This window comes from Asterias amurensis, chromosome 17, assembly GCF_032118995.1.
Source record: "Asterias amurensis chromosome 17, ASM3211899v1".
Classification (NCBI taxonomy): Eukaryota; Metazoa; Echinodermata; class Asteroidea; order Forcipulatida; family Asteriidae; genus Asterias; species Asterias amurensis.
This window is the reverse complement of record NC_092664.1, coordinates 12,708,803-12,819,557: the sequence shown is the minus strand read 5'-3', so window position 1 is coordinate 12,819,557 and position 110,755 is coordinate 12,708,803. Positions and strand designations below refer to the sequence as shown.

Sequence of the window (110,755 nt, the reverse complement as noted above, 5' to 3'; positions counted from 1 at the left end):
CATGTTATACTCGGGTGAGATTCGAACCCACGACCCTTGCAATTATACGTTAGTCAGTGGTCAGACACTGCTCAAGCATCTGGATTAAAGTTTGTACCAAAGTTTGGAACCAGATTTTTAATTTGATCTCTCCGTGTCAGCTAGTGTTGCGCAGAAAAACCCGTTCCAGCGCGCATTATTCATTTTTACAAAAACAAAATTGCGAACTGCGCATTAATCAGCATAATAGGGCCTACTTGAATTGTCAAACCAATAAATATACGTCATAAGCTGAAGGTAATTCTGACCAAAGTTCTGAAACTTTTTAATAAATCAGATTCATCTTATCCAGACGTACAAAAACGACGAGGGAAAAACTAATTCATTATAATTCACGTAGTAAACTCTTCAGGTAAGCTATTCTGACATGTTGTTATAAGGTGATTGACCGCATGGAATCCGAAGGGAATCCGAAGGGAATCTTCGGGCATGAAAGTGATCGATCACAAAAAAAACTCAAATTGATTCTTTTGGCATCAATTTTATTTTGTCTTTGATAGAATTGGCAACGTCTCAATTGCGTTACGCTAAATAAAAAGAATCTTCAATCATGAGATTGTGAGAAACCCTTGGACGTGGGGCCATAGCAACCGTGAATGGCTTTGTTATACCAAAAAAATGTCGCAGAGCGGTCACAAACAGCTGGCCTACTTCCATTCGATCAAAATATAAAGGTATTAAGGTTATGTCCTGAAATCACATTATTCAATGTTTTACATGTTAACTTGCTATCAATAATTCTAAAACAAAACCAACTTTTTGTTGGATGATGTTTAATCAGACACTTTCACAAGAAAAACCAGTTGTTCCAACAAAGTAAAAAGTTAGCCATGAAAAATGACTGATCTCTAGAGGACAATGGTTAACGAAAGATATTGAGCTCCTTTTCCCTTTTTCTGTTGTCGATTTTGATGAGGCCGATAGTTTCCTTGACCAAATCTTTTTTAGGGGCAGGGTAGGTGGGAGTAACGAATGATTCAACAGAAAGATGAACGACACCATCAACCGATAACCTATAGCGCCCTCTGTTGGAATATATGTATAAGTTTATTGAGAGTGGGACAGAAATTGTGGGGAAGGGGCAGAATTTCCTGACACATTGGCTTTTCAAAGCCACCACCTGTTCAAAAAGGCAATGTTAGTGCAGTGTCATCTCTCTTTAATGATCATTATAGTAGCCAGCAGTCTTGATAATTGAAACACTGTTGGTAATTGTCAAAGACCACATATTATGCACAAAAAACCTGTGAAAATTTGAGCTTGATTGGTCGTCGAAGTTGCGAGATAACTATGAAAGAAAAAACACCCTTGTCACACGAACACCCTTGTGTGCTTTCTTCTGCTTGATTTCGAGACCTCAAATTCTAAACTTGAGGTCTCGAAATCAAATTCGTGGAAAGTTACTTCTTTCTCTAAAACTACGTCACTTCTTCAGAGGGAGCCGTTTCTCACAATGTTTTATACTACCAACCTCTCCCCATTACTCATTACCGAGTGAGGTTTTTTTGCTGATAATTATTTTGAGTAATTACCAATAGTGTCCATCTGCCTTTAAAATAAAAATTGCTAATAAAACAAAACTGCACATGAGTCAATTTGTGCGGGCCTCTTGTTTGAAGAATACTTAACGTTGAATTGCATTGCCATAGTGAGCATGTTTTCTGTAAAGAGTTTTGTGCTATTTGGGTACTAATTACTTTATAACTGACTTATACAAGTCTCAGAATAAAAGTAGATATATATTAACAATATTTTTTTGATTCAGAAACTATATAGACAATTCTTTTTTCTAGTCTTTGTGAACTCACCGGTTATTTTAAGTCCTGCATCCAGTCTGTACTCATTACCATTTTAGTTCAGACTACGTTTCAAGCCAATTATGACTTCCATTAAAATAATAACAATTTACAAGAGTTTATAAATCACAGTTTTCCAATTGTTGAAATGCGTTTAATTTGGCCAATTAATGCAATGTTTTTTTATATATTTTTTTTATAGATACATCTCATAATTATGACTAACTTGTACCAAGTCAAAATTATAATTATATTTTTAATGTCTCCATCTCAAAGCTTCAGTGACAATGCGATTAACATCTGAACAAACATTACTGAAATGTTCTACCTAGCCTATCCACTATGCTATTACCAATTATGTCAGGGCCCAATTTTATAGAGCTTAAGCTAAAACAAAGTGAAATCAGATTACCGGCCAAGACTTTACTCAATTGTTATGCTAAGTAAACAACAGCTAAATACCAGTCACAAGCAATGTATGGAATTTTGGCCAGTAACATGTGTAAAAATAATACGGAAGATATTTTCGTGCTGAAGCACATTTTGTGCTTGGAACAGCTCTATGAAATTGGGCCCCGTTTATCCGGACATGGTCTCTTTTTACACGCGGCAGATAATCAAAAACTACAATTTCTGGAACAGCACTATTATGTATTTGACTACCAAATGATGGGAAATTTTGCATACTGCATTCTAACTAGATATAAAATCAATACGAGCTGTTGCCAATAATCGCAATAATGAACAATAACCACATCGTGGAAGCCAATTTGGCCTTCACATAGTATCTGTTCCGAATGCATTATGTAATTTGTACATCAACTGCATGTATAAGATTATAAGTACAATTTAAAGGGAGGGTACAGGTTTGGTAATTGTCAAAGACCAGTCTTCTCACTTGGTGTGTATCCCATCATAACCATAAAATAACAAGCCTGTGGAAATTTGGACTCAATTGGTCATCGAAGTTGCGACAAAATGATGAAAGAAAAACACACTTCTAGCTAGTTCTAGCTAGAAGTCTTTTATTATTTTAGTATTATTATTTTAGTGAGAGGGAGTCGTTTCCCACAATGTTTTATATTATCAACAGCTCTCCAATGTTACCAAGTCAGTTTTTATGTTAATATTTGTTTTGAGTAATCACCAAACGTTACCTTCCCTTTAAAGGCAATGGACACTATTGGTAGTTGCTCAAAAATAATTACCATCATAAAACCTTACTTGGTAACGAGCAGTGGAGCTGTTGATTGTATACAATTATTATTGTGAGAAACGGCTCCCTCTGAAGTAACGCAGTTGTTGAGAGAGAAGTAATTTCTCTCTAAAATATTTGAATTTGATTTCGAGACCTCGAAATCTGATTCTGAGGTCTCGAAATCAAGCATCCTTGAAAGTACACAACTTGTTCAACAAGGGTGTTCTTTCTTTAACTATTCTCTCGCAACTTTGACGACCAATCAAGCTCAAATTTTCACAGGTTTGTTATTTTATGCATATGTAAGGATACACCAAGTGAGAAGTCTTTGTCTTTATCAACTACCAATAGTGTCCAATGTCTTTAACCCTCGTTGTTTACAGGTAATATATGCCTTTAGTATGCCTTCAGAGTAGAGAGAGAGAGACGTTTCCCACAATGTGTTATACTTTATCAGCAGCTCTCCATTGCCCGTTACCAAGTAAGTTTTTAGGCTAACCATTATTTTGAGTATAACCAACAATGTCCATGCCTTTTAATGCTCTAATTGATGAGAAAAACATACATGTCTGACAGGATACATAAAAAGAAATGTATGATTTAAAAACATCAGGAAAACAATTAGAGACTTATAAAAAAAAAAAAAAACAAACAGAAACCTAGGGATTGCCCAAAGGCGAACCAAATCACTATCCAACAGACGCATTCCTTTACGTATATAGTTATGACATAAAACAAGGGGAAAATTTTAGAAACAAAATCATTTGAAGTGAAATGTTTCATTTGAAGTGAATATCTTATACATGATCATCAGCTGCAGTACATCTTACCAAAGTCCCCTCGATTGACTCGGCGAAAGTAAAAGTCAAACCCTATTACCTTCATCCCCAAGTGTAAGCAGGGCCCAATTTCATAGAGCTGCTAAGCACAACAATTTGCTAAGCATGAAATTTCTTCACAGATAAAAAGGATTACCGGCCAAATTTCCATTTGTTGCACAGTGCTTGTTACTGGTATTCAGCTTTTTTTTGCTTATCCTGAAAATCACATGAAAATTTGGTTGTTAAACCTGTTTATATCAAGGAAGACATTTCATGCTAAGCAAATTTTTGTGCTTAGCAGCTCTATGAAATTGGGCCCTGGACAGTTCTTGCAGAGAAAAAGTCTCTGAAATTCCATAAGCAAGACCTATAGTTCCCAAAGAACACAAACACACAGTGAAGCAGATTATAAAAATCGAATATACATTGATACCTCGCGATGCAATGCCTCAGATAACATGCAGCTGTAGGCCTATAGGTTTATGGGCATTGGTGAGGTTTGAATGGTTTACGGTACCAGTTTGTGTCTACTCGCCAGGTATATTTGGTCTCTTTAAAGAACTATCTTGCTTTATATTCTATTACTGGAGAATAAAGATTTAGAATTCAGGAGACCTCTCATTTCTGAAAAATACTACCTTGGCGGAGGTAGAAAATCGGCTGAGACATATATTAACTTCATCGGACAGACGATGACTAGAGCAAGCTAGTCAAAACTTTGAGACCAATAAGGAACTCACTCCGTGATAGTGAAGTTTAGAACAAGAAGTCCACTTGAACCACCAAAGCTTCAGTAGTACATGTAGTCCCATCTGATTTCCCTACCTTCTACCCCGGTAGTAGTTAAAAAGCAGGACAGCTCTTTTCAGAACTCATAAGTCTCCCGAATTCTGTAAAATCTACTTCACTGTAGTAGATTATAAAGCATTACCAAAATCTACTTGGCAAGTAGATATACAAATGGCGTTACCGCAAACAAATAATATAATACCGGTACCTAAGGTTTTCACTGCATTTTAAAGGAACTGCACACGTTTGATAATTACTCAAAATGTATATTAGCATAAGAATTTACTTGTTAACGACCAAAGGCGAGTTGTTGATAGTATAAAACATTGTGAGAAACGTCTCTCTAGTTTTTGAGAAAGAGGAGTTTCTCACTAAAATAATAAAAGACTTTTATTCCCATCTGAAAGCACACTAATTTGTACAACAAGAGTGTTTTTTCTTTCGTCAGTTTCTTCAATAACCAATTGAGCCCAAATTTTCACTGGCTGTATGTTTGGATACAACAAGTGAGAAGAGTGGTCTTTGACAATTACCAATAGTGTCCAGTGTCTTTAAGACAGATGTGAAGTCCTGCTACTTAGGTTTCTTCTTCTTGAGATGGCTGATAATATTCGTCTTCTGTGTTGGACTGTAACTCAGCATTGATAACATGACACTCAGATTGATATCTGACTGCTTGTCTGTCAGGTAATAGTACACAGCGCTCTTCAAGATCTCCACCTGCAAGAAATATCAATATCAATAATTGATATCATCAATAATTGATATCATCATTACACAGCACTCTTCAATATCTCTTCCTATTAAATGTCAATATTAATAATTGATACCATCGACACCTGCACCAATATCAATGCCAACGTAAGTAATTCATCGATTGTACACATTTTTGCTTTCAACATAATGATTATATAAACATCAATACCGCATCATTATCAAATATTTTCATCTCCTGCATGTTGCCAATGTCGATATCATAATCATTATCACATGCATCAATATTTGGATCAGCACGAAAAGTAAACAATAACAACAAATACATCATTCTCTTCACAACAACAATCGGACAAGATCAGGAAGGTTGACCAATTATTGAAAACCCATATAATTTCCATGGTCATCAACTACAGTAAAACTAAAATATTTTACCAAGCAAAATCTCTCCCACATAAAATTCCTTAAGGTTGGGACCACATAAAATTCCTTAAAGTTGGGACCACAATGGTCCTAAAAGTTAGAATACGCGCAGGGCTTGCAGAGTCCATAGCCAGCAAGCTCGGTGGTCTAGTGGACATATTCAATAACTCTATTGAATGGCAAAGGTCGTTGGTTCGAATCCCACCAAAGTACAAGTAATATGCCTAAAAACACAGCAGTGAATGGATTAAATCAAAAATCTTGTTGAATAACCTAAAAGATTAACTTGTTTTGGTTTTACCCATATACACCTATGTGTGTTAATTAGCACTGTATACTCAATATTTCCCGAGCTGCCATGAGCTTGAATGGATCAATATAATGTAACATTTGATCAGAGGAGATTTGTATCATTGTTTAGGACACGTCCAGATGGTCTTTTGTTTGTGGTATGTAGCCACAGGCATTTCTCAAATTTGTTTAAAGGGAATGCATCGTTTTCTAACACTCTTAAAATGAATTACAAACAAAACATTTGAATCTGTGAAAAACAGTTCATGCATAAGTCATTTCTCAAATTTCAGAGGGTTTCTGTGATGTTGAACTTGAATGCCGCAGCCTTTAAACAATGCTTTACCGTCATTGCTATGTCCTTCAGATGTGACATTAAGCCGTAGGCCTCGTGTATAAGGATTTGCAGTGCATGTAAAAGAACCCACAAAACTTATGGCGGAAGATAGGAGTTAACATTCTGGTTCACATAGCAAGCACCATTGTTTACAAGTTTTCCCGGGGTTGAGAGCTACAGTGATGAGGCTCATCACTTATTAGACATATTCATAAGCATAAATGAATGAAGGTTGTAGAATACAGTAGCAAGACAGGTTCTCAGAAGAACAAATCTAGATAGATAGTACACACCAGGGCCCAATTTCATAAAGCTGCTGAGCACAACAATTTGCTTAGCATGAAATTTCTTTTTTGATAAAAACATGATTACCAACCAAATTTCCATGTAATTATCAGGATAACCAAACAACAGCTGAATACCAGTAACAAGCAATATGCAGCAAATGGAAATTTGGTTTGTAACTCTGTTTTTATTACAGAAGAAATTTCATGCTAAGCAAATTTTCGTGCTTAGCAGCTCTATGAAATTGAGCCCTGGTGTTACAGTGAACTAAATATACATTGATACCTCACCATGCAATGTATCAAACCCCATAATACCTCATCTTATGACTCTGTTTTTATTACAGAAGAAATGTTTTTATTACAGAAGAAATTTCATGCTAAACAAATTTTCGTGCTTAGCAGCTCTATGAAATTGAGCCCTGGTGTTACAGTGAACTAAATATACATTGATACCTCACCATGCAATGTATCAAACCCCATAATACCTCATCTTATGACTCTGTTTTTATTACAGAAGAAATGTTTTTATTACAGAAGAAATTTCATGCTAAGCAAATTTTCGTGCTTAGCAGCTCTATGAAATTGAGCCCTGGTGTTACAGTGAACTAAATATACATTGATACCTCACCATGCAATGTATCAAACCCCATAATACCTCATCTTATGATGAATCTGAATGTTGATCCCAGGTCCTATATTCACCCGTTTCCCCATTTGCGGAACGGCATGGCTGAGCGGTTAAGAGCACTGGATTCAAGCTCTGGTGTTTGATCAGCAGAGTGTGGGTCCGAGTCTCGGTCATGACACTTGACACCACGTAAAATTTGGGAGGTAGTGCTTTTCTACCAGCCAGGCTTCTGATGGATGATATCAAAGCCTACATCTGTATGGACTGTAAAAGGGGTTACCCTATTTCAGTCCTAGGAGTAGGTGGCATTGACCTATGGATGTAGCTCACACCTTGAAGTGACCTTCAGGCCTTGTGTGTCTGGCAACTTGCATAAAATTAAAATAAAAATTACCTGAGCAGCAGAGTCTGTATCCAGCAGAGGACTCCTGTGGTAGACATCCTCACGGAACGTCTGTCTGAGTTTCTCCAATTCTTGTTCTTTCTTCTCAAGACTCCTAACCAGATGGCGAGTTGGAGCATCTTTATTCGGAGCAGTAGCAATGGCTGAACACATCAGATCTTCCTCTTGGTCGATCAGCTGGGCTTCACGCCCCTGAAATGGGTACCAGGAAAACAATTAACATATGGACATTTGCATAGGAGATAAAGAATATTAATTTGGGTTTTAGCCATACACCAATGTGTGCCAGCACTGTATATTTAGTACTTTCCAAAGCTCTGTGAACATACATTGTATCACAGGCATATTTCTCAGGTGGGATTCGAACCCTCGACCTTTGTAATTCTAGAGCAAGACCACTGAGATTGCCCGGTAGCTAGAGGCAGTTTAAATTCTATTTTAAAGGGGGGGGGGATGGGTGACTTTTTGCTCGCCATTTATTTGTGAATTTTTCGATCTCATGGGGGGATTGGGCAAAAAAGGAGTCCCCCCTAAAAACTTGGTTTGTTAGAGAGTGAGGGACTGTAAACCTTGCACTGTATGAACAGTTTCAGACTGAAAATGTAGGCGTACAGTAATTGCTGTATACGTTTATTCCTCTAAAAAAAAAATACTTTCAACAGAAAACATAGACGGCGCCAATGATCAGTTTGTTTTTGTCTAATTGTGTTTGTTGGCATTTTTACATCGTGGGGAAAGAGCAGCTGCCTGTAGATCAATGTCACTGCCTTTGGCTGTACTATATGTGGCATGGTGCATCTTTGTCTAATAGGCACTGGATACTATTGGTAATTACTCAAAATAATTGTTAGCATAAAAACACACTTGGTAACAAGCAACATAGAGCTGTTGATAGTATAAAACATTCTGAGAAATGACTGCCTCTGAAGTAAGAGGTCATTTAAGACAAGGCCGGAAGCCTTTTATTATGCATCTTAAAAGCACACAAAGTTGTGCAACAAAGGTTTTTTTTCTCTTTCATTCCTCTCATGCAACTTTCATGACCAATTTAGTCAGTCACTGCTCTAATTGGTTCTCCTGAAAAAAGACCTGGAGTGTGTTTTGACCCCTAACCAAAGCCCAACCAACTCAAAAAGTCGGTTACCGGTTGGTTTGAACAGCATCGTCACTGCGCTCAACCGACCACGCGAAAACGCTCAACCGATGACCAATGTTTCTGGTTGGGGTTGCCAAAACGCACTCCAGTGGTTGGAGTTTATAATTGAAATGAAAGTAAGATTGAACGGAATTTCGTTCCCACCTTCTGATACATATCCAGGTATCTCTGTTGATGAACCGCTTCTTTATCCTCCAATTCTTTCTTCATGTCTTCGATTTGTTGCTTGAGAGAGGCCGAAGTGCATTCCTCGCTTTCAAGTAATTTTTGTCTCTCATTTATTGTGCGTTCTCTCTGCACAATATCCTGCTCCAATGACTGTTACATAAAGTATAGTTTGCGTTAAATGAAACAAAGAGATTTTTTTTACCGTAAAAAAAATATATGAAAACAAAATTTAATGACATAATTAAAAACATAAAAGAGATCAAATGGAGATGGGCAGGCCCGTAGGTCAAGGGTCCAAGACAAAAGGCCTAATTTCATAAAGCTGTTAAGCAGAAAATACTGCTCAAACTTCTCTGCTAAGCACAAAATGAGTGAGGCACCAGTCACAACAACGTAAACTCAATGGAATGTTAACTGGTAACCTGTTTTTGCTGAGCAAAATATTCCTGTGCTTAGCAGGTTATTGTGCTTAAGAGCTTAATGAAATTGGGCCCAGGCGTATAAACTAAAGCCTCGATGATGATGAAGAAGATCGATATGGTACCGTACTCACCTTAATTTGATCGAGAAGAAGCTCAATTTCTTCATTTTTCTGGTTCCGTAACTTTTCCAAGTCTCTCTCCTTCTCTTCCTCAAAGTGCTGAATCCGCTCAGTCTGCTCTTGTATAACCTTTTGCAATTTCAAGATATGAGAGTTCGATTCACGTAACTGTCTGTCTTTCTGTTGAAGGGGCGTCAGGTACTTGTCAGCTGATAAGGGGGGCTGTGGGCATTGGTGAGGCGCTGGATAAGGTTGTGTTGAGTCGGAGTGATTCGCTTGCTGGGTCTTCAAGCGATTTGCTGATGACGGTGGTGGGGTCTTCTTTGCAGGGCCAGATAAACCAAAGAGATGATGCGACTCGGCAAACCCTTGCCTTGCTGCGGCGGAGCCCTGAGCAGTGGAAGCTGCAGAAGCCTTGTTGTTGATCAACTGTTCTTTACTTTTGAAATCACTGATTGGAGTCGCACCTTTGCTGGACGCCACCTCTGTCAAATCCCTTTCCGAGTTTTCATCGCTGCTTGCTGTGCTTTGACTGAGAGATCTTCTGATCTTCGTCGTTTTACCCTGAGCAGGTTCAGGCTTATGATTGTTGGCAGCTACCTCTAGATTGACCTGGCGTTTAAATCCAAATTTCTGTGCTAGGGGTAGGGCTGGGTCGGACCTGGTGCGATTTCGGAGCTGTGATGATTTGGTCTCTGGTGGTTTGCTTGCGTGGTTTGTGATCTGCTTGGTCTTGGCCTGTCCGCCGTCAGCCTTGACTGATTGTGTTAAATCATCTTGTTTTGCAACATCCAATGGATCGTCTCTGTTATGATTTTCATCCATATCTGGGATTGTGAAAGGAGCATCATAAACTTGTTTTACTCTCTATAAAGCTACAATAAATGGAGTCGTTTTTAACAATGTTTCCTAACATTAATCTCTCCCCAGTGCTCTTTATCACATAAGTTAATTTGTTGAGCAATTAGCAAAGATTGCCCTCCCTTTAATTGTTAATGCAAACACCTGATATGTTTCTATGTAAATAAATTGTAGATACCCGCGCCTTATCTAAAATATTATGCACAGCTATCAACACACGCAATCCATGCACAGTTTATAACCTCACCAAAACCTATTAACGATTATTGTTAGCAATATTTATGTATTCCTAGTGAATCTTTTATTTACTCTTTAGTCTGAAGAGGTTTGATTGTATTTCATTGTTATGCTAAAGGAAATGACATCTGTTTATGCATCGACTACTGTAAAGTCAATATAATACAGATGGTGAACCTTGTCGCATAAAAGCTGTAAGTCAATGGTTGCATAATAGTATAATGAGACATAGTAACCGCGAACCTCTCTTAGTGCTAATGAGACTAATTGAGACTTGGGTAAATTTGTTTTATCGATTTGTTGATTAATAAATTTTTTTTTTTATATATATTTTTTTTTTTTTTTTTTGGGGGGGGTTTACTTTGAAATAAAAAACTGTTTTAGATTATTCATTTAATGTACGAGTCATTTGCTGTCGTCTATTGCAGTCATCCAATTTCTATAAATATTTGGGACTTACAAATAAAGTGAGAGAGTGGAATAAGCAAACTGCTTACCAACCAAAATGATTGTATATATGATACTAAAATTTTACAAACACGATTTTGTTTGTGAAGGCCCCTAATGGCCCAAGATGCATGGTAATACAGCTTCAGTTAATCTATATCGAAGTCTATAAAAACATAGATTTGTAAAACAAAGTTGTTGAAGTCTAACACAGAGTTCGAGATTAATTTGCGTCCATACTACTCATAAAAAGGACCTATTTAGTACAATAAAATTATAGTTTGACCCTTGCAGGTTCTTTCTCAAATGCTAAAACAAATGACAACACAACACAACTCATGAAACAAGTCAATTTTGAAACCTTGCATGGTGAGGTTTTGAGCATCAAGTCCCAATTTCATAGAGCTGCTTTTAAAAGCGCAAAAAGTAGCTTAACTCTATAACAAATTTGTGCTTACCAGAATATGGTTTCCAGCCTAACTACTGATTCACATGTACAATTTGTCACCGTTATGCTGCTAATTTCTGCTTCCCAGAAAATTGTTAAGAACTATTTTGTGCTTAAGCAGCTCTGTAAGATTGGGCCCTTTTTTAACAATGTTCGGGTTCTGAGATGAACCAGTAGTTGACAACACACATAGACAATAATTGATATCTTCAAAGGGAAGGTACACTTTTGGTAATTACTCAAAACAAATATTGACTTAAAAACTGACTTTAACAAGCATTGGAGAGCTGTTGATGGTATAAAACATTGTGAGAAACGGCTCCCTCTGAAGTAGCATAGATTTTGAGAAAGAGGTAATTTCTCACTAAAATAATAAAAGACTTCTATAGCCAGAAGTCTTTTATTCCTATCTGAAAGCACACAAATTCGTCCAACAAGGGTGTTTTTTCTCTCATCGTTTTGTGGCAACTTCGATGACCAATTTAGCTCGAATTTCCACAGGATTATACTTTATGCTCATGTTGGGATACACCAAGTGACAACACTGGTCTTTGACAATTACCAACCTGTATTCAGTTTCTGGTTGTCCATAGCAGGTTCACCGTCCTCAGGGTTTCTCTCTAGCTGGTGTTTGGTCAATGAGTCTCCATTCTCTTGGCTCTCCACTAGGACTCCTCCCCCATTAGGTAAAGACACTTTGGTATCTTCCATAAATGTGGTCGCTCTCTGTTCTCTGTTTTAGGGAAGATTGGTACATAAAAAACTGGCAAAATATACATGATATAGGCCTTTGTGTTAATTTTTCTTCTTAAAATTCATCAAAATAACAAACTTGGGAAATTAAAGGCACTGGACATGTTTGGTGATTGTCAAAGACCAGTATTCTAACTTGGTGTAGGGCTCATCCCAACATGTGCACTAACATAATGAATCTGTAAAAATGCGGACTCACTTGGACATTGAAGTTGCAAGAGAAAAAGGAAAGCAAAAACAACCTTGTTGTACAAAAAGTGTGCGCTTTCAAATGCCTAATAAAAGGCTTCAGGCATGAATGAAGTCTTTTAATATTTTAGTGAGAAATTATCTCTTTTTCTATATGCTAACAATTATGTTTCAGTAAATACTAATAGTGTCCAGTGCCTATAATAATTATAGATGTTAAAGCCATTGGACCCTTTCGGTACAGAAAAAAAAAAAAAGTTCACAGATCTACAAATAATTTACAGGGTTTACAGAAGGTAATGGTGAAAGACTTCTCTTGAAATATTAGTCCATGAAATGCTTTACTTTTTGAGAAAACGGTAAAACAATATAAATTCTCGTTAACGAGAATTACGGAGTTGTTATAAACACATGTCATGACACGACGAAACGCGCGAAAACAGGAGTGGGTTTTCCCGTTATTTTCTCCCGACTCCGATGTCCGATTGAGCCTAAATTTCCACAGGATTGTTATTTTATATATAAGTTGTGATACACGAAGTGTGGGACTTGGACAATACTGTTTACCGAAAGTGTATAATGGCTTTAATTTTATGTTTGTTAAAATACATGAAATAACAAACCTGCAAAATATTGGGTTCAAACCATTGTGTGAGTCGGGAGGAAACGGTGAAAACATATGCTGTCAAATATTGTTAGTTGTAACAACCGAAATAAGCAGATTTTGTTTGTTTGTACACAGTAAACGAACGAAATTACTCGAACATGACTTAATTTCAGAGGGAAATGGGTCACAGAAAAATTGTTCTGGTTCAGTTCATGATTCTCTATGAAGCACATTAGTACAATTTTTAAATTTCATTTTGTATTTCTAAATGTTTTTTGGGGTATTTACTGTTTAAAAACCTTTTTTTCTTAAACTCTGTATTTTAAACACAATTCAGCCTTTGGCAACGGTGTTTGAATTTTTTTAATAAACCAATAAAAATAACAGTAAACAACACCCACAAATGTACAGGTGCACAGTGTAAACTTCAAAATCAATAAGCTTTCAGATTGAAATGAAACAATGATATTTTTATATTAATTTTGTTTTTACCCTTACACCGATGTGTGTTAGCACTGTATACTCAGTACTTTCCCGAGTCCTGTGAAAACAACACACAGGCATAGCACCCTAGTAACCATGAGACAAGTGATTTTGTTCACAGGACATGTGAAAGTACTGAGTATACAGTACTCACACACATCGGTGTAAGGGTGAAAACCAAAATTAATATTATTTATCCCGATGCAAATTTAACATCTATGCTATTTTTATCCTAAATTATTTACCTTTTTATGATCCACGCAACAAGCTGTAGAGGTCTACATCTAAAAAGGTCCACAGTAAAAAGAGATGGCAGCAGTTTGCACACATCCCGTTATGAGAATTTGCAGTAACTGTACCACCATCTGGGTGTATAGACATTCATTATAACAATGCCACCGGCAAACTAGACACCGTCGTCCAATCACAACAGATTTGCATCCCTGATATTAGTCCTGTAATATTAGTGTTTATTTTGTACAATGCACAAACATATCTATTTGTAATGTAGTAGACAGCACTCGTAAGTTGTTATGTTGGGTGAGTGTGGTCATGACCCAAGTAAGATTTGTAGAGCTGTAACATCAGAGGGTGTATGATCCAGAGCTCTGTGAATGATGTGTGGGATTGCCTATAATTGCCTATGAAGGGAGGTGGAACCAGGCCCGACAAAAATTCATGAAAATAAAAAAGAAAAAAAAAGACAGCCCATTTAATATTTTAAAACAATGGTTAGCAAAGAGGAGTAAATGGCTCGAAATGGGCCTTCACTTTCAAAACAATTCTTTTAAGTTTCCAATTTTTTTTGATATTCGCTGCCACCCCCTAATTTATATGGGATTTTCCTGGTTACAGCCCCGGTGGAATGGATCATAGGGGTATAGTGCTGGATATGGGGCATGGGGGGGGGGGGGGGGGGGTTTCCCAGTTGCTAGCCTGTAGGCCAGTTAATGGCAAGTTGAATTTTTTAGTGACCTTTCACAAGTTGTTGGCAGTAATTGACCATAGAAAGTTACTATTTTTATCCTAGTATGATCAAAAAACAAACAGTCAGGACTAGGGGGAAAACAAACCACCAGCCAGTGCATAATTATGAAAATAAAAATTGAGTTTAATCTCCATATAATTTAACAAACGTACAAAACGTTTAATATTAATTGACCATGTGCAACCGATTATAATAAATGAGCTAGTTTAGCCAGGGTTGAGAGTTGATGTCTGTGAAAATACCTGAAAATGGCTTGCGGGCTTGAGTCTCACCTAGGGCCTGGGTCTCAACTAGGGATCAGCGTCAAGCTAGCACCGGATTCAGCACCGGATTTAGTGTTGCCCTTATTTTGGTTGTAACAGCCAGTCGGCTATTGTATGTTTTTAAAAAGGTTTTCAGATACAGTTTTAGGCCTGAAGACGGTATAACAAGGAAGCAAACAGGCCTAAAACTGTATCTGAAAACCTTTTTAAAAACATACAATAGCCGACTGGCTGTTACAACCAAAATAAGGGCAACACTGAATCCGGTGCTGAATCCAGTGCTAGCTTGACGCTGCCCAACTAGGGCCTGGGTCTCAGCTAGGGCCTGCTGGGTCTCACCTAGACCCTGGACCTCACAGGGCCCAATTCCATTAAGCTACATGTAGTAAGCAGAAAATCCTACTTGACAAATTTCTTTGCTAAGCAAAAACTGAGTTGGGCAGTCACAACAAAGTAAACTTTATGTAACTTTGCCTGGTAACCTGTTTCAGTAAGCAATACTTTTGTGTGCTTAGCAAGTTGTTTGTGCCTACAGGTTTTGTGAAACTGGGCCCAAATGTTTACAGGTTTTACAGACTCTGTGCGTCAACAGAAATACAACACCTTGTTTACGACACCATGTGGACCATTTCTCTCTCCCTCCCCCTTAAAGGGCAGGTATAGACGATGTGACCTATGTTAACATTCAAACCGCCCTCTGTTGACAAAACACTGTATACGTCATGTTTCCTTTGGTAAAAAGATGGGAAGTCATGCTGTGCATACACTTTCTAGCTGGCTGCCAAAACACAAAGGTTTTGCCCAGCGGTAAACGTGCGAATCATGTTATGGTTTTCGAGTGATGTCAGAGGTCACATTGTCTTTACCTTTGGTTATTACTCTAAAAGTTTATGATCTTGTAAACTTTACTTTCATAGCTCAATCCTTTGCTGTTTTGTTTATCTTTCTTTCTTTGCTTGTTCTTGTTTTATTCACTGTTCAGCGCTTTGATCTGTGTTAAAGGCGCTATATAAATACCTTTATCATTATTATTATTATTATAGTTTACCCTGCCTTTTATACTGAAAGAGATTCTGAATTTTAAGAATTTAAACATAATATTAAACAAAATATTTTTACCCTAAACAAAGATTGTACCCTTCTTCACCTCTACCCAAAACACCTCACGTATACCATGTAAAATGAAGAAAAATAAACAAAAAAACTTTTTATTTTACCCTAACCAGCTTTATCATGTTCTTGTTCTCATCTTTGCACACCATCGAGCCAAACCCAACTACCAAGGCAGTGCTTTAGAAGCATCTACAATCCCGGCCATATCTCGTCGGACCCCCTTCCCCCTTTCAATGTTGGTTCTGATTGCACGGTCTTCTGCGTTCTTGTCAACATTTAGTGGGGGGACGGGGGAGAGAGTGCTGCTTGTCAGGGGGAAGTGGACATGGAGTGGTTTTATGTAACATTGGGAATGGGTGGCCCAAGCAGTTTGGCCAAGATTGTAGCAACAGAGTCAAGCGTTCTTCTGAAGACGATCAGAGCATACTGATCGAAAAGTTGAGTTGTCAACCACCGGTTCTACTGCAAACCTTACATGAGGTTCATTCTTATTTTTGTTCTTTTCTGACTATTAGAGTAAAATCATTGGAACTTTGTAACCTTCAAAAAAGGCAATTCAAGTAAACCTTAATAAGACATGTTAAATTTGCATCGGGGATAAAGAATATTAATTTGTTTTTTTACCCATACACCGATGTGTGTTAGCACTGTGTTCTCAGATTCGTGGGTTCGAATCCCACCCAAGTAACATGCCTGTGATATTCTTTCACAGGACTCGGGAAAGTACTGAGTATACAGTGCTAACTCACATCGGTGTATGGGTAAAAAAAAAGTAAAACCTTATTATTATTATTAAACAAGACTTAAAGGCACTGGACACTTTATTTGATAATTACTCAAAATAATTGTTAGCATTATTTAAAACAAAAACTTAATTGGTAACCAGCAATGGAGAGCTGTTGACAGTATAGAACATTGTGAGAAACGGCTCCCTCTGAAGCAACGTAGTCTTTGAGAAAGAGTTAAATTATCACTCAATATTTAAAGACTACAGGGCCTGAAGCTTTTTTAAAACATCTGAAAGCACATTTTTCTTTCATTAATCTCTTGCAGCTTCGATGACCAATTGATTCCAAATTTTCACAGATTTGTTATTTTATGGATATACAGTATGAGATACACCAAGTGAGAATACTGGTCTATGACAACTACCAAAGGTGTCCAATGCCTCTAAGAAAAATACTCAAAAATTTACTTTCAAAGCAAAAGCATTTGTATTACAAAGAAGGCAAGTTTTTTCTCACGTCCATTCCAGAGTTCATACACTTTCAAGTTTATTGTCCTCCTTCTTCTCCTTATTTTGATGATCAACTTTGTCCTTGTCTGATTTGGTGGCATTTCTGGTTGTCTTGGTTACCGAGAAAACAGAATAGGCACTGACTCCGAGGAACACACTGAAAGAGACAGAAAATTATTTAAACTACACATGTAAAAACGTATTTTCATGACATTGTTTTACCCTTTTCTCAAAAACTACAGCACCTCAGCTAGTATTATTTTAAGACAAGCTTTCTGCTGTCATTGTCTTCAAACGGTGTAAGTTTAATGTCAATCTGTGAACATTGTGTTTTGTGTTATAAAAAGTAACCAGATCTTTTAATGGGTTTTTGTACCTTTTGTTGTTTTTGGCCATGACATTATTAAAAACTGTAAGGTGTCAAAGTTAAACAAATAAATATACAACAATGAGTTTGTTTTCACAGCAAAGACAAACAATCCTTGAGTCCCAATGCAAATTCCTTTTTTAAAGACACCTTGCACAACGATACGTGCCTATCCTGTCTGCCATTTTGGCAAAGAAAATGTAAACATTGACCTTTCCATTGTTGATAAACAAAGTGAGCCGGTTGGAATGGCCGGCTGAATGTTAGCAAAACAATCGTTAACAAAAAATTATGACAACATTTTCTTTAAATATTCATAGAATAGAAATATCTCCTATGATTTGCTGATTTGTTTCCATTTCCCACAAATTCAACATATTTGTGTATACTTGAGTAACCTTTCTACAAACTGTGGCCATCTGTTTTTGATTGGCATTCATGGCTTTCCATAGTATTCCAACCTCAGATTGCAAAGACTTGGGCTGAGACATTCCCACATTGCAATAGAAAGGTTTTAAGGAACTGATCACCAAAATGGCAGGAATGGTAGACACGCATTGTGCAGAGGGGCGCTCTGCATCTGCTTGGGGTCAAGAGGTTACTCTTACCTTAGAGCCATATCACCAGTTGCTTGTCCCTCAAATACAACCAAGGATGCTAACACTAAGGCTGTTTTGGCATTGGCTACTGCTAGTCTGGTAAGCAGTGACTTGTCTGGTGTCTGCCTCACACTGATACCTGTCAGATTCATCCCTGCACCAAGAACACCACTGTGGAAAAGAAAAGACCATCTTTACTATTTTTTCATTTGACACCCCCCCCCAAATTGATTTCTATGCCCGCTCTGATTTGAAATAATGAAGTTATGAGGTTAATAATTACCAGAGTAAATGGCTACATTTTAAAAGCTTTTATTTGATCATCTCAATGATTTAAAAACTATTTTTCAAGTTAGGCCAAGTAAAAAAGAATACTAGTTAATCGTCCGGGTTTTTCCAAAAAAGAGGAGGATGAGGGCCTTTAAATTTTCTATTTCTAAATTTCTTTCAAAGGTGGCCGCCAATCATTTTCATTCAAACTGGCCAACATTTCTTTAGTTTAAAGTCACCACTTACTATGTAATTAAAGGTCTTACAAGATTATTAAGTTAACCTGGAAATACACAGAAAAGATTTTGTCTTTTTTACAAAAAAAAAGTAAAATAAAAAATAGGGAAAAAAAGGGATGCGGCCTCAAAAAAGGATGAGGGAGGGGACGATCATTTGGTATCTTTTATTTATTTGGCCTTACATAAAGACAATTAATTTGTGTTTACAATCATGTCAGATTATCTTTAAAAAATTACCAATCTGAAGAATATAGGACAAAGGAAATATGGTAAAGTATCTTACGAAAGGACACAGGGAGGGTCAACCCCCACTCTGCTGTTCAGAAACACATGAGCTTGAGTTTGGCGCTCTTAACCGCTCTTAACCAAAACTTTAAGAGATTAGTACTTACCTAAGTAAACAACCGATGTAAAATTCCATCAGATACCAATGAGGGAAGTCCCTTGCAAGCATAAGGTCACCTGATGACATAAAAAGAAAGGGTGACATTGGTTTTAAAAACAATGAGATAATCAAATGAAAGCTTTACAAATGTAGCCTATAACCCTGGTAATTTTTAACCTCATAGAGGACATTTGTGTGTGCAATTGTTTTGTTAAAAACAAATAACAACTGCATTTCTATAGCGTCTAACACCTCTAAGGGCTCAGAGGAACAAACGAATAATTATGTATACAATGAATTAAACAGAAATGTTTTGAGAAGAGTCTTGAAACTTGAGATCATGGTGGCTTGTTTGATGTGTAGAGGGAGATTGTTCCATAAGTGAGGTGCAGCAAACTGATAACTACGTTGATCATACGCTTTGGTGGCAACATTAGGGATAACGAGGGTGTCTTTGTTAGCAGAACGGAGGTTTCTAGTAGGAGTGTATGGAGTGAGTAGATCTTTCAGGTAAGTTAGTCCAATTCCACGAATGCATTGAAATGTTTGGAGGAGAATTTTGAAGATGATGCGAGAATGAATAGGAAGCCAATGGAGAGATTGCAAAGCTGGAGTAATTGAATCACGTTTCCTTAACTGGGTGATGAGAGGAGCCCCTGAGTTTTGTTATTCATAGTATTATATGCAACGGAATGCAACCACAGTTTTATGATATCTAAAACAAATACAGTAACAAATTAAAACATCCCTAATCTATCTTATATTTTGCAGCCAGATGATTTAAAAGACAAAAATTGTAATTCTTGATAGATCAGTTCCATGCTTCTCTTCAATGAACATGATGAACCCAAGACTCATCACTCCTTGGGCGACAGGTCTTTTTCTTCAGCTGCGCCACGCATGTGGAACTCTAGATCTTGTCTTTGTACCACAAAATTCAAATCTCTTCTTAAAACTAATCTTACGTCACAGGTTTTCAAGGACTGATTTTGTTGCGTCTGTAAATCTGTAAAGGTGCCTTGAACACCCATCAGGGTGGATATGATCATTACATGTCTTTAAAGGCACTGGACACTATTGGTAATTGTCAAAGACCAGTCTTCTCACTTGGTGTATCTCAACATATGCACAAAATAACTAACCTGTGAAAATTTGAACTCAATTGGTCATCGAAGTTGCAAGATAATAATGGAAGAAAAACACACTTGTCACACGAAGTTGTGTGCTTTCAGATGCTTGATTTTGGGACCTCAAAATCTAATTGTGAGGTCTCAAAATCAAATTCGTGGAAAATCACTTCTTTCTCGAAAACTATGTTACTTCAGGGGAGCCGTTTCTCATAAAGTTTTAGACTATCAACAGCTCTCCATTGCTTGTTACCAAGTAAGTTATTGTGCTAACAATTATTTTGATTAATTACCAATGTGTCCACTGCCTTTAATATTATGATTTATTATTGCCACAAAAATCTTTACTCTCTCACCTAAAATGACACTTGCAGGAAAGAGAGCAATGACACTGAAGAAATAGCAATACAAGAGCTTCTCCACGTCACTGAAATAACAAGAGAAGTAATAAATAATAATTATAATGACATATTGATAGAGTCCCCCATGCGAGGGCCTTATTGGTAATTGGACACTATAGGTAGTTACTCAAAATAATTATTAGCCTAAAACCTTTCTTGGTGACGAGTAATGGGGAGAGGTTGATGGTATAAAACATTGTAAGAAACAGCTCCCTCTGAAGTGCCATAGTAGTTTTCGAGAAAGAGATAATTTTCCACGAATTTGATTTCGAGACCTCAGATTTAGAACTTGAGGTCTCGAAATCAACCATCTAAATGCACACAACTTCGTGTGACAAGGGTGTTTTTTTTCTTTCATTATTATCACGCAAGTTCGATGACCGATTGAGCTCAAATTTTCACAGGTTTGTTATTTTATGCATGTTGAGATACACCAACTGTGAAGGCTAGTCTTTTACAATTACCAATAGTGTCCACTGTCTTTAAGGCACTTCACAGATACAAACAGAAGCAAAAGCTTAAAGGTTCTGAAGCCGATTTCACGAAACGCTAGGATTAATCCTATCTCGAGTTAGGACGAGTAACTCGTCCTAACTTAGGATTAATCTTAAGGTCTACATGCTACAGTGCGGGGTTGGGACTCGTTGTAAAAGTCCTAAGATTAATCTTAAGTTAGGAAGAGTTTGATGAAATCGATGGCTGGGTACTTTTTTTCTAACACAAAACACAATGTACACAGATTTACACCAAACTTAAACAGTTTGAAGATAATGATAGTAGAAAGCTTCCCTGAAAATATTACTTGCTGAGGTGGTGTAGGTTTTGATACATGAGTAAAACAATGTCACAAAACAAAAATTTTGTCTCAGTTTTAGCATGTAAAAACGTATTAACCAGTTATGGTAACCAATAGACTTTTACATGCTCAAATTATTTACGTCTCACTGAGACGAAAATTCTTTTTTAAGTACTTGCAAATGGTAAGCCAAAATAAAAGTCACGATCCATAGCACAATGTAATGGTCTTCAAGGTGATATGACGCAATATGCTGCCAATCCAACCTGGAACACCGTGATGAACCCCCTTCTCTGTTCGATGAGTGCACTGCATGGTTCCTTTTACTTGCGTTGCACAACACCCAGGACCAATGGCTTTACATCTAATAAAAAGAAATTGTCTGACCTGAGGTTGATGGCTGGTCCTCGGACAGTTGAGTATATAGAATAAAAACTTGAAGATAAGACGTGAATCATCATCCAATAGTGTCCCTCTTCATCTCGCTGCATCAATAAATAAAAACAAAATGGTTCCATTTATTAAAGCCATTGGACACTTTCTGAACAGAACAAAAAATAAAAGTTCACAGATTTACAAATAACTTACAGGATTTACAGAAGATAATGATGGTGAAAGACTTCCCTTGAAATATTATTCCATGAAATGCTTTACATTTTGAGAAAACATTAAAACATTTTTTAAATTCTCGATATCGAGAATAACGGATTTATTTTAAACACAATGTCATGACATGGTGAAACGTGCGGAAACAAGGGTGGGTTTTCCCGTTATATTCTACCGACTCCGATGACCGATTGAACCTAAATTTTCACAGGTTTGTTATTTTATATATAAGTTGTGATACTCGAAGTGTGGGCCTTTGGACAATACTGTTTACTGATGTTGTGCGATTGCTTTAAATCTAGTTCTGAAGTCAAGGATTCTAAACAAAATGAACTTTGAGCATCGACTATTTAAAGGCACTGGAAACATTTGGTAATTGTCAAAGACCAGTTTTCTCACTTTGTGTATCCAAACATAGTTCATAAAATACAAATCTGTGAAAATTTTGACTCAATTGGTCATCAAAGTTGAAGAGAACAATGAATGAAAAAACACCCTTTGTGCACAAATTGTTGTGCCTTCAGATTCCTAAAAAAGGCTTCAGGCCTGTGTCTTAAATATTTGAGTCTGAAATTACCTCTTTCTCAAAAACTAAGTTACTTCAGAAAACTGTATCTCACAGTGTTTCTAACAAAAACATTTTTTTTTGTTCCTTTACATTTTTACTGGGTATTTTCAAATTTACATTTATTGTTTCATTAATGTAGTCTTAGAGGGGTTTTTTTCTTGTAAATTTTCATGCAATTTGACCGTTCAGATACATTGTGATAATCTTAATAAATTATACCAAATATAACAACAAAATAAAATATTTGATGAACGATGTAATCATACCTGTGGATCAGTTATCCAAGTCAATATTGCAGCCACCACCACTGTCACCAAACTGTGCAATACAAATCAAAAGATTAAAAGAAGTTTTTAATCTGGACTCCCAAGGCTGCTCAAGCTCAAAAAATACCTAAGTACTAACAAATTTATGCTGACCAGAATTGGGTTACCAGCCAAGTTACCATGTCACTCACATATGCCATCTGGGACTGGTAACCTGCTAAGCAAAAAATCATTAAGCAATGTTTTCTGCTTAAGCAGGACTATGAAATTGGGCCCTGATCTTAAGCCTGGTACATACTTCCTGCAAATGCGAATGCGATACGAATGTTGATGCCACAAATTCGCAACAAATAATTTGCAGTGCCAGTTCATTTCTGCTCAACTTACTTCATTTGCGAATATCACTTCGAAAGGAGGGTTGTGACGTCAAATTCACATCAAATTCGCTTCGCATTCGCATTCGCAGGAGGTATGAACCGGGCTTTAGTCATCAAGTTATGCCAAGTGCCCCCCCCCCCTCCCTCTGGGAAAAAGTCTTAGCTACACTACTGCTCTGAAGATAAAAGCTGTGAGCAAAGGACCTTCTAATAGTCTACCAACTCTAGGTTTGTTACATGGAGCCATTCCAACAGCTTTATACAACGTAAGCTGCATCTCTTTGGAACTCCTTGCTGGTGCACGCTTACCCCCATCCTACAATCTAGACTGTTTTAAGAGGAATATCAATTCCTACCTTCAGCTTCCCCGAGTTATTTTCATCTTAAATATTATCGTCTTGTAACCTCTTACCAAGAGTGGCTTTTAGTTTTGTTTTACATTAAATAAAAACGGGGACAAAAACAATCAACAAAAGAAACCATTCAGTAAAGACTATAGCTCCTTCACCCTCAATACAACTTGTTTTACTCCTCACTTGGAATGGCTATGTAACAAATTAAAACACATTATTTTAAACATCATTTGGATAATTACCTGGCTTTGTTACTAAACGTTGTTGAGTGATTCTTCAAGAAGTTATCTGTTAAATACGCAGGAATCTCGACAATATTTTGGATTGCAACAAATACCGGCACAGCCTGGGGTCATAGGAAAAGAACAAAATACAGATGACTCTCGTTATAACAAGATTGTTGGGACTGGCTAAACTACCTCTTTACAAGCAGACAGCCAAACAAAGATACACAAAGTAGAAATGAGATTGGGGACTTCAGAATGTGCTCTTTAAAGCATCTTTTTAAAGGAGCCACCGTCTGTTAAAGACACTTGACACTATTGGTAATTGTCAAAGACCACTCTTCTCACTTGGTGTATCTTAACATAATTACGCACAAAATACCTAAATTTTGAACTCAATTTGTTGTCGAAGTTGCGAGATAACAATGGAAGAAAAAACACCAATGTCACACAAAGTTGTGTGCGTTCAGATGCTTGATTTAGGGACCTCAAAATTAGGGACCTCAAAATCTAATTTTGAGGTCTAGAAAACGAATTCAAATATTCAAGTAGAAAATTGCTTCCTTCTTGAAAACTATGTTACTTCAGAGGAAGCCGTTTCTCATAATGTTTTATACTATCATCAGCTCTCCATTGCTTGTTACCAAGTAAGTTTTTATTATAAAAATTATTTTGAGTAATTACAAAGTGTCCAATGCCTTTGTAATGAACTATTTAAAAGTTCAAGTAAATGTTGAGCCTATAATTTTTTTCAGATCCTTGGTGTACCTACCAGTTTGGAAAGTGCCTTTGACCCAGAATAAATGCTTAAAACAAAGAACATCATTGCAGGTAACCATGGCAATACAGATGATCTATAAAATTGAAAAATAAAAAATAACAAAATTAATACGATCAAAAATCTAATGCCTGAGTGAAATTTCAGGCAGTTTTGTTTTTAAGTGAATCAAGTAAACCAATGCCGAAGTAGAATTAGAATGTAACACCAATACCCTTTATCCCCCTGCTGCTAAAATATAAGGTTCGAACTGCCTCTAGCTACTAGGCAATCTCGGTGAGCCAGTCTAGTTTGTAAGACACTTCTCTAGAATTACAAAGGTCCTGGGTTCAAATTCCACCCCAGTAATATGCCTGTGATTTATTTTTTACAGAGATTGGAAAGTACCGAGCATACATTGCTAACACACATTATTGATGTCTATGGGTTAAACTAGACCCAGTAACTGGGCGCTTTTTTCCTTTTTTCAAAATTTTGACATTCTCGTTTGACCGAGTAGTAGGGCTGAACCAAAAATGAATAAAAACTTAGGCTGATCATTCACAAAATGTACAGATGTTACAAACACAAATTACTGATTGACTAATTGATTGCTTCAGAACTAACCTGTCATAAGATATCTTGTAGTAGCCCTGACTTGCCAATCCATACAGTACAACAGCACCTACCGCAGTCTGCCATTCTTGAAATAATGTTGGGTACGTGAAGTGCAGAACTGACAAGACGTACTGAAATAATTTTATTACAAAATTGTTAAATTACAGAATTTGCATTTTGGTAAGAAGGCATTTGATGCAACTTGTGGCCATGGTTTCCCGGCACATTTGCGGATAAGGGGACCGCCGTCAAGGGTACATAGGGCTTGACTAGGTAGGAGTCGAATACTCCTAGAACTATGGGGTTCATTCTGCTATCGTCTCTGAAGACAATAGCGGAATGAACCTCATAGTTTTAGGAGTAGGAGTTGAAATACTCCTACTTCTACTACAGCTATTGATCTATGAGACCGTTCGTTCTGCTATCGATGCTGGATTTGGTAGTGGAATGAACAGTGGTAGTTCTTGGATACTCCTAGAACTGTGACTAGTGACTATAATAATAATAGTGGAAATTTAGGAGGTTCGTTCCGCTATCTTACGAACGAGACGATAGCGGAACAAACCACCTGTGTTCTGACTAGGACTGTAGGAGTAGTTCTTGGACTAGAACTCGTACGAGTAATTCAAACTCACAACATTCCCTTGTGATTGCAACTGATAAGTGCATGGACAGCTAAATAAAATGTAAAATTACATTAACCCTTTGCATGCTATCGGCGACCACAGTCGCCGAGCAGCTTTATTCCCTGCGCGCTGTCGGCGACTCCAGCCGCCAGCAGTACTGCAAGTAAATAGATGAGGAATTCTGGGAAACTATTGACCCCTGCCCTGACCCTCCTCCAGCTGCATGTATCTAGCTGTACGTATGCAACGATATTTCATCTTGAAAAAACGATCTTTTGTCCCAAATTTTCTCACAATTTACGATCAAAAAGCTTTACGCTAAGACAAAATGCGGACACAATGGACGTCCATGCGGCATTCCTGGAAAATTTTCAGGACTCAGACTCCGGAGAATCATACTTTGAAGAGCTTTTTTGAGAGATTCTGATATGTTGAGAATGCTGTATGTGTACTGTGTACGTGTACTGTGTATGTGTCAACGATAACGATGTACATGAACACGGTGATGGTCGGATGGCAGCAGCGATGGGTCTGGATCGGACGATGGCCCCGATAAAAATCGACAGCAACTAGGCTTGGCGGCCAGGATAGATTAGTGGTAATGAAAGAAGCGTATCTCGGTTATTCTTTATCCAAAAAACATCATGTTTACTGCATTGGATGGGGAATAAAATACTGAGTATAAAACTTATTTTTGCAATTTAGCCCAAAACACTTTCTTCACAGAGTAAAGGTCTTGAGGAAAAATGTATGTGCATTTTAGTAGCGCCACACAGGAAATTCAGCACCAGGGGAATACTGTGTGTACAGCCTCGTAGCGTGCTAAGGGTTAACTGTAAAAAAGCACAGTGTTTACTGTTACTGCTGGTGATAGTGAAAGATTATCATACCAAAACAACTGCTGCCTACAAAATAAGTACAACATTAAACCTTACAGAGGTAGAATTATCATAAGCAATTAAATTCATATTGTCCCCTGATCACCTAAAATACTAACGACCCCAGCATGCAGTAACTGGGTATACCAGTTTTCACCCAAACCCACCCAACCCACAAGCAGCATGCCAAGTTTAGTTCTATCTCATCTCGACATTCATTTATTTAGTGCAAACTTCAACACTTCACGTTCACAACAAGATGGCCCTTATTCGCGTTGTTTAATATTTACCTTGTTCGTGAGGTTTGTGGCTACAAAAAGCACACAGTAGCTGACAACCAGGGTCCATCCAGAAGCCATGAAAACTCCATGGAAAACACAAAGTGTTGGTCACAAAAACGTGGACATTCAGTCAGTCACCATAACTGCATAAAATCACCTTCCTTCCCGTCAACATTACACAGCGCCCTCTCTAGGGCGGGGAGAGTAAAGGGTTGGGCGGGGCCCGGGGGGGGGGGTTGAGATGTGACTTTTGCACTACTGGAGTCTGTTGTCCCATGGAGGAATAAATTCCTCCATGGTTGTCCATAATAAAAATGGTGTCATAATGTTGTGACATTTGTATACAAATGGAAGGTAAACAAATAACTAGGGGTTTTGTGGAGCTCACTTCCCATGCACATTCCAAATCACTTCAGGATTTTTCTCAAGACAAATTTTCTAGTATTTTGGTAATGAACTGGGGATCATCTTCAAGATGATTAACGGACAGACCGTTCTTACATAAGATGATGGAAAAACGTGTTCCTTGACAATATCTCTTTCATGTATGCAAGGAATGTTTCCAGGCAAAACCAAGGCAACTGTGTAGGTTAGGCCTATAGTGTGGTATTTAAGAAAATAGGAGAATCATCTTGAAGATGTATGGACTGTAACATAGAAAAATAGGCCCTAGGTCTGCTTTTGTCTGTCTATTTTACAAACTAACACCAAAGTTCTCTTAGTTTTTACAAACAACCATTTAAAAATGGCAATGGGTCTGATTTAATTAACTTTTGAGTAAATTGATTAACTATTTGCGACATCCCATTCCAGTCAATACAAAATGTCTGTCCTAGTTACAAACAAAATGTCTTAAGAGTTGACCACGTAATTTCTCATGTAGACCGTTCTTTTGTTGATAAACAAACCGCCTTGGCATGGACAGCCAAATATTAGTAAAACACTCAATAGTTTAAATGCTATGTTTTATTTTAACCAAACTCATAATTTTCTGCAAGCTTTCATTTAAATAAACCCCCCCCATAATTATTTGTTTTGAGTTCAACAAAGTCAACTAAAATGTTTGAATTTGTAACAATGTTACAATTAGTAGAGATCTGTTTTTGATTTGCATTATTTATGGCTTTCCATAGTTTTCCAACCTGGGTTGGCAAAAACTCGACTGTGACTTCGGAAAGAAAGATCTATAGAAACAATTAGACATGTTTTTCTACAGTCGAGTTGTCGAACAGTTGTTGGACATTCAAAGCAATCAGAAGTATCACAACATGAAATTACAAAACAAACTAAAACATATTCTTCTGTTTGGCATCAGATTTATTTCATTTCAATATACTTGAACAATAGAATAAAATAAAACAATAAGTTTAAATAATATTATTGGCTTTTTAGATTGATTTATAAGCACCTATGAATACTTGCAATTATGATATACTGAGCTCTTTTGTGAGGTAATGCAATAACAGTACCTTACAATAAAACTATAAATTAAGTAAAAAAACATTCTCCTTCCTTTCTATTGTTAAAGGCAGTGGACACTATTGGTAATTACTCAAAATATTTATTAGCATAAAACCTTACTTGGTAATGAGTAATGGGGAGAGGTTGGTAGTATAAACCATTGTGAGAAACGGCTCCCTCTGAAGTGGAGTAGTTTTCGAGAAACAAGTAATTTTCCACAAATTTGATTTTGAGACCTCAAGTTAAGAATTTGAGGTCCCAAAATCAAGCATCTGAAAGCACACAACTTTGTGTGACAATGGTGTTTTTTTCTTTCATAGTTATCTCGCAGCTCTGATGACTAATCGAGCTCAAATTTTCACAGGTTTGTTATTTTATGCATATGGTAAGATACACCAAGTGGGAAGACTGGTCTTTGACAATTACCAATAGTGTCCAGTGTCTTTAATTATTGAGTGCACTATATCATTATTGTTGTAAAGCATTGTGATTGTATCTTTTCTGTGTAAGAAAGCTACATAAATAATTAGTTTATCTATTCATCAATACTTTACAGTTAAAAAACAACTGATGGGTTATAGTGGCAGTGTAACTTCAAAACAGTGTCAAATGAGTACAATTTAACATAAACTGTTTTATAAATGAAGTTGACATTTCCATGGGGGTAGGGGGGGGGGGGTGGTACAGCAGGGGATGACGATAAAGACATTAATTTGGGAAGGCATTCAATGTATCAAACCATTCAATTCATCATGTTGAGCCCCCCACCTTAAAATGAGACATCCCCCCCCCCTAAAAAAAAGGCAGAAATAATTGGTTTGATACATCAAACAGCACCCTACCCAAAGTTATGTTTTTGTTGCTGGACGGCCCCCCCCCCCCCAAAAAAAAAAAAAAAAAAAAATAGAAAAAAAAAAATGAAAATGTCTGGTTATGCCTTTAGTATGCCACTAATAAAAATACTTTTGACATTGAAAAAGTACAAATGAATAATGTACCAGTCGTACCTGGTAAATGGCAAAACAATATTTTTGGAAGCATTCATGATTATTTAAACACTTAAATTATTAATATTATATGATATTATTTATAAAAAAAATCGGTGGAAGTTTTTACAAAGTAAATTAATTTTGTTGGAAGTTGCAAGTTGCAAGTATACCATTAAAGACATCCTTAGCAACAGGTGGAACCATTGTGGCTAACTCAGATATGGCCTTGACTCTCCCATTTACAATGTAGGCTATCCACTGTTTCACTAAAATATGTTTAAATTGTTAATGAGTTTGTGAGCTCGGCCCAATTTCTGTAAGCACAAAAACTTCCTAAGCACAGAAAAATAATTCCTTACTAGAAACTGGTTACCAGCCAAAGGTCTATAAAGGTTGGATGTTCTGACTGGTAAGCCAATCCATTATATGCTTCCATAGAAATGTGCTTAGCTGTATTTTCTGTTTAACAGCTCTATGAAATTGGGCCCACTCCAGGGCCCAATTTCATAGAGCTGCTTAAGCAAAAAATTTTGCTTAAGCAAAAATTTCATTGCTTAGTAAAATCAGATTATCGGTCAAGACTCCACTCAATTGTAATGCTAAGTAAACAACAGCTTAATACTAGTCATAAGCAATGTATATGGCAGGAAATTTTGGCCAGTAACATGTGTAAAATAAGCGATCTGTTTTTGTGCTTAAGCAAATTTTTTGCTTAAGCAGCTCTATGAAATTGGCCCCAGTAATCAAGACTGTAAAGTTGCAGTTGTGCACAGCCAAAATCCTTGGTACACATTTTTTTGTTCAATATCATTAATAGTTTGAAAACCAATAATGTAGCAGTTTAATATAGTTTGTTGAATACAAGATCTGCAAAAAAGGATATTTAATATTTATCTTTTGTTCATTTGGTGTCTTTGTAACAAAAGGTATACCCATGATTGTGGCTGTGCATAGTTTTAAAAAAGAGACATGTTGCCTTGGATCGGGTGAGTTAGTCCATGAAAAGCATTTGAAACCTCTTTGTTATGAAATGCATATTGGTTAGGAAGTAGAAAATAATGATCTACAGAAATATGACTCGAAATTGCGAGATTGTACTTTAACTTTTCAAACTAACACGGTCAGCCATTTTGTACAGTCAACAAAATGGCTGACCATGTGGAAATCCGTGCAACTTCGAGGCATGTTTGTGTGGATCATTATAATCTACTGTCAAAACATCTATCTAACCATTATGCATTTTAAAACAAACAGTTTCAAAATAATTTTCATGACCAACTCGCCTGGTCCAAGGCAACTTGTCCCTTTAGACATGGAAGCCTTAAAGTGTTCATCACATTGTTCATACTATGTTTTCTTGTGTATTGGTCGATGTGAATCTAGTTCGTGCTTAGTTTTGAATCGTGTGTTGCATCCGTCACAAGCTAAAGGAAGATTCTTAAAGTGACTTCGCATATGACTTGTTATAGAACTTCTCCGTGCTGCAGTGAAGCCACACAAACCACAGCAAAACGGCTTTTCCGTTTTGTGACTCCACTGGTGTACTTTGAGCTCACCGTGCGTTATGAAACGTTTGTGGCAGACGTCGCACACGTGGGCCCGTTCATTGTTGTGGACCTTAATGTGACTTTTCATATTGGATTTATGATTGAAACCGCGTCCGCAAATATCACATTTGTAAATACCATGGATTGCATCTGCATTTTGAAGACAAGTGGAAACATGGCATTTCAGGTTACCCTTTGATGCAAAATGGCGGTTGCAATATTCGCACGAGAAAGGTTTCTCACCAGTATGGACTCTCTTGTGCATCAGTAAGGCACTGTGTTTTTCAAAAGCATAACCGCAGACCTCACATTTATAATCGCCATAATTTTTCTGCTTCAGTCGAGGGATGTTTTCTGTTTTTTTAACATGTGTGATTTTGTGGTATTTCAGTGTGCTATTCTGAGCAAACCGTCTATTACAAACATTGCAAGAATATGGCTTTTCGCCGGTGTGAACTCTCATATGGCCTCTTAGATTTTTTCGTTCTCGGAATCCTTGTCCACAGATATCGCAAAGAAATCTTTTGTCAAGGCTTGAGACTTGTTCGTCATTCACATCTTGCACAGAATCCCAGCCAACTTTGCTAACTGAAACTACAGAGGGCTGCTCTTCGTCGCAAGAATTGCTTACAAGTTCTTTGAGACTTCTGGTATCCACTTCTGGTCGTTCATCTGTAAGAACATTATCAAGGGTCTCTGCAGCAGACTGTGTTTGGCAAGGATCCTCTAATGAGGCACTTAACAGCTCTGGAAAAACATATATTTTTATTTTTTCCTCACTAAGAGCTTTTCTCTGTGATGGTGTGATAGACTGTTCTTGGCCAACGTCATCACATGATTTGCTTATCAAGAAGTCAATTGTATCTCTGTCTTGACAAGTTTCCACATTTGGTTCTTCATTAGAGAGAACTCTATCATGCGACACAACAGTACAAGCATCATCGCATGGCACCCTTAACATTTCTGGTTTAATTGTGGCTCGGCTAGTATCTCTGATCAATTGTTTGTCATGAGCTGAACTTTGTGATACCATAACTTGCTCTTGGCAAGTATCAGGACCCAAAGTTCTCAATGGTTTCTTTGAATCAATCTCTGGACAGGTATCCAAGTTTGGTTGCTTATCAAGAGCACTATCATGTGAATCAAAGTCAGACTGCTCTTGGGAAGCATAATCAACTGAGTTATTGAACAGTTTCTCTTGAGAAGCATCATCAACTGAGTTATTGAACAGTTTCTCTTGAGAAGCATCATCAACCGAGTTATAGAACAGTTTCTCTTGAGAAGCATCATCAACTGAGTTATTGAACAGTTTCTCTTGAGAAGCATCATCAACTGAGTTATTGGACAGTTTCTCTTGAGAAGCGTTGATGAACTCTTTCATTTGGGAAGCATCATCAAATGAGTTGATGAACACTTTCTCTTTATCAATGTCCAAGTTCAGTTCATCTGTAAGAAGTGTTTGGATTGGGACACTGACAGGGTGGTCTTGGCAACCACCTTCGCCTGAGAGGTTTGAGCATTCCTTCAAACCGCTACCCTGTGTAGCATCAGATTCTTCATCTGAAAGAACTGAAACATCTGATGATACTAGGGCAGACTCTTCTTGGCAAGCATTATCACATGAGCCACTAAAGACGTCTAAATCTAAACTATTGTCTTGAATATTAACATGCATACTTGGTAGCTCATTTGTTTGGATTTGTTGGCTGTCTCCATGTATCTGGACCAACTCATTTGAAGGCATTTCGTAGACACTATACGTATCTTGTGTAACTGGATAAGGACTGTGTATTACTTGGTGTGTGGCGAGTTCACTTTCAGTTTTGAAATGTTTATCGCATCTGTCGCAAGAAAATTTAAGATTCTTTTCATGAGTCTTGAGATGTCTTGTAAAGTTTGCTCGGAGAGCAGCTGTGAATCCACAAACGCCACAATAAAATGGCTTCTCTTTCTTGTGGCTCCACTGATGAACCTTAAGCTCACTCCTTGTTATAAACCGTCTTTCACAGTTGTCGCAGGGATAAGCCCTGTCGTTGGTGTGGATTTTTATGTGGCATTTAAGATTCTGTTTGTGATTGAAACCCCGTCCGCAAATGTTACAGATGAAAGATTTCTGGACGGCTTTCTCATTCTGATCACAAGTCAATTGATGGGATTTTAGATTACCTTTCTGGGCAAAGTGTCGGTTGCAAAACTCGCAAGAGTACGGTTTTTCTCCTGTGTGGATTCTTTTGTGCATTATGAGGGCGTTCTCTCTTGGAAAAGCGTAACCACAAATTTCACATTTGAATTTTCCCTCGTTTTTAACTTTTACACGAGGTGCGTTTTTCTCAGGTTTGTTGTGAGTAGTTTTATGAGTTTTTAACTTACTGCGATATAAGAACTGCCTGCTGCAAACATCGCACGTAAATGGTTTTTGGTCTGTGTAAACTCTGTTATTGGTTTTTAGATCACAAAGAAATTTCCTTTCACTTGGTGTTATCTTTAGGCTGGGAGGAAATAGAGGTTCAGTTTGTTGTTTTCTTTCTCTGATGTCCATTAGGATGTCCCTGCTTTCTTTCTTGTCAGGTTGAGCTGTATTTTGAGATGCGACGACAAACTGATCTTGACACTTGCTATTATCATCTTGGCAAGTTCTCGTGTTTGATTGTTCATCATCAGAAAGAAGTTTATCACGTGATCTTGCAGCATCCTGTTCTTGACAAGCATTATCAATCAAGTGTCTTGTTATTTCTTTTGCACTACTGTCTTGAGTAATATTCGTTGATTGTTCATTACAAAAAACACCCTCAGCAGATACTACGTAAGCCTGTTCTTTAAGAGCGTTATCACTTGAGGTGCTCTGGAGGTCCTTTGTGTCAATGCTTCCAGACAAATCCATGAATGGTTGTTCCTCATAATCGGCTTGGTGAGGGTCTCCATGATTCTGCACTGACACATAGGATGATGGAGTTTCCACAGCAAAACTGGAGTGTGATTGTGGTGTGAGCTCATAGGGATGTACAAGCCGATGTGTTTCAAGTTCACTCCCAGTCTTGAAGCGTCTATTACAGTGGTCGCAAGCAAACAGAAAAATCTTCTCATGAACTTTAAGATGTCTTGTGAAGTTACCTCTGAGAGCGGTCGTAAACGAACAATTACCGCAGCAATATGGCTTCTCGGTTTTGTGACACCACTGATGTTTTCTGAGCTCACTGCTTGTTATGAACCGTTTATCACAAACGTCACAAGGAAAAACTCTGTCGTTGGTGTGGATCTTGGCGTGGGTTTTCAGATATTGACGAGAGGTAAAACATTGTCCGCACATATCGCATAAATAACTCTTCTGATGACCATGAACGTTTTGGGGACAAGTCTCAAGATGGCATTTGAGATTGCCTTTTCGTGCAAAGAGTCTGTTGCAAAAGTCACAAGAGAAAGGTTTCTCACCTGTGTGGACACTCGTATGCATAAGTAGGGCACTCGGTTTACTGAAGGCGTAACCGCAAACATCACATTTGAAGTTCCCCTCATTTTTTTGTTTTCCGTGTAATGAGCTCCCGCCAGGTCTGTTGTGAATGTCCTTATGGGTCTTCAGGGTGCTCCGCTGTGCAAACCGTTTGTTGCAAATGTCACAAACGTAAGGTTTTTCTCCGGTGTGGACCCTCAAATGTGATTTTAGATTTCTCCGTTCGTGAAAAAAACGGCCACAAAAATCGCAATCTAATGACTTTCCGTTCCTTGAGAACAGTCCGCTTGGAAACTGAAACTCAGCTTGTCCGTTCGGCTCCATATCGGACTGATAATCTGACAGATAATCTACATCGTACTACTTCTTCAATCAGACGTTCCTGGCAAGACGCGTTGCTGGAATTGCTTAACAAGTCATCACCACCTAGACCATCATCCATACTGGGTTGCTTATAAACATGAATACGGCACGCATCATTAAGTGAGTTACTCAGCTGATCATTGGACAAAACCGCTGAAAACACCTGTAGACTGTTTAACGCAACCATCCGATTAGTTTAAGGGTTTATTTTTAATGCTGGCACGACTAATATCCATGCCTTTATTCAGTCAGAACTATGACCTTTAACCTCAACAGCCAAATTATGTTCACAGTATTCATGACTCAGCTTTTATGTAGGAAACTAAGACATCGGACAAGGCATTTAAAGTTCCTCAATAACAGCTTGGCGTCCTCATTGTTCCTGATGTTCTGATGGCAGCCTCCTCTCTGGTTAAATATCTTGACTCTCATCATCTGCAAATAAGAAAGGAAAGGGTGTGTTTGTGTTTTTCTACAGAAACAAAGAAAATCAATGAACATTCTGCCAATCCTCAATACGCTGTACTCCTGTAGGGCTACTTTTTGAAGAACAAAAAATTACTGTCTGTAGCAGAAATTATCCTGTGAACTCCGGATTAAAGTGCCCACGCTCTACCAACTAAAATCCAAGACATATCTCATTGGGCCCCCGCCCCCCATCAATGTTGGCTCTGCTTGCGCACACAGCACTCCAGCTGGGGTTACAAGACAACATTGAGCTGGGAAGGGGGGTTTGAAGTCACATGGCCCAAGCATTTCGGCTGGGATTGCAGACCTAATGATGGCATTCTCTCTCTATTTTGTCAATATATCTCAAGTTCACATCCCCTCAAGGCGATATTTGTATTGAAATCTTGGGTGTGAACCCCAAGCTTGATGAACCCTGGCTAAATGACAGTTGCAGGTTGAATGGCCTCTGACTGGCACCATCCTAGGAAAAAAGACACTGACAAAATCGGGAGACCGCCAACATAAGGGCAAGAGAGCTCAGTTGGTAGAAAATCTGCACGTTAATCTGGAGGACCCAGGTTCAAGTCTTGCTCTAGTCAATTTGTCTTTGATCAACCCATAGAGTTAAGAACTAGAGGGACAAAAGAGACAAAACTGGCATCTCACAGCGTGTGTTTGTGCAGCCATTTTGTAAGTTGACAAAACAGCCGTCTCACAGCGTGTGTTTGTGCGGCCATTTTGTAAGTTGAACAAACAGCATCGCGTGAGCGTTCAATAAAAAAAAACTCAAACGTGTATTTCATATTCAACGCACGTACAGAATGGCGCGCTTGTCATCTTGCGGTCCTGTCGCGTTTGTGCAAGCAGCATCACCAGTGCGCCCTCTAGTTCTTATATATAACTCTATGGTTCAACCCCAAACTACTTCAAATTTACCTAGTCAGTTTCATATGTAAGTTATTACTCACAGTCACTTCAACTGTACATTACACATCATAGCTCATCACAGGCCAAGATTTTCATCTTTTAAAGGGCAAGGCAATTTTCATTTTGCAAAGGGCACTTCCATTTGACATTTTTTTATGTCTCTAGGAATCTTTTGAAGGGGCATCAAGGACAAGACCAAGGCCAGGTGAATATGAACAGAGTGTGACTGTGGAACTGCTAATGTGCGCCCAATTTCAAAAAGCCTGTAACGTAAGCACAAAAACTTGCTAAGCACACAAATATTGCTTAGCAGAAACTGGTTACCTGCTATAAGTCCATAAAGTTGACATTGTTGAGGGGCGACTTTGCCAGGGGGCAACTTTATAGTGGGCGACTTTAACGTGTATGGGTAACTTTGCTGGGGGGGGGGGCAGTTTGGTTACCAAAACTACTTATTCCCTAGGTTAGGTATCTTGTACTGTTACTCCTAGAAAAAAAGGATAACTTTCCGTATGGCGCCACCACTTTTTCACTTATTTTTACAAAAAGGTAAACCTCATTGAGGTAAATTAGATACTACAGAGGGGCCTATTATTTCATATCGAATAAAAAAGTGGTGGCGCCATACGAAAACATTTCTGAAAAGGAAAAGTTTCCGTATGGCGCCACCACTTTTTCATTCGATATGATATAATATAGTATCTAATTTACCTCAATGAGATATCCCTTTTTGTAAAAATGAGTGAAAAAGTGGTGGCGCCATACGGAAAGTTATCCCTAGATAGGAGTAGGCCTAACCATGCTAACCCCCACCCACCCAAACCCCGGAAGGAATCGGGTCACATTCCAAATCGACAACATTATCACAATATAATTGGTAGCCTAACCATGGAGCTATGCCTAACCATGGATGGCATAACTAAGTGTATTCGAAAACGAGGCGGGTGTTTTGTAAACAGAAACTACATTAATAAATAATAGACTTAGTGATCTGCCGAGACTGAGCTGAAAGTGAGACAGCCAACAAGAAGTCGGAAAATTCACTGTCTCCCATACCTTGGTAAACACAGGGAACACAGTCCCAACTATTTAATCTGTTGAGAAGTGGTTGAGCCTTGGATGAACAACTTATCAGGAATCAAAACAACAATCAAACAGCTGAATGCAGTCAATAATTACGTACAAACTTTGTTTTGATGTTACGAATGTTGTGTGTGACAGGCAGCCATTGTGTAAAATGGGTATGGAACGCCGATTATAGGATTCATTCATACCCTGTTAATACTTAGACAGCGCGGGTCTTCATAGACTTGATTCAAGTCCCGTTCTCGAGCGAGAGGTCCCTAAGGTCAAAATGTAGCCATCGTGCCAGGTGCGGAACACCCAGGGGCCTTTCTCAAAGCTCGGCTTGGGCTCCGGCTCAGGCTCCGCGTGCTGATATCCGTGCAATACGCGCTGCTCCAAAATGCAGGTAATAATATGCAAGCTGCATAGAACGCGGAGCCTAAGCCTGAGCCGGAGCCCAAGCCGTGGTTTGAGAAAGGCCCCAGGTAGAGCATCACAAAACAATAATTTTCTGGCGCTGGCACGGGATTGGATTGGGACTTGAGTTAAGTCTAGGGTCCTGGGTTCGGGTTGCCCGGGGGGGGGGGGGTCGGAGGTCATAGTAAAAACAACCAAAAGTCAACAACTGAACAGTTCGATACCTCAAAGGTTGCGCCACCTGGTCTGCCGGCCCTTAGGCTTGTTTCCAAGTCTGCGGGTCTAAAAGTGATGCCAATATAAACTTGCATGAAAATATCTTGTTGATTAACCCAGTAAAATTAATAGCCGTAATCTCAGACTTGTAACAAGTCTACTCTGTCTTGATCGCTAGTGCCCTCCTCTTTGCTGGAGCAGATTTCTACCCCAGATTTTTCCATCAAAATGTTCGATCGGCCCATCCCAGTCCCTGTAGACTAGGTAGAAGAGCTGTGACGACGGTAACCTAATTTCAGCTTTTATAGCGCCATTTCAATTCATATTCCACTCATCAAAACACACATTTTAGTGACAAAAGCTTTATTTTGACAAAATACCACTTCTAGGTGACTTTAAAGCGGTCAAACATAGCTAATGGGGCATGAAACTTAAAGGCTGGCTCACTCTATGACGAATAGGGGGGGAGGGGGTGCGGCGAGCTATCAGCTACGTATTGCAATTTTGAATTTGTCGACAATCATCGTGTGTTTCCGTCAATTGTCGCTGACGAGTCGCTAGCGACTGCATACGGCCGCAAAAATATGTCGCGTTCGTCGGCAAATTTTCAACATGTTGAACTTAAATATACGGCAAAAAAAATCGTTGTGATTCCGTTCAGACTTCGTTGGAGAACGCAACCCTCGTTTCTTTGACGCAGACGGTCGCAATTTATCAGTCGCTTATGGAAGAGTGGGAACGCAAAACTCGACTATTAATACGACCCGCACACACACATGTTTTGGTGGTGTCGGCCGTTGAGTCACGTCATAGTCGCCGCAACCCACTGTCAGCCGCCGGCCCTTGCCGCCAGTCAATTCGCTGAAGGTCGTTCCCACCCGTCAGCGAATTTTGGTTTTCCCCCTTTTGCCGTCGCTTTGGCCGCCAACGTTTTGTGATTTTGTGATTTTCACGTTCGTCACCTTCCGTTGGGTCTTTTTCGCTACATGTGAGCTGAGCCAGCTTTAAGATGGTGGAATTTCGACGGTTGGCCCAAGATCAAATGAACTTGGAGAGGAAAACAAAAGGTGTCGGATATTCTCCTTTATGATATGCAAATGAGATGCTAAAAAGCTAGAGATAATTAGGCGAGTAAAGGATGGGGAGATAGGAAAGATTTATAGCGACAAACAACCCGAGATTAATTTATTGATTTTCTTGTCTCTAGATCAACGTCAAAAGAGATTCCTTTTTCATCCAAACGCCATTTTTTATCTTTTAAACAATTTAAATTAATTGCTTACAATATTCTCTCTGCACCTCGTCCTAAACATCATCAGAAAATTGTTTTAGATTTGAATTCAAAAAAGAATTTGCGATTTGTCAGCTCACACATTCCTCTCAGAGATTCCTTTACAAGTCATGTTGGCTGATTTGTAAATTAGAGACAAAAACAAAAATGTTCTTGGTTTTCAGGCCTAAAACAAAAAGACAATAATCAAATACCGAATAAATCTCAACTTTGGGCTGGTGAATCTTTTGAGTACAAAATGTCCACGATCGGCTGCTGTTTCTGGCACTTGAGCGTCATTTCTATGTTCTTTTTTACTCATGGTGATTTAACAGTGTTGATTGAAATTATCTCTCTCCGTAAATACACGTGAAAGGTTTCTCGGACTTCACAAACTGGGTGTGGTCGGCCTCGTAGCGGGTGCCATTGATGAGTTGGCAAATTCGCTCCCCTGTCCCAAAATGCTGCACGTTGAAGGAGCGACATCTGGGGTCGTAATTGCACACCTGGCGCAGGCACGGACGTTTCTGGTCGGTATCTCTCGTAAGGAGTGGCCGGTCAGGCACGACGCAAGCAGGCGCCATTGCTTTAACTTGGCCTGTGTTGCCACGACTTCCTCGCCTTTGCAGATAACGTGACATTTATGAGAGCATGGAGCATCATTCCATTTACCGCTCCAAGAGGATTTAAGCACAACACAGTTTTCCCAGGATACACTGCTTGGCTCATTCCCGTTCCAGTTCATATACCCGCCGTTTTCTGGAGTGCAGTCCCACTGCCCTTCAATCTCTAAATCACTGCTATTAATCAATATGCAATTACCAATGGATTTACTAAGTATATAGTTATTTTCCTTAAATGATGAAGGCAAAACCACCTCCCCTCCCATCTCTTGACATTTTAATCTCCCCGCTTATTCTTGGCAAACTTTACAGGCAGTGGACACTATTGGTTACTACTCAAAATAATTATTAGCATAAAACCTTTCTTGGTGACGAGTAATGGGGAGAGGTTGATGGTATAAAACATGGTGAGAAACAGCACCCTCTGAAGTGCCATAGTTTTCGAGAAAGAAGTAATTTTCCACGAATTTGATTTCGAGACCTCAGATTTAGAACTTGAGGTCTCGAAATCAACCATCTAAACGCACACAACTTCTTGTGACAATGGTGTTTTCTTCTTTCATTATTATCTCGCAACTTTGATGACCGATTGAGCTCAAATTTTCACAGGTTAGTTATTTTATGCATATGTTGAGATACACCAACTGTGAAGGCTAGTCTTTGACAATAACCAATAGTGTCGATGTCCACTGCCTTTAACACAGACAAATTTGCTTAACCTTACTATCTCTCTTTGTGTCCCCTCACACATTCCGTGTCACAAGTCCTCTCGGCATTGCCTCTCGGTAGGAGATTTCGTCACAAGTCCCTTTGGCTCATTTGTAAATGAGAGACTAACAAATGTTCTTGGTGTTTCCAGTCTGCGAAAAAATTGATAGATTTCTTTGTGTTTTCGCTAAACGTTTCATATTAAAATTTAAACTATACTTTGCTAAAGCAAAAAGACAACAATATTTAAATCAAAATTCCGAAGAAGTTCCAACTTTGGGCTGGTGAATCTTTGCGTAACAATGTCGACGATCGGCTGTTGGTTCTGGCAATGAGCGTCATTTCTTTGTTCATTTTTACTCATGGTAATTTAACAGTGCTGATTGAAATTATCTCTCTCCGTAAATACACGTGAAAGGTTTCTCGGACTTCACAAACTGGGTGTGGTCGGTCTCGTAGCGGGTGCTATTGTTGAGTTGGCAAATTCGCTCCCCTGTCCCAAAACGCAGCACGTTGAAGGAGCGACATCTGGGGTCGTAGTGGCACACCGTGGCGCAGGCACGGACGTTGCTGGTCGGTATCTCTCGTAAGGTGTGGCCGGTCAGACACGACGCAAGCAGGCGCCATTGCTTTAACTTGGCCTTTGTTGCCACGACTTCCTCACCTTTGCAGATAATGTGATATTCATTTGAGCATGGACCATCATTCCATTTACCGTCCCATCCGGTTAAGGATAATATCTCAACACAGTTTTCGCTAGTTCCGCCGTTTGGCTCATCCGCGTTCCAGTTTCTATACCCGCCGTTGTCCGACGTACAGTCCCACTGTCCTTCATTCTCTAAATCATTGCAATTCACCCACGCCCGATAACTGGTTTTACTCAGTAAATAGTTATTTTCTTCCAATGATGAAGGCGCAACCATCTCCCCTCCCATCTCCTGACATTTCAATCTCCCTTCATGCCAAGTCATTCGTTCTTCAAGAAGTTTGTAGCAAGAGCCGCCCCATGACTCCCAGCCGAATGGACACACCATCTGATGAGGCTTACACGAATGAGCAGAACTCATACCAATAGTGAAGAGAATCAACAAAACAGAAGGCAAACAAAATCCTCCCATTATTTCAAGAGAGCCAACAGTCTTTCTGAATTTCTTTGTTGTGGATAAAAACAAGTTATTTATTAAAGCACTCTGGAACACACCGATCTCGTAATCTGACGGAAAGAGCCAATCACAGCGGCAGTGGACAAATATTGCAGTGTCGTTTGGGGAAAAAGACCAGACCTTGGAAAAATTTACCTTACTTTTTTTTAGTAAAAACGTTTGGTAACCTTAAATGCGGCACGAACAAGCGTTTCATGGAAACTGATTTCAATTGTGCCGCAGTTCGCCTGAGAAACCACCGAAGCGTTTCAATTGGCCATTATTCTACACGATCGGAAGAATAGTTGTTTTATAGTTGCCATAGCCACCGCACTCTATTTTAGGCAACTGAGGATCCAGCTACTTTTACTTGACCAGGCAATAAACCGCTATCATGTCTAACTTGTATGGCAGAAAATATATAATTATTGGGTCTTGGCGACTGCTGTAAAACATGGTGAAAAATAACTGAATATAATAAAATAGTTTATTCTGCAAAGTTATATTGTCGGCCAAGGTGACTGCTTGTAATTTTCAGAAGGAAAGTGTTTGCAGTCATAAAAAACCCTAATTAGTCCTCTGGAATTGGAACCGTTAATGGTGTATTGTAACGGCAAATAACCGCTTTTCGCCGGAGAAACGTTTGTTTTGTGAAAAATAGATTTTTCTTACAATGATGCTGTTTAACTTTAAAGGATTTAAAGGCAGTGGACACTATTGGTAATTGTCAAAGTCTAGCCTTTACAGTTTGTGTATCTCAGCTCATGCATAAAATAACAAACCTGTTAAAATTTGACCTCAATCGGTCATCAAACTTGCGAGATAAATGAAAGAAAAAAACACCCTTGTCACACAAAGTTGTGTGCGTTTAGATGGTTGATTTTGAGACCTCAAGTTCTAAATCTGAGGTTTCGAAATCAAATTCATGGAAAATTACTTCTTTCTCGAAAACTATGACACTTCAGAGGTAGCCGTTTCTCACAATGTTTTATACCATCAACCTCTCCCCATTACTCGTTACCAAGAAAGGTTTTATGCTAATAATTATTTTGAGTAATTACCAATAGTGTCCACTGCCTCTAACAGTTATGATATTATACCAAAACCATAGCATAACTGGTTAATACGTTTTTACATGCTAAAACTGAGACGAAAATTATCACTTTTACTCATTTCTCAAAAATTACAGCACCTCAGTAAGTAAAATTTCAAGGGAAGCTTTCTACTATCATAATCTTCAAACTGTGTAAGTTTAATGTACATCTGTGGACATTGTGTTTTTTGTTAGGAAAAAGTACATAAACCCTTTAAAATACATGCATTCATATAACCTTTCTAAATTGCACGTCAACAGGTTAAATTTTCTAAGATTTTTTAAACAGTAACCTGATGAAGATAAATTTTATGTGACGCCACTTTCGCTAAACAAAGGATTACCGGATGCACAGTTATTTCTGGGCCCAATATCATAGAGTTGCTTTAGCAGAAAATATTGCTTATAATACAAAAAAATGAGCAGGATACCAGTCAGAAATTGTACTTGTGATATGGTAGTTTGGGTGGTAACCTTATTCTGGCATAATTTTGTTGTGCTTAGCTACTTTTTTGTGTAAGAGATGTTAAATTTGCATCGGGGATAAAGAATATTGATTTTGGTTTGTGTACCCATACACCGATGTGTGTTAGCACTGTATACTCAGTACTTTCCCGAGTCCCGTGAAAAAAAGAATCACAGGCATGTTAAACCGCTAACATGTCTCACTTGTATTGCAGAAAAAATATCTTTGGTCTTGGCGACTGCTATAAAACATGGTTGCAATATTATTAAAGACAATTTCGCGTGACATTGTTTCCCTTTTTCTTGCATTCAGTTTGGAGTAGTTGAGTGGATTGATACCCACGTCCAGGTGACCTTTGACCCATGCATATTCATATCACATCATTAGTAAGAATGAGTAATAATAAGGTCCTTAAAGGGACACACCGGCTCACCGTTTACGCAATTTAGGGGTGTAGGTAGAATCATAAATGATGTTTTTATAGATGGTTGCTGTAAAAGAAATCATCAAAATGTCACGTAATTAGCGAAAAATGATTTAAAAAAAACGAAGCGGTAAAAGGCCAGCTTAAGCTTAAGAAGATTTTGATTGATTTATACACGACTTATTAATTATATATCTCTTTTATTTTAATACACAACATTCATTAGTAAATATTTAACTATTGCCCAGTCTCACTCATGCATAATGTCCATGTCCCTTTTGTTTGTTAGTGTTCGTTTTTGTGTTGTCTTTAGGGAAGAGGGAAAAAAGCTATTGCTTCTTCTTTTTCCTACATGTTAACGTCAAGCTATTTTCTGTTTATTGTTCATTAACTGGATTAAGTTTTCCTTAGTACAAGTTATTATATGTTTCCTGAACAATGTTATTACAATGTATTGATTGATGTTGACATGAAATTAATGTATCTGAAATGAAATGTAGACGTGTTTCCAGCCGTTGCAACTCTCAAATCTTCGTGACATTGTCGCACAATGTTGCAAGTAGACTGGTGCTTTGTTTACAGCAACGTTTTACTATGACGCAGCATAAGGATTCAGTCTATCCATGTATTATAAACGACCAGCATAAGGGTACACCCTCTTAACTAGGACTACTCTTAACTCTATGGGTGCACCCCACCAAATAGGAGAAAACGGAGCGTCGAGCTCATTAATATTTTGTAGGCCTTGAAAATATTCTATATTACAGCCATTCCGTGGTATTTGCGCTTCATAGTAGAAAATTTAAAATGGTTATCATTGAGGTTTTTACATTTATTTTGGAACAAGAACACCTAGTGCTTCTTCTAAAAAGACTTTATAAAAATATTCTTTATTGTTTTTGCGACAGCCTTGGGAGTAAAGGGTAAAAAGTGTACACAAAAGTCTGAAAAATCCTTGAAATTCAGCTTTTGAAAAAAAATCATGAAACAATAGGTGTTCAGATTTAATCATTATGTATAAACAGCAAAGAGTCATTATAGTAAGGACAGCCACAATTTATGCCTTTTTGAACTATTAACTTTTGAAAAATGGGAGTTAATTTTTACCCTCGTTTTACTGTCGCGCGAGTCACAAAAAAATGATTATAGTATTTTTTCTATTATAGACCTCAACATTTGTTTTCTTCTCTCTCATAATAGTAGTCTATTCAAAGGGTCTTTCAAGAATTAATTCGTTTTTTTCTACCCCGGCCTTCTACTTTAACAACAAAAACACCCCGAGTTTGTCACGCGAGTCACGGCAAATGCACTCAAAGGAACACATTGCCTTTGATCAGACGAGTTGGTCTATAAAAAGCGTTTGTTATGAAATGCATATGGCTGGAAAGATGTTTTAAAAGTAGAATATAATGATCCACACAAGTATCACTCAAAATTGCACGGTTTTCTTTTTACGTCGCGAACTAACACGGTCGGCCATTAATTTTGTTATGGGAGTCAAAAACCATAAATGGCCGACCGTGTTTGTCGACGAGGTAAAAAGAAAACCGCGCAATTTCAAGGCACGTTTGTGTAGATCATTGTATTCTACTTTTTCAACATCTTTCTATCCATATGCATTTTATAACAAACGGTTACAGAACGCTTTTCAAAGACCAACTCGACCGATCCAAGGCAACGTGTTCCTTTAATGCACGTGGTTAGCAAAAGCTACCAAAGTATTCTGGGGATGATGTCTATGGAATGTTACAAAAGCACCCCCAGCCCACTGGAACATACTACTATGCCCCTGAATTTAATTTGTTTTGTTAGAACAAGGAATTATTACAGTGTACAATTATAACTTGGCACACTGTCAGCAGCTCATGTTGAACTACATGTACACTGCATACTGCACTGTACAATGTGCTCACATCTGCATAACTACCTGCATTATTTAAATAATACAAGGAATGATAAACTTAAAACAAGAACAAACAAAAATATTTGATGAAACTGGGTATTTTAAGACAGTATTCTAAAGATAGATTTGGAGGGGGGCATCAATAAAGAAATTATTAATTAACTTATCAGATTTACATGTACTCAGCCTAACACAGTCTAATGCCATTAGAACTTGACACCAAAATTAGTGGTTTCTTATCAACCTACTCTGCCAAGCGCAGTGAGAAAAAAGTCCTTTCCCCTATCACAAAACAATATAATAATTTCTAGTAAGGGTTCTCTCTATGGGTTTGAGTGGTTCTGAAAAGAACCGGTGGTTTAACAACTCAACGTTTCGACCAGACGTGTTAATTGTTAAACCACCAATTCTTTTTAGAACCACCCCAACTTTACCATGTTTAAGTCAGATTATTTTTCATTTAAATGTTGCTTCAGGTGTTTCTTCCTTTGATGACAAGATTCAATTTCAAGTTCTGAGTGTTCTGAATGAAATAAAATGTTCTTGTTATGCAGTATCCTGTTTAGTTATTGTATATTTTCTCACTTGTCAAACGAGTCACAAATTTCTGTCGCGCGAGTCACGTTGCATTTAACAAATTTTCAATTTTTTAAAAACTTTTTATTTTGTACTTTTTATTGTATAATATAGTGCTTCTCTTGTTCTTAAAAAAAAAAAGTGATCCGGAACTAAAAAGTTCCTCTGAGTTCTCACGACTGGGCAATGGCATACCGGGATGCAACACCTTTCATTTTTTGGCAGGCACATTTTTGGAACTCCTATAAAAACATGATACCTACACAATTTGTTTTCCTTTTTTTTTATATTATAGGGCTCTTCACTAAGTTTATATAAATTGAGTTAAATCAGAGCCAAGTGTTATGTTTTGGAGTATAGATCTTTAAAAAGTTGACAAACTAGTGAGATTGTCACGCGAGTCACAATGGAATGGCTGATTAGACAGATTTGAGAGCCCCCAGAAAGTGATTCAGTGTAAAAATGTTGCCCAATTGTGACGTGGGGGTTGTTGACTTCCAGCGTGAAGTATTTTGATGACATAGGCCCTGAAATAAATGGTCCAATTTGCTGAGATAGGGACATTTTTTCAAGATTGATGCTCGGACGTTTTGAAAATTAGACCTCTGAAGAGGTGTTTTTACTCGACGGGCACAGGGAATCCCCATATAAAATTGAGCAGAGAATAAAAGTTCAAGAGTCAATCAAGAATTTTCCCTTTCAAGTTAAAAGCTGTGAGACTTTTAAGTATTTTTGGTGTATTTTTGAATATGTAGCATTTTCAGTATGCTATGGGAGATTATTTGGTGGGGTGCACCCATAAATATACGGAGCAGGCAAATCCTTCGACGATGGAAGTAGACCTTCGTGCTTCGACGTACATCCAATGATCGTCACGAAGAACACAAAGAAATTAACCCAGAATGATGGGACAGTGACAAGTCAAAAGCATTCCTGGCCCCAATAAACTAGGCCTACTACCGCCATGGAGGAAGAAACTTCCTCCATGCTACCGCATAGCCATGATGCAGTTTGGAATGCGATCGTGGCGTTACGTGCCCCCGACGTGCCAGGACCCAATTTCATAATGAATACATTTAGACGTTCAAACATAAATATGAGGCAGGCAAGCTAAGATGGGGGAAACTCCGACGGCTGACCCGGGACCAAAAGATGGAGAGAGATAAAGTAGGTGCCGGATGCTCTCCTTTAATGATATGCAATATGCTAAAAAGCCAGAGATAATGAGGCGAGTACAGGATGGGGAGATAGGAAAGATTTATAGCGACAAACAATTCGGGGTGAATTTATTGATTTCCTTGTCTTTAGATCAACGTCGAAAGAGATTCCTGTTTCAGTCAAGCTCTTATTTTCATCTTTGACAAAGTTTAACCAATAAACAATAAGCCTCGAGAGAAAATGGTTTTAGATTTCAATTAAAATAAGAGTATTCGTTTTGTCCCCTCACACATTCCGTGTCACAAGTCCTCTCGGCATTGCCTCTCGGAGATTCCGTCACCAAGTCCCGCTGGGTGATTTGTAAATGAGAGACTAAAACAAAATGTTCTTGGTTTTTCCTGTCTGCGAATTGTTTTTAAAAGATGTGTTTGTTTTTCGCTTAACGTTTTTAATGACACTTTAAACTACTTTGGTTAAGCAAAAATACAACAATATTTAAATCAAAATTCCGAAGAAGTTCCAACTTTGGGCTGGTGAATCTTTGGAGTAAAAATGTCTACAATGGGCTGTTGGTTCTGGCAATGAGCGTCACTTCTATGTTCATTTTTACCCATGGTAATTTAACAGTACTGATTGAAATTATCTCTCTCCGTAAATACATGTGAAATGTTTCTCGGACTTCACAAACTGGATGTGGTCGGCCTCGTAGCGGGTGCCGTTGTTGAGTTGGCAAATTCGCTCCCCTGTCCCAAAATGCTGCACGTTGAAGGAGCGACATCTTGGGTCGTAGTGGCACACCGTGGCGCAGGCTCGGACGTTGCTGGTCGGTATCTCTCGTAAGGTGTGGCCGGTCAGACACGACGCAAGCAGGCGCCATTGCTTCAACTTGACAAAATGTGTAGCCACGACTTCCTCGCCTTTGCAGATAACGTGACATTTATGGGAGCATGGAGCATCATTCCATTTACCGCTCCAAGAGGATTTAAGCACAACACAGTTTTCCCAGGATACACTGCTTGGCTCATTCCCGTTCCAGTTCATATACCCGCCGTTGTTTGGGGTGCAGTCCCACTGCCCTTCAATCTCTAAATCATTGCAATTAATCAATATACAATTACCAATGGATTTACTCAGTATATAATTATTTTCCTTAAATGATGAAGGCAAAACCACCTCCCCTCCCATCTCTTGACATTTCAATCTCCCCTCATGCCAAGTCATTGTTTCTTCAAGAAGTTTGTAGCAAGAGCCGCCCCATGACTCCCAGCCGAATGGACACACCATCTGATGAGGCTTACACGAATGAGCAGAACTCATACCAATAGTGAAGAGAATCAACAAAACAGAAGGCAAACAAAATCCTCCCATTATTTCAAGAGAGCTATTCAGTGGCTAAAAAGTCAGCACACAACCACTTCAATATTGTTTCTAAATCTTGTAAAGTTCAAACAAATCTCTTTATCTGTTATTTCTCGGTTGTTATTGTTTTATCAGCAAAGCGTTTTATGAAAACACCAAAGGATAGAATTCAGGTCGGCTCTGATGCGATCGAGGTTTCTCAGAAAGCTTAGTGAGGAATATCCAGCGTGCCGTTGGCTTATGCACTTCGATGCTTGAAGAAAACGTTTAAGTTTCGAAGGTGATTTCAAGCTCAATTGAAAGAGGGTAGAACTAAGGCACAGTCTCTGGTGCAGATGGCATGAGGTTCAATTTTGGTCAGCAAGCTCAGTGAGGAATATTTGTTGTGTCGTCGGTTTAAATATTGCTATTAACTAAACCTATACGCAACTTGCTTTGGATGACAATTTTAATTAGTTACCATGGCGAAAAAAGACGGGCCCAGTAACAATGGAGGGAAGAAAGAGCGTGCACGAAATTTGAGTCTTCACCACAAATCGGCCAAGAGGACGTCCTTGCAGTATCGTGTAGCTAATTATCCACTCTCTGGAATATTGAACCACGCAATTCAATTGCACTGCAAATCGCCTGAGAAACCACCAAAGCGTTTCAATTGGCCAAGATTCTACACAATGGAAGAGTTGTTGTATTGTTGCCATAGGGACCGCACTTTTTTTTTAGGCAAATGAGGGTCCAGCTAATTTTACTACCAGGCAAGAAACCGCTAACATGTCTCACTTGTATTGCAGAAATTATATCTTTAGTCTTGGCGACTGCTATAAAACATGGTTGCAATATTATTAAAGACAATTTCGCGTGACATTGTTTCCCTTACTCTTGCATTCAGTTTGGAGTAGTTGAGTGGACTGATGTTCCCACAGGTGACCAGTGACCTCATGCTTATTCATAAATTTATAGCAAAAAGTAAAGCGTTGGGAGATAGGACAACATATTATGTAGTTTCTACAGTTTTTATACATATTTTTAATTGATATGGTATTTGATGTGCAATTTGTATGACGTTTTTGTCCTTGTGCCCTTATGTGCCTTTGTTATTTTTATTGTCTGGATCGCCTTTAGATAGTGATTATTTTCGCTTTTTGGTTATCCGCAGGCTTGGTCTCTGTGTAGTCTTATTTTTATTGCCTATTCTTTGTATGTGCTGCTTGTCTGGAAATAAATGAATAAATAAATAAATAAATAAATTATTAAATATACCGACGGATAACCATACCCGTGGTGAATATGAATACATTAAAACGATTAAACATCGATAATGAGGAATGAAAGTTAAAGGCTGGCTCACGCCGCCATGACGAATAGGGGGGAGGGGGGGTGCGGCGAGCTACATTAAGCCGCCAATCATCGTGTTGCCGTCACTGTCGCTGACAAGTCGCTAGCGACCGCACAGACGGCCGCAAAAATTAGTCGCGTCCGTCGGCAAATTTTCAACTTGTTGAAATTTAATATACGGCAACAAAATTCGTTGTGATTCCGTTCAGACTTCGTTGGAGAACGCAACCCTAGCTCATTTCTTTGACGCAGACTGCCGCAATTATCAGTCGCTTGATCGTGACGTTTCAATGCCGTGCGATTCCGTTTCTAGTCGCTTTAAGGTCGTCACAATTTCGTTGGTAGTCGTTGCCTGAGTAGATGACCAGAACATCGTGAAGAGTAGGAACATCAAACTCGACTATTTATACGACCCACACCCCCACACAGGCTTGGTGTCGGCCTTTGAGTCACGTCATTGTCGCCGCAACCCACTGTCAGCGCCGTTCCTTGCCGACAACCAATTCGCTGAAGGTCGTTCCCACCTGTAAGAGTATTTTGGTTTTCCCCCTTTTGACGTCGCTTTGCCGTTAACGTTTTGTGATTTTCACGTTCGTCACCTTCCGTTAGGTCTTTGCCGCCTATGTGAGCCAGCTTTAAGATGGTGGAATTTCGACGGTTGGCCCAAAATCAAATGAAGGAGAGGAATACAAAAGGTGTCGGATGTTCTCCTTTATGATATGAAAATGAGATGCTAATAAGATAGAGATAATTAGTCGAGTAAAGGATGGGGAGATAGGAAAGATTTATAGCGACAAACAGCCCGAGATTAATTTATTGATTTTCTTGTCTCTAGATCAACGTCAAATGAGATTCCTTTTTCATCCAAACACTATTTTTTAAAAATCTTTTACACAATTTTAATTAAACAAACTTTGCCTACAATATTTTCTTTGCACCTCGTCCTAAACCTCATCAGAAAATTGTTTTAGATTTGAATTATTCAAAGAAGAATTTGCAATTTGTCATCTCACACATTCCTCTCAGAGATTCCTTTACAAGTCATGTTGGCTGGTTTGTAAATCAGAGACTAAAACAAAAATGTTCTTGGTTTTCAGGTCTGCGAAAAATACAAAAGATTTGTTTGTTTTTCGCCCAACGTTTCAAATGAAAATTTTAACTACTTTGCCTAAAACAAAAAGACAACAATCAAACTTCGGAGAAACCACAACTTGGGCTGGTGAATCTTTTGAGTACAAAATGTCCACGATCGGCTGCTGTTTCTGGCACTTGAGCGTCAATTCCATGTACATTTTTACTCATAGTGATTTAACAGTGTTGATTGAGATTAGCTCTCCCCGTAAATACACGTGAAAGGTTTCTTGGACTTCACAAACTGGGTGTGGTCGGCCTCGTAGCGGGTGACATTGTTGAGTTGGCAAATTCGCTCCCCTGTCCCAAAATGCTGCACGTTGAATGAGCGACATCTGGGGTCGTAGTGGCACACCGTGGCGCAGGCTCGGACGTTGCTGGTCGGTATCTCTCGTAAGGTGTGGCCGGTCAGACACGACGCAAGCAGGCGCCATTGCTTCAACTTGACAAAATGTGTAGCCACGACTTCCTCGCCTTTGCAGATAACGTGACATTTATGGGAGCATGGAGCATCATTCCATTTACCGCTCCAAGAGGATTTAAGCACAACACAGTTTTCCCAGGATACACTGCTTGGCTCATTCCCGTTCCAGTTCATATACCCGCCGTTGTTTGGGGTGCAGTCCCACTGCCCTTCAATCTCTAAATCATTGCAATTAATCAATATACAATTACCAATGGATTTACTCAGTATATAATTATTTTCCTTAAATGATGAAGGCAAAACCACCTCCCCTCCCATCTCTTGACATTTCAATCTCCCTTCATGCCAAGTCATTGTTTCTTCAAGAAGTTTGTAGCAAGAGCCGCCCCATGACTCCCAGCCGAATGGACACACCATCTGATGAGGCTTACACGAATGAGCAGAACTCATACCAATAGTGAAGAGAATCAACAAAACAGAAGGCAAACAAAATCCTCCCATTATTTCAAGACTTCCAGTGGCTAAATAATATGTCAGCTCACAACCTCTTCAATGCTGTATCTAAATCTTGTAAAGTTCAAACAATATCTCTTCATCTGTTTTTCCTCAGTTGTTGTTGCCTTTTCAGCAAAGCATTGTATGAAAACATCAAAGTTTTCTCGGTCGAAGTTGGTCAGAAAGCTCAATGAGAAAAATCCTGCGCGCCGTTGGCTTAAATCTATAACGCACTGCAATGTTATGAAGAATGTAAACGTTTCCAAGGTGATTTTAAGCTCAATTGAAAGAGGATGAAACTCCGACATAGTCTCTGGTGCAGTCGGTGTCCAGTTTTGGTCAGCAAGCTCAATGAGTAATATTTGGTGCGTCGTTGGTTTGAATTGTTAAGCTTATACGCATATTGCTTTGGATGACAATTTTTTTTAAGTGTAAATAATTAAAATTAGTTACCACGGCGAACAAAAGACGGGCCCAGTAACAATGGCTAGATTAAAGAAAGAGCGTGCAGGAAATTGAGTCTTCACAACATTTCCGTTTCGTCTCTTAAAGGCAGGGTATACTTTGGGTAATTACTCCAAAATTTAATGACCATAATTATTATCCTGTACATACACATAAAGAGCAAAGGAGGGCTGTCGATATTATAAACCTTTGAAGTAATGTATAGTTTTATGCATCAATGGTGTTTTAAAATTTGTTTTGCAACATTGAGCCAAAAGTTTCACAGGTTTGTTACCTAATGGATGTTGGGACGATACTTGAACTTGACAATTACCAAACGTATACCCTGCCTTTAACCACCTTGCATGGTAGTTCAATGGAAGAGAAAACATTAATGGTGAAACGATAATCGTTATATGAAAATAAGCGCCCACAAATCGGTCAAGGAGACGCCCATTGTATACCACCGTGTGCAATATAACCACTCTGCGCTGTCACGCCAACGCCAAGCTAATACTAAACCCGATTAATAAAGAAGATTCAACATTATACATTTTTTTTATCTGCCAGGAAAATTCATATCGACGCCCACGTGAATTCAATTCAATCTTGGGATATGATTTGTATCGTGCGCCGTTTGTCAAATTTTTTATAGAATAACTAATAGGGTGCGTTCGTTTAGCTCCCCTTGGTCGACCCCGGTGCGTGGCGTTTTTTTTTTTACCAGGACGAACGTGGGTAATTATCTGCAACACACTCGTCCTGGGAAAAAAACCCGCCACACACCGGGGTCGACCAGGGAAGCTAAACGAACGCACCCTTAGATAGTGACCAATGGTACCGTTTCAGAAGCCAATGCTAGGTCTTCCTTGACACTTTACACTTCAGACCAATCATAACACAGGGAAAACTTACGTCACGGCACGTTTATCCAATGAAATCATTGGGCGTGTAAGACCAGTGCCTGTGACCATTCTAGGCTTCCTTTGACCCCAGTGATTGCGCTGTGTGGGTTTCTCGAGGTCTCAAACGGGATATATTGGGTACCCCCTTTGGAACACACAATATTGGTTCCTCCGTGGTTATACCATGGACCATGGTGCAAGAAAATATTATAATAGAAATCTTGTGCTTAATTACTGGATCATGCACGGTCATCATATACTTCAGGCGGGGATGGCGGAATAGAGAGCTGGTATCGCAGGAGATTCGACCCCCCCCCCCCCCCCAATAACAGCGTACCATTTTTTTTTCTGATAGCGCCCTCTTTTGCCGGACAATTAGGACAATATTGTCCTCCTGGAGAACAATAATATTATTATTCCGGCGGATAACCACATCCGTAGAGCTGGTAAATATGAATATACATTATTAAGACGGTCAAACATAGATACTAACTTTGAGGCATAAAAGTTAAGATGGGTGAAATTTCGACGGCTGGCCCAAGACCAAAAGGAGATGGATAAAGAGGGTTTCAGATGTCCTCCTTTGATGACATGCAAATGAGATGCAATGAGCTAGAGCTAATGAGGCGAGTGAAGGATGGGTAGATAGAAAAGATTTAAAGCGACAAACAACCCGAGATGAATTTATTGATTTCATTGTCTTTAGATCAACGTCAAAAGAGGTTCCTGTTTCAGTTAAGCTCTTATTTTTTTAATATTTGGCAAACTGTAACTAACACAGAACAATTTGCTTACATTATTATCTCTGTTCACCTCGTCCCCAAACATCAAGAGAAAATAGTTTTAGATTTCAAGTAAAATTGTCCCCTCACACATTCCGTGTCACAAGTCCTCTCGGCATTGCCTCTCGGAGATTTCGTCACAAGTCCCTTTGGCTCATTTGTAAATGAGAGACTAAAAATATGTTCTTGGTTTTCAGGTCTGCGAAAAATATGAAAGATTTGTTTGTTTTTCGCTCAACGTTTCTAATGTAAATTTAAACTACTCTGCCTAAAACAGAAAGACAACAATATTTAAATCAAAATTCCGAAAAAAAATCCAACTTTGGGCTGGTGAATCTTTGGAGTAAAAATGTCCACAACCGGCTGTTGCTTCTGGCACTTGAGCGTCATTTCTATGTACTTTTTTTTTTACTCAAGGTACTCTCCCTCTCCGTAAATACACGTGAAATGTTTCTTGGTCTTCACAAACTGGGTGTGGTCGGCCTCGTAGCGGGTGCTATTGTTGAGTTGGCAAATTCGCTCCCCTGTCCCAAAATGCTGCACGTTGAAGGAGCGACATGGGGTCGTAGTGGCACACCGTGGCGCAGGCACGGACGTTGCTGGTCGGTATCTCTCGTAAGGTGTGGCCGGTCAGACACGACGCAAGCAGGCGCCATTGTTTTAACTTGACTTCCTCGCCTTTGCAGATAACTTGAAGTTGTTTTGAGCATGGAGCATCATTCCATTTTCCGCTCCATGAGGGTACAAGCTCAGCACAGTTTTCCCAAGTGCGGCCGTTTGGCTCAAACGGCGGATTCCAGTTCTTATACCCGCCGTTGTCTGAAGCGCAGTCCCACTGCCCTTCAATCTCTAAATCATTGCAATTAATCCACATACTATGACCAATGGATTTATCTATGTAGTTATTTTCCATTGACGAACAAGGCGCAACCATCTTCACTCCCATCTCTTGACATTTCAATCTCCCCTCATGCCACGTCATTCGTTCTTCAAGACGTTTATAGCAAGAGCCGCCCCATGACTCCCAGCCGAATGGACACACCATCTGATGAGGCTTACACGAATGAGCAGAACTCATACCAATAGTGAAGAGAATCAACAAAACAGAAGGCAAACAAAATCCTCCCATTATTTCAAGAGAGCTATCCAGTGGCTAAAAAGTCAGCACACAACCACTTCAATATTGTTTCTAAATCTTGTAAAGTTTAAACAAATCTCTTTATCTGTTATTTCTCGCTTGTTATTGTTTTATCAGCGTTTTATGAAAACACCAAAGGATAGAATTCAGGTCGGCTCTGATGCGATCGAGGTTTCCCAGAAAGCTTAGTGAGGAATATCCAGCGTGCCGTTGGCTTATGCACTTCGATGTCTTGAAGAAAACGTTTAAGTTTCCAAGATGATTTCAAGCTCAATTGGTAGAACTCAGGCACAGTCTCTGGTGCAGATGGCATGAGGTTCGATTTGGGTCAGCAAGCTCAGTGAGGAATATTTGGTGTGTCGTCGGTTTAAATATTGCTATTAACTAAACCTATACGCAACTTGCTTTGGATGACAATTTTAATTAGTTACCATGGCGAAAAAAGACGGGCCCAGTAACAATGGAGGGAAGAAAGAGCGTGCACGAAATTTGAGTCTTCACCACAAATCGGCCAAGAAGACGTCCTTGAAGTATTGTGTAGCTAATTATCCACTCTGCTCTCCGGGCTGCTAGGTCAAGCTAATTTTAAACACGATTGCAACAAGAAATCAAGGTTGGAAAAAATCAAGAGAATTGGGGGAAAATGCGGTCGGGAGGGCAACCTAACACTACATCACTTCAGATCAATCATAACACAGGAAACCCCACCTAGACCCCATAATAGCATTGATCAAGGTGCTACAGCCAGCCGCGACCTGCAAAATCCCAGTCCCCATCACTGAATTCCGCCAGCGCAGACTGCCCGAATCGTGCCGCGCCGGGGCACACTACGCCAACAGCCTTGAGTCAAGGCTAACCCCATAACGGCGTAGTATGTACGAACTATACGCACCGATATAATAATAGGACTCTCATGGGATTGTGGCTTGAGCAGGAGGTCATACACCCCCCTCTCTACTCTCCACCCGCGCGAACACTGTGTACACATTTCTTGTGATAGCGCCCTCTTTTGAATCAACCTCTCGCAGCCCATTTTCTGCTAAAATAGTGAGCACACAAAATGCCCATTTGATGGGCCCATTTACAGCGCTGATACATATGACATTTTTTGGTTTGAAAGTAGTTTGAACAACTTATTCTAATTTGTCATGTACAAGTTATGTATGACCACATTTTTAGAAATAGAATCAGAATCAATCTCATTACGCTGAAATCTGAACACAGCTCTTTTATTCTCTCAATCTAATGCGCTAAATAAACAATTGCTTACATTCTTTGAAATTATGCCTTAGGTTATCAACAATATTGTAATTAGTATACACATAATAAAACCATTAATATTTCTTATAACAGCAAGTAGGCTATCATTGTTTCAAAAACTCTTCTTGAACAGAACCATTATTCTTTAAGAAAACATTATTCGGGATAATTTACTTGTTTTTGACAAATTTGATGGACATTTTCAGAGACGGGACACCTAACCAAAGAAGTGTACTCTGCTGGTACATGTTAAAAAATATACAATTTACAAGCTCCAAGAATTCAATTTCTCAGTTTTCTTTTTTGTTGTTGATTTTGATGTGATTCTCAAAGCCACCCCTATGGATTAATCTTGTTTACTACAAATTATTAACTTTTAATTACGAAGCATAGTTCAAATCACGATGGTTATGTTTACGGATCATCTCAAATTAGATCCGTGTGATTTGAGAAATCTATTCTATAGACTACTGTACATGTATATCAGACGTTATTGTTGAGCTTAAATGTTAAAATGTCAGAATTCTCCGAATGGGTCTTCAAATAATGAATTCTCCAAACCATTTTTCTGAACAAGTTCTCCCGATAAGTATTTCCAAATATATTCTCAAATTGAGTTCTAAAAATGAGTTTTCCCAAACACGATATCAAAACGAGTTCTCTAACATGAGTTCTCCGATTGAGTTTAACCAACCGAGTTCTCAAAACAAGATCTCTAAATGAGTTTTCCAAACTGGCCCTTTCCATAATTGAAATGCTTTGGTTTATGTACTGGCTTATAACTACTAACAACCATGCATGCAACTTCAGGTTGTCGAGAAAAAAACCAAGAAAAAAAACCACAAAAACTTAAACAATGTAATATTGCTTGGCATAGCGTGACTTTGAACTGTGTTTTAAAATGTTAAATGTCATGGCTAAGAAACCCAAAACAGGAAAACCCGCTCACGACAAAACAATACAATCTACTTGCATTCCTACCTAAAACCTATGCTTTTAAAACACCTATTGATAGCATTACATTGGCAGCACACATACTTATTTCAATTATTTTACAAACATTTCTCTATGGTTATACCTGCTAAAGGTATTTATACCTTCATGTATATGTACCTATACATACCTAATTAAATGATTTCTCACCCGTTTCCAATACACAAAAAAACGAACAATGCCTTATTTCTATACAGGTGTATCTCAATACAATTATAGTTCACAATCTTGGCATTTATATAAATTTGGCATCGTATTCTGCGGTGGGTTTCAAAAGCAATCCTTATGTCCCGGCTAGACTTTTGGGCAAGTGTTTTTTGTGGTGATAGTTTTTAGCAGTGGACACTATTGGTAATTACTCAAAATAATTATCAGCATAATTGGGAACTGTTGATAGTATAAAACATTGTGAGAATCGGCTCACTATGAAGTAACGTAGTTTTTGAGCATGAAGTAATTTTCCACAAATTTGATTTCGAATTAGAATTTGAGGTCTCAAAATCAAGCATCTGAAGCACACAACTTTGTGTGACAAGGGTGTTTTTTTCTTTAATTATTATCTTGCAACTTTGATGACCGGTTAAGCTCAAATTTTCTCAGGTTTGTTATTTCAATGCATATGTTGAGATACACCAAGTGAGAAGACTGGTCTTAGACAATTACCAATAGTGTCCAGTGTCTTTAATTTTTTTTTCCACAGCTATACTCTTGCTGTACATGAGAATATGGCCCACACAGTAGTCGAGAGCTAGCGAGATGCTGAGATGGAGATAAAACACAGTGACAAACATTTAACAACTTGTTCCAAATTCTTTGTCCCATCAGGAGCAAACATCCAGTTAGCTGCTGCCTCAATAAGCCACATTGCGAGTTAGATTTGAATATGCTGGTACAGTGACTCGCTTTAGTCACAATCTGGTCACAATGTATCGCTTACATTTGAATTCCTCAGACTATAGAGACAGTTGCTACATGTATGTCAAATGGTTCGGAGCAAGCCTTTGCATGGCAAACTCCAGATGAGCAAACCCTGGTACATCCATTCAGAATTGTCTCTTGTAAAGCTTGCCCCTAATCATGTGACATAGCAAATGTCTCGATACTCTGAGGAATTCAAACTTAAGTTGTAATTTGTGATCAAGCACAATATTCAAATCTAACACACCCAAATGGCTTATTTGGACACATTGTTGGTGTATGTTTTCATTACATGTATTAATAAGAAGAAACTATAAATAACTAGTGAACTTGCGGGTACATCTATGTGTAAATCTCTTAGGGCGAGTGTTGGCTCTGAGAATGCATTCTCCTGAAGACGAGCAGAGTATACTGTTTGAAACGTCGAAACCAAACCGGCTCTGTTCAGAGCCAACACTCACCCTAAGTAGAGATATACACATGGTTGTACCCGCGTGTTTACTATTTATTTATAGTTTCTTCTTATTTCTCCACACCATGCAAAGCCTTAAACAATACTTACATGTAATAATAATGTAAACTATGTAACCTTCAAGTAGGCCTAAGTTTTGAGCTTTTCTTCAGCCCTTTTCACACTACAGAGCCAATTGCCACTAAAGAAAAAGAAAAAGCCTACAAATTTCGTGGGGAATTTTAACCCACTGCCTAACCCACGATCATCTCAAAGTTGACGAAATTTACCTGTGGAAACTGAGCAAAACATTTATTTACATATTGTAAAAGTGTATGTTAAACATCACAACATTTTACATAAATGAAATTATAATTTGTGAAATTTACAAAAGTCATCAATGATTACAAATAAAAACAAGGGATAAAATCAATAATACAGTTAAACACTTAGTTTCACGTTATTCAAGCCTATTTTATTAATTTCTATTTCAAAGTATTTTCACCAATTGAGACCTGTGACTCGTTACTTTGTGTGTTTGCTTTCATCACAAAGTACAACTTCAGAACCTTGAACTGTAATTGCTCCATGATACTAAATGTCTTGTAAATTCCATATTGTGACACTTACTTAAAGGCACTGGACACTATTGGTAAAACTCGAAATAATTAAAAGCATAAAAACATACTTGGTAACAAGCAGTGGAGAGCTGAATTGTTGATAGTATAAAACATTTTAAGAAACAGCTCCCTCTGATTAATGTAGTTTTTGAGAAAGAGGTAAAATTGCTCACTTAAATATTAATATTCAGGCCTGAAGCTGTTTTTAGGCATCTGAAGACACCCAAATTTGTGCAAAAAGTGTGTTTTTTCTTTCAATATTCTCTTGCAATTTCGATGAACAACTGAGCCCAACTTTTCACAGATTTGTTATTTTATGCATGTTGGGATAAACCAAGTGAGAATACTGGTCTTTGACAATAATACCAAAGGTGCCCAGTGCCTTTAAACAGATGAATCACAAGTTGCTACGACAACAATTTTGGCAGTGAAAATTCTGCAATTGGGTGTAGCAGAAATACATGAAATTGCTATATTTTGAAGAAAGTTTGTTTGAACAAAAATACATACAGTGTATTTCACACAGACTACATGTAGATATTTTATTACCTACACAAAACACAACAAAACACGAAATGAACGATGCAAAAAATAATGTCTGCATGCATACTTAATACATGTATGCAGGAGATAAAAAAAACACATCATGTCTACCTCCATGATTCAATAAAAATGGAAAAGTATTCACTTTAAAAGTTCAAATCAGATGAAAGCTCTGTGTATGACATCTGTGGGCGTTTTTGCGACTGTAACCAATAACAGTTTTGGTCAATGGCCAGTGATCAACCTATAGACGATGTGACCTCTGACGTCACACGAAAAACCATAACATGATTCGCGCGCATACCGCCGGGCAAAACCTTTGTGTTTTGGCAGCCAGCTAGAAAGTGTATGCAATCTTACCATGACTACGTGTCTTTTTGCCCAGCGAAACATGACGTATACAGTGTTTTGTCAACAGAGGGCGGTTTGAATGTAAACATAGGTCACATCGTCTATTACAACAAGTTCAACCGAAATGGTTATAGACCCCTTGCAAGTGACGGTGTGGGCTACAATAATTTATCGTTGTTCACAATAAAATTTAACTAATAAAGTTTGAAAATAAATTGAAAGAAAAACACTTGTACACGTACATTGGTAACTGATTTGATGTCTGAGTTTTAAAAACTTACGTGCGTATTTACAAGCAGCACAAATTGTAAATCTATAGTTACAAAGAACTAAAACACTATACATGGCATTCTAACTAAGATGTATGTCCTACTAAGGACAAAGAGGATTAAGTGAAGTGGGAGCATAGAGTTATATATAAGAACTAGAGGGCGCACTGGCCTATATACGCGACCCGGCATGCGCGCAGGCGGCCATTTTCTAAGTTGACAAAACAGACATTGCTTAGCGTGTGTTTGTGCGACCATTTTGTAAGTTGAAAAAACATCATCGCGCAGCGTTCAATAAACACTAACTCCAACGTGTGTTTCAGAACGCGTACAGAATGGCGTGCGTGTGTTTCCTTGCGGTCCCGTCGCGTTTGTGCAAGAAGCATCACCAATGCGCCCTCTAGTTCTCATATATAACTCTATGAGTGTGAGACTTTCGAGATGCAGGTGGCAGCAGACATAACCGCCCTTTTTTGCGATATGTCCAGGCCCTGATTTCATAGAGCTGCTAAGCACAAAAATTTGCTTAGCATGACATTTTTGCATTGATAAAAACAGGATTACCAACCAAATTTCCATGTGATTTTCAGGATTTAAGCAAACAATAGCTGAGTGCCAGTAACAAGCAATGTGCAACAAATGAAAATTTGGTTGGAAATCCTATTTTAATCAAGGAAGAAATTTCATGCTAAGCAAAGTTTTGTGCTTAGCAGCTCTATGAAATTGGGCAGAACAAGCCCAATGTACATATGTCACTAGTTAATCATTGGTGCTTGTGCGACCTTGCTCCAAGATTTATAGTTGTGATGAAGTCATCAGGGGAGTTTGAAGGCAAACATTACCAATTTGATTTTTCAAATCTATTCAGCAAAAGTTTGTACACCGCTTACTAAATATAGAAAGGTACATGCAGTACATGTACATGTACATGTAAGTACAACAAATGCATCACTACACAAAAACTACGGTTGAGCTATCAAACAACAAATTATATGAGCGAACATTCTCAAAAAAGTTTCCCCTTAAAATGTATAGACTATAGGTAGTACCGTACGTCCCTCTGATTGTAGACTGGCATGGTTTATGACAACGAGTTTTCCACTCAAGCTTGTGGAATAATGAAAAGTGAGTTTTCCACTCAAGCTTGTGGAATAATGAATAGTACATGTACATAAATGTAAATGTACAGTATGTAACTGTACGTATTTTACACATAAAACTGCTATTTGTTTTTATCATACTGTCCTATGAAGCTTCAATAAGATTATGTAATGTAAAGGATAGTGTAAAAATGTACAGTTTTAAGAACACTTTAAGAAAATTACACAAGAATGATGGTTATAGTAGGCCTACAAACAAATTGTTTCATTAATTCTCAACACAGCACACTCACTAAAAACTTATAACAAAAAAAGATGAAATGCACTTGTATTTACAGCATGTTGTTGCCAAGTGCCTTGCAGAGGGACATAAACAAAGGACTCCATTTAACAATCTTCTCCACCTTACCAATCCAATTGCCTGGGAAAAAACCCAGGTAATTCCTTGGGAAATTGAACACTCGATATACTATAAAACTAACGCCAGTGTTACCTTGCTTACATGTAGCTCTTTATTCTTTTGTTCATACACTACCCTGATGACTTACTGTCTCTACATCAACCATAGGGTGCATTCGTTTAGCTTCCCTGGGTCAACCCCGGTCTGCCCCAGTACGTTCGAATAGCTTTGACAGGGCTCACTCGGGTCAGCCCCCAGTGCCCTGCTTGTGGAGTAGGTCACTTGGGGGAGACCTGAGGTGCATGCTGTCACCACGAGAGGGCGAGTGTGATCGTTCGATTAGGTCTTGTCAGGGGCTCACCCAAGTGAGCACCGCGGGGTCGACCCACGGAAGCCAATTGAACGCACCCATAGTGTAAGGCCGTGTCTGATTTAGCGACTTCGGCTACAGCTATGAATAAATCAGCACGTCTGCCAGTGTTGTAGAATAGGCAAATGCGCACAATCTAGCCGTAGCTGTAGCTGAAGTCGATGTTTCAGGCACTGCCTAAGACCAGCGTCAGTCTCGGTGGATGATATCAAGGTCAAATTAATAAAGAAGGGCATCAGACGCTACTCTAGTGATGGACTCTTCTCCCAAGAAATCATTATGGCTGGGAGCTCGCCAGAATTAGCAATTCATGGGTGATCATGCCAACCAACTGTTCTTGAGAAATTCATCTGGTGTAAACGTGCTTTTTAACAACATACCTTCTTGCTGTCCCTCCCTAATCCATCCAATGCGACAAAAGTATCAAACTGTCACCTTTTACATGCTGGAGGATCAGCCAAGTCTGGCAGAATGTGGACGAGTGATCATTTGTTGAGCTCACTGCAAAATTTTAGAAGATGATTCTGTATTAGCCTAGGAGGTGAGAACTAAATCACTGCTTTGGTTTGTTTAATAGACTTGTGGACAAGTTCTTAAATGTTTTCTGCAGTGATAGCGTCTCTTTGATGACTCTCGCGATGCTGTCTGGGCCAAATTTGAACGAGCTTATAAAGCAGAAAATATTGCTAACAATGTAACAATTGTCTGCTAAGCAGAAAAGGAACATAGGGTAATTTGAACATAGGGTTGTTGGAACATAGGGTTATTGGAAAACAGGGTTATTGGCAAATAGGGGTGTTGGAACATAGGGGTGTTGGAACAAAGGATTATTGGAATAGTGTTAATATCGGAACACATGGTTATTGGAACATAATGTTATCGGAACACAGGGTTGTTGGAACACAGTGCTGTTGGATCATATAGGGCTGTTGGAACATCTATGGGGCTGTTGGAACATACACGTAGGGTTATTGGAACATAGGGCTATTGGAAGACAGGGGTGTTGGAACATAGGGTTATTGGAACATAGGGTTGCTGGACCAAAGGGCTATTGGAAGGTAGGGGTGTTGGAACATAGCGGTTGTAATATACATGTAGGGTGTTATTGGAACAGGGTTTTTGAAACAGGGTTATTGGAACACAGGATTGTTGGAACATATTGGGCTGTTGGAACATCTAATAGGGCTGTTGGAACATACACGTATGGTTATTGGAACAGGGTTGCTGGAACATAGGGCTATTGGAACATAGGGCTATTTGAACATAGTGATTGGAACACAGGGGTGTTGTTGGAAGAAAGGGCTGTTAGAACATAGGAGCAGGGTTGTTAGACAGGGTTGTTGGAACGTCAGAACATTTGAAACAAAGGGTTGTTAGAACAAGGGTTGTTAGAACAAGGGTTGCTGGAACATAGGGTTATTGGAACGTAGGGCTATTGGAACATAGGGTTAGTTGAACATAGTGATTGGAACCTAGGAGTGTTGTTGGAACAAAAGGTTGTTAGAACATAGGAGTAGGAATGTTAGACAGGGTTGTTGGAACATCAGAACATTTGAAATAAAGGGTTGTTTGAACAAAGGGATTTCGGAATATAAAGCAGGCACCTTGCAGGACAAAGCTACATGAAGATCGGATTGGACGCCAGACTTGCAACAAACTCTACCAGGCTGTGAACTTCGCTCTCCGATTGAACGGGCACAGCAGTTTCCTTCTGGTAAGGGACGCCTCTATGAGGAAAATATACATTTTTTATGGGAAATTAGCAAAGGGCACCACAACAAAAGCACATGGATGGCACCACGGCAATTGTGGAAATTGTGGTGTCGTAGCAGGCCTGTATATCATGTATGCTTTGCTTTGGAAGGACAAGGGCACTAAGGTACAAAATGTATTTTCTCCGTTGCATGAGGTGATTTCTACTGAAGCATTTCAAGGGCACCAAGGCAATGAGTAGGTGCAATCATGGAGACAATCACCTTCTTTGCCTCTGTCATGTCTGTTGAAGTATCAGGCCTACCGTGATTTATATTTAGAGGCCTGGGCCCAATTTCATAGCATTTCTTAATGGTGCCCGATTTTGAGCTTACTGTGCGAGTAACCGTAAGCCAACAAAAAGGCAAACTAATCTTCCAGTGCTTACCGCTCTTACTTACTGCATGAACATAAAGACGTCACAATGCAAATCCATGGTTAACGCGCAATATGGCCACCCATTTTTTCTGCTTACCTGTGAAATACGCTTGCACCTTAGCAAATTTTTCTGCTACAGTAAGCACGTAAATTTGCTAATGTTAAGCAGCGCTATGAAATTGGGTCCAGCTCTAGGCTACAAGGTGTAATATTTACCTGCCACCCACATGTACTCGCTCTTTGTGAATCTTGAGGTTCCATCTTATGGAGAAAGCTTTACCGCACGTCTCACAAGAAAACGGTCTCTCGTTGGTGTGGATCCTCTGATGCCTCTTCATCGTGCCTCGTAGACCACAAGAGTATCCGCAAACGTCACACACGTGGGGCTTGTCTTTCGTAGGCATCTTGGGACCGTCGATTTCTTCTTGGCCTTGCTCCTCCAAACCCTCAAACCCGACCTCATCAGCGTGAATCTTTTTGTGGCAGTCTAGATAGTGTTGGCGGTAGAAGCTCCTCCCACACGCGTCACAAACGAATGACGCTTTTTCGATGTGGCGGCGCTTTTGTGGACTCCCTCTATGGGAATGCGAATTTTGAAGGTTGAGTTCTGCCTGGGTTTCCGCTGGATGAACTCGAGATTGGTGCTTGACCAGGTTGCCTTTACATGCGAATGTTTTAGCGCAGAATTTACAAATGAACGGTTTCTCTTTTGTGTGGGTGCGCTGATGTCGTGTGAGATGTCCGATTCTTTTACAGGCGAATCCACAGATGGTACAAATGAACGGGTAGTTGTGAGTCTTTTGATGTGCAGCGAGATGGATCTGGTTCAGGCATTCTTTCTGGCAAATATTACAAACAAATTGTTCCTTTTCAGTATGAACTTTGTGATGAGTTATCAGAGAATACTTGTGAAGGAATGAGACTCCGCAGATGGTGCACACAAATGGGTAGTCATGGGTTTGAACAACAGTCTCCTGTGGTTTGACATCTTCAGCTTTGACGAAGAAGTTATCCTCGATCCCGGATGAAAATCCGCCTTGGTCCGTGTGATGGAAATTTTTGTGCACCATTAGGTAGTTGCTGAGACTGAAACCTTTGCCGCATATTTCACAAATGAATGGTTTTTCTTCCGAATGACTGCGTTGGTGTTTGACGAAATTGCCTTTACAAGAGAAGGCTTTCCCGCACTCGCAGGTGAACGGTTTCTCCTTAGTGTGACGTCTCTGATGGCGTTCAAGATGGGCTCTTCGGGTGCATGCGTAGTTACAGATATTACAAACAAACGGCTTCACTTTCGGTGTGACATGGCACTGTTGATGTGCCTTAAGGTGATGCTTGCTCAGACAAACTTTGTCGCACATGGTACATGCATAGGGTTGGCTTTTATCATGAAGCCGTTTATGTTTTGACAGATGCCCTCTACGATTGCAAATAAAACCACAAATATCGCAAACATAAGTCTTCCGTTTAGGGACATGCACAATATGAGTTTTCTGATGTTCCAAGAGATGAATGTGGCTAATGCAATGTTTATCGCAGATTTCACAGATAAATGTAGATTCTTCAAAGTCCAGCTGGCCGATTTCCAAAACTTGACCGACACACTCGATTTCATTCATGGTAAATGGATTTGTAAGTCTCAGAGTAAGATGTTGATAAAAAGTTACATTTAAGCCTCTAAGAAAGTCATCAGGCTAGTGACCAATGTTGCATTTATATTACTGGTTCTTTTGGTTGGTAAGTAGCTGGAAACAACTAGTTCTCTTTCCTTAAAAGTTACTCGTCAGTTTAGATAATCTGAAACTTTAACAAGAAGTATTAAGCTATCGACACTGAAAACTTTTAAATTAAAATTAAATTTCTAGTTGATTTCCAGGTTAATGGATGATTGTTAAATTCTCGGTGTGTACATGTTCTTCAATTTCCAAACAGAAATCCATCTCTTCCATTGAGATTTGCAGCGAAGTTGTTCAGTGCATCGGAGACCAACTGTCCTTGTAAGTCAAGGAAACTCAACTTCAATGGAACTGTTCCCCCCTCATGGTTGCAGTTGAAATGGAATCTGAAAAAGACAATAATACTATCAATATGAGAGGCATTGCATGTTGAGGTATCAATATATCTGGTTTGCGGTAACATCAGATGTGTGTATCTACTACCAGAACTATCATACTTCTACATTGTGTATACTTGCAAGGGGCCGATATCGCAAATGCCAAAATCGATCGCTAAATCTAAAATCCAACACAACTTAGCGATGGATTTTGGAAAATGATTTTACAATAACTTTGCAATGAGTTTGCGATGTACTCATCGCAAAGATTGATTGCGATGGTCGTTAGTAATTATTATTATATTACATTGGGCCATTTTGTGCTTAGTTATTGGCGGTGTACGACTTGACGTATACATGAACTTTGTTCATGAATTAGAGTAAATGGCGCTACACATTTACTCTTCGCGGTCTTTTACTGGGAGTCTCAGATAGCTGTTGACAGTCAACAGGGATGCAACTGCTGCTAAGACAGCTTAAAATCGGTAAAAAGGAGATCCTATCTCAGGTTTGATTATTTAAACCATCATTTTTGTAACTAAAGTGTGTAATGTGGACCCAGGCAAATTAACATTGCAGCCAATAATTGTCCTAAGTTCTGATTTAATATCATGCATATTACCAATTTTCGGTGATAACACTTTTGACAATATTAATTGCCTATCGCAGACATTCAGAAATGAATAATGTCGTTTCCCTTTTGACGTTCATAAAATGTGCCAGAGGGAAGCTTAGTTAAAAAACTATATGAGACAGACAGTTAAAGATGTCAGAAACAAAAACCGTCATTCTCATAATAAATTGTACAAGGTGTCAAATTGTTATCAAACTCAACGTTACAACAGATTTACATCAATTGTTAATTAAAATCTAAAACTTTACTTGGGGCCCATCTTTAGGCCTAAAACAAGTTAAATTTAAATGTAAACCCTTTTAAAATGAATGCCTAGCCTAGAATTTAATCATCTCCACAAATTGTTGTTATTTTGTATGCATCAGCATGATTTTTTTTTTGTATTTAAACGGACTGCACTTCATAATAATGCATTCATTCAGGTGACAGGTTCATTCCCTCTAGGAGTACTTGCCCTTTGCCAAAGCCACCTAAAAAAGCTAATGGCAATGCCCTAAATAGTTCTCAAAAACTTTCTGTATCTTCAATCCAGCAACCACTTTACCACTCTGACATTTTTACAATAAAGGAACACTATCATTTGAGTAAATCAGAATGAGATTTTATTTAATGACGAATGAAAAAGTGGTGGCAGGACGCGGGACGCTTTGGAATTGATTGATTGAATTGTTGGCTCGAATTGTTGCCCTGCGTTCCTACAATTGAACTTGTTTACTTTTTTTTTGCAAAAAAATACTAGCTTATCTCCCCTGGCCCTATTAAAGCCATTATACACTTTCGGTACAGAAAACAAATAAAAGTTCACAGATTTACAAATAATTTATAGGGTTTACAGATGGTGAAAGACTTCTCTTCAAATATTATTCCATGAAATGCTTTACTTTTTGAGAAAACATTAAAACAGTTATCAATTCTCGATATCGAGAATTACAGATTTATTTTATTTTTAAACACGTCATTACATGGCGAAACGTGCGGAAATATAGGTAGGTTTTCCCGTTAGTTTCTCCAGACTCCGATGACCGATTGAGCATAAATTTTCACAGGTTTGTTATTTTATAAATTATAAGTCATGATACACGAAGTGTGGGCCTTTGGACAATACTGTTTACAGAAAGTGTGCAATGGCTTTAATTATTGACATATTTTTAATTGAATCCTAATTCTAATTCTAATTGATTTTTAATTAGGCCTATAATATAATTATTACATTATTATACTAACTAGGCCTAACTTAATTTTAATAAATAATAGTTGTATTTGTAAGTTCAACCGACAGTGATTTAACATTTGTTATCTTTGTGATTTGTTTTATGTTTTTCTCCAACTTCTAGTTCTACTTATCCCAAAATCATACCAGTTTAAGCATCGAGTGTTACAGACCTCGGATTCGCATACAATTTGCTATTTTTGCCATCTTTTTCACTCGGCCCTTCAGCGCGCGCTGCGCGCCATAATAAAAACCATTGAAATTGAATGAGCAATGAGCAATGGCGTCCCATGTTTGCAAAACACTGACAATAGAAAATAGCTTATAAGTTTAATTAATTGTTAGCGAATGAATCCTACAAGTTGTACTTACGATGAACAATTGCTTCGGAAGAGTTGAGCCAATGAAAATTCTCAAATTCTTTGAGCAGCATGAATCTTCCAACAAAATAAAACGTCTTCAAAAAAAATGCACCAGTCTGGCTGTGCAGTTTATTTGCACAAAATGTGTGTACAGGAATGAATTTCGTTCACACCATTGCCGTAAATAACACGTTCGTCAACAACCGTCAATACCTGTAGTGTATGTTTAGTGGCGGGTGCACAGACAGACACATAGGTTCTTTATGCCTGTGGGCGGGTGAGTGACCAATTTCATAAAGCAAATTTCTTCACTAAGCAAATTTGGAGTCAGGCACCAGCTACAACAATACACACTTTTTAAAGTTTGTCTGGTAACCTCTTCCTGCCAAGCAATACTATTCTGTGTTAGTTTTTGTGCTTACTGCCTTGGGTGCCAAGTGCAAGTCTGAAGATTGTGACGGTTATTAGCGGTTCTTGACCCAAATTCTGAAATGTTATGCAGCCTCTCTTTTTTTTCAGTCGATCGCTCAAACCAACATGGCGGCCTCCGGCAGCCCTGGAATGGAGCTTCTTTACGCTAGTGTAAAATACCAAATCCGATCTCAGTATGATGCTCTTGTCTGTTGTTTACACTGGAATATGGTTCACAGTGGGTTTAAGTGTGTTGGAACAGAAGAATCGGTGAGCTGCTGTACTTAAGAAAGCGAACAGAATGTGTGGTTACACTGCTGATGTGATGAGACAGGCAACTGCACTGGCGCGGCAACAAGGGGGGCGGGCCGGGGCTGGGCGGGGGGGGGGGGGGGCGTTGTTGCAACTGCTGGTGCCCCACTAATTTTTTACTATACATGATGAATGATTCGCATGATGTATGGACTTAAAAAAAAACTAATCCCAGTTCATACTTCCTTCCTTCGTTGCGATCGTATTCGCAAGGCCAGAGGGTTATGAATACGTCTTCTCTCGAGCGACAAATGACAATCAACACGTACAATTTCGACAGCCAGTGACAGTCACCAGATTTGCCCCATTTTTACCACTCTCAAAAATCATGACACAAATTCTAACAAGTTGAAGGGTACAAGCTTGATCCTCAATGTCTATCCTTTCAAATTCATTACCCTCAAAACACCATTGAGGAAATATTTTGAAGAAGGACAAAAACTTACCTAAAATGGTCACAAATTTTCCGAAGTTGAGTTTTGAACCCGTGCGGGCGGAGCTACAGCTCTGAGTGACGTGTGCCTGATGGCAGCATGCACTGTGAGTGTACACATGTAGTATCCATTATTGTGTCATGAAGCAAAGTCGTGATCAATACACTCTGTCCGTCGGACAACTCGCCGGTTGAGACAACTCGACCGTTCCGACAACTCGACGGACGTTTTTTTGAACTGTCAGGCAATTCGACTTCAGCAATGATATGTTTTGAGCGATTCCAATTAAATGGCAGGCTTAGTAAATGTAAATTTAGTTAAATAAAATAAAAGTAAATCTTTTAATTATCATAGGGATTTCCCCGGGTCAAGCCATAAGTTTTCTTTTTTTTACTAAAATAACTACGGCGCCTTCTGATTCACCGAAATGGAGGTTGACCGTAAACCGTTGACTTGTCTTGACCAACCCGTCGTGTTGTCGCAAAGTCTGGTCATCGTGTGAAACGTTGAGTTGTCCAAATGGTTGAGTTGTTCAAATTGTCGAGCCTATTTTTCATGTGTTTCTTAGTTTCAAGGCAGAGTAGGCCCTAAAACACTACAGCAAAGAAACGTGTCAAGCAGTAGTTTCTGCTTATATTGTTAATTATTAACACCTTATGTATTGCATTTAGTTAGGCCCTGACTGCTAAATTCTGATCACCATTCTCTGCTTGTCATGCTTGTGCAACTGCAAGTGCCAAATTTCTGTGCTTGTAGACGTAGCGCAGGAGGAGTTGCTTGCCTTCAAAAGTAAATGTTTCATCACTACCTAGTTTAGTCCTTGAGATCACTGAGCTAGCCAGTTGGCTAGAGGCAGTTTTAATCCCAAGCAATAGCAGCGGGAACCGCAACGATAAAATAGATGGTTTTCCCCTCAATGCAAATTTGACGTCTACTTAAATACATATTTAAATGCTGGCATGTATCAGCGATACTGAACAGCATGACAGATTTTTATGAGACTGAAAGTCAGCATTTTACCCAAAAAACAGAAGACTGCCATACAACATGAGTTTGTTGTTCTGATGCTACAACCACTGGCCTTGGTTGGGTCTGTCACAGTGTTAATATTTGCGAGCCCTGTCCATGTTTTTTGTAATAATGAAGTTTAATTCATTTTTGTTTGCAGCCCACTGGACAGAAGAGTGAACTTCTTCCAGATGGTTGGTGCGAGGGGACCAGTGACTCTTATGCATTGAGGTATCAGCCTACTGAGGGTGAAGATGGTTACCTGCTAAAGGTGGTCAGGATTGATGATACACTGCTGGTTCATGTTCTGGTAAAATAATTTAATTTTGTAAAAATAATTCAATGTATAGCATTTCTGTTAAGTGTAGAAAACTGTTTGTGACAAATAAGAAGTTTCTATAAATAGTACAAGTTTCCCATTTATTTTGGTTGGTTTGATTAGCTTCCCTGTGTCAACCTGCGGTGCTGGTTTGGGTGAGCCAGTGACAAGAGCTAAGCGAACGATCACACTCGCCCTCACGTGGTGACGCATGCACCTGGAGGCAGTCCCAAGTGACCTGCAGCCGATTTTACGAAACGCTAGGACTAATCCTAACTCGAGTCAGGACGAGCAACCCGTCCTACCTTAGGATTCCTAAGTTAGGAAGAGTTTGGTGAAATCGACAGCAGGTCCACAAGCAGGGCACTTTGGGCTGACCTCGGGTGAGCCCCTCGAATGACATCAAAGCTATCCAAACGTACCGGGGCAGACATGAGTCAACCCGGGGAAGCTAATCGAACGCACCCATATGTTTACCACACCATGCAAAGCTTCAAACATCACTTAAAAATAAATTTTGGAATTTGTAACTGAAGATTCTAATAACCCATATTATGTTGAATTTCTTGGATAGAGAGAACGAGATGAGAAGCTATCAGATCTATCTTTGGAGACCTCAGACTACGTGAACGTGGACCATCTTGGAAACTTTCACAGGTAATCGTTGTCTGGGAAGTTACAAACTCTGTGAAAAAGCAAGTCAGAAAGACTGTGTCACTTAAAGTTTGTGTACACTAGGTACCCTTTGATGGTACTTTTCTTTGCTTACAACAACAAAACTGATTTATAGTTCGCAAGATTCCATCTTTGATACAGGCTTGATGCTTCCCTTTTGAAGAGGCAAGGCACCAACGCATTTTCATCTAGGTAAAGGGCAACTCTCTAAGGACGGCACTCTTTAAGGGGCACCAACGCAATGACCAGGGGCAACAGAGGCAATTGCTTTCATTGCCTCCGTGAAGTATCGGCCTGTTGATATAGGAATTAGTTGTCTTTGAACATTAAAATGTTAAATTTTTCAATCATTTTATCCCCAAGGATGTTTCAAAACCTAAACAAGCTTCAGCAACAATTCAAAACAGACCTGACAGACAAACTAAAAGACGTCCCATCATCAAGTACATCATCTGGACAAACCCTAAGAGACACGAGGCGGCAGGAAAACCCAAGGGGTAGGGAGGAGGGGACAGACCCCCTCAGAATGCCCAGCAGACAGCCTTACAGAGATACACGACCAGATTGGTATGTAAAATAAATCTATCTTTACACAACAGAACAAAGGTCCCTACACATTTTTCTTTGATTTTATGTATTTAAGCATTGGGGATAAAGAATATTCATTTGGTTTTACCCTAACACAAATGTTTTTAAAGCACTGTACACTCGGGACTTACTTGAGCCCTCTGAATTCTGTTTACAGGACTCATAAAAAGTACAGACGTACATGAGTGGAGTGGTTTGTAAATTAAATCTTTCACACGCACCTACATGTACTGGTCACTAGCGCCCAGTTCACGCACCTACTGGTCACTAGCGACCACCAGTTTCAAATCTCATCACAGGCCAGGCCACAAAGTTTAAGAAAGGGAAACAGGACACTTTACTTAAGGGTGCTTTTGTGACCTGTTTTGGGGGGTCCCAATTTGCAAAGAAACAAGTTATATATAATATACTATCCCTGAAATAAAAGTTGCATGAAGGGGTTAAAAGGATTGGGTACTTTGTAGGACATAAAACACAATGTCCACAGATTTACATTGAACTTCTGAGGTTTGAAGATAATGATGGAAGAAAGCTTCCCTAAAAATATTACTTGCTGAGGTGCTGTAGTTTTCGAGAAATGAGTAAAACAATGTCAACATATTTAACAGTATTGGTATACCAATTTAAGTATTCTTGATAAACCATGAAAATCTTCAGACTTGACCAGTTTGCACTATAACTGCCATTCTCTTTCCAGGGGACAACCCTCCAATCCCTTTGTCGTTGGTGAGGGTGACTTGGATCCATTCAGTGGTGCTCCCCCTGGAATGCTAATGGATCCACGAAGACAAGGTTTTCCAGGAGGGTATGGTGGAGGTCTTGGCATGCCTGGAGGAAGATTACCCAGGTAAGTAAATATGAAACATCTGCTTAGCACAACCCAGTCACTGTCGAAGGGCCAGCGTTCATAAAGCTGTTAAGCAGAAAACATTACTTAGCAAATTTCTTTACTAAGCAAAAAGTTAGTGGGGCACCGGTTGCAGTAATGTAAACCTTATGGAATTTTTGCTGGTAACCAATTTTCGTTAAGCAAGATTTGTAGGTGCTTAGCAAATTTTTATGCTTAAACAGCTTTATGGAATTGGGCCCATCTTAATGTTGTTTAGCAGAAAATTTGTACCGCTGTCACTTCTCAGTTTACCATGCATCCCCACTTGGGTTTACAGAAAAGTTGCAGTTCTTCAACATCAAATGGTCCAAATGGGAACACGGCTTAATTATTTTCCAACATCATCAAGTCTTAAGCCTGTTTCTCATTCCTCCGAATGCAAATGCGGTGCAAATTTGATGTGAATTGACGTAACAACTCTGTTTTCGCTGCGATACTCGCAAGAGAGTTGAGCACAACTCAACTGCTGCAAATTATTTGTTGCGAATTTGTGATATCAACATTTGTATCGCATTAGTAGGAAGTATGAACCGGACTTTATCTTAAGATTCTAGTCAATACGTTTTCTGATTTTCTTATTTTCTCTGCAGAGGAGCAGTACCTCCTGGTGCGAGGTTTGACCCGATCGGTCCTCTTGATCCAGATGGAAGGGTTCCCAATCCCGATCCACAAGGAAGATATCGAGGTGAACCTGACCCAGATAATGAACGTCCTCCAGGGTTTGATGATATGTTTATGTAGATCTGTGAATATCAAGAATTGTTGAATAGAGTAATTTCTGTGCGCATGCCCTAGGTATCTTCTTCTTCCTTTAAAGTGCTGCTTCAGAAAATTTGAAGATTACCCCACTTAAAGACTAGGGCCCAGTTTCATAGCACTGCTTAACAATAAGCAAGGGGGTGTGAAGTACACATGGTGACTGCTCTATTATCCAACACGGTTACCCCCATGTTCTGTCACCTTTATGTTCTGACGAGACAACCCTATGTTCTGAAATAAAAACCTGTGATTTAATAGTTAGGGTTGGGGTTGGGGACGAGGTTAAGAATTGGAAAGTATACCAAGAATATCAGAACATAGAGATGTGGGAACATAGGGTGTATCAGTATTTTTTAAAGACATTAAAAATGTAAAAATATTATATTAGTATTATTTTTTGTCAATTCAGAATTGAATGTAAATAATAACTTTTGCCTTTTAAAGCCATTTCACAGATTTACAAATAACTTACAGGTTTTGCAGAAGGTAATGGTGAAAGACTTCTCTTGAAAAATTATTCCATGAAATGCTTTACTTTTTGAGAAAACATAAAAACAATATTATCAATTCTCGATATCGAGAATTACAGATTTATTTTAAACACATGTCATGATGCGACGAAACATGCAGAAACAAGGGTGGGTTTTCCCAATATTTTCTCCCGACTCCGATGACCGATTGAGCCCAGATTTTCACAGGTTTTGTTATTTTATATATTAGTTGTTACACACGAAGTGTGGGCCTTGGACAATACTGTTTAGCGAAAGTGTCCCATGGCTTTAAAGACAGTGGACACTATTAATAATTGTCAAAGATCAATCTTCTCACTTGGTGTATCTCAACATAATATGCATAAAATAACAAACCTGTGAAAATTTGAGCTTGATTGGTCGTCGTACTTGCGAGATAACTATGAAAGAAAAAGAAACCCGGGTCACACGAAGTTGTGTGCTTTCAGATGCTTGATTTTGAGACCTCAAATTCTAAGCTTGAGTTCTCGTAATCAAATTCGTGAAAAATTACTTCTTTCTTGAAAACTACGCACTTCAGAGGGAGCAGTTTCTCACAATGTTTTATACTATCAACCTCTCCCCATTACTTGTTACCAAGTAAGGTTTTATGCTAATAACTATTTTGAGTATTAACAATAGTGTCCACTGCCTTTAAGTAATAAAACTTGTCAGCATAATTTGTTTATTTCAAATTAAATCTGTCTAAAAATGTTTATACAAATTTATTTAATTTAATCAAATGTTCATATTGGAATAGAACATTTCTGTTCTCAAAAGTGTGTTGTTTGTAGTTGAAGTTTTGTTGTTGTCATGCCTGTTTCTTTTCCTGCCCCCCCCTTTCTATCTCAAGTTGCATTTTTGATACAAGAGTATCCCAAATCGATTAAAAGTCAACTTCAATATTTTCAGACTGATACCTTTGGAATGGGGCGCTTTGGGCTATGAAAAGCTTATTTTGAAATGAATATTGGTTGGAAAGATTGTATAAAATGGAATAATGATTTACATAAACACCCCTTGAATTTGTTGGTTTTTCTGTAATTTTATGACGAAAAACCAAGCTACACTTAAAAGAAAAAAAAAATCATGTTTTATTTCACAAAATGGCGGACTGAACGTTGTGGTATTCGAGATGAAAATTTGTTATTACAGTTGGGGTTGGAGGAGGAGGGTTCAAGAGAGGGCGCTATCAGAAGAAGTTTGAGGAAGGAAATAAGATTGGCTTTAGAGGGACCGAGTATCCGGGGACAGAATCTCTTGCCACACCGGCTGGAACTGGAGTAACTGTAGTGATAATAAATGTTACACTTTATCCCTTGTCTTTACGTGCTAATACCATTCCCGGATTCTTGAATATAACGGGCCCCCGGTGGCTTTATAGTGCAGATAGGTGTGAACAAAAGAAATGTGCACACCAACAAGTGTTTAATGGCATTCCATTTGCGGGTTTGGGCTTCGCGCGCATAGCTAAAATCATTTAACCCGGTTTAGTCTAGTTTAATAGCTAAAACGGACTATGGGAACTCTTAAAGGGCCTAGCTGTCTCTGTGTAATGGCTAAACTCTGGGATGGATTACACGGCCCCTCCTCCTACACTGAAGCCATTTTTTTTTTTTTTTTAAATAAAAAGGTTTTATGTTTCAGTAAAAGATCAACAGAATCGCTCAATTATTAATACAAAATTTAATAGAAAACGATGAAAACAAATTGAAACTATTAACATTTAATTTGTTCCAGAGAAAATATTCATGGATACTCTTCTACCAAAGATAACACTCATGGAGGTAGAGAAACAGAACTTCTAAAACCAATAAATCGTAAAAGTTTTCCAGTCCTCGGATTATTTAAACAAAACCAGATTAACATAACTAGTGGGTGCGGGGTTTGAACTCGTTGACCGGGTTTCACCCGGGCGTAGGTAGTTGCGCTTGCGCGCTCAGTGAATGACCTACACGCTAATTTCATTCCTGCATGCAATGGTATATCATGTACACGCATCTACCACGCTCGTACATTACATGTACGTAGTACTTCCAAGGAACGTGCAGCTCTTGCTAGAAAATTTGGCAGACTTTGGTGATTTTCTCCCTGTTTGGATCTAAATCCCTCCCTCGATGAGCCATTTAACGGGAGTAAGTATTCTAACAATATATGTGCTTCATTGATTTGAGTTTGTCGTTTAGATCGGAGTGTAATTTGGTAGTGTTTTCTATGAAATTATGTTCATTGATGATTGTCGAAATCGTGGAATGTGAACTCGTTGCCAGTAGCGCCGCTGCCCTGCTGCTCTGTATTAGTAAAGTGCACAAAGCTTTGTGCTGATCTTTTACCCTATTCCTAAACTGGATCCCATGTGATTTGAGATGTCTACATTGTATCTTCTGCTGAGTTGTTTTCCAAGTTATAAACCAACTGTTTGTTCTAAATGTTTAATTAATCATTAATGAGGTAGCTGAGAAACGAAACTGAGCTGCTGAGAATCACTGGACTGAGTGCATGCATTTGAAGATTGTGATTTGTACGAACATATCAATCATCGTGTTTAGCCCTATATAATATTGTTTAAAAAAAATGGCTGATTCTGACAATGTTCAGATGTTGTTGAACTTGTGAAGTTAAATTCCATCCTGTGGAATTTGGCATGTTATTGTTAATGTTAATAAATATGTATGGTCAATTGTAGATAGGAAAAGATGTCAAAAATAACCTCCACTTTCTCACAGTAAAATCTGAAAAAAACTAAATTTACCCATTTACCTGTGTGTAATTTATGTAAAATACAGAGAATGAGTGGTAAATGCCAGTGGTGAATACTTACTTTGTGGTTGGTTAGATCATATAGAGCAAGGCTCTATGGTTGGATGTGTATGCTGCCAAGATGCACAGTGTCTTAATCTTCTTCTAAAAAATTTGAAAACTTGTGTTAATCGTTTCCGATAACTTGCCGTAATTCGCCATCACCTCATCTCATTGAGGTAAACTAGATTCTATATTATTTCATGTCAAATGAAAAAGTGGTGGCGCCATACAGAAACTTTGTTATCGTTGCCTCACTGACAGTGACATGAACTTGAGCTAGCACAGCAGGAGTCTGCAGGATTTAGCTTTATTACATTAATACAAATATAAAACTTTAAAAGACAAACCCCAGGGCAAGGGCACTGTCAAGGCATTTTCTCCTTCATGCCATTGGTTAAGGAAAGGCACCCTACGATGAAGGATACCAAGCATTGACATGGGGCATGGAGGCAATCGCCTTCTTTACCTCTGTGAAGTATGAAGAACAAAGTTAGTAAAACTGAGTTGTCTAAATCAGAACTTTGTTTTGTTCTTCCATGTGCTGATTGTTTTTCATCAATAATGAATGACTGAATCATCCAACTGATTCACACTACTACAATACTGAGTGTACATCATCAGAATCTTGAGTCATGGCCAATCAATGGAATGTTGTACATTTATTTTATTTGTTTGATCTATATCAATGCCCGTCCCCTTTCTGGACTTCATCTATTTTGAAACCATGATGATAAAAGTTTTAACTTAAGTCAAAATAAATAATTGATGAAGACGATATTCTATCCAAGCCCCAGGTATGATTTGTTTTTGAAAGGGCAAGGGCATCAATACATTTTCTCCTTGGTAAAGGGCACCTGATAAGGAAAATGTTCATTTCTAACAGCGTTTTCAAGGGCACCAAGGCAATAACCATGGGGCATGGAAGCAATCGCCTTCATTATCTCCACCAAGTGTCAGGCCAGATTAAGGCAAACCTGAAGAAAAAAGCTAGTAAAACTAGAGTTTATTGTGTTTTAATTTTTTCAAAATACCGTCTGCGGTGTTTGGTTCCAAGTGCAAAGAACCCTATTTTATTTTAAGAGAACGAAGGAATGATATGACACTACATGTAGGCAACTAATGGACAACCAGTTCCTGGCAATATCCAGGAAGAAAACATTCACCGTCAAATTTGTTTTTTTTGCTACCATGTTTTCATTGTGGTTCAATTCAGTTGAATTTTCATTTCCTCAAATATGTCATAGGTTACAGTGGCAACCATACTTTTTGCCAAACTACTGTGATAGGATGATTTTGAAAGTTCTAATCAAAAATGGTTCATTGAAGAAATTATATCAGTAGTGTGATTTCGTCAGTGAGAGGGCAAGGCCACTTTACAAATGTATATTTCAAAGAGGACTTCCGAGTTCCATAAAAATTCTTTAATGCCTATATGTGATTATTTTGATGGGGCAGTAAGACAAGGACCAGAGGGGCAGAAATGTAAGGACCAGGGCCCAATTTCATAGAGCTGCTAAGCACACAAATTTGCTAAGCATGAAATGTCCTTGATAAAAACAAGATTACCATCAAAATTTCCATGTGATTTTCAGGATAAACAAACAGCTAAATACAAGTAACAAGCAATTTGCAACAAATGGAAATTTAGTTAGTACTCCTATTTTTATCGAGGAAGAAATTTCATGTTTTGCAAGTTTTTATGCTTAGCAGCTCTATGAAATTGGGACCAGAGCAACAGAGGCAATGGCCTCTGCAGCCTCAGTATTAATTTTCAGCCTTGTAAACATCATTAGATAGTTCTTACCATTAGCTATTTAAGTGGTTTTCTTGTTTTGTATCAAGTTAACTCTGTACTTGGGAGCATTTGGCGCAACCTTGCGAACATTTCAAGAGTCAATGACCTAGGAATAATGTGAACATGATTCACATTCTCGGAAGTGAATCAACATGTAATGTGCACTCTTTACATTGTGAAGGTGTGTGCGTGTGGGTGATACTGGTAGAGATGATTGCACTGCTGAACTGTAAAATGCTTTATTGCACAACAGAAACACAGCGTGTGAGTTTTCAATGGAAGATTACCTGGCATCTGCCTGGGCCAAATTTCATTACATGTAGCTTCAATGCATCAATGTTTTTTTTGTGAGCGATCTCCTGAAAAATATGAATTGATAATTCCTACAAACTACAAGCAGTTCCACATACGTATGCTTTGCAGGGAACTTTTTCGAATTTCTATTAACTTTTGTCGGTGTTCCAGTCCGGGAACTTGTGTAATGGGCTTTGAACTTTGCTCTTGAAGGGGCACAGCATTTATCCTCTGGTAATAAGGGGCACTTCTTTGAGAAATTTTTTCCTCTGGGTGCCCACCAGAAGTAAGTGATTAAGGAAAACTGCCTTGCCCTAAAACAAAAAAGTATCATACCTGCAGCTATTCAGGCCTTGCCCTTCAACTTTTTGTAAAGTAGCCCACCATAACTGTGCACTTTACTTGCCCCCAGATAGTTTTAGTAACCCAGATCTTAAACTTGTTTTGTCATATAATTAATGTATCTTTCGTCACAATAATGGACGAGACCAAATGAAGTTACAACTTAAATCACACTGACACTCAAATGTATAATTTCGTCTTATAAGTAGCCCACAATGCAAGTTGAGAATTGCTGTGTTGTCACTGGTCCGTAGCAGGTTTTTTTTCTAAAGAGAAAATAGAATTAGCTGTTGCAAACAACTTACCAACCAAATGGACCGAGAGTATAAATGCAAAAAATAGTTAATGGCCTGACGTTTCTACCCTAGCAGAGTCTTTCTCGAAGGGAAAGAGCTTTCGAGAAAGACTCTGCTAGGGTCGTAACGTCGGGCCATTAACTATTTTTGCATTTTTTCTAAAGAATGTACGCATATGGGTTGTTATTGTTGTGTTAAGAGGTACATGTAAGCCCTGTTTACATGTACCTGTTTTCCTTTTTTTTTTATAGCAGAAATTTATTAAGCTCTTGTCAACAGTTGAAAATTAGCCCTTCCAGGAAGTTATCTGCTCACCATCAAACAACCCACTCAAAGGATGTACAGTAGGTGCTGTGGCTGTCCGCAACAGGAAGTGTTTGGAAGCAAAGCAAATAAATAACTAGAAATTGAGAGTTTGTGTACAAACTCAGGGTGTTCGGGTGAATGGTCAAATGAGGTCACGTTGTGTACAACATTTGTAGAACATTACAAGAGGTTTCATGTAGTGAAAGAATCTTGTATGTAGCATTTGAGGTTCTCAAGATATGAATTTTCTAGTGTTTAACGTGTTTCTGAGCATAATGACGTCATCAATGACGTCATCATTCCAAAAAAGTTGCGGGTTCATCTACTCATGAAGGTTCATGTTTATGATAAGTTTCAAGTTCATAGTAGTTTAACATTTTGTTCAAAATCGCATGAAGAAAGATGAGGCGAATCCCAGTGTAGTGGAATTTGAATTACGCGCGCCTTCAACGGAGTCTGCATGTGTATACACAACCCGTAATGCCCACAGCCACGCAGTGCTGTTTTGTCGTAGAGCATGGATACAATGTAGGCCTACATGAACTACACGCACACACACCCACACACCCACAATACAATAGTAGCATTCACATACATGAATGGTGATACTATCTGGTTTCTACGCGTAATGAATGGAGGTCAACACAAACGCGCGCTTTTACGACCAGAAGGCAAAATTCAACTGGCATTATGTTTGTGCAAAAGTTTGAGCAGGATAACTGATCTTCAAACTGATATTCAAATTTTGCGAATATGATATATAGTTCTTGAGATATGAACTTTTGAAATTTTGAACTTCCGGTTTCAACCGGAAGTAAAAGTCACATGAGGTCACGTTGTGCACGACTTTTGTAGCTAATTACAAGACCTTTTATATGCACCAAATATCTTGTGTGTGGCATTTGTAGTTCTCAAGATATGAACTCTCCAATTTTTAGCGTTTTTTTTAACGTAATGACGTCATCAATGACGTCATCATTCCAAAAATGTTGCTGTTTCGTCTACTCATTAAGATCAATATATATGGTAAGTTTCAGGTTCATACAAGCTTTAGTTTTTGCGAAAATCGCGCGAGAACGTTCGAGGAGAAGAACCCGCAGAAAAAAAAAAAAAAAAAAAAAAAAAACAGAACAATAACAATAGTTGTTCAGCTGGTGGCCGAACACCTAAAAACATTGCCATTTTTTAACTGGGAAAAAAATGGCAACAATAATTAAAGATAATAATGATAGCTAATTCTTATATAGGCCTAGCACATTACAGAACTGAAAGTATAATTTTTTTTTTGCGCTTTACAAAAACAAAACAAAACACAAGAGTAATAAATTAACATACAATATACACTAAGGTTACAAAGTTGTGTTTTGAACAGTTCAAAGTTCTGTGAGGAACGGATGAAGCTACAATTCAATTCAATTCAATTCAATTCAATTAAAAAAAACTTTAATCATCCTTTGCAGGCAATTACAATAGTAGACCAGCTCTATATAAAAATATTAATAGAAATATACAATATACAATAATTAAAAAATACAAAGATTACTTGACAAAATGACGAGGCAGATTATTTACAAAATGTAGGTAGAGAGTCCCAAAATACTGGATTATTATGAAAGTGTTGGGTTATTTTTCAGGGGTGGGAGGAGGAAGGTGGAAGTTTTGAATCATGGTTGTGGTGGAAGGGTGTAATTATTTTCACGGAAGGGAGGAATTGGTCAGTTAAAATAAAGGGTGGGGTTAGGGTTACACCTGTCAAGAGGTTTTTCCTGCTTACACCCCCTCACAGCAGCTTGCCAAAAGTGCCTTGTCTGTGATCTTTTAAAGCCATTGGACACTTTCGGTAAACAGTGTTGTCCAAGTCCCACACTTCGTGTATCACAACTTGCATATAAAATAACAAACCTGTGAAAATTTAGGCTCAATCGGTCATTGGAGTCGGGAGAAAATAACGTGAAAACCCACTCTTGTTTTTCGCCTGTTTGTCGTGTCACCGTAATTCTTGTTGTCTCGTTTAAGTAGTTTTGTTGTAAATGTATAGTGCCAGTGAGCTCTGGATTTGTGCGTTTCATAAAATTATTTTTTTGTCATTATTAATCGTTGACAAGTCATATTTTGAAAGGTCACAAGTCATATTAAAGAATTGCTATGTTGAACACTCAACTATCATACACAAAATACCATGTACATTAGATCAAAGGGCAAGGATAATTTTTCCTTGTAAAAGGCGCCTCAAAGATAAATGTCAAAATGAACTGGAAAATCTCAGGGGGCACCAAATGGGTTTTCATAACCATGTCATAACCGAGGCAATTGCCCCATGTTGATGTTCCGAGACGAATATTATTTTTGTGACTTGTTTTACTCATTTTTCAAAAACTACCAACAGCTCCTTTTGTGTAGCAATAATTTAAAGGGAAGTTTTAAACTATCGCTACATGCAAATATAAACCGTGTAAGTTTAATGTAAATCTGTTGACATTTATGTTTTGTGTCCTTCAAAGAGTACCCAAATCGTTAAAGATAGTATACTCTGTATGAACTATACATGTTGCAGCAAACTCTTCAGGGCTTGGGTTCACCTGACCTGACCTACTGTACATGTATCCTACATAGCACTGTGGTCGTTCAACCTTACTCAATGGGAGACTTTCAGGACGCTTGGTAGCAGCAGACTTGCCAGGTAAAATCCATTGTTCTCGGTAATGTGCGCATGCTCTGAAACACGTAAACAGTGGCAATTTACCTGGTAAGTCTGCTGCCACCTAGCACCTCAAAGTCTCCCATTGTGAATCACACCAGGGGTCGATTTCACAAAGAGTTAGGACTAGTCCTAACTTGGGACTAGTCCTAGGAGATATTAAAATGGTACGGCTAGTCCTAAGTTAGGTATACAACTCGTCCTAACTAGAGATAAGACTATTTTTAACTCTTTGTGAAATCCACCCCAAATGTGCAACACCATGCAGATTCATGTGCAAGGCCAAGTAAATAAAATACCAGTTGATTCGGGGGTAATTTGAAAAAAAAAAAAAAAAAAAAATCTGGATTTTAAGTAAGTGGTGACTTTAAACTGAAGAATTGGTGGCCAGTTTGAATTAAAATGCTTGGCAGGCACCATTGAAAGAAATATTTAAAAAAATAAAAATTAAAGGCCCTCATTCTCCTCTTTTTGTAAAAATCTGGACCATCAACTGTCACTTCTTTTCACTTGGCCTAATGAATGGTCCCTGGACCGTGACATTTATAAATAATTGTGGGCATCTTAATTGAATTGGATGAGATAGGAACAGCAACAGCTATTTGTATTGAATATTTAAATGGATAACTTTAATATTCATCAGTAACATTATCGTCGGGTAATTTTTGTCAAGTGTCATGTGAACTTGGTGCTTGCTTCACCTAGGATCCCAATAGCTATCATGATTAGTGCTGGGCGAATAGTGAAATTTTGTTATTCGGATACCGCTGGCCAACTATCCGAAATTAACCGGATATTCGAATAGTTTTTTTCGCCGCTAGAGGGCGCTATAAAAAAAATAAAAATAAAAAAATATTTAGAAAAAAAATTTTTTTTGTCGCTAGAGGGCGCTGTTCGTTCGTGAATGAGATCTTCTGGGCGGATTGATATTAGTTTTAGACAGTGTCACTCGGTTCATTCATAAAAATGACCGGATCTAATTTAAAGATGGCGATTTGCTTTTTCTTTTGATCGTGGACGACTCTACGTGAAGGAAAACTTTTGTAATCTTTGAACAAATTACGTCAGAAATGTCATTGTTTTGACTCTTCACGGAGGTGAGCATAGTTAAATACTTAATTTATGCTGTTTTATGCTGTCTTAATAGAAGTTTCATTAGGATTCAGACAAAACATTCATGTCAGTTGTCGCCCGACGTCCGCGGATATTCGGATATTAAAGAATATCCGGTTACTTGGTTGTAATTACAGAACTATCCGGTTTATAAATAGCTATTCGCGCCCTATGCGGATATCCGGTTAAGAAAAAAAAGGCATTCGCGGTTACGGATAGGAAAACCTATTCGCCATTAACCGGATATTCGAATTATTCGCCCAGGCCTAATCATGATGTATTGTATTTATCTGTCGTATTACAACGATCCTATTACTAGTACAATTTACAAGGTAGCCTACTTTGTTGACATCAACATGCAGTGTACATTACCAATCATGATATGTGCATACCATGGAATAAGGAAATAAGAATTGTACATCCTATACAATTCTTAGTGCACACTATACTGGATTAGATGCCTCCAGACCATTCAACCCCATGGTCTGAACATCCAAGAAGGAAACGACTAATAAACCTTTTGTTTTGCCGTCTCCTTTTTCCCTATAGCCTTTAGCCTGAGCCTCATTCACTAATTAATTACTTTTTTACCCCACCTCCCCACCCTTGATGTTGTCCTTTGTGTTTCCATCTTCTTGCTTGTGGTCAAGCCAGTTCCTTCCCTTCAACCCCCCCCCCCCTTTTTGTCCCCCTATTCATGGTTTACCCCCTTTGTTGTGTTGTCATTTAGCCTTCGAAAAAGACTCTGCTAGGGTCGAAACGTCAGACCATTAACTATTTTTTGCATTTATACTCTCGGTCCATTTGGTTGGTAAGTTGTTTGCAACAGCTAATTCTATTTTCTGCACACTATACACTTACATGGTTACACATGTATTTCCAGGCCTGGAATTACATGGAGGCCATTGCCTTCAAGCCCTTCCATTACCCTTGATCCAAATTCATATATTCAGACAAGCAAAACCAAAATGCATTTCACTGTAAAAATACTTTTTGTTTTGTTTACAAGTGACAATAAAACATTTAATAATAATTAAAGCGAAGTGCACAGGATACAGGATACCAGACACAGATGGTATACAACCGACGTGAGTGGTTTTAGTCGGTACAGTAGGCCCTACCCTTATTCTGGTATAGTATAATTTTTTTGTGGTCCGCTATTTTTTGGGTGCTTAGCAGCTCTATGAAGTTGGGTCCTGGTTTTATTTCCTTTGAATTTTTAGAATTGGCATGATGATAGTGTGAATTGGCCTGCATACTAATCGCAAACCTGGTATGCAATGACATGTGATGTTGCCTGCATTGTGGATCATCATACTGTAGTATGTACCTGTACGTACAATGTACACTGTACTGTTTTAAAACAACCCTGAAGGTCATTTGAGGTGGCACCCATGTTGGGCTGAACTTCTGACCCAGATCTCGGACAGTTCAATAACAAACTCGAGGGGGGATTTTTCATCATTCTTCTTTGTTTGCCCCTCAAACTCCAAGCTAATATTGTTTAAAACATGTATGGAGAATTACACCATGTCTTTAAAGAGAAAGGAACAGCAATAAAAACCATTGTGTTTGTTTTATTTTTTCTTTGTTTGCCCCTCAAATTCTTAGCTAAATAAGTCAAATTAATATCGAGTATTACACCATGTTTTTAAAAAGAAACGAACAACCACAGATAAAGACAACAATAATGTTCAACTTCCTCAATAAAACGTTTTGTGGTGTGGAAATTTCCTTTGTAGTTCCTTTTAGTTTGACATGGTACATTAGCGTTGGACGATGATTTTTTTTATCCATTAAATGCATCTACAATGTAATATCCGTTAACTTAAAGCCATTATACACTTTCGGTACAGAAACAAAAAAAAAAGTTCACAGATTTACAAATAGCTTACAGGGTTTACAGAAGGTAATGGTGAAAGACTTCTCTTGAAATATTGTTCCATGAAATGCTTTACTTTTTGAGAAAACATTAAAACAATATCAATTCTTGATAGCGAGAATTACGGATTTATAGTAAACACATGTCATGACACGGCGAAACGCGTGGAAACAAGGCTGGGTTTGCCCGTTATTTTCTCCCAACTCCGATGACCGATTGAGCCTAAATTTTCACAGGTTTGTTATTTTATATATAAGTTGTGATACACGAAGTGTGCGACTTGGGCAATACTGTTCACCGAAAGTGTATAATGGCTTTAAGCTGTTTACATGTGATTGGAAAAAAAAGCTGGATCATTTTTAGGGTAATGTGCACTTTCAGGGTTCGAAATTAGCGGTCGCCCGATCGCCAAATGCGAGTGAAAATAGCAGCGGGCGAGTGAAAACCCTTTCTCACTAGCCCGCCGGGTGAGTCAAATAATTATTCCTTTTCACATATAAATAAGGGTTCAGTGGCAAAATCCCACAGAAAACTTTTACTGAAGCTTTTAAAACAGTAAGTTTGACAATTCTAGATACTTAGAATTAATTTTGTCGTGATCGGGACGCGGAATTGCTGTCGTTCGTTTCAGAAAACACGTACATTCAATTGAAAACACGATACACAAACCACATGGTGCCGAGTATCCTTACAGTACATGTACATGGTCGCCCACTGGTACATCCATGTCCATGCAGTATGCACAGCACATACACAACACACACACAGTCGTCCAAAGTCCATTTTGACCAACACTCTGCAAGCTTTGATTGGACGTTGATGGCTGTTGATAATTCCATATTCATGATGTTCTTGACTAGACTTCAATGCAGTACACGTTCGCAAACGGAGTAAATAATTGCTGCACGTTGTGCATAATGCCTGCAGTCTGTGCACAATGTACAGCCTTGGAGGAATTCCAATAACATGGACAACTTTTGCCAACAGAGGGCGTTGCGAGGCAAAGTTCATTGATTTATTTTTCGATGTGCGTTGTTGACAGATCGTTGATTCATGAAGATTTTGTTGCAAACGGAGTTCAAAACATGTTCAAATCAACCGACCCCCTAACCATGCTGTCATTAAAGTTGTTGTTGGTGGAAAAGGGATAGTTTAAGGTAAAAATTCAGATATAAAATCCTCCATTTTTTTTTTTTTTTTAATTTTGTGTAATTAAAATACATGCAGGCTAGTGAAAAACCCTGCGGGCGATCGAGAATTGTGGTTGACTCGCCCGGCGGGCGATTGAAAAAAAAAGTTAAGGGAAACCCCTGACTTTGAGTGAACGTGTCCTTATACCATCTGCAGTTCTGGTGAAAAAAATAGAAAAAAGAGTGAGTTCTGTGAGTACAGGCCTGATGATACATGTACTTCACGGAAGCATCGATGGTGATTGCCTCCATGACCCCTGGTCATTGCCTTGGTGCCCTTGAAATGCTCTACAGTAGAAATTTACAACTTGCTCATAGGGTTCCCTTTAATTTACCATGCAGACCAGGCGAATGCCTCCATGCCCCCTGGTCATTGCTCTGGTGCCTTTGAAATGTTCTAGTAGAAAGTAAAAATTTCCTCTTGGGGTGCCGGCCCTTTATCAAGGACAAAATGCCTTGGTGCCCTTGCCCTTTCAAAAATGAAGCATGCATGCCTGGAGTACATCCTTGGTTCTTTTCTCATCTGTACATGTACTCACATGTAGAGATGCTCAATGGAGGGTGCATTATTCAATGTCTAAAATTGCTGGGAGAAATTGACAGTTCCTTAGAACAGGTGCAATTGTACCTGGGAAAAAGCACCTGACATGTGGTGCCTACTTAAACTATTTCCCTTCAAGTACAGAGCCAATGGAGGCAGTTGCCTCCATGTCGCTGGGTTCGATTTTACAAAGCACTAAGATTCATCTACATACACGTGCATTTTCTGTAAAATTACAAAATTAAACCCGATGGGGACATGCCGGAAACTGACCTCTCTGTCAACTTGGAGTACCACAACAACCCTTGGCATAAAACTGACAGGCCGAAAAAGGTCGAATTTTTTTTCGCACAGCCATGGTTACTTATACTGTAATGTACAATTGGGATAATACCGTAGACTTAAACCAATGCCAGTCACGGTAACTCTACGCGTGGCGGCGGAAACACAAGTCCAATGGGAACATGGCTTTACTTTGGACTGCGCTTGCTTCCCTGTCTCTTACATCTATTAAAACGTGTCACTATTCAAACACAATATCATTTGTCATCTTTCTACCTTTTGACTTCCTCTTTGGAAGGCAGTGGACACTATTGGTAATTACTCAAATTAACTGTTAGCATAATAAAACCTTACATGGTAATGAGTAATGGGGAGAGGTTGGTACATGTTGTATAACACATTGTGAGAAAGGGCTCTTTCTGAAGTAGCGTAATAAAAAAAAAAGAAGTAATTTTCCTTGAATTTGATTTTGAAACCTCAGAACTTGTGTAACAAGAGTGTTTTTTCTTTCTTTATTATCTCGCAACCTCGTTAATAACCATTTGAACTCAAATTTTCACAGGTTTGTTGTTTTATGCAGAGATACACCAAGTGAGAAGACTGGTCTACCAATAGTGTCCAGTGTCTTTAACAATACTTTTTCCCATGCTTTAGTCATCTGAGTTGCCTGTTTGGGGATGCTTTGGGGATGCAAATTAACAGGTTCATGTATGCACAAGGTTGGATGTGTATTGTTACTTGCATTTGTACATACATTTTAATAGTGTTGTGATGTTTGTAACATCTTCCGCTGTATTTATAGACCGCCAGGTAAAAAAATATAAAAAAAACACGCACACAATCTGACTATAATGTACTGTGTAGCAAGAATATTCTGTGTGCTTTTGTGAGATTTACAGTAATAAATACATGGTCGTTTACATCATAAAGTATACATAAATTTGTTTATTGGTGGTCTGTTTGGAGTTAGTCATTGGTACAATAGTACACACTGTCTTTACTCTACACACCTGTGTGTTACTGTTACACCTTTATTGTGTCAGCATGACCAACGTGATGAGCTTGTAAACACCACTGCTCAACTTGCCTTTTGGGCTGCTCAGAACTGTGCAACCCACATGTACACGTAGACGCCTTGTTGATAGAGCTGATATTTTTTCCTATTTAGTACTGAATAACAAATTTTAATGTTTATGTGTGTGTAGATTTTCCTTTTCTTTGTTCTATGAATGTGAATGTGTAAAATCATTTGTCAATTAAACTGGTTGTAATGGTTACATGTACAATGTACCATCATAGAGCAAGGACCCATAACACGTACATATACACTGTAGCCTATATAATTTTTTTTAATGCTATGGTCCTACTGATTATGAGAACAAAAGCTGGGCTACTAAAATTTCACAGGTTAAAGGAACACGTTGCCTTGGATCGGTCGAGTTGGTCTTTGAAAAGCGTTTGTAACTGTTTTTTTATAAAATGCATATGGGTAGAAAGATGTTGTAAAAGTAGAATACAATGATCCACACAAACATGCCTCAAAATTGCGTGGTTTTCCTTTTACCTCGTCGACTAACACGTCGGCCATTTATGGGGGTCAAAATTTTGACTCCCATAAATGGCCGACCGTGTTAGTTCGCAAAGTAGAAGGAAAACCACGCAATTTCGAGGCAAACTTGTGTGGATCATTGTATTCTACTTTAAAAACATCTTTCCAACCATATGCATTATATACAAAACGGTTACAAACGCTTTTGTTTTGACCAACTCGTCCGATCCAAGGCAACGTGTTCCTTTAATAGCCCAGTGGGCCACTTCCTTACATGGATGTACTCAAACCTTAGCACAAGGCTTGAATCATCCCTCAGTTAACTCTGCATGACCCCTTAACATGTATCTTGATACATGTAGCATTCATTGGGGGATTTCAAAGGGGAAAAACCCATGTATACATAAAATATGTACCAAGTAGTAGACTGCTGTGCCTTTGAGTCACCTTTGAGTCACCCATCCTTATGTGGTTTGGAACTACATGTACATCTTACCAGAGACTATTATAGTGTGATTCACACACAACAGCAATTTAACTGGGGTCCCGTGCTTAGTTTTAGCAAGGTTGTAATATGGTTCAATGTTTGACAAGATTTAGCAAGAGAACTTGGACAGACAGAAATTTTACAACCATGCTACAATCCCTTTGCTAAATTGCTCTTGTATGAAAGGGGCATATGTATGCCTACTTGAAACCTGGTATAAACACTTGAGATTTGACTTGCTTGAGACTTGCGCTGAAGGACTCAGGCATGCAACTTTGCGGATTTATAAAATAGAAATCCGCCGTGACAAGACAATATCACGTTTCACTTAAAAACAAATGATATTATGAATGGGTACTCACTGTTTTCAAATTCAGGTTTTTGGATTTACGATATCAAAACTAATTTGTTGTACTCCTTTGTAGAGTGTCATGGCCGAGTGGTTGAGAGCATCGAATTCAAGTTCCGGTGCGTTTTCACCGGAGTGTGGGTTCGAATCCCGGTCGTGACACTTGTGTCCTTGAGCAAGATACTTTACTATAATTGCTTCTCTTCACCCAGGGGAATAAATGGGTACCTGCGAGGGTAGAGGTTGATATTGTGAATGAAAAAGCCTTTGGAGCGATATAAACTGTTGCCCAGGTTGTATACTCCCAAGGGAGCTGAGAAACATTAAAAAGGGATGTTATTGGCCCTATGACCAGGGCACTAATGTAAAGCGCTTAGAGAATTAAGTGTTAGTTATTAGGCGCTATATAAATCGAAAGTTATTATTATTGTTTGTTAAAAACTAGCTTTACAGGTGTGTATGGTCTTAAGGGGAGTTTCCGCCATGACCATAGTACCATGTGAATTACGTCTATTATCTGTGATTGTACATGTCTGTAATATTTTCAATCTCACTAATCGTGTACACACGAGTTTTAAATGTCATTGAGACGGAAAAAACACAGTGACAAATAATACATTAGAGAAAATTCAGATGGAAAACCATGGACTGTATTGTTGTAATCGGATCAAAAACTTGGTCACGGATGATCGGGGTGCTACTGTCGGGAAAAACAAGACCATGAATTGGCACGTTCGTAGTAAATGGATGCGGATAAACTGCCTGCTTGCATTGCAGGATATAGAATAAATGCGGGAGGCAGTGGAAGATGCTTTTGTCGGCGTCACGTTCATAGTTTAAGACTCCTTAACAGACTGTCATATAAGGCAAACGTCTTCCAATTGACGTCTTCGGATACTGCTGATCCTCAAGCTAGGCGTGGACCTGGGTTCAATTTCATCTTCCTTGCTCTATGATTTCATAAACTGCTTAAAGGAAATACAAGACTAGAGTGGACTAAATAGTTGCAGACAGTGTTTATGTTCTGTGTGAAATATACATGTTGCACATTATGTGCATACATGGATGAAATAACGAACACGTACATTGTACGTGAACATTTTGGCTAAACCCGTTGTGTGAGTTGGAAGCAAGGTGGTAAGAACCACGCACAATCTGACGGGCCCAGCAAAAAGTTGTGCCAATCGTACGATGCTACTTGTAGTACTGTAAGCAAATTATTGATGGAACATTGCTGATGATAGTAAAAACTAGTTTTTATAATATTTTTTAGCACTTAATCTACATGTACGGCGTCTCAGAGCGCTAACCATCTAATCATCTATCCATTGTGAATGCAGGCGCTGGATGCCTTATTCTTGCTTGGGTAAATTGTAATTTTTTTGTGTATATATATGTACATGTACATGTGTAGCTACACATTGTGCAACAACATTTACATTCAAAGTATTTTAAAATGCTTTCTTATCTGTATTTGTGCATGAAGTGATTCAAGTTTCTGTTCGGTCTGATGAAAACACTTTTTCATAATTCTGCAGGTTTTTTCCCTTCATGTTTCGTATTGGCTAAGATGTGAGACACACGGCTTGCTATAATAAAAGAGTTGTGGGTGTGTACACATTTAATTCCAGTGATGTTTAGTAACTAAAGGTATTGAGAAAGTGTACACTGTACTATTGATGCCTTCATTCAACTACACACAATGAAATTGAATTCACATACCGTGATAATTACAATGGATTGTGGCCGCCTGATTTAGGAAGTACATTCCCTACTTGAACAAATTTGTCTTGGGATAGGCTCTTGAAGATCTAGCGATAAATGATTTAAGTTGGCCTCTAGAGAATGAACGGTTATTTATTATCTAAATATACAGTCGCATCACGTCAGATGGTGGTGGAACGTTTGCAAGCAGTGTTTGAAGAGATTTTAATATGTTTGCAGACTGCTTGAACTGCAGTACATGTATGCAGTATTCAAAATTTGAAAAGGCCTGACGTTGCAACCCTATCAGAGTCTTTCTTGAAACTCTGCTACTCTATGGTGGGTCGAAACGCCAGGCCATTACTGTAACTTTCGGTTAATAAACTGCTCCAGTAGAAATTGACAATTTTCTTGTAGGGTGCCCTGTTACCAAGGAGAAATTGCTTTGGTGCCCTTGCCCTTTCAAAACGAAGCCTACATGCATGTTATATAGTGATGACAAATGAATAGTTTCTTAAAGGTTAAACTTCGGCCCCATTCTAAGCATAATGCATTATATGCATGTAGCCTACATGTACAATGATCAGTAGTTTGTTAACCCTTGAAGATGTTACCATAGATACTGTGTGTACAAAGCACTTCAAACTGGAAGTGCTCCTTTTCTATGGGTAATTGGCCTTGTACTTAATGGAATTATATTTCAAGACTGATATTTATCACTTAAAGGTACCAGTATGCCCATGGTACCACTTAATTACAAAATGCCGTTTCCTAAAAAAGATTTGTGTTGAATTTTTACCTTTCGGAGGGTTGTGACTTGCAACCAATGTCTTCCTAAAAGCACCTTTCACACAACTCATATGATCTTTCCTTGAAATTTACAAAACATTTATATGACCTGTGACCACTTGAATTGCAAACCTTTGCAAACTCCTGGGAGGAGCCATTTCTTTGGAAACAGCTACCCCTGTTGCCATGGCTTCTATTTTATCTGGTCTTGGCCTACATGTAGGTGCAAAAGTTTCCCATCAACTTAAAGATTTTCCAATACCCTTTGCAAGATGAAAATGGTCTTGCCCCACTCAAAGATGAAATTTCCAGTCGTGTGTTCTTAGATTGAATTGAGATTGATTTTTCACAATGACTGCATTGACAGTCCGCTGAAATAGGTTAACCTAGATTCTTTCAACGCCAATGTCTAGGGAACAACAACTCTTCAATGCTCCATGACAATGGGCTTGTGCATGATGTCAAATTCACTCGCTGGCTGGGGAGGGATGTCATAAAGTGAGAAGGAAGAGAAAAAAAAAACACTGTCTGTGTTGGGATGCTAAAAATTCTCTTCTCTTAAATGTGTGTGGTATGAGTCACCCAATTACGTCAATTTAACACATGGTGTGGAGTATTGAGGGTCATACTGACTGCCAGAGTTTATCCAATGTAAATAAACAGGAGAAATATTTTGTGCCGCCACCAGGTTGCAAATTTTCTAAAAAACTAGAAAGATTTATCAATTATAATTTAAATTATTATACAGGGTTCTCCCTATGATTTATTGAGGTTTTTATTTCCTGTGAATTGGCTTGTACATGTAGTGTTGATTCTGTTGGACTGGGGACTGCACCAGTAAACTGAAACACATACTTTATCTACATGTACAGTACATGTATCAGATCAGGGGGTAGATCAGATCGTTGTGAAATCCACCCCAGACCTAGAGTTTTCATCTTAACTGTTTTCTTCTTGTAGCCCCCCTTACCAAGATTGCATTGTAGTTTGGGGTAAATTTGCATGAAAACAAATGTTTTCAAAATAAAATGTATCATGGTTTTGTTCCTAATTTCCAACTGAATATGCAGGTGTTTGGAGAAATGCTCGGAACACCTTGTTTTTGCTCACTTTTCTATTTTTTTGGATGGAAATATCATGGACAAAAAAAAAAGGTTAAGAAAAACGTATCGATTTTCCCCCTTACATGTACACACATGTACATTGTATACTCCCAACTGAATATGCAGGTGTTTTGAGAAATGCTTGGAACACGTTCTTGTTTTTGCGCAGGTTTCTGTGTTTTTGGATTGAAAATATCACATTTTATAATAATGTTTGGTGTTTAATGTGTTACGTGGAAGTACATAATATACATGTTCATTATGCATGTCATGGCTCATTATGACAACGAATCTGAATTTAGTTACGGAAATCACGTAGATTAAATCTTGTTTTATTAAATCAATTTCCTTGATCATTTCTCTGTTGTTATTTTATTTATTCAGATCTCCAGTGTCCCAGTGTCATCATATATGGCGTTTGTTGCAATCTCAGGCGAATACTGCCGAAGCCAGCACAAGTAAACTCTCAGAACAATCTTGGTGTCTTACGCACACACGAGGGACACTTTTAAAGAACCCATACGCGCATATCCTTCTCTCCGAAGCGCCCTCGAGTGACATTTAACTTTTTCAAGAGACACCCCTCTGTCTTGTGCAAGGGGTTTGCCAGGACAACACGTGCAATTTTTTCTCAGGCCCTGCTTGCATGCACGGGCTTCGTCACGGCACAGCGCGAGCTGTCAACAACCACCAAAACTCTGGACACCACGGATGGGGTAAGGGAACTCGTTGTTTCAGGTCAAAGGCCTGTGCCTCCCAAGGGTGCGAAGTAGGCGACTGGTGGGTAGCTGCAGACTGTGGACACGCCTTCCGTCGAGTAAAGAGCAAGCCGAACCGGTGAGGAGGGGTCGACGCTGCTTTTTGGGAGCAACATTGTTACCGCATCAGCTGAGGAGTGTGTGTGTGCGTGAAGAAGAGTGTGTGGAATCTTGCCTTGGAAAATATCTTTCTTCATCGTTCTCCCTTTCCCCCCGAGTGTTACTGAAGTTTTCTGCTCATCCTATATGAAGAACTACACAATAGACATGGCTCGAAGTGTCCGACCAGCGCCTGTAGAGATAACCTACAAGCATACCCGCTTTCTAATAATTCACAACCCAGATAAGAACGGCCTCGACCATTTCATCAAGGTGAGTTAAAGATCTTAAAAAAAAAAAAAATATGTACATGTAGGATGTATACATGTACCAGGCCACGGCCCAAGTCTATAGAACACAAAATCTAGCTAAGCAAGCACAGACAAAATTATGCTGATGATTACCAGCAAATTACCAACAATTTGTGACTTGTATCCTGAGCCATTTCTACTAAGCAGAAAGTTTTTTAGCAATTTTTTTGTTCTGCTTAATCAGCTCTATGAAAGTTGGCCCTGGATTTAAAGGAACACGTTGCCTTGGATCGGACGAGTTGGTCAAAACAAAAGCGTTTGTAACCGTTTTTTATAAAATGCATATGGTTGGAAAGATGTTTTAAAAGTAGAATACAATGATCCACACAAGTTTGCCTCGAAATTGCGTGGTTTTCCTTCTACTGTGCGAACTAACACGGTCGGCCATTTATGGGAGTCAAAATTTTGACCCCCATAAATGGCCGACGTGTTAGTCGACGAGGTAAAAGGAAAACCACGCAATTTCGAGGCATGTTTGTGTGGATCATTGTATTCTACTTTTACAACATCTTTCTACCATATGCATTTTATAAAAGACGGTTACAAACGCTTTCAAAGACCAACTCGACCGATCCAAGGCAACGTGTTCCTTTAAGTGCCGGCCACGCCAGCTAACACAGCCTCAAATGTCCCTGGTCTTGGCCTTGGTGCCCCTTCAAAAGTTTTCCTTAGCAAAATGAAATCGGCACATGCTTGTTGGAAATTACTACGCGTGCTTTGAGACACCCGCAGGGTGTGATTTTATAAGCACTGTAAGAACTGCACACATGTAATTGTTATCGCAAAACATTGCTTTTGCGAGATAAATTATCTCGTTATCTGGATAGTACTTGTGTGGCAGTTGTGTCCTGGAGCTCCAAAACCTTGCTTGGAAAAGGAGCATAACATTGTGCACTGCGATAACAACAGGTCTCTAAAGTTCATAAGGTGATTATTTGTTGAGTGTAAGGCCTTACGCCACAATTACAGAGAGATCATTCTAATCATTATCACTGACTTATTGCCTGGGGGGGCCAGGGGGCCAGACTTACCCATCTTGAGTCACATTGAACCTTGCATTAATACCCTGCCTGTCACATCTAATGAATGGGTAATGTGTACCATCCCCCATCAGGATTGAGATAAATGCACAATAGACCTTAAAGGCACTGGACACCTATGGTTATTGTCAAAGACCAGTTCTCAATTGGTGACAACATCTACACATTGCACATAAAATGTAGAACAAATCTGTGAAAATTTTGGCTCAAGCGCCAATTGAGTTAAAATGTTCACAGATTTGTTATTTTAGTATTGGTCATGGAAGTTGCGAAATAATAATGAATGAAAAAAAAACCTTGTTGCACAAATGTGTGTGCTAAATCAGATGCCTAAAAAAGGCGCAGACCTGATATTTGAGTGAAGTTGTAGCCTACACGTACACCTGTACAAAACTAGGCTTCAGAGGGAGCCGTTTCCCACAATATTTTATTCTATCAACAGCTTTCCATTACTTGTTACCAAGTAAGTTTTTATGCTAACAATTATTTTGAGTAATTACCAATGCAATAGGCCTAGCGTGCGGTGCCTTTAAAAACATATAGTTACTTTGGGTGTGTAAATGATGCATCGGTGATTAGTTTGTGATGACTTTAAACGATAGTGACAGTGACCTTTTTGAAGGTTTGGTTTGCTTTTTACATTTTATCTGAATAGCTTGGTTGACTGTACACACACACTATGAGTGTATGTTCAAGGAATGCTCTTTCTGTAAGAATGTGTACAATGTAAAAATTATATGTATGAGGAAATTCATCCATTGTAGTGTTCAAATCCTGTAACATGGAGAGCGTTGATAGCGACTTTGCAACATGCGCATTTACTTTGTCAATATTATGACCAAACTGTGTTTGCACTGCCTTCATGGTTGTGTTTTAACTCAAACATTCAATATTTACTCAGCCCCTTTTCACCTTCATTTCACAAAGTGGTTTTTATTTTAAGTAGAGTGTGAAGAGAGATAAGTCAGGCAGGAAAGCTTGACACTAAAATTATTTAAACTGTGCCTTAAACAAAAGCCTCCCAAACCTTACAGGTTTCCAACTGCATTTAACAAAAAGAATTGTTGGACTAAAGACTGACTGCGGCAGTAAACATGCTTATTGGATCAGGCAGACCATCATAATTAAAGTTCAGGCTTGGCACTTACAGCAGCCCTGATACTTCAGCTTTTAAGGGGCACAGCAGTTTTGCCTTGACTTTTTGTAAAAAATTTAGGGCACCAAGGCAATTTTCAAAAATTTGGAAGGGCATCACGGCAATCATAAAAAGTTGCGAAGGGCACGACGGCAGTTTGACAAAAAAACCTCATGAGTTGCCTGTAAAAAATAGTTCTTCAAATTTTTCCATTTTCTAACTGTTACCCAATGAAAAAAGAAAGCATTCATCTAACATGTCTAACTCAACAAAACACAGAACAACTACTTACAATACACAATAAATAATTTTTGTTCATACGTAATCCTACTATTGGTCATGCACGTTGTGTAGTTTTTCGTAGAGACGCTAAAATTCCCACGTAACTGCTTCATTTTGACACGATTTTGACAGAATAAATGCATGCGGTGCGTGACGACTATGCTGTACATGATGGTACATGACATGTACCAAGCATGGGGAAAACCACTATCCCAGCATGCACAGCACGTCGAGTCTTTGTCTCAAGGCGTTTAGCGTTGGTTCGCGTAATTTTACCACTAGAGGGCGTTTAATCTCACGCTATTGGTCTGTTCCGAAATGCCCTCTAGCGTTCGATGTTTCAAGTATTTTTTTGTTGCACGCAAAGAACGACTAACTGGCCTGAAATATGCTGTTGTGCCTTACGTGCAGGAAAATGGGGTCTATTTCGCTGCGTGAAATTTACACAGACATCGGGACTTTTTGGCTCTTTTCAAACTTTGACAACGATGAATATAATTTGTTTTCGGGAGGAAGGGCACGGCGGCAATGATGAGAAAAGGGCACGGCAATAATTGCTGTGAAAAATTGGGTTTTTGAAGGGCATTGCGGCAATCGGTAGGGGCAACGACGGCAATTGCTGTCATGAAGTATCAGGGCTGTTACAGAGGCAACAAGTATCCTACCCTATACCCAGGCCTACATCCGTATGGACTGTAAAGGGGTTAACCCTGTTTCAGCCCTAGGAGTAGGTTGCAACGGCCTCTGGAAAAAATAATTGTAGCCCACACCTTGAAGTGGCCTTCAAGGCGACTTGCAAACGAAAAAAGCTGCATCCATATTTGCTCATTTGTTTTTAGTCCCATAAGACTCAACTTTTCATTGTGTTGTGTGTACAACTTTAACTTTATCTTGCCACCATTCTTTTGAAAAATGATTAAAATTAAACCATATTTTAGACTTCTAAGTTCTACAAAGCCAGCAAACTTTTAAGTCTGGTTCTCCTCCTTGAAAGAAACGGATTGGGTTGATTTTTTGGATGAGTTTCAAATGATTAAATTTTATTCTTCTGTTTTGACTGCAGGAACTTAAGAAGAGAGACATCGTTGAAGTAGTGAGAGTATGCAATCCCACCTATGAGACCAAATTACTAGAGGATGAAGGAATAGAAGTTCTGGTATGCTTGTTTATTTGTCATCAACATTTTCTTCCCTTTTTTTCAGTATCCGCTTTTTGTTCACAGTTTAAACCTAAAATGTCAAGTTTTTTGTGTGTTTTTATTAATATTTTTTGGGGGGATTCTTATATTAAAAATAAAGTATTTCTCACTAGACAAAATACATATTGCTGATTTGTGTTGCCGTGGTACATCCCAATGCCATTTAGTTTTGTCTTTAGTATAACTTGGAGTGATAATCTCCATCAAAAATTATGGAAAAAGTTACCTGCCTTTAAAAAAAACTTTTATTATGAGCTTTGAGGGCGCCCGATGTATCTGAAAAATTTGAAAGAAAATAACCAAAATTGGTCAATTGTAAAAAGGAATGTAAATTATGGTTTTGTGTTCATAGACCATCAAATTTCTGAGCTTTTTAAAATCAACATTCCAACTCATTATAAAAAAACCTTGTACCGGTAAAATGCTCAAATTACTGGACCTGATCAGTTTCATGGATTGAGCTACGATCTATTTATTTATTTATTTATTTATTTATTTTACTTGTTTATTTGTTCTAAAATTTATATCAGGACTGGGCATTTGATGATGGTGGAGTGCCTTCCAACGACATTATTGATAAATGGCTGGACGTTTTGAAGAAGCGTTTTACCGAAACCCCGGGAAGCTGCGTTGCCGTCCACTGCGTGGCGGGGCTGGGACGAGCTCCGCTCATGGTTGCCGTGGCGTTGATGGAGACGGGAATGGGATACGAAGATGCTGTAACATTCATCAGAGAGTAAGTTTAAAGGGCTTTGGTACTAGGTAACGAATTCACCCAGCAATTTTACACAGCAAAAATTGTGTGCACACTGAAAGCCAAATATTGAGAACTTAATAGTAAATCCTGACTTTTTGAGAAGCCACTGATACATTTTTTGTAGCATTCTGTCTGCTATACAAGGTAAAATCATTCAAATCAAAAGTTACCTTTGTAGATTAGGTGATATATTTTGTCCTATTAAAGTTTCAGCTTCATTAGTTGTCACAATTTTGAGTAAAAAAGCAAAAATCACAGTGCAAGAGTTGTGTACTAATTGGTGAAATTTTTCAACTCATTTAAAAAAATCTACAGCACCGCAGCAAATATTTTTTTAAGGGAAGCTTTCCATAGTCATTATCTTTAAACCATTTAAGTGTAATAGAAAATCTGTGGACTTCTGTGTTTTGTGTCCTTCAAAAATTACCCAAACCCTTTAAGAAATTGAAGGGTTTGGATGATAAATTCTGTATGTCGGCATTTCCCTGTGGGTGATGATTTGAGCAGGCAGGGTGGTTTTAAGTAAATTGGTGTTTGCAGTGCGTGCAGCTTGGCTTTTTGCTAAAAGAGAATCTGAAAAAGAGTGTGGGTTCATGTGGAATGTATATAGTACAATAAGATTTAGAGAGATATGTCCTGCGCAATTTTCATAATAATAATCAAGTGCAGATGTTTACAATGTAAAAAGTTTTGAAAAACAGTAGATGAAAAATACAAGCAGCTATACAATTCAAATACAACAATGGGTACCACTTTGCATCCTTCACTTAAGACAATTTTCAGATGGTTTAAAGTACCTAAAAATAGAAAAGTGTTTCTACATGCGTGAATGGACGCACAATGCATGCTGCTGCTTAAACAAAATTTATACAGCCAGTGTTTTATTTTAATTTTTTGTTCAATCCATCAAAAATTTCAATCAAAAATAGACGGAAAAGGCCTTTCCTGTCCATTTTCTTTTTTTTAATAAAATAATCTTAATCAATTGATTTTATTTTTAAACCAAAGCCTGCATACGTCCAAAACTGTTTGGCTGGTTTCAGGTATTTAAATAAAGTTACTAACATTCGGAAAAACTACTTACACATGTATGATACGCTTCATTATGTTTTATTTGTCAAAAGCAAGGTTTAAAAACTGTTGGTTTTCCCGGCAAGTATTAATAAAAAAATCCATTAATTTTAACTCCCGGCTCATTCAATTTCAATTGAAAACGAATGCTCCGTTGAATCAGCATTCAACAGTCCAAAGAAGTAATTGAATTTCACCAGCTTAGCAATTACTTGGCAAATTTCATGAGCATTCAAGACTCATTTAAGTTCAAAAGAGCCCGCAGCAAGAGCTGGTTAACTATTTAATTTCATCAAGTATAAAAAGGTGGTAGAAATTGAAATTCCACTTAAGAATGGGACAAGATTTTACAAGGGACCTTGGACACTCAAAAAAATGTTTCACACGAGGTACATTTTGTAAGCTTTCACGACCATGCTACAATTTAGCTATAAAGAAGCCCCAGTTTGAATATATACGGAAAAGTACTTGAATTTAAATGAAATGCGTGTTTATGAAAATGAAAGATTTTATTTTGGCGGAAAACCTATAAAACACATACATGTAGATCAGTGTCATTGTGTATACAACAAACAGACAAAGATGGGTGTAGTGTGATACATGTTAAGGTCCAAAACAGAAAACTACAGAACAAAACACCGGACGGTGGTATCACAGAACAGAAATAGACAGATTAACAGCCACAGCAAAAGCTTCAAACATTAAGAAAAGCAGCCATCGCTAAATAAAGCATCTACATGTACGTGCACCACTTTTTTCTTTAATCAGTTTAGATATTGACGTAGCTTTTGCTGCAGTCGTGTTATTGAATTTATACGTGTTCAAAACATTTTCTGTGCATACAACTCTCATGAACACAGCAAATTGAATTTGTGTGATTTGATATAGAATAACAGGCCTGTATGCTTTGTTTTTAAAGGGCAAGGGCACTAAAAAGGCATTTTCTCCTTGGCAAAGGGCACCATGGGGAGGCTGTAAATTTGTACTGGAGCATTTCAAGGGCACCAAGGCAATAACCAGGGGCCAGTGGCCTTCGTCAAGTATCAGGCCTGGAATAATTTCTGTGACATTTCTCGTTTGATATTTACTTCCTGTTTGTCTCCCTTACAGGAAACGCCGTGGTGCCATCAATGCTAAGCAGCTCGTCTTTCTAGAGAAGTATCGCTCTCGTATGAGACTCAAGAATAAGAAGAACAACAAAGATGCCTGCTGCGTCCAGTGAATAATGCCGTCGTTCTGTAGTGATGTACTGATACTAGGTAGATTGGGTATTAGATTACAAACAAGAGGGAAGTCGCAAGACTTGAATTGTGCTGTAGCCATTTTTATTTCCTAGGCCCGACTTCATTAAAACTGTTAGGCAGAGCATACTGCTTAGCATAAAAAACTTGCTAAGCACATAAAAGTCTTGCTTCACAGACACAGGTCACCAGCCACAATTCCATTAAGTTAACATTGTTGCAACTGGTGTCCAACTTTTTTTTGCTTAGCAAATAAAAGTTGCTTAGCAGTATATTTTCTGCTTAACTATGTTTACAGCATCATGAAATTTGGCCCAGATGGCTACAGCGGGATTAAGTCTTTGAATACTCAGTGCTAATATGAGATAATCTAAGATGATCGCATCAGAGTAACGTCCACTTGATCCGCTGTATGTCTGGAATGTTTAACAACTTGACTCATATCTGTCTTTTTTTATATTTTGCACATTTTAACAGCCTTGAACCTTTATTTGTGACTTGTTGAACCTCTTTGGAACTTATTGCTTGCTTGCTTGATTACTTAGCCCTTTAGAGAACTTGCAGCCTTTAGAGAAGTGTCCTCAAATATCAGTGCGGCTATAAAATCAGCAAACAGCTGAGACGGAAGCCACTGAACACATAAACCAATACGCCCACACATGAAGAAGCCACACTTATCTTGCACCAATATACCCAGATACATGTAGAAGCCACAATAGAAGCCACAAGAGGCTTACACCAACAAAGCCACTGTTGGCTTACACCAATATGCCCATAAAAGCCACAAAAGAAGCCACAATTGGCTTACACTGATATGCCCATATAAGCCACAATTGGCCTACTAAGCGGCTAACTAAGTGGCTAACACCCAGCTACATTTGGTTAACACCCAGCTACATTTGGTTAACACCCAGAGAAGGCAAAACTGATTGCATTGTTTGATCAAGGCGTTTTCGTAGCGAAGTAGCTCTAAAAATACCTCATTTGTGCCTCCATTTTTGCTCTGGAGATTTTTACTGTATTCGTATGAACTACCCTTCTTTGGGTCTAATAAAGATTAATTAAATTGAATTGAATTGAATTGAATTGAATTGAATTGAATTAAAGAGTTGTATAGTCTATGGTGTACGATGAGGATTTCAAAGAGAAAGGCGTGGACTCTCTAACGGGTTAAGTGATGATTGCATCAGTGACATTGTGTTTCAATATTACTATTATTAAGACTGCTGGATCAGGATTTTTGCTTTGTATAATGTGTATTCTTTGTTTTGTCTGCCTAACCCTAACTACAAAATGAGCATCACTTGATAAACATGAAATCAGCTTCCTAATTCATGTACATGTACAAGTTGGGAAAGTATACAAAATGAAATGTTAAACAGTCCTTGATAACATGCACTGCAGTATGCATGGACGCCCATTGTCCATTTCACCAAGCACTAAGATTCATCTGAAGATGAGTTGTCAGTATTGCCAAAGTGATTTGTACTGGACATCACACTTAGCAATTGCTTAGCAACTGAGATTGATTCGTGTGTGTATAATCAATCTTAGCTCTTTGTGAAATCAGCCTTTGTGGTGTTTATCTTCTAATGGGGGGTGCCCATTTTCTCAGGAAAAACCCCACTCTTGTCCGTCCAATAAACTGGATTGATTGTAGTTACTTTCACTCTACAGTTATCCAATAAACCAGTTACCCACTAAACTTATTGTCTACATTAGTTTCACAATAGATTAGTCACCCACCCACTAGACTAGTTACTCACTATAAAACTTATTACTCTCTAAACTTCTAAACTAGTTACTTCACTAAACTATAATATACTAAACTAGTTACCCACTAAATTACAGCCGCCTAATGCAGTCTTAAACAACAATGAAGGTCTTGCTCTTATCAAAATATTTGTTGGCATACGTTGAGTGCAAAGATAACTAACATCCAAAGGAAATAAAGTTGGGCACTTTAATGCGGCTTAATATTCCAATCCAAACAAGACTCTTACAAGACTATTATCTTGAAGCTATTTTGAGCCATGGTAGGCACTTTACAATAACACTTTTTGGTTTGGGTAAATTTGTCCTTACACACCCAAATCCTTTAACGCACTACTATGTTTCCACCATACATGTATCTCAAAAAGGTTTTTGTAAGCTTGAATTAAGACATCAAGTCTTTGTGCGTGCGTCCTTAAAGGTTTCTAAGCCAACATTTGTCCATTTTTAGATCCAACTAACCTTGCAAGCGTAGCTCATCAATGCTTGTCAACATGTACATGTACAAAGGAAGAATTCAAAAATTCAGAGTTTTGTATTGTGTGACAAAGAAGCTTTATCAATGATTACTCCTCCAAGATGCTCATTTTGTAGTTAGGAACTTTGGTACACGGCGAAATTTCATTGAGCTGCTTACGCAGAAAAGGTAACCAAGCACAAGCAAAGTATGCTTACCAGAATGGCGGTTACCAGTCAAAATATCGTGTCACATACAATCTCTGACTGGTATCCTGTGTATGTCACATACAATCTCTGACTGGTATCCTGTGTATTTTTACTAAGCAGAAAAAGTTAAGTAATATTTTCTGGTGAAGCAGCTCTGAAATTGAGCCCAGGTTTGGTGTGATATTGTATCTCTTAGTCCTCTATGAATTGATTGTTTAAATCTCACGCATGGAAGTTTTTGCCAATCAGAATCTGCAACTGGTTTAATAAATATAGATTCTGCAGGGCCAAATTTCAACGCAATGCTTAAGCAGAAAATATTGCTTCACAATTTGCTGCTGAGCAAAAATGAGCAGGATACCAGTCACTAACTGTGTGTCATAATATTTTGGCTGGTAACCTTTGTCTAGTAAGCATAATTTTGTTGTACTTGGCTACTTTTTGTGCTCAAGTCGCTCTTTGAAATTTGGCCCCGACTTTAAATAGGATTGTGTGAAATATATTTATTAATCGATCAATATAACTACAGTACTATACCCTAAGATTGTCTGATATATTGATTGATTTTTTGCACAAAAAAGCCCCACGCAAGTACAATTTTACTAAACTGATTTGCTTTCTTGTAAACCAGCTGGCCCAGTTTCATAGAGCTGCTTAAGCACAAACAGCTACCCAAAATAATTAAATGCTTACTAGAATAAAGTTACCAGCCCAAACACCATGTCACATGTACAATGTATGACTGGTATCCTGTTCCTTTTTCCTTAGCATGTAATTGTGAGGCAATAAGCAGTTCTTTGAAATTGGGCCATGATTTAATTGGACCTTTATACTCGCTCCCAAATGTTTCTATTCTGATTTATTTATAATGTTCTAAGTAATGGTTTAGTATATGTAGACAACGTATGTTAGGTATTAACGAATCGCACAGTGGCTTTTCCGCAGAATAACATTTTTGGGTTGGCGTACATGAACTCAGCCTTTTCGTAGAGCTGCTTAAGCAAGATTTTCAAATGGAAGTACCCTTTGCAAAATAAAAATGGCCTTGCCCTCTTACAGATGAAATTCCAGGCCTGAGAACAAGCCTACAGGGTACCATCTAAAACACCACATGTAACATCTTTGACTGGTATCCTGCATTTTTGTGCTTAGCGTAAACTTGTTATACGATCATAAGTGCTTAAGCAGCTCTATGACATTAGGCCACTGTGGGGGGCGGCCATGATGGAATTTTTGAAAGAAAAGGAACTCGGTGTATAAAATGATTTTTCCCGTCGGCAATGTGTTTTTTTTGTTTTGTAGAGCGGTTTCTGCACTTTGAATCAATTACCAGGTATTGTAAAAAGATTATATTGTCTTTAAAGTCATTTTTGCCAAATGATGCAGTGAGGTTGCCATGACTACGAGGTGTCGGGGGGGGGGGGGGAGGCAGGAATTGTTTGAGCAGGCTGTTGTTTTTCTGTTGTCTGTCAATTTTTCTCTTGGTTAAAATGTCATTCCCTTTTCTAAAGGTCTGCGCGAGAGATCTTGTCTGAAAAACACTGTGTAAGGGACAGGTTGAAGAAATTGATTGTTTTGTAGGGATATGACGAGGGATAAGAAAAATAGACGTCTCCCAAACCCACTGCCCTTTTTCAGTCTGGTTTCCCCGCTGGGGGATGTCTCTGCCTCCTCAATGATTAACTATACTTGACCATAATGTCACGTCACTTTAGAGATTGCATTAAACATCACAGTCCCCCATTGTTATCAGGGCACAGTTTCATTAAGCTGTTAAGCAGAAAATATTGTTTATCAAATTCCTTTGGTTATCAAGAAATGAGTGGGAAACTAGTCACTGCAATGGCTTATGTCTGATATTTTGGCCGGTAACCAATTTTTGCTAAGCAAAAGTTTTCTTTGCTTTGCAAGTTTTAGTGCTTACAGTCTTTAAGAAATTGGGTCTAGGCCCAATTACATAGAGCTGCTTACAAGAAAAAGGTTACCAGCCAAACTACAATGTCACAAGTACAATTTGTGACTGGTATCCTGCTCATTTATGCTAAGCAGAAAGATGTTGTGCAGTATTTTCTGCTTTTAAAAACAGCTCTATGAAATTGAGCCCTGATGTATGCAATTTCTGATCTTGACAGACAACGTTCCGGTTGGCCATCTGTTTTTCTGATAAACCTGAAATTAATATTTGATGGTTGAAAAATCAAATTTAAAAAAATTCTTGATTTGCAAGTGAAGATGTGTGGTGAGCCCTTATATAAACCATGTTTTGTTAAAGTTGCTATCTTTTCAGTTTATTCCAAGAAATATTGGTAAAACATCATCAAGCAAGGTTAAGCGACACAAAATTTTTGCTGCGAAAGGAGTTGCAGGAGTTGAACACTTCAATAGCTCAATTCACAATTATCTGTTGCTAGTTTGTGATCTCAAATTTCATACCGCATTCACATTCGCAGGAAGTATGGACCAGACTTTACGCAGTCCTTGGTTGAACTTGAGTGCTTTGAGAGCTCATTATTTATGCAGAAAGGGTCGTGAAAGGGTCAACAGTAATATGATGAAGATATTTGTTATGGGAAATGTAACGAGATAGCACCTTTAACTACTTTGTTATGTTCTCTATAAATGGTTTGCTGAGTAGGGACCACAATTCCTGTGTCCGTTAATTGTTTTCTTTCTTTATTTTCGCACTGAAGTAAAACGAAATTGAATTTTTTTCTCCGCAGAAACGAATATTGTACTAATGTGCAAAGAATTTTTGAATGAATTAATTATTTGTATTTAAATTAATTTTCTGCATGATCAAAAAAAAACAAAAAAACATGAAGAACATGAAAAAATGTGATGTAAAAATGTTTCAGATGCGACTGACTTGATGGAATTTATAATGAACTTATGAAATGTCACCAGGCTGAAACTTCAACTCCTGTTCATAGTTTACACAGGCCCTTTTCGAAACCCTGGCTTCGGCTTTGGATTCTGCTCAGGCTAGCTTGGCCCCGCAGATGTTCTGACAACTGTGTGTGCTTTGTGAATACGCCCTCAGGGTTTCAGACGAGAGGACAGAGCCTGAAGCCAAAGCCGAATCCAAAGCCGCAGTTTCGAAAAGGGACATAATTAAAAACTTAAACGGATCAAGCACTGTTTTAACTTTTAACTACATGTTCTTGGTAATATTGTGATATTTTATCAACTGTTGTTTCTCTTGATCCATACTAACACCATGTCCTTGTGATACTAAAATAAAAAAATAAAAATGCCTTTGAGATATCAAAAAATGTGGACTACTAGTAGTAAAGCTTTTAATGAAGTATATTTTTCTCACAACGTTTCTACTCAGAAAAGTGTGCCGTAAGAAAAAAATAATATTTTTAGGTGCTCCGACAACTTGAATGCCATATTAAATTTGATACTTCTCTAAAAAAAAACACACGCTTTTTACGAAAAAGACTAGAACGATTCTATTAGCGTAAAATACATACAGTATGATATTAAATATGAAGCCAGAGTAAACTTTGTGTAGGGTAGAATTGAAAAAATCGCAAAGCCGTTGTAGAACTAATAAAGTGGGAACTTAATATGAGAGTTTGGGGTTGCTATGGTAATGAAAAGTCATTGGATATTTATTCAAAATTAAAGATGCATTTATTGTAGGAGTTTGGAGGTGTTCTTTGTATGTTATGCATGGGAAATGTTTTGTATTGCACACTTGTTTTCTTTAAAAAAATATGGCTGTCCAAAGTTAGACTATATGTCTACCGATGAAAATATGTACAATATTTGTGTGAATTGTGAATCAACCTCATTTGAATGATAAATAATTACAGTACATTATATTACAGAAGTTGTTTTGTGAGGGAAATGATGTTATAGAACAATCTTTACAAAACCCTGATCCCTGGATTTCACAAAGCGGTTAAATGCAGTGGACACTATTGGTAATTACTCAAAATAGTTATTAGCATAAAACCTTACTTGGTAACGTGTCATGGGGAGCTGTTGATAGTATAACACATTGTGAGAAACGGCTCCCTCTGAGGAACAGAGTTTTCGAGAACCAAGTAATTTTCCATGAATTTGATTTTGAGACCTCAGAATTAGATTTGAGGTCTTGAAATCAAGCATCTGAAAGCACACACATCTTTGTGTTTACAAGGGTCCTTTTTCTTGTCTCGCAATTTGAGGACCAGTTGAGTTCAAATTTTCACAGGTTTGTTTGTTTTATGCATATGTTGAGCACAAAGTGAGAAGACTGGTCTTTGACAATTACCAATAGTGTCAAGTGTCAATATAAAAATATAAATAATATGGCAATATAAAAAAAATGAGTGGGATAACAGTCAGAGCAATGGATTGGCTGGTAACCTCACTTTGCTATAAAGCAAGAATTTTTTTGTTACTTTGCATGGCCTATGGCCCCATGCCCCCACGAGTAATGCCTAACTAACTAGACAACCAAAACTAACACATCACCAAAGAAATCCAACCTCAAATGAATTATAAAGGACCTGAAGTGCCGTTGCTACTCGTGTCGGCAACACTTTTACACTAAAGCTGGTTTAAGTACAAGCTGCTAAGCATGGAATATTCTGTTGCTTAGGGGAAACTGGTGACCTGCATAACAAACTATGTTAACCTGTTGCAACAGGTGCCTTGCTTTACTTAATTGGCTCAAGTGAATTCATTTCCCAAGACAACTCAATTAGCTGAGCAAGTTAAGTTTGCCAAATAGCATCCTATCATTATTTGTGTGTGCTGGGGTAGGAGACTAGACCATACCCAATTTCATGACTCTGCTTTACCACAAAATTCTGCGTTTCCAGCCCTCAGAATGATGTGCTTTCTAAGGTGTGGTAAGCTCAGAGTTCAGCGGTAAGCTGAGTCATGAAGGTCCTTGAAATCATTGTTCAGCCATCTTGCCCCCTCCCATCCCCCCTCCCCCTACACTTATTAAATTTGCAAACAAAATGAGGCTGGCCCCATTGTGATAACACGATACTCTAACAATGGTCACAGCTGGGAACCAGACAGATGGCATTTTGTACATGATAAAGGTGTATATTGTTCCGAATCTTTAATCCCAGAGTAAGGCCAAGTTTTTTCCGTTAGAGTTGTCGTGGAAATGCACATTAAATTTTTAGTGGTTGGTGAAATAGGGCAATATTGTAGCGCAGAGTTCCTTATTTTGTTCGCCTTTTTTTTATTAAGAAATAGGATACTGTTCGTTGCTGTGAGTGCTTAAGGCGATTTGCATTACTTAAATTACACAATGTGTTTACAGCTCGGTGCATGTTTTCTAGCACATGGTATGCAGCCGTTACACAAGTATATGTTTTTTATGCAAGGCCATATAGTGGAGTGTGATGCTCAATTCATATTGTTCAATTAACAATTATTTTCTCGCAGGAAATTCCAAGGCGAATAATTCTAGCATATAATTATGAAAAACTCTTTGCAATGTGCTGTTTCACAAAAATTGGAACGTTATTTATATTAAAAAAAAGAGAGTTGGATTTTAGATATTGCTGTGGGAGAGGGAATAATTAATCACACACAAATAACGTATGAAGTATGAAATAATTTTTGACTATTTTAAAGGTTGTGTATTTAAAATGTTTTATTCTCTATACGGTGTCAAATTCTGGATTAAAGGCAGTGGACACTATTGGTAATTACTCAAAAGAATTATTCGCACAAAACCTGTCTTGGTAACGAGTAAAGGGGAGGGGTTGATAGTGTTAAACATTGTGAGAAACGGCTCCGTCTGAAGTGAAGTGGTTTTCGAGAAAGAAGTGATTTTCCACGAATTTGATTTCGAGACCTCAGATTTAGAACTTGAGGTCTCGAAATCAAGCATCTGAAAGCACACAACTTTGTGTGACAAGGTTGTTTTTTCTTTCATTATTATCTCGCAACTTCGATGACCGATTGAGCTTAAATTTTGACAGGTTTGTTATTTTATGTATAGTCGTTGGCAATTACCAATAGTGTCCGGTGTCTTTAATTCAGTTTCTTTAATACATACATTTTTCTCTAGACCCTTCTGAGACCATTCATTTCTGTAAGTTCATCACAAAATGCACAGACATCGCTAATACTGCTAATTTATTCAATCAAAATTTTCAACCA

The 110,755-nt window shown here is 38.5% G+C and overlaps 9 protein-coding genes, 1 long non-coding RNA gene and 1 pseudogene across 12 annotated transcripts; 3 read left to right on the top strand and 8 right to left on the bottom strand.

Moving 5' to 3' along the window:
* Positions 1-355: 355 nt before the first annotated feature.
* On the top strand, positions 356-4,655 carry LOC139949797 (uncharacterized). The gene is made up of 2 exons (XR_011787578.1): positions 356-3,416; positions 3,454-4,655. It is a non-coding gene; the product is annotated as an uncharacterized lncRNA (long non-coding RNA).
* LOC139949795 (uncharacterized) lies at positions 3,410-17,331 on the bottom strand. Of its 2 annotated transcripts, none has more exons than XM_071948339.1 (6): positions 17,225-17,331; positions 12,151-12,317; positions 9,604-10,418; positions 9,027-9,200; positions 7,718-7,918; positions 3,410-5,363 (listed from the first exon to the last, which is right to left on the bottom strand). In XM_071948339.1, exons 2-6 carry the CDS (start codon positions 12,293-12,295, stop codon positions 5,217-5,219), a joined length of 1,482 nt encoding a protein of 493 aa, XP_071804440.1. In that variant the 5' UTR covers positions 12,296-12,317; positions 17,225-17,331; the 3' UTR covers positions 3,410-5,216. The 2 variants fall into 2 exon arrangements, with proteins under 2 accessions (XP_071804440.1, XP_071804439.1); XM_071948338.1 differs by lacking the exon at positions 17,225-17,331 and adding an exon at positions 13,862-14,215.
* Positions 16,073-27,090, bottom strand: LOC139949796 (UDP-N-acetylglucosamine transporter TMEM241-like). The gene is made up of 10 exons (XM_071948340.1): positions 26,965-27,090; positions 25,180-25,301; positions 24,568-24,649; positions 23,814-23,917; positions 22,842-22,893; positions 21,789-21,886; positions 20,561-20,631; positions 19,085-19,154; positions 18,193-18,354; positions 16,073-17,374 (listed from the first exon to the last, which is right to left on the bottom strand). The coding sequence occupies exons 1-10, from the start codon at positions 27,031-27,033 to the stop codon at positions 17,239-17,241; spliced, it is 966 nt and encodes a 321-aa protein (XP_071804441.1). The 5' UTR covers positions 27,034-27,090; the 3' UTR covers positions 16,073-17,238.
* A 2,221-nt stretch (positions 27,091-29,311) lies between these two features.
* LOC139950174 (uncharacterized) lies at positions 29,312-37,427 on the bottom strand. The gene is given in 3 exon segments (XM_071948809.1): positions 29,312-34,745; positions 34,747-35,198; positions 37,324-37,427. Coding segments are annotated over 2 exon segments (4,197 nt in total). The 5' UTR covers positions 34,951-35,198; positions 37,324-37,427; the 3' UTR covers positions 29,312-30,752.
* A 3,401-nt stretch (positions 37,428-40,828) lies between these two features.
* Positions 40,829-41,557, bottom strand: LOC139950178 (perlucin-like protein). Its single transcript, XM_071948815.1, has one exon. It carries the CDS (start codon positions 41,555-41,557, stop codon positions 40,829-40,831), a length of 729 nt encoding a protein of 242 aa, XP_071804916.1.
* A 5,861-nt stretch (positions 41,558-47,418) lies between these two features.
* Positions 47,419-48,569, bottom strand: LOC139950177 (C-type lectin-like). The gene has a single exon (XM_071948814.1). The coding sequence runs from the start codon at positions 48,567-48,569 to the stop codon at positions 47,841-47,843; it is 729 nt and encodes a 242-aa protein (XP_071804915.1). The 3' UTR covers positions 47,419-47,840.
* A 2,650-nt stretch (positions 48,570-51,219) lies between these two features.
* On the bottom strand, positions 51,220-51,948 carry LOC139950048 (C-type lectin-like). Its single transcript, XM_071948678.1, has one exon. The coding sequence runs from the start codon at positions 51,946-51,948 to the stop codon at positions 51,220-51,222; it is 729 nt and encodes a 242-aa protein (XP_071804779.1).
* Positions 51,949-54,481: 2,533 nt separating this feature from the next.
* Positions 54,482-55,202, bottom strand: LOC139950047 (CD209 antigen-like; annotated as a pseudogene).
* Positions 55,203-56,413: 1,211 nt separating this feature from the next.
* LOC139950175 (uncharacterized) lies at positions 56,414-69,008 on the bottom strand. 2 transcript variants are annotated; one of them, XM_071948811.1, is made up of 4 exons: positions 68,886-69,008; positions 64,833-66,678; positions 64,091-64,213; positions 56,414-62,987 (listed from the first exon to the last, which is right to left on the bottom strand). In XM_071948811.1, the coding sequence occupies exons 2-3, from the start codon at positions 66,233-66,235 to the stop codon at positions 64,105-64,107; spliced, it is 1,512 nt and encodes a 503-aa protein (XP_071804912.1). In that variant the 5' UTR covers positions 66,236-66,678; positions 68,886-69,008; the 3' UTR covers positions 56,414-62,987; positions 64,091-64,104. The 2 variants fall into 2 exon arrangements, with proteins under 2 accessions (XP_071804912.1, XP_071804913.1); XM_071948812.1 differs by lacking the exon at positions 64,091-64,213.
* A 397-nt stretch (positions 69,009-69,405) lies between these two features.
* Positions 69,406-74,467, top strand: LOC139949760 (proteasome inhibitor PI31 subunit-like). Its single transcript, XM_071948294.1, has 6 exons — positions 69,406-69,556; positions 71,201-71,350; positions 71,934-72,016; positions 72,398-72,601; positions 73,320-73,469; positions 74,102-74,467. Exons 1-6 carry the CDS (start codon positions 69,413-69,415, stop codon positions 74,250-74,252), a joined length of 882 nt encoding a protein of 293 aa, XP_071804395.1. The 5' UTR covers positions 69,406-69,412; the 3' UTR covers positions 74,253-74,467.
* A 2,303-nt stretch (positions 74,468-76,770) lies between these two features.
* Positions 76,771-107,276, top strand: LOC139950179 (protein tyrosine phosphatase type IVA 1-like). Its single transcript, XM_071948816.1, has 5 exons — positions 76,771-76,914; positions 94,686-95,431; positions 98,990-99,082; positions 99,655-99,860; positions 102,063-107,276. Exons 2-5 carry the CDS (start codon positions 95,306-95,308, stop codon positions 102,172-102,174), a joined length of 537 nt encoding a protein of 178 aa, XP_071804917.1. The 5' UTR covers positions 76,771-76,914; positions 94,686-95,305; the 3' UTR covers positions 102,175-107,276.
* The last annotated feature ends 3,479 nt before the right edge of the window (positions 107,277-110,755 follow it).

What these genes read in the sequence shown, in the direction of transcription:
- LOC139950178 (XM_071948815.1), bottom strand. Translation starts at nt 41,557, where the DNA reads ATGGGAGGATTTTGTTTGCCTTCTGTTTTGTTGATTCTCTTCACTATT.
- LOC139949795 (XM_071948339.1), bottom strand. Translation starts at nt 12,295, where the DNA reads ATGGAAGATACCAAAGTGTCTTTACCTAATGGGGGAGGAGTCCTAGTG. An exon ending in CAACCAGAAACTGAATACAG is followed by an intron (nt 10,419 to 12,150) that starts GTTGGTAATTGT and finishes TCACAATCCCAG; the next exon opens with ATATGGATGAAAATCATAAC. An exon ending in ATACAGACTCTGCTGCTCAG is followed by an intron (nt 5,364 to 7,717) that starts GTAATTTTTATT and finishes TATTTCTTGCAG; the next exon opens with GTGGAGATCTTGAAGAGCGC.
- LOC139949796 (XM_071948340.1), bottom strand. Translation starts at nt 27,033, where the DNA reads ATGGCTTCTGGATGGACCCTGGTTGTCAGCTACTGTGTGCTTTTTGTA. An exon ending in TACATCGGTTGTTTACTTAG is followed by an intron (nt 18,355 to 19,084) that starts GTAAGTACTAAT and finishes TCTTTTCCACAG; the next exon opens with TGGTGTTCTTGGTGCAGGGA. An exon ending in ACTGGTGATATGGCTCTAAG is followed by an intron (nt 17,375 to 18,192) that starts GTAAGAGTAACC and finishes TGTCTCTTTCAG; the next exon opens with TGTGTTCCTCGGAGTCAGTG.
- LOC139950177 (XM_071948814.1), bottom strand. Translation starts at nt 48,569, where the DNA reads ATGGGAGGATTTTGTTTGCCTTCTGTTTTGTTGATTCTCTTCACTATT.
- LOC139949760 (XM_071948294.1), top strand. Translation starts at nt 69,413, where the DNA reads ATGGCGGCCTCCGGCAGCCCTGGAATGGAGCTTCTTTACGCTAGTGTA. An exon ending in AGAGATACACGACCAGATTG is followed by an intron (nt 72,602 to 73,319) that starts GTATGTAAAATA and finishes TTCTCTTTCCAG; the next exon opens with GGGACAACCCTCCAATCCCT. An exon ending in CCTGGAGGAAGATTACCCAG is followed by an intron (nt 73,470 to 74,101) that starts GTAAGTAAATAT and finishes TTTTCTCTGCAG; the next exon opens with AGGAGCAGTACCTCCTGGTG.
- LOC139950179 (XM_071948816.1), top strand. Translation starts at nt 95,306, where the DNA reads ATGAAGAACTACACAATAGACATGGCTCGAAGTGTCCGACCAGCGCCT. An exon ending in ATGAAGGAATAGAAGTTCTG is followed by an intron (nt 99,083 to 99,654) that starts GTATGCTTGTTT and finishes AATTTATATCAG; the next exon opens with GACTGGGCATTTGATGATGG. An exon ending in GCTGTAACATTCATCAGAGA is followed by an intron (nt 99,861 to 102,062) that starts GTAAGTTTAAAG and finishes TCTCCCTTACAG; the next exon opens with GAAACGCCGTGGTGCCATCA.
- LOC139950175 (XM_071948811.1), bottom strand. Translation starts at nt 66,235, where the DNA reads ATGAATGAAATCGAGTGTGTCGGTCAAGTTTTGGAAATCGGCCAGCTG. An exon ending in CGAGTACATGTGGGTGGCAG is followed by an intron (nt 64,214 to 64,832) that starts GTAAATATTACA and finishes TTTTCCTCATAG; the next exon opens with AGGCGTCCCTTACCAGAAGG.
- LOC139950048 (XM_071948678.1), bottom strand. Translation starts at nt 51,948, where the DNA reads ATGGGAGGATTTTGTTTGCCTTCTGTTTTGTTGATTCTCTTCACTATT.